The following is a 144,179-nucleotide window of genomic DNA, read 5'->3' as shown; positions in this document are numbered from 1 at the left end:
AAGCACTGTTCAGTTCTGGCTTATGGTGGTGCGGGGGATTGACGCTGGGACTTTGGAGCCTCAGGCATGAGAGTCTGTTTGCATAACCATTATGCTATCCACTAAATATATATATTTTTAAAGTCCAGAAAAATAAAAGTTCATGAGAGCCTTATCCCTTTACCATACTCTCCCTTGTTCACTCATAACTGGACAGAATTTTTTTTTTGTTTTTTTTTACCAGAGCACTGCTCAGCTCTGGCTTATGTCAGTGTGGGGAATTGAACTTGGGACTTGAGAGCCTTGGGCATGAAAGTCTCTTTGCATAGCCATTATGCTATACACCCACCCTGGACAGAAGTTTTTATTTGCTGCCTTGAGAAAGGGCAATGTAATGCTGGTTAAGTTCTTCAAATCCTTAGCATGGTGTGGGTTCCAAAATGTGTGAAAATCCGTTATGCATATAGTGGACACCTTGGAGAAATATTTGTAAGATATCCCTAAAAGTTATCCTTATTGTGCCCCTAGTCAAAAAGAAATAATTGTAAGACAGCATTGAGCCTAAGCTTACCCTAGCTGAAACTTCCAGTTACTCTGACATCAAAACCTCACACTTAACCATTGGACTATAACTTAGGGTTTCACTTTTTCTCTTCTTTTTTTAGATTTTAAAAATATATATTTTGTTTTATTTATTTTTTTAAATTTTATTTGTTTTATTTTTTTATTTTATTTATTTATTTTTTTACCAGAACACTGATCAACTCTGGTTTATGGTGGTGCAGGGGATTGAACCTGGGACTTCGAAGCCTCAGGCATGACAGTCTGTTTGCATAACCATTATGCTATCTATCCCTGCCCTATTTTGTTCTATTTTAATATGAGAGAGAGATACAGAGATAGGTAGAGACCAGAGCACTATTCAGCTTTGGTCTATGGTGGTGTGGGGAATTGAACCTGGGACTTTGGAGCATCAGACATGGAAACCTTTTTCATAATTACTATAAATCCCACTTTCTCATCATAAAAACAGCACTATTAGTAATACCTGCAATTTTGCCTATAGTATTTGTCTATATTTGGGATTCCTTGGTTAAGCTAAAATAGGAGAAGTGATTAATTTTTTTTTTTTTGCCTCTAGGGTTATTGCTGGGGCTCAGTGCCTGAACCACAAATCCACTGCTCCTGAAGGCTTTTTTTTTCCCTTTTGTTGCCCTTGTTGTTTTATTGTTGCTGTGGCTATTGTTATTATTGATGTCATTGTTGTTGGATAGGACAGAGAGAAATGGAGAGAGATGGGGAAGACAGAGAGGGGAGAGAAAGACAGACACCTGCAGACTTGCTTCACCTCCTGTGAACAATGCCCTTGCAGATGTGGAGCTGGGGGCTTGAACCAGGATCCTTATGCCGGTTCTTGTGCCTTGTGCTATGTGTCCGATGACTGAGAAGCGAATTATTTCTTTTTGACATGAGTTCATGACTTTTTATAAAAAGTCAAAAACAAAACTTCATTTTGGAGGGAGGGGGTGCTGGGACTTCATGTCTGAGTGATTCCACCACTCTGGCAGATGAATTTGTTTATTTGTTTATTTGTTTATTTATTTACTTATTTATTTTTGCCAGAGTACTGCTCAGCTCTAGCTTATAGTGGTTTGGGGGATTGAACCTGGGACCTTCAAGCCTCAGGCATGAGAGTCTCTTTGCATAGCCATTACACTATCTCCCCCACTTTTTTCTTTTAATTTCAGATAGGCACAGAGAAGAGAGACCAAGACACAGCACTGCACTCTGCATGTTGCTTCTATGTAGTACTGGGGGCTTGATAACTTTAATTAATTGATTTTAATCGATAACTTTTAATTGATAACTTTTAAGAATGGCAAAATAGCTCACTTGGATAGTGTGCTTGCTTGAAATGGGCCTTCCTTATGACCCAGTAATTCCTCTCCCAGGGACATATCCTAAGGACTCAATCTTACCCATCCAAAAAGATATATGCACACCTATGTTCACAGAAGCATAATTTGTAATAGCCAAAACCTGGAAGCAACTCAGGTGCCCAACAACATTTCCCTCAGTCACTCCAAAGCTAACCTTGTCAGACAAGGTAAGGACTACAAAATCTGGATAAGGGCAAGAGACTGGCATACTTTAATGATGGCTCTTTTGGCCACTACCAAGCCACCCCATCATCTAGGGCCCTAGTCAGGGAATCCTGGGATTCCCACATAGACATGATGGGCCTAGACCTCTAACAGATCCCTCTCCCCACTTTCACTGGTCATCTCCATCAGGAAAAACATAGTGGACCCTCTTGTGGGTCTCTACAGGACCTTGCCTTCAGTGTGGTCCTTCAATGTGGGTCAACATTGGTAGGGATAGCCCCATTCTCTGAAGGGAGGTTGGGTCAATGTATTCTGGCACTCAAGGAAGATGGGTCCTACAATGAGTGCAGCCTAGAATGTGCCTAGCTATTACTACAGAATGTGAGCTCAGACCTATAGGGATGCTGAGGTTACACAGGCCCCTGTGCTGAATATGGGGCACAGATCAAATTGATGGAGTTTATAGTTAACAATATTTGTATATTTTCTCCATATTTGGGAGGTACTCTCTTCTCTGATCCAGCTTTCTAGTCCTATTTACAACTCTGACACCATCTCCCCAGATAATACCTTTAGCCCACCTGCGTGGTAGCTGTCAAGCTCAGGCAAAAATTAGTATAGTCACGGGACCCCCTTGGAATATACCTAAAATAGACCTACTAGCTTTTTCCAAAAATGGAGACCCCCAAATCTCATTTGCCTTTAGTTTCTTGATTATTAAACAATTTGTTCTGCTTTATATCTTAAAGCTTTTTCAGTCTCCAAATTGTTACTGACAACAAAGAAATAAAATTTTGTGACATGGAAGGTGTCACCTTAAGGAGAGCAATGGACTTTAAAGCATGAGGTTCTGAGTTCAATACCCAGCATCATATTTGTGAGGGGTGCTCTGATTCTCTCCCCCCCTTGTCATGTTAATAAAATCTTAAAAAGAAATAAAGCTTTATTTTATTTATTTATTTATTTATTTATTTATTTATTTATTTTGCTACCACATTTATTGCTGGGGCTCAGTGCTTGCACTAGGAATCCACTGCTCCTGGTGGCCATTTTTTTTCACTTTTTTTTAAATTGGGGAATTATTTTTTTACACTCAACAGTAAATACAATAGTTTGTACATGCATAACATTCCCCAGTTTTCTATATAACAATACAACCCCCACTAGGTCCTCTGAATCCTTCCTGGACCTGTATTCTCCCCACCCACCCATTCCCACCCCAGAGTCTTTTACTTTGGTGCGATACGCAAATTCCATTTCAGGTTCTACTTCTGTTTTCTTTTCTGATCTTGTTTTTCAACTTCTGCCTGAGAGTGAGATCATCCCATATTCATCCTTCTGTTTCTGACTTATTTCAGTTAACATGAATTTTTCAAGGTCCATCCAAGATCGGCTAAAAACGGTGAAGTCACCATTTTTTATAGCTGAGTAGTATTCCATTGTGTATATAGACCACAACTTGCTCAGCCACTCATCTGTTGTTGGACACCTGGGTTGCTTCCAGGTTTTGGCTATTACAAATTGTGCTGCCAAGAACATATGTGTACACAGATCTTTTTGGATGGATGTGTTGGGTTCCTTAGGATATATCCCCAGGAGAGGATTTGCAGGGTCATAGGGTAGGTCCATTTCTAGCCTTCTGAGAGTTCTCCAGACTGTTCTCCACAGACGTTAGACCAATTGACATTCCCACCAGCAGTGCAGGAGGGTTCCTTTGACCCCACACCCTCTCCAGCATTTGCTGCTGTTACCTTTTCTGATGTATGACATTCTCACAGGAATGAAGTGATATCTCATTATTGTCTTTATTTGCATTTCTCTGACAATCAGAGACTTGGAGCATTTTTTCATGTGTTTCTCGGCCTTTTGGATCTCTTCTGTGGTGAATATTCTGTCCATGTCCTCCCCCCATTTTTGGATGGGGTTATTTGTTGTCTTGTTGTTGAGTTTGGCAAGCTCTTTATATATGTTGGTTATTAAACTCTTGTCTGATGTATGGTATGTAAAGATCTTCTCCCATTCTGTGAGGGGTCTCTTGGTTTGGGTAGTGGTTTCTTTTGCTATGAAGAAGCTTTTTAATTTGATGTAGTCCCATAGGTTTATACTTGCCTTAGTCTTCCTTGTAATTGGATTCGTTTCATTGAAAATGTCTTTAAAATTTATGCGGAAAAAAGTTCTGCCAATATTTTCCTCTAAGTATCTGATATTTTCTGGTCTAACATCCAAGTCCTTGATCCACTTGGAATTTACTTTTGTATTTGGTGAAATATAGTGGTTCAGTTTCATTCTTCTGCATGTTTCAACCCATTGTTTTCAACACCATTTGTTGAAGAGACTCTGCTTTCCCCATTGAATAGTCTGAGCCCCTTTGTCAAAGATTAGATGTCCATAGGTGTGGCTGGTGGCCATTTTTTTCTTTCATTCTATTTCTGACAAGACAAAGAGAAACTTAGAGAAAGTGGGAGATAGAAAGGGGGTGAGAAAGAGAGACACCTGCAGACCTGCTTCACCACTCATAAAACATCCCCCCTGGAAGTGGGAGGGGGGCTCGAACCCTGGTCCTAGTGCACTGTGATTATGTGATTATGTGTGCTTAACTGGTTGTGCCACTGCCCAGCCCCCAAGAAGTAAAACTTAAACAAAAAAACTTGAAATTTATTTTCAACCAGAGTACTGCTCAGCTCTGGCTTCTCTTGATGCTGGGGGATTGAACCTGAGCTCCTTGGTGCCTCAGGCATTAAAGTCTCTTTGCATAACCATTGTGTTGTCTCCCCAGCCTAGCACCTCAGTTCTTAAATTGGTTTTTAAATCATGGGAGAAGCTTACTGTGTAGAGCTGATAGACATACAGGTAAGGGCAATTGCTTTATAAAACAATGGTGTAAAAGTCTACTAAAGGGAGTAGGGCAGTAGCGCAGCGGGTTAAACGCACATGGTGCAAAGCACAAGTGTTGGTATGCATGAGACCCCTTCTGTTTCATTTGGTTTAAATCCCCCCTGCTTAACACTATTCTATTTTCATAACCACTTCATTCTATTTACATAACCGCTGTTAACAAGTACCACCCTCCCTCCAGGGCACTGGTGGTTCAGTGATAGGATTCTCGCCTGCTCTGCCCCCTCTTTGTCACACTCTGGTTTTCACCAGTCACTTTTCTCTCCACCCTCTCTATGTCACATCCTGTTTCCACCCTACTTGGCAAGTATATATAAAGACAGCATTGTGAGTTTTAGAGTACTGTACTTTAGTTTAGCTTAGCTCGGCTTAGATTGTGCTGTGTCCTGCATGAATAAAGAGATACTGCCTACAGCTCAACCATGAATCCCTGGTCGTCTGTTACCCGCCTGTGAAGCTAGCCCGGTGAAAACAACCTAACCCGTCAAAAACAACACACAAGGACCGGCCTAAGGATCCCTGTTGGAGCCCCTGGCTCCCCACGTGCAGGGGAGTCGCTTCACCAGCGTTGAAGTAGGTCTGCAGGTGTCTTTCTCTCTCTCTCTCTCCATTTCTCGGTCCTATCCAACAACGACAGCAACAACAATAATAACCACAACAATGATAAACAAGGGCAACAGAAGGGGAAAAAAAGTCAACTAGAAAGTATGGCTGGGGGTTGTATGTTATGCATATGCAAACTATTGTATATACTATCCACTGTAAAGCATTTATCCCCAATAAAGAAATTTTAAAAAAGGAAAGAAAAGAAGAAATAAATAATAGGAAAGGAGAGAGAGAGAGAGAGAGAGAGAGGAAGTATGGCTGGGGCAGGGATAGCATAATGGTTATGCAAAGAAACTCTCATGCCTGAGGCTCCAAAGTCCCAGGTTCAGTCCCCCACATCACTAAGAACCAGAGCTGAGTAGTGCTCTGATAAGAAAGAAAGAGACAGCGCTCTCTCACTCTCTCTCTCCACTCCTCTCTCTCTCTGTCTCTGTCTCTCTCTCTCTCCACATTGGGAAAAAACATGGAGTCAGCTCCGGCAGCCCCCGACCCCGCCGCCAGCGGGCCGGGCAGCAGCAGCGCAGACGCGGCCACTGGAGCCCGCGAGACCCCGCTGCAGCCCGAGCCCGCACGCAAGAGCGAGCCGCCCGCCGCGCCGCGCTGCCAGAGCTAATCCAGCAGCAGCGGCCAAGTACAGCACCAGAGCCAAGAGCCGGTCAAAACCGGTAGGCCCAGGGACGTTTGCACAGTGGAGAGACAGACACCTGCCAGAGGACAGGGCAGCTGAAAGGGTGAGTGTCCCAGGGCAAAGGACAGACGTCGATGATAACGCCATCTCCCTTTTAGTCATCACATTAGTTCGACTCCATGACATGTGCCAATCGCTGGAGGTGTTAATATTCCATCTGTGGCAGTCAGGACCCACATCGGACGAGCATGTTGTATGCACAAGACCAGGCCTTGAAGCCAGAAGATAGACGACTACAGTGCACACGATGAAGGCCAAGAATCGGTGAGGACCCATCCACACGCGTCTCGAGGGCCAGCGGAGAATCTGGGCTAACGGACACTGCGTCACCGGGACTCTTGAAAGTCCTGGACTGTCTTTTCTGATTTTAGGTTGGGGACGGAAATAAGCTCACTACAGAAGAGGGGGCTCACTCAGGCCCCTGCCACTGGTCGTGTTTTGTTTTGTTTATTAAACTAAAGACTGTTAAAGCCAGAAGGGATGTTATGAACTCCCTGCCAACTGACACTCACAGAGCAGTTATCACCTGTCTGCCGGGAGGTCCCCTTTCATAGAGAGTGGTCACACTATGGTTGGGGGACCTTCCCCTTTTTGGGCAAAAGCACCTTCCTTCCTGAGCTGCCTCAGGTACCCAGACTTTCCAGTAAGGAACCAAGTAAAGTTTCTGTCCCATAAGAGATTCCTGAGGGATATTGAGGGGGTATTGCAACACACCTGGAAGTTAACAGTGGGTTAAACACAGGTGGCGGGAATCGCAAGGACTGACATAAGGATCTGGGTTCGAGCCCCCGGCTCCCCACCTGCAGGGGAGTTGCTTCACAGGCGGTGAAGCAGGTCTGCAAGTGTCTATCTTTCTCTCTCCCTCTCTGCCATTTCTCTCTGTCCTATCCAACAATAACAACATCGATAACAACAACAATAATAACTACAACAATAAAACAAGGGCAACAAAAGAGAATAAATAAATATTTAAAAAATTAAAAAAAAAAAAGAAAAAGAAAGAGACAGAGGACCTAGTGGAGGTTGTATTGTTATGTGGAAAGCTGAGAAATGTTATGCATGTACAAACTATTGTATTCACTGTCAAACATAAAACATTAATCCCCCAATAAAGGGTGAAAGAAAGAAAGAGGGAGGCAGAGGGTAGATTGCATAATGGTTATGCAACCAGACTCTCATGCCTAAGGCTCCATCCCAGGTTCAATCCCTTGTACCACCATAAACCAGAGCTGAGGGGGTCGGGCGGTGGCGCAGTGGGTTAAGCGCACGTGGCGCAATGCGCAGGGACCGGCGTAAGGATCCCGGTTCGAGCCCCTGGTTCCCCACCTGCAGGGGAGTCGCTTCACAGGCGGTGAAGCAGGTCTGCAGGTGTCTATCTTTCTCTCCCCCTCTCTCTCTGTCTTCCCCTCCTCTCTCCATTTCTCTCTGTCCTATCCAACAACCACGACATCAATAACAACAATAATAACTACAACAACAATAAAAAAACATCAAGGGCAACAAAATAAATAAATATTAAATTAAAAAGTATGGCTTCGGGAATCAGGCGGTAGCACAGCGGGTTAAGCACAGGTGGCACAAAGCTCAAGGACTGGCATAAGGATCTGGGTTTGAGCCCCTGGCACCCCACCTGCGGGGGAGTCGCTTCACAAGCAGTGAAGCAGGTCTGCAGGTGTCTATCTTTCTCTCCCCCTCTCTCCATTTCTCTTTGTCCTACCCAACAACAATGACATCAATAACAATAATAACTACAACAATAAAACAACAAGGGCAACAAAAGGGAATAAATAAATAAATAAATAAGTATGAAAAAAAAAGTAGTGGTCCAGGAGGTAGCTCAGTGGCTAAGTCACTAGACTCTCAAGCATGAGGTCCTGATTTCGACCCCCAGCAGCACATGTACCAGAGTGATGTCTGGTTCTTTCTCTCCTCCTATCTTTCTCATGAATAAATAAATTCTTTTTTTAAATATTTTATTTATTTATTCCCTTTTGTTGCCCTTGTTGTTTTATTGTTGTAGTTATTATTGTTGTTGTCGTCGTTGTTGGATAGGACAGAGAGAAACAGAGAGAGGAGGGGAAGACAGAGAGGAGGAGAGAAAGATAGACACCTGCAGATCTGCTTCACCGCCTGTGAAGGGACTCCCCTGCAGGTGGGGAGCCGGGGTTCGAACCGGGATCCTTATGCCGGTCCTTGTGCTTTGCGCCACCTGCGCTTAACCCGCTGCACTACAGCCCGACTCCCAAATAAATTCTTTTTTAAAAAAAGTATGGCTGCTGTTCCATCCTCCAAAGGGAGGCTGGACAACATACTCTATGCTACACCTGAGGAAGATTGGTCCTGATATTGGGGCAGCCTGGAACATTCCTACTCATGACCACAGAATGTGAGCTCAGATCTACAGGGACGCAGAGGTCACATAGGCTCCTAAGCTGAATATGGGCCCCAGATCACATCAAATCGATGGGGTTTACAGTCAACAATATTTATACACCTTTCCCATATTTGGGAGCTACTCTCTTCCAGCTTTCTGGTCCTTTTTCCAGTCATGACATCATTTCCCCAGACAATAACTTGGATCCACCTGCATATCCGATTTCAGGCTCAGGGGAAAAAAAAACTAGTATAGCCACAGGCCCTTTGGAATATAACTAAAATATGCCCACTAGCTATCTACAAAATGCAGAGACCCGACTCCCCCAACTCTTTGTCTGCACTATTCCAGCCTTTAGTTTCATGATTAGTCAACAATTTGTTTGGCTTTATATATTAACTCTTTTTTCAGCCACCAGGTTTCAGATGCTAGCATGATGCCAACCAGACTTCCCTGGACAGACAACCCCACCAGGACACATTGTCCTCTCCAGTCTTCACCCAAGCTGGCAGCGTCCGGGAGGAGAAAGAGCAGGTTGAATGGCAAGGCCAGGGCCAAAGCCTCGCCGAGCCCCGCATAACCTGGCAGACCACCAAGCAGACCATGATCACGGCTCACTTCCCAAGGGGCCCTGCCAAGGGGAAACCCAAAGAAGAGTTGGACAGATCCACCTCTGAAGACTCTGTCGAGGAGGGAGGAAGAAAGAGACCAGGAGGAAAAGAGACGCCAAGTGATCACCACAGAACCAGTCCCCAGGACGTCCAGGCAGCAGTCACCACAGCAGTTAGAGGCAGTGGCCAGGCACTATGTCAGTATCATCATCGTCAGTATCATCATCGTCATCGTCATCATGGAGGACCCACCAGGCAGAGGAATGCAGCATTGGGTAAAGAGGAGAGAAACAACACAGAAGTCAAAGCAGAGAGTCAAACCCTCGACAGAGAATGAAGAGTCCAGCCAAGAGACCAGAGTGTCAACCATCAAAACAGAGGCCATGAGCAAAGAGGAAAGGGATGAACAGAGGCTTAGAAGTCAACCCAAAGACATGGCTGCCAAACTGAGACCCAAGGAGAAAGAATCTGACAGAGGGAATTCACAGACACCAGATGGCAAAGACATGGATGAAAAGGAGGAGAAGTGACACAGAGTCACCTCCAAAGAAGCAGTGGAGAGATGAGCCCCCCGAGGGAGGGCAGTGACCATCTCTAAGGCCAACCCCTTGAAGTGCAGCAAATGTGATCAGACCCTCAATGACCCTGAGCTCAAGTACGTGGTCCACTAGCCAGACACCGTGGAGGAGCTGCAGCTGCTGACGAGTGACAAGCTGTCGTCTTTGATGAGAGCGAGATAGGCTTTGAGACCTACAAGACCCAGCCCCAGCACAAACTGACCCACTTCAGCATGTACTGTAAGCTAGGCCACTCGACACCAGCCTCATTGAGAAAAACGTGGAGCTGCTCTTCTCTGGGACTGCCAAGGCCTTCTACGAAGGCAACCCGTTTTCCGAAGGCGGCATCAATGGGAAGAACCTAGGTCCCATCGACAAGTGGTGGATCACGGGCTTCGACAGTGGTGAGAAAGTACTCATCAGCTTCAATACCTCCTTCACTGAGTACATCCTGATGGATCCCTGCCCCGAGTATGCACCTCTCTTCAGCGTCATGCAGGAGAAAATCTAGATGAGCAAGATCGTGGTAGAGTTCCTGCAGAACAACTCAGACTCTACCTATGAGGACCTCATCAATAAGATTGAGACCAAAAAAAAAAAAAAAAACAAAAACAAAAGAACTCCCCACCTGCAGGGGGAAGCTTCATCAGTTGTGAAGCAAGTCTGCAGGTGTCTCACTATCACTCTCCCTCTCGATCTCCCTTTCTCTCTCTCAATTTCTCACTGCCTTTATATGATAAATAAAGATAATGAAACATTAAAAAAATTTAAAAAATAAGATCGAGACCACTGTGCCGCCCCCATACTCAACCAGAACCACTTCACCGAGGACTCGCTCCCGCGTCAGGCCCAGTTTGTGGTGGAGCAAGTAGAGAGCTATGACACAGTGGGGGACAGCGACGAGCATCCCGTCTTCCTGATGCCTTGCATGAGCGATGTCATAAGCTGATGGGGCCACCCTGGACAAGCGGCGATCCGAGAGTCGCCACAACGGGGGCGGGGACCCCAGGCCACTGGCCAGGGACAAGGACAAAGAGAAGGGCCTCAAGAAGGTCACAACCACCAAGCTTGTCTGCCAGATCTTCGATACCTTCTTCACTGAGGAAATCAAGCAGGATGACAAAGAGAACACCTTCAAGCGCAGGCACTGTGGCGGCTGTGAGGTTTGCCAGCATGCCGAGTGTGGCAACTGTCGGACCTGCATAGACATGGTGAAATTCGGTTATACCGGCTATAGCAAACAGGCTTGTCTGGAGAGGAGTCCCCGCTCCACCAGGTGCCACAAAATGACCGTGAAGGAGGCTGACGATGACAACAACGACAATGAGGTGGATGACAACATCCCTGAGATGCCCTCGCCCAAGAAGATGCATCAGGGCAAGAAGAAGAAACAGAACAAGAACTGAATTTCCTGGGTTGGCAAGGCCATTAAGACCGAGGGGAAGAAGAGTTATTACAAGAAAGTGTGCATCGACTTGGAGACTCTGGAAGAGGGAGACTGTGTATCTGTTATTCCAGACTATTCTTCCAAGCCGCTGTATTTGGCAAGGGTCACCGCACTGTGGGAAAACAGCAATGAACAGACATTCCACACTCACTGGTTCTGCATTGGCTCAGACAACGTGCTGGGCGCCACCTCAGACCCCCTGGAGCTGTTCCTCATGGATGAATGTGAGGCTATGCAGTTGCCCTACATCCACAGCAAGGTCACTGTGGTCTACAAGGCTATGCAGCTGTCCTACATCCACAGCAAGGTCACTGTGGTCTACAAGGCCTCCTTGGCCAACTGGGCACTGGAGGGCGGCCTGGACCCCGAGACCCTGATGGAGGGCAGCGATGACAAGACATACTTTTACCAGCTCTGGTACCACCAGGACTATACGTGCTTCGAGTCCCTAGTACAGACTCAGCCTACAGAAGACAACAAATATAAGTTCTGTGCCAGTTGCTCCCACCTGGCCGAGATGCAACAGAAAGAGATCCCCAGGGTCCTGGAAGAGCTTGGGATCTAGACAGCCAGGTTTTCTAGAGCTCAGCCACCAAAAACGGCATCCAGTACCGCATAGGCGATGGCCATCTACCTGCCCCTGGAGGCCTTCTCCTTCAACATCAAGCTCTCCAGCCATGTAAAGTGCCCCAGAAAGGAGGTGGTGAACGAGGACCTGTTTCCAGAGCACTACTGGAAGTACTCAGACTACGTCAAAGGGAGCAACCTGGATGCCCCGGAGCCCTACAGAATCAGTTGCATCAAAGAGATCTTCTGCACAAGACGAACCAGAACCCCCAACAAGGCTGACATCAAGATCTGGCTGAACAAGTTCTTCTTCTTCTCCTTCTCCTTCTCATCATTCTCCTTCTTCCTCTTCCTCTTCTTCTTCCTCTTCATATTTATTTATTTATTTTATCTTTTGTTGCCCTTGTTCTTATTGTTGTAGTTATTATTGTTGTTGTTATTGATCGTTGTTAGATAGGACAGAGAGAAATGTAGAGAGGAAGGGAAAACAGAGAGGGGGAGAGAAAGATAAACACTGCAGACTTGCTTCACCGCCTGTGAAGGGATTCCCCTGTAGGTGGGGAGCCGGGGCTTGAACCAGGATCTTTATTGGGGTCCTTAAGCTTTGCGTCTCGTGTGTTTAACCCGCTGCGCTACTGCCAGACTCCCAGGCTGAACAAGTTCTACAGGCCTGAGAACACGCACAGGTCCACCTACAAGGTGCCCACGCTGGCCAGTTCAGCTACCACTCAGACATCAACTTGCTGTACTGAAGCAACGAGGAGGCCATGGTGGACTTCTGGGCGATGCAGGGCCGCTGCACCATGGAGTACAGCAAGGACCTGGACAAGAATCTGCACGAGGGCAGAGGGTAGATAGCATAATGGTTATGCAAAGAGATTCTCATGAAGTCCCATGATTCTCTGAAGTCCCAGGTTCAATCCCCCGCACCACCATAAGCTAGAGCTGAACAGTGCTTTGGTTAAAAAATTTAAAAAAAAAAAGAAAAGAAAAGAAAAGAAACTGCACGCATTCTCGGCGGGAAGACCTGACTTCTTGTACTTTCTCGAGGCCTGCAACACCAAGAGCAAAAGCTTTGAAGACCCGGAGCCGCAGCAACAAGGGCAAAGGCAAGGGGAAAGGAATAAGCCGGGTCAAGACCCAGGCCAGCAAGCAGCCCGGCGAAGCCGAGATCAAGCTGTCCAAGCGTCTGACCCTGGACGTGTTTTCTGATTGCCGGGGCCTGTCGAGGGGTCCCACCAAGCAGGCATCTCTGAGACGCTGTGGGCCATCGAGATATGGGACCCAGCGGTGCAGGCCTTCTGGCTCAACGACCCGGGCTCCGCGGTGTTCACGGAGGATTGCAATGTGCTGCTGAAGCAGGTCATGGTGGGTGGGACCAGCAACTTGCACGTCCAGAAGCTGCCGCAGAAGGGCGATGTGGAGCTGCTGTGCGGGCGCCTGCTCTACCAGGGCTTCAGCGGCAAGAACCACTTCCACTCACGCACCTACTCCAAGTTCAAGAACTCGCTGGTGGTCTCCTTCCTCAGCTACTGTGACTACTGCCCACCCCGCTTCTTCCTCCTAGAGAACGTGTGGAACTTCGTGTCCTTCAAGCGCTCCATGGTGCTGAAGCTCACCCTCCGCTGCCTCGTCTGCATGGGTTACCAGTGCACCTTTGAGGTGTTACAGGTGTTTACACCCACCCCCCGCCCCCGCCTGCCAACTCAGCGTCGTGGTCGACCACAAGTTTGTCAACAACATCACCAGGTTTAGCTCGGGGCTCTTCCCGACCATCACTGTGCGCCACACAGATCCGCTCATGTCCTTGCAGATGTGGTTGAGGAGGGTGGGCTGGTACTGCGAGCCCCGCAGCTGCCTCTGGAACCTGGGGCTCCCCGCTGTAGAGGATCTTCAAGGCGGAGGCACCTTTGCGGTTCTCAGGTTCTCAGGGAGGTCGGACATGGTGTCCCGCACAGTGATGGTTCGGAAGGGCTCTGAGCTGAGCCTGGTGATGTTGCTGACAAACTTGTCGTCCACCACGACAAGTAAATCCCCACACCTATAGACTTCTAATCTTAGACAAAGGTGCTCAGAGTATTTAATGAGGAGAGGGGAGTCTCTTCAACAAATGGTGTTGGAAAAAATGACTTGAAACATGCAGAATGAAACTGAACCACTATATTTCACCAAATACAAAAGTAAATTCCAAGTGGATCAAGGACTTGGACATTAGACTATCAGATACTTAGAAGAAAATATTGGCAGAACTCTTTTCTGCAAAAATTTTAAAGGCATCTTCAATGAAACAAATCCAATTACAAGGAAGACTAAGGCAAGTATAAACCAATGGGACTACATCAAATTAAAAAGCTCTGCACAGGGAGTCAGGTTGTAGCGCAGCAGGTTAAACACCAGTAGCGCAATGCGCAAGGGTGGCCTAAGGATACTGGTTCAAGCCCCAGCTCCCCACCTGCAGGGGAAGCAGGTCTGCAGGCGTCTGTCTTTCTCTCTTTCTCTGTCTTCTGCTCCTCTTTCCATTTCTCTCTGTCCTATCCAACAACAACATCAATAACAAGGGCAACAAAAAGGGAATAAATAAATATAATAAAATTAAAAAATCTCTGTACAGCAAATGAAACCAATACCCAGAGACCCCTCACAGAATAGATCTTTACATGCCATACATCAGACAAGAATTTAATGACCAAAATATATAAAGAGCATGCCAAACTCAACAACAAGACAACAAATAACCCCACCCAAAAATGGGGAGAGGACATAGACAGAATATTCACCACAGATGAGATCCAAAAGGCCGAGAAACACATGAAAAAATGCTCCAAGTTTTTTTTTATTGTCAGAAATGCAAATCAAGACAATGAGATACCACTTCACTCCTGTGAGAATGCCATACATCAGAAAAGGTAGCAGCAGCAAATGCTGGAGAGGGTGTGGGGTCAAAGGAACCCTCCTGCACTGCTGGTGGGAATGTCAATTGGTCCATCCTCTGTGGAGAACAGTCTGGAGAACTCTCCGAAGGCTAGAAATGGACCTACCCTATGACCCTGCAATTCCTCTCCTGGGGATATATCCTAAGGAACCCAACACATCCATCCAAAAAGATCTGTGTACACATATGTTCTTGGCAGCACAATTTGTAATAGCCAAAACCTGGAAGCAACCCAGGTGTCCAACAACAGATGAGTGGCTGAGCAAGTTGTGGTATATATACACAATGAATACTACTCAGCTATTAAAAATGGTGATTTCACTGTTTTCATAAAGAGGGGGAAGAGGGAGAAGAGAAAAGCAGCACACTGTCCAAGTAAACTATTTCACTGGCCCTCATTAATTTTCTAAGCCAATATTATTTCCAGGGTGGGAGTATGTAATGAAATATGCAAAAGCTAACCTAGTTAGGGAATCTCAAATATGTTTTTGTTTTTGTTTTTGTTTTTTTGCTTGGGAAAATATTTTTTTATTGGAGAATTAATGTTTTAAATTCAACAGTAAGTGCAATAGTTTGTACATGCATAACATTCCCAGTTTCCCATATAACAATACAACCCCCACTAGGTCCTCTGAATCCTTCTTGGACGTGTATTCTCCCCACCCACCCATCCCCACCCCAGAGTCTTTTACTTTGGTGTGATACGCAAATTCCATTTCAGGTTCTACTTCTGTTTTCTTTTCTGATCTTGTTTTTTCAACTTCTGCCTGAGAGTGAGATCATCCCATATTCATCCTTCTGTTTCTGACTTATTTCAGTTAACATGAATTTTTCAAGGTCCATCCAAGATCGGCTGAAAACGGTGAAGTCACCATTTTTTACAGCTGAGTAGTATTCCATTGTGTAAATATACCACAACTTGCTCAGCCACTCATCTGTTGTTGGACACCTGGGTCAAATATGTTCTTGTGACACAAGAATCATTAAACCATGAATCACTAACATTGGCTCTGTTGACAAGTGGTAGTAAGTATGACAAACTATGAGTAAGTGCTCTATAATCTACACTGTAATTTGGCCCTCAGCTCTTGATGATCTTCCATTAGACCAAAACACTCACATTTCCCTTTCTCTCTTCTCTCTCTCTCTCTTTTGCCTCCAAGGTTATCATTGGGGCTCGATGCCTGCACTACAAATCCACTGCTCCTGGTGACCACCATTCTTATTGTTGCTGTTATTGGATAGGACAAAGAGAAATTGAGAGAGAAGGGGAAGACAGAGAGGGGGAGAGAAAGATAGACACCTGCAGACCTGCTTCACCGCTTGAGAAGCGACTCCTCTGCAGCTGGGGATTCAGGGGCTCAAAAGGGGATCCTTGCGCAGGTCTTTGTGCTTCGCACTATGTGCGTTCAACCCGGTGCACTACTGCCCAGTCCCTTCCCTTTCTCTTTTTTAATGCAGTGCTGAAGAATAAACCCAGGGCCTCACATGTGCCAGACATGCACTCTACCAATGAGGCACCTCTCTGGTACAATATTTGTTTGTTTGTGTGTGTGAGTGTGTGTAAGGAGGAGGGGTGAGAGACTGCCCAAAGCACTTCTCCACCATCTCATGTTTCTCTCTCTACTTATTTTGTTTCTGTTCCTCTCTCCTGTGACAGTGGGAATCAAGCCCAGGATCTCACACATATAAGACATGAGTTCTACTACTGAGTTACCTGTCTGGCTAGATCTCCTGTTTTCATTACAGTTTATAATCACCAAAAAAAAACCATCCTTGTACATCAGATGAAAGTTTATCTGAGTAGCAAAGTTTCTCTTAAGGTTTGCAGTGGTCTTAATTTAAGAAAAGATCTTATTTATTTCTTGAGATTAGGAATTGGGAGTTGAGGATATAAGGGTATGCGGTCCGGAAGGTGACACAGTTGATAAAGCATTGGTTCAAACATGAGGTTCTGCATTCAGTCTCTGGCAGCACATGCACCAGAGTGATGTCTGGTTCTTTCTCTCTCTCCATATATCTTTCAAAAAATAAATAAATAAATAAATAAAGTCTTAAAGAAAAGGAGGGGCCAGTTGGTGGTGTACCTGGTTAATACCTCTACTTCTGGCTGTCTCTATCCAATAAATACACAAAATAAAAAAAAAATTTTAAAGGAATAGGGTATTAGAGAAAGGCAAAAAAAAAAATCACTAAACTGTGTCATATGTAACTATGAAAGGAAACTGGCATACTCCTAGGAAGGGAGAAGACAAGTAAAAAGAGGGAGCTGGGCCAGGGGAAAAGCCTAGTGTTCATGCAAGACTTTTATGCATGAGGCCCCCCAGGTCTCAGGTTTAATCCCTGGCCCCACCATAAACCAGAGCACAGCTATGCTCTGGTTGAAACAAATAATAAAAATGGGGTAGGGCATAACACCCAACCAAAAAGAGGTGTGTACTCCTGTGTTCATAGCAGCACAATTCATAATAGCTAAAACCTGGAAGCAACCCAGGTGCCCAACAACAGATGAGTGGCTGAGAAAGCTGTGGTATATATACACAATGGAATACTATGCAGCTATCAAGAACAATGAACCCACCTTCTCTGACCCATCTTGGACAGAGCTAGAAGGAATTATGTTAAGTGAGCTAAGTCAGAAAGATAAAGATGAGTATGGGATGATCCCACTCATGAACAGAAGTTGAGGAAGAAGATCTGAAAAGGAAACTAAAAGCAGGACCTGACCAAATTGTAAGTAGGGCACCAAAGTAAAAACCCTGTGGTGAGGGGTAGACATGCAGCTTCCTGGGCCAGTGGGGAGTGGGAGTGGGTGGGAGGGATGGGTCATAGTCTTTTGGTGGTGGGAATGGTGTTTATGTACACTCCTAGTAAAATGTAGTCATATAAATCACTAGTTAATTAATATGAGAGGGGGAAAATTAATTGTATGTCTCAAAGTTTTTTAAAACACAGACTGAATCTTTTTAATATATAGGCTGTGTATTTGATAGGCGGACTCTCTCAAAAGCCTAGACCAAGTAGATCAGAAGCAACCAATAGCACATCTATATACAAGATACTGGGTACTGTACAGCAAACCATAACAAAAGGACTTTTCAAAGTTAACCCAATTACCAAGTGGTGTGATGATGGCATTGACTATCCATTGTCTTTTTGAACCCTAGGACAGCAGGAGCCTCACATCTCCACTGTGGAGCCTCTACTTCCCCCAGTCCTGGAACCCTTGGATAGGACCCATCTTCCCATATGCCTCTCCCAATCCATATCAAATAATATTGCATCTGCCGATCACAACCTAATCAACGCAACGATTGCCACCTCAACATGCTTCACTTCAGACTGTGTCCAGAGACTTCATGTGTGGAATGACAACCCTTCAGCTTCATTACTCGGATGAGACCTTTCCTTTCATAGTATACTCTAATTCCATGTCAGGTGGTTCACTTTCTAACAAAGTCCCAAAACCTAGATATACACCAGTTTCTGTGAGAGAGAGCATATGTTCACACGTATCCGTAAACTACTGCAAAATATATACCTGAAAGCAGAAGTACACTAGGGTTTGCAGTGAGTATCCCCCTAACGCTTCCTCTCCACTATTCCAAGCTTTGGGTCCATGATTGCTCAACAATTTGTTTGGCTTTGTATGTTAACTCTCTTTTCAGTCACCGGGTTCCAGATGTCATCAGGATGCCGGCCAGGCTTCCCTGGACTGAAAACCCCACCAATGTGTCCTGGAGCTCAGCTTCCCCAGAGACCCACCCTACTAGGGAGAGAGAGAGGCAGACTGGGAGTGTGGACCGACCAGTCAACGCCCGTGTTCAGTGGGGAGCCAATTGCAGAGGCCAGACCTTCCACCTTCTACAACCCACAATGACCCTGGGTCCATGCTCCCAGAGGGATAGGGAGTGGGAAAGCTATCAGGGGAGCGGGTGGGATATGGAGATTGGGTGGTGGGAATTGTGTGGAGTTGTACCCCTCCTACCCTATGGTTTTGTTGATTTATCCTTTCTTAAATAAAAAAAATTAAAAAAAAACTAAAAAAAAAACGGGGTAGGGAAGATAGCATAATGATTATGCAAAAAGACTTTCATGCCTGAGACTCCAAGGTCCCAGGTTCAATTCCTGTCTCACCATATGCCAAAGCTGAGCAGTGCTCTGGTCTCTCTGTACCTCTCTCTCATTAAAATAAAACAAATATCAAGCCTCTGGCTCCCCACCTGTGGTGTGTGAGGGGGTCATTTCACAAGCAGTGGAGCAGGCCTACAGGTGTCTTTCTCTTCCTATTTATTTATTTATTTATTGCTTCCAGGGTTATCACTGGGGTTTGGTGCCTGCACTATGAATCCACTGCTCCTGGAGACTATTTTTTTCCCTTTTGTTGCCCTTGTTGTTTATTGTTGTTGTTGGGCAGGACAGAGAGTAATCAAGAGAAGAGAGGAAGACAGAGAGGGGGAGAGAAAGATAGACACGTGCAGACCTGCTTTACTGCTTGTGAAGCGACCCTTCTGCAGGTGGGGAGCTGGGGGCTCAACCAGGTGCAAAACAGTGAGGATTAAACCAATGCCCTGGGGGCAGGCAGTGCTTAGTTAACAGTGATTATGTAAATAGAATACAGTGTTAAGCAGGGGGGATTAAACCAATGAAACAGAAGGGGTCTTAGAAGCAGAATTAGAAGCAGACCAACAAACATCTATAACAACAACAATAAAAAAATAAAACAAGGGCTACAAAAGGGAAAATAAATATAAAAAATTTAAAAAACTTTATTATTTATTTGTTTTGGATAGAGATAGAAAAATTGAGAGGGGAAGGGGAGCTAGAGAGGGAGATAGACTAAGCTGTGGCGCACCTGGTTAAGAGCACACACTACAGTGCACAAGGACCCAGGTTCAAGCCCCTCGTCCTCTCCTGCAGGGGGGAAAGCTTCACAAGCGCTGAAGTAGAACTGCAGGTGTCTGTTTCTCTCATATCTAGTAAAAAGAAAGGGGGAAATGGCTGTCAGGAGTCATGGGTTCATAGTGCCAGCAGTGAGCCCTAATGATAACTAACACTGGCGACAAACAAACATTAAAAAGGTCCATCTATATTACCAATTTATTTCCATGTCTGCTTTACTTACTGTTTAATAAAAGCATGAGATGTTCTGTTTTGATGGACTAGATGACAATAATAATAATAATAATAACCCAATTCGGAAGAGCCAGAGAATTAGGTTCACAAGATAACAAAACTTTTTTAGAAAATGTTTCTGTGGGTTTAGGCAGTGGTTTACCCAGTTAAGCTCACACATTACAATGCCCAAGTACCTGGGTTCAAGCCCCAAGTCCCCACCTGCAGGGTGGAAGCTTCACAAGTAGTGAAGTAGTGCTGCAGGTGTCTCTTTTGCCTCCCTTCCTATACCTCCCTTCCCTCTCAATTTCTGTCTGTATCCACTTTAAAATAATTAATGATAAAAGTATTTTTATATTCTAGTCCCACAAATGGCACAGTGTATAAGCATTGGACTCTCAAGCTTGAGGTCCCAGGTTCAATGCTTGGCATTGCATGTGTCAGAGTGATGCTCTGGTTCTGTCTTCTCCTCCCCCTCTTTTTCTACAAATAAACAAGCCTTTAAAAAATATTTCATTGGGGGTCGGCGGTGGCGCAGTGGGTTAAGCGCATGTGGCGCAGTGGGTTAAGCGCATGTGGCGCAAAGCGCAGGGACCGGCGTAAGGATCCCGGTTCGAGCCCCCGGCTCCCCACCTGCAGGGGAGTCGCTTCATAGGCGGTGAAACAGGTGTGCAGGTGTCTATCTTTTTCTCCCCCCCCCTCTCTGTCTTCCCCTCCTCTCTCCATTTCTCTCTGTCTTATCCAACAACGAATTGCGTCAACAAGGGCAATAATAATAACCACAACGAAGCTACAACAAGGGCAACAAAAGGGGGAAAAATAATGGCCTCCAGGAGCGGTGGATTCATGGTGTAGGCACCGAGCCCAGCAATAACCCTGGAGGAGGAAAAAAAAAAATTTTCATTGTGTCACCCACGAGGTGGCACAGGGCTTCTCAGTAGTTCAATCCCGGGCAGCACATGTACTTGAGAGATGTCTGGTTCCCTCTCTCTTTCCTATCTTTCTCATTAATTAATAAATAAATAAAATCTTTAAAAAATATTTCATTGCTTATTATGAGTATCAGAACATCACTGTTACGTGATGCCAACTCTGGAGTTGACACATGCATGTCCTAGGCTTAGCCACTGAGTTACCTTCACTGAGCAATAAAGTAAAATTTTTAAAATATGGTTTTTTAAATTATTTATTTTGTTAGAACAGAGAGAAATTTAGAGAGAAGGGGGATAGACAGGGAGAGAGACAGAGAGACACCTGCAGCACTGTTTCATGTTTGTGAAACTTTCCCCCTGCAGGTGGGGACTAGGGGCTTGAACCCAGGTTCTTATCCAGTGTAATGTGTGAACTTAAACAGGTGCCACTATCTGGCCCCCTAAAATATGTTTTTGCTATATTTACTGACTGCAAAATTTCAAACACTTTTTATTTTATTGTTAATTAATTAATTATTGGATAGGGACAGAGAGAAACTGAGAATTTAAATACAGAAATATGCCCTACTTGGGAGTTGGGCAGTAGCACAGCGGGTTAAGCTCAGGTGGCGCAAAGCACAAGGACCGGTTAAGGACCCAGTTCCAGGCCCCGGCTCCCCACCTGCAGGGGTGTCACTTCACAGGTGGTGAAGGAGGTTTGCACTTACTGCCCTGCTTCACCACTGGTAAAGCTTCTCCACTTCAGGTGGGGACCAGAACTTGAACCTGGTTCCTTGTGTGTCGTAATATTACGCGTGTACTTTAACCAGGTGAGTCACTGCTCAGTCCCCTCAAACAATTACAAGATCAGTGACTTTAGGGAAGTTACTTAACATAATCATGGTTCCTCTTTAATGAGAATAGTAATAGTTCATAATTTTTATATAGCTTACAAAATTCATACTTGATAAATTAATAATTTTACAACTAAAAAGTTATATGTTATGTGGGTAAGTGGAATGGAAGTTTGAGTTCAAGTTCTGGTTATGCAAACAGACTCTCATGCCTGAGGTTCCAAAGTCCCAGGTTCAGTCCTCCGCAGCACCATGACAGTGCTCTGGTCCGACTCCTTTTTTTTTCTTTTTTTTTTTTTTTTACCAGAAGCGACTCCTCAGCAGGTGGGGAGCCTGGCGCTCAAACCAGGATCCATACTAGTGCTGGTCCTTGGCTTTGCGACTAACCCGCTGTGCTACCGCCCGACCCCCTGTGGGGGGTTTATTTATGGACTATAGATTCTGTTCTTTTGTTCCGTGTGTCCTTTTTTTAAAAATTTTATTTATTCCCTTTTGTTGCCCTTGTTGTTGTAGCCTTGTGGTTATTATTATTATTGATATTCGTTGGTATGCGGCATCATCTAAGTTCATTTCCCACGTCTACGCTCGACCAGACCTGCCAATATACGCGGATATCTTCGCCCACCCTGTCCAATGCTTGACGTCTCGCCACCCAATCTGGTCTCCTACGCCTACACTGAACTTCTCTGTTCCAGTCTCTTGGAAACAGAGTTGGCAGTCAGCTGAGGTAAAGAACAAACACCTCATCACAGACCCCTGCAAGCGTCAACCGGGCTTTGACCTAGCACGTTATGATTGGGCCCTCCTCAATTGCTATCGAACAGGCCATGGAACATAGGTGCGCCGCTATGTTCCATCGCTGGGGAGCCAGAGACGACCCGAACTGCCCCTGCGGCTACAGACAGACTATGACCCACATAGTCAACGACTGCCACCTCTCCAGATTCAAAGGAGGTCTCCAAACTTTACATCAGGCTCAACCTGACGCTGTTGACTGGCTACAGAAGAAGGGCAAACGCTAGAAGAAGAAGAATTGTTGATGTCGTTCGTTGTTGGGTAGGACAGAGAGAAATGGAGAGAGGAGGGGAAGACAAAGAGGGGGAGAGAAAGACAGAAAACTGCAGACCTGCAGACATCGAACCGGGATCCTTACACCCGTCCTTGCACTTTGCGCCACATGCACTTAACCCCCTGTGCCACCGCCCGACCTCCCTCACCCTGTGTGTCCTTTTTTATATTAGTGTCATTTTGTTGTTATTACTCTAATATTAAAATTTCTGCCAGTGAATGTATTCCTCCTGCTTTTTCTCAAAACTGTTATATATATATATAATATATATATTATATATATATATTTCTTTTAAATTTTAAGTTTACATATGCACACCATTTTATTGTGTCTCATATTTTGAGCAGTGTTTTGAATTAAGGCATACACATTTTTAGACAAAATGCAGCTGTACATTTAGTGAATTATAGTAATAATAAATGTGATTTTTATGTGTACTATCACCAATATATTTTGAATACTGAGTTTGGCCCAGAACACAATTAAGAAGCCACACAAGTATTTTAAAATATGTTGAGTCTTGTGAGGTTGTGCAGTGGATAAAGTGTTGGACTCTCAAGTATGTGCTTCAGACATCTTTTAAAAATTATTTTATTTATTTGAATGAGATGCAGACACACACACACACACACACACACACACACACACACACCCCAGAACACTGCTCAGCTCGGGTTTATGGTAATACTGGGGCTTGAAACTGAGACCTTAGAGCCTCAGGCATGAAAGACTCTCATATAGTCACTATGATGCTGCTCCCCCTACCCCCACCCCCAAAGTTTCAAGCATCTTAATCTGGTTCTCTTGTCCCTCTTCCCCTTGTGTCATTAATACTTTTTTTTTTTTTTTTAAACTGGAACACTGCTCAGCTCTCGCTTATGGTGGTGTGGGGGATCGAACCTGGGACTTTGGAGCCTCAGGCAAGAAAGTCTCTTTGCATGACCATTACACTATCTACCCCTGCCAATACCTAACTCTTTTTTTAAAAAAATATTTATTCCCTTTTGCTGCCCTTGTTTTATTGTTGTAGTTATTGATGTCGTCGGTTGTTGGATAGGACAGCGAGAAATGGAGAGAGGAGGGGAGACAAGAGAGGGGGAAAGAAAGAAAGACACCTGCAGACCTGCTTCACCGCTTGTGAAGCGACTCCCCTGCAGGTGGGGAGTCAGGGGCTCCAATTAGGATCCTTACACAGGTCCTTGTGCTTGGCGCCATGTGCTTTACCCACTGAGCTGCTGCGCTACCGTCCCACTCCCAATGCCTAACTCTTTAACAAATATGAATGGTAGTGGGTACTAAGGTAGTATAGTGTCTAAATCCCTCTGGATATATTTGAGTGGTTAACGGTTTTGAATTTTTAACATTTAAAATACACACAGAATTAGATATTTCACAACTCCTAACTATGAAAATGTCAGCTAAAATTATCGGGAGTTGTTAGTTGAAATTCTTTCACACATATGAACAGATATCACAGAAGACCACTAATGTCAAACAACTGTTTGTCCATAGTGATACACAGGCGAGGAATAAAGCAATTTATTTCACTTATGTTCTCTCTCTCTTTGTTTTGTGAGTGGTTTTCGTTTGCTTTTTTAATATAATTTTTATTTATAAAAAAGAAACACACACACAAAAAAGGAAACACTGACAAAAAAAACATAGGATAAGAGGGGTACAACTCCACACAATTCCCACCACCAGAAGAACTCTGTATCCCATCCCCTCCCCTGATATCTTGCCTATTCTTTATTCCTCTGCGAGTATGGACCCAGGGTCATTATGGAGTGCAGAAGGTGGGAGATCTGGTTTCTGTAATTGCTTCCCCGCTGAACATGGGCATTGGCAGGTGGCTCCATACTCCCAGCCTCTCTCTTTCCCTGGTGGGCAGGGCTCTGGGGGAAGTGGAGCTCCAGGACACATTGGTGGGGTCATCTGCCCAGGGAAGTCCGGTTGGCATCACAGTAGCATCTGGAACCTGGTGGCTGAAAGAAGAGCTAACATACAAAGTCAAAGCTTCACCTGCACTATTCCAGCCTTTTAGGCTCATTTACGTTCTTATCTCAATCTGTTGTGAATAGAACTGATTTCAACCAGCCCTGACCGGGCTCCTGCCATTTACGACGCCTGTAGAGCCAGTTGCCACCAGTAGGGGGCGCGCGGCCCCAGGCTGAAGGGGGCGGGCCGCCCGAGCACGCTGCGCGGTAGCGCTGTGGCATCTCCCGGCTTCCGTTGAGCGTCCAACAAGATGGCAGCCTCCGAAACGGTTAGGCTACGACTTCAATTTGACTACCCGCCGCCAACCACCCCGCACTGTACAACCTTCTGGCTCCTAGTGGACCTGAACAGATGCCGAGTGGTCACGGATCTCATCAGTCTCATCCGCCAGCGCTTCGGCTTCAGTTCGGGGGCGCCCCTGGGCCTCTACTTGGCGGAGGGGCTCTTGCCCCCCGGCGAGAGCGCGCGCCTGGTGCGGGACAACGACAACCTCAGGTGCGCTCCTGGCGGGCGGCGGGAGGGGGCTGCGGCCGCGCCGCGCCGCGCCGTGCCTGCGCCTGCGCACGGGGCTCCGGCTCCCTGGCCAGACCTCTGTGAAGTTGCACATGGTGCCGCCCGGAGATTCCGATCGCGCTGCGCGGTCAGGAGTGGGGCTGCGTAGCCACGAGCTTATTTTTTCTCCGGGATGCTTTGTCTGATGGAATCGATTGTTGGACCAAACCCTGTTCTTGAATGTAGGGAGAGCTGGTGTTTCTTTGAGCCATAGCAATGCTCGGGTTCACTTTCTCTGTTCAATAAATAAGTATATCTTTTTATTTATTGATTTATTATAATTACTTTTTTGCTGCTAAATGATGAAGCTCATAGATAGGGGCAGAAATATATATATATATATGTTTTATCTTTTTTTCTTTCCCACCGGAGCACTGTTCAGCTCTGGCTTATGGTGGTGCAGGGGATTAAATCTGGGACTTTTAAAGCCTCAGACATGAGAGTCTCTTTGCATAACCAGTATACTATCTACCCCTGCCCAGTAATATATATTTTATTTATTTATTTATTTTTATTATCTTTGTTAATTGGATAGAGACAGCCAGAAATTAAGAGGGTGATAGAGAGGGAGAGAGACATAGAGACACCTGCAGCACTACTTCACCACTCGCAAAGCTTTCCTCCTGCAGGTGAAGACTGAGGGCTTGAACCTGGGTCTTTGTGCATTGTAATACATGCGTTCAACCAGGTGCACCACCACCCGGCCCCTAGTAATATATATTTTTAAAAGATTCATCTGGGGGCCCGGGTGGTAGTGCTGTGGGTTAAGCATACATGGCATGAAGAGCAAGGATGAGGTAAGGATCCCGGTTCCAGCCCCCGGCTCCCTACCTTCAGGGGGCTCGCTTCAGAAGCGGTGAAGCAGGTCTGCAGGAGTCTGTCTCTCCTCTCTGTCTTCCTCACCTCTCTCCATTTCTCTTTGTCCTATCCATCAACAATGATAGCAAGGGCAACAAAGGGGAAAAAATAGCCTTCAGGAGCAGTGGATTCATAGTGCAGGCACTGAGCCCCAGCAATAACCCTGGAGGCAAATTAATTAATTAATTAATTAATTCATCTGTTTGAGAGAGAGAGCAAGTGTGAATGCACCAGGGCATCACTCTGGTACATGGGTTGCTGGGCATTTAGAGTTCAGGATCTCATGCTTGAGAGTCCAATGTTTTTTCCATTGTGTTACCTCCTGGGCTGCAGCAATGTGGTATTTTGTTTATTTGTTTGCATTAATTTTTCATTTGTGATTAATAATAAACTATAAGATTGTAAGATGACAATATATAGTTTCACACTGCATCCACTGCCAAAGTTCAGTGTCCCCACCCTCCTTCCCAAAGATAATGACTATAGTTCTCACAAGTCTCAGAAACATTTTGCTTGAGGGGCCAGGTGGTGTCATACTAGGTTGAGTGCACATGCTACAGTGCACAAGGACCTGGGGTCAAGCTTCTGGGCCCCACCTGCAGGGGGAAAGCTTTGTGAGTGGTGAAGCAGGATTATAGGTGTGTCTCTCTGTTTTTCTCCCTCTTTTATCTCCCCACTCCCCTGTCTCTATCCAAACAAATAAAGTATTAAAAAAAAAAATGGGACAAGAAAGAACAAAATGCTAAAAAAAAAAGGAAAAAAAATAAATAAAAGAAACACTGCTTGATTCTATTTTTTGCCCCAAATTCTTGTATGTATATCAGATCTCTAGATCCCACATATGAATGAAACCATCTTTTATTGCTTTACTTTAAAATTTTTTTTTCATTATTTATTCCCTATTGTTGCCCTTGTTGTTATATTGTTGTAGTTGTTATTGTTGTCGTCATTGTTGGATAGATAAGACAGAGAGAAATGGAGAGAGGAGGGGAAGACAGAGAGGAGGAGAGAAAGATAGACACCTGCAGACCTGCTTCACTGCTTGTGAAGCGACTTCACTGCAGGTGGGGAGCTGGGGGCTTGAAATGAAATCCTTAACGCAGGTCCTTGCACTTTGTGCCACGTGCGCTTAACCCGCTGCGCTACTGCCTGACTCCCCAATTTACTTATTATTATTTTTTTATATTTTATTTAGTTTTTCATGAGAAAGGTAGGAAGAGAGAGAGTAATGACCAGACATCACTCTGGTACATGTACTTCTGGGGATTGAAGGTGGGATCTCACGCTTGAGAGTCCAATGCTTTATTCACTGCACCACCTCCCAGACCACTATCTCTTTACTTATTTCAATAAACTGAATCACCTCCAGTTCTCTCCATTTTGTCCCAAAGGGCATAATATCGTCTTTTTGGTTGCAGAGTAGTGTTCCATGGAATATATATCTCATAACTTCTTTAGCCAGTTGTCTGTTGATGGACATTTAGGCTGCTTCCACTCTTTGGCTGTTGTGAAAAATTCGGCTATGAACATGGTGTATATGTCCCTCAAATTAGTATTTGGTTTTCTAATGTTAAAAATCTGTTGGGGCCGGGTGGTGGTGCACTTGGTTGAGCACATATGTTACAGTGCCAAAGGACCCGAGTTCAAGCCCCCAGTCCCCACCTGCAGGGGGAAAGTTTCACAAGTGGTGAAGCGGGGCTGCAGGTGTCTCTCTGTCTCTCTTCCTCTCTATCTCCCCCTTTCCTCTTGATTTCTGGCTGTCTCGATCCAATAAATTAAGATTAAAAATTTAAAAAAATACAAAAATATCTCTGACCTCTCAGAGTTTTATTTCTCTTTATTCTACTCCTGATACCTGTATCTTATTTTATCTTGATTTGTATGATTATGTATTTTTGTACTGTGAAGAATGAAACATATATTAAACCAAATCAGATTAGTTACTGTACCTTAAATTTTTTAAGAGGGTGTTTGTAGTATATTTTCTTATCAAAATATGATTGCCTATATCTTTCTCCGGTCACTGAAAAAAATGTGATGAGCCACACAGTTGACTGTATTTAAAGCATAATCTGCACTTTTAGCAGGCATTTTTTAGCATACTTGACATTGAGAAGTTTTAGGTTTCTGTGATTGGACTGCACCTGTTACAGTTGGGCAACAGCAGTGGGTGGTGGTACAGTGACTAAAATGTTGGACTTAAAAAAACATCAGGTCTTGGGGGTTGGGCGATAGCGCAGCGGGTTAAGCGCACGTGGCGCAGAGCGCAAGGACCAAGGACTGGTGGAAGGATCCCTGTTGGAGCCCAGGCTCCCTACCTGCAGGGGAGTCGCTTCACAAGCGGTGAAGCAGGTCTGCAGGTGTCCATCTTTCTCTCCCCCTCTCTTGTCTTCCCCTCCTCTCTCCATTTCTCTCTGTCCTATCCAACAACAAACGACATCAATAACAACAATAATAACCACAACAAGACTACAACAAGAGCAACAAAGGGGGGGGGGAATGCCCTTCAGGAGCAGTGGATTCATGGTGCAGGCACTGAGCCCCAGCAATAATCCTGAGGCAAAAAAAAAAAAAAAACAGGTCCTGAGCTTGATACTCGAGTATCATTTGCCAGAGTGATGCTCTGGTTCTTTCTCCCTTTCTCTATGTGTTAATAGGTAAATCTAGAAAGAAGAGAGAGAAGAGGAGGAGGAGGAGGAAGAGAGAGAGAGAGAAGGAAACAGAACATCACTCTGGCAAACGATAAGTGAGTATCAGACTCAGGACCTGATGTTTTTAAGTCCAACATTTTAGCCACTGTACCACCTCCCACTGCTGTTGCCCAGCTGTAACACATGCAGTCCAGTAACAGAAACCTGAAACTTCTCAATGTCAAGCATGCTCAAAAATGCCTGCTAAAAGTGCAGATTATGCTTTAAATACATAGTCAAGGAGAAGAAGAAGTAGAGGAGGAGGAGAGGAAGAATGGTCTATTGCCAGTTTATGGAAGAACAAAAATTCCTTCCTTGTAGTAAAATAATTTTTGCAAAGATTTATTTATACACCATATTATTGAGTTGCGGTTCAAAAATGAGAGGCAGAGGGCTTGCAAGAAAGCTCACCTGGATAGTGTGTCTTTGGCTTACATATAACCCCGGCTCAAGCCTGGTTCCCACCATGTTGGAAGAAACCTTTGTATTGTGGTACCTTCCCCTCCACCCCCATCTGAAAAAAGTTCATCTGAAGTGATGAAACCCTGCAATGAAAGGAGGGGGAGAAATAAAGGGCAGGAGGGCAGAGAGAGCAAATTCTCCTTTGCTTGGTCTACTCTATTTTATTCTGTTCTACTTTAGGTGAGACCCACCCACATTGGGAAAAGTTTTATTTAGTCTTCTGGTTCAGATGTCAATCTAATCCCGAAACAGGCACACCCAAAGAGTAATGTTTAAGTAAATATCTGGGCCCTGTAGGACCTAATCAGTCAATAAATAAAATTGCTTTTTGTTTGTTTTTTGTCCCCTCTAGGGCCATAAAGCATTCATCATTTGACACCCCTGGCCAACATCTTTTTTCCCCCCTTCTGATAGGGAGACAGGTACAGGAGACACAGCAGCATGAAGCTTCCCGTGGTACCATAGCACTCTGTCCTATATCGTTTGACAGGGACTTGAACCTAGGTTGTGTGCATGGCAAGGCAGAGACATCCTACCAGATGAATTCTTTTGCCCACTTGTAAAATTAATAGTCACAAAATACCATGGACTTGTTTGTCTCTATCCCAGATAGTATTTCTCTAAATTGAAACTATATATATAATACAGTTTTTTTTTAAGCAACCTAGAAGAGACTATAGTCTATATTATGCATGTACAAATCTCTGGTGCTACATTAAAAGAACAAGCAGCCTCCATTTAAAAACAGAAATGGGGGCTAGGCACCGGATTAAGCACACAGAGAACAAAGCGCAAGGACCTGGGCAAGGATCCTGGGTGCCCCTGGCTCCCCACCTGCAGGGGGTTCGCTTCATAAGCAGTGAAGCAGGTCTGCAGGTGTCTCTGTCTCTCTCCCTCTCTGTCTTCCCCTCCTCTCTCAATTTCTCTCTGTCCAGGCAATTTCTCTCTGTCCCTAGTGTTAACTCTGAAGGGGGAAAAATGTTTTGTTTTTTTTTTAATTTTTATCTTTATTTTTTTATTGGGTAGAGACAGCCAGAAATCGAGAGGAAGGGGAGGATAGAGAGGAAGAGAGACACAGAGACACCTGCAGCAGTGCTTCACCAATCGTGAAGCTTTCCCCCTACAGGTGGGGACCTGGGAGTCACACCTGGGTTCTTACACATTGTAACGTGCGCTCAACCAGGTGTGCTACCACCCAGACCCCAAAAATGGGTTTTTAACGTTAATACCTTTCAGGTAGGAAATATCGGCGTAATAGAAAGATTGTGAACTTTGAAGGTAAATTAAGATTTGGTCCCTGGCTTCACAAGTAGTGGAGCAGTGCTGCAGGTATCTCTCCTTTCTTACCCTCCCCACTCTCTCATTGGTAAATAAATAAATAAATAAATAAAATTTAAAAAATAAATTGCTAAAATACACACATTACAGTGTAAGGACCCAGGTTCAGTCTCCTGCAGGGGGAAAGTTTTGCAAGTGGCAAAGCAGGGCTACAAGTGTCTCTGTCTCTCCCCCTCACTACCTTCCCCTTCCCTCTCAATTTCTGGTAGTCTCTATCCAATAAAAACAAGTAAAATAAATAAATAAAAAGTTAAAGTTCAAATTCCATTTTTGCTTACTAGCTGAAGATTTGGGGCAAGTTACTTGTCTGAACTGCAATCTGTTCATAATGAGAGAGAAAATGTATAGAAAATGTTTGAGATTGGATGGGGGTAGATAGTGTAAAGATTATGTAAAGACTGATGTCTGAGGCTCCAAAGTACCAGGTTCAAGCCCCTGTACCACAATAAGCCAGAGCTGAGCAATGCTCTGGAAAAAAAAAAAAATTTAAAAAAAATGTCTAAAAGGTGGCCGGGTAGTAACACGGATTAAGTGCACATGGCGCAAAGCGCAAGGACCAGCATAAGGATCACGGTTAGAGCCCCAGCTCCCCACCTGCGGGGGAGTTGCTTCACAAGCAGTGAAGCAGGTGTTTAGGTGTCTTTCTCTCCCCCTCTCTGTCTTCCTCTCTTCTCTTAATTTTTCTCTGTCCTATCCAACAACAATGACAGCAATAACAATAATAATAACAGTGATAAACAACAGGGGCAACAAAAGGGGGAAAAATAGCCTCTGGGAGCAGTGGATTCGTGGTGCAGGCACCTAACTCTAGTGATAACCCTAGAGGCAAAAAAAAAAAAGTCGGTGAAGTAGGTCTGTAGGTCTCTGTCTTTTGCTCCCTCTCTCTGTCTTCCCCTCCTCTCTCCATTTCTTTCTGTCCTATCCAACAACAACAATAAAACAAGGGCAACAAAAGGGAATAAGTAAATAAAAATTAAAAAAAAAACTTTGGACTCTCATGCATGAGGTCATGAGTTCAATCCCCGGCAGCACATATACCAAAGTGATGTCTCTCTCCTATCATTTCTCATGAATAAATAAATAAAATATTTTTAAAAATTAAAATGTTTAGGATTCAGCCAGTATTCAGTAAATTATACTAATCCTTTGAGTGTTGGCAAAATAGCTCACTTAGTGTGCTACTGTGCCATGTGCACGACCCAGGTTCAGGCCCAGTCCCCACCACTTTGAAGGAAGCTTGGATGCTGTGATTTCTTTCCTTTCCTCCTCTACCCCTCTCATCTCCATCTATCCTGAAAGCAGTCAACCTAGAACAGAAAAGTCCCAGCAACAACAAAAGAAAAAGCATAGTGATTTGAAAGTTGACCACAGTGACGCCATGTAGGGAATTTTGTCAGAATGTCTTTTGTTCTTAAATGACTTGACTTTTTTTTTTTTTTTTTTACCGGTTTAAACAATACAAGGCTTTATTAGGGTGAAACAGGTGAAAGACGAAATAAGCAATTGTCATCAGGGGTTAAGAGTACAGTACGCTAGGTCCTTAAAGTCTGAGTATAATTATCTAAAGTTCAGTCCCATAAGATAAACAATTATCAGCTGAGGTATAGGTTGCTAATGGCTGGAAGAGTCTTAAAATTTCTTTATTGGGGAATTAATGTTTTACATTCGACAGTGAATACAATAGTTTGTACATACATAACATTTCCCAGTTTTCCATATAACAATACAACTCCCACTAGGTCCTCTGTCATCCTTCTTGGACCTGTATTCTCCCCACCCACCCACCCCAGAGTCTTTATGCTTTGGTGCAATATGCTGACTTTTCTTTTCATTGATTGGTAGCAGTAAAAGATTGAACTTATTAGTGTAAGACCATGTACTAGAGCCAACATGCTTGTGAATTACTCATTCTGGTTTTTTTTTTTTTCTCTCCTTTTCATAGAGTTAAACTAGAAGAGAGAGGAGTCACTGAGAATCCTGCAATAGTCAGTTGTAATGATAATACACACGCACTACCTAGAAAAGCAAGGAAGCGGGCACTTAAGCTGGAGGAAGATGAAGAAACTGAATTAGGTAACAAAAATCCAAAGAAGCACTGGAAGAAGCAAGAGAACAATAGTAATAATGATCTAGAATCCAGATCTGTCACAGATCAGAGTGTGAGGACAAAAGGCAAGAGGAAAATCAAAGCCACATGTAAGGCTACAGACGATGAGGAAGAGACCAAAAGGAAAACACCAAAGAAAAGAGAGAAACGTGAATATAAGAAACAGACAAGAATCTCAAAGTCTTCTAAAGCACTGATAGCAAAAGATTGGACTCTCCAGAACTATAGTCCTCTAAAAAATACTCCTTCTAGAAACAGCAGCCTTGCAAAAGCCAAAAGGAAAGGTGGCTCGAGTATTTGTACAAAGGGTAGTCCCAGTTCTTCCACAGACTCTGAGTCTTGTACGGAGTCAGTCAGTGATGGTCACAGCAACGCCAACTTGGAAGTCAAAAATTCCTCAGAGAAAATCCCAACTGAGTTATCAAAGGATGCACCCTCCACAAAAAATGCAAACAAAGTGGCGACCAAAACTTCCCTTAATTCTACTCCTGCCCAGGGCAAAACAACCAGACCATCATCTTCTTGTTCAGATTCTAGTTCGGGGTCAGATGAACAATGTATGGTGACAAAGAGCAGCTCAGATGGTGTAGCAGGCTTCTTAAAGACAGTAGGCCTCTTTGTGGGAAGAAGTTGCTCAGTTTCTGGACCAACTGCACAGCCTCCAGTTGCTAGTGGATGGAAGTTCCCAGATTTAAATGATGGCAAACAGGCTCTTGGCCCTCCACCCAATGTGACTCTTCCCATCAGTTTGGGAAGAGGATGGGGTAGGGGAGAGGAACTTTTTTCTTGGAAGGCAGCCAGGGGTCGGGGTATACGTGGGAGAGGTCGAGGACGAGGACGAGGACAAACTGTCTCCAATATTTTAAACAGAAATACTGAAAGTCAAAAGCAGCAGCAACTAAATGAAACGGTAACAAACTCATCAGCTATTATCCAGGTAAATACTCTTTCTTGGTTGCTTACTTCCTCCCCTTTCTTCATGTAAATATCTCATGTTGATGCCTTGGATTCACATTTTCTCAGCGCTAGTAAGAGTCACATGATTAATGTTTTTCAGAATCCTGTAGAGATACAGAAGAAGGACTACAGTCTGTTACCTCTCTTAGCAGCTGCCCCTCAAGTTGGAGAAAAGATTGCATTTAAGGTACGTTTTAATTTTTTTTTTGCCTCCAGGGTTATTGCAGGGGCTCGGTGCCTGCACCATGAATCCTCTGCTCCTGGAGGCTGTTTTTCCCATGTTTGTTGCCCTTGTTGTTGGGCTTGTTGTAGTTGTTACTGTTGTCATAGCTGTTGTTGTTGGATAGGACAGAGAGAAATGGAGAGAGGAGGGTACAACAGAGAGGGGGAGAGAAAGAGCAAGACAGACACCTGCAGACCTGCTTCACCGCCTGTGAAGGGGCCCCATGCAGGTGGGGAGCTGGGGCTCGAACCGGGGTCCTTATGCTGGCCCCTGCGCATTGCGCCACGTGGGCTTAACCCGCTGCACTACTGCCCGGCTCCCTTTAATTTTTTTTTAAATGTTTTTATTTGGGAGTCGGGCGGTAGCACAGCGGTTAAGCGCAGGTGGCACAGAACACAAGGACCGACGTAAGGATCCGGGTTCAAGTCCCCTGGCTCCGCACTTGCAGGGGAGTCGTTTCATGGGCAGTGAAGCAAGTCTGCAGGTGTCTATCTTTCTCTCCCCTTCTTTGTCTTCCCCTCCTCTCTCCATTTCTCTCTGTGCTATCCAACAACGAAGATGTCAATAACTACAACAATAAAACAATAAGGGCAAAAACAAAGGGAAAATGAATAAATAAATATTTTTTAAAGTTTTTATTTATTTATTATTGGATAGAGACAGAGAAATTGAGAGGGAGAGATAAAGAGGGACAGAGACAGAGGGACACTTGCAGCCCTGCTTCGTCACTCGTGAAGCTTCCCCCTGCAGTTGGGGACCAGGGGCTTGAACCTGGGTCCTTGCACACTGTAATGTGTATTCTCAACCAGGTGTGTCACCACCTGGCCCCTCCCCTAAGGCACATTTTAAAACAATAGTGGGAGCTGAAAGGTAACTCTCTTGGTAGGGCTTGTACTTTGCCATGCATGCTGTTTGGCTTGGAGCCCCAGCCACAGAATGGGAATGCCACAGAACCAGGAGAAGCTCTGGTTTTGTTGTTTCTCTCCCTCTGACTGCCTGCATATCTGTCTATCTGTATGTCTGTCTGTCTATCTTTACAACAACTACAACAAAAAAGATTATAATAAACCTACTCAGAATAAATATATTACAGGTCAGATTAAATGTATTTACAGAAATCTTTCCTGGGTCCTATCTTGTATTGTCATGCTTAGCATGTAGTAAATGCCCAGTAATTCATTCTTTCTTTCTTTCTTTCTTTCTTTCTTTCTTTCTTTCTTTCTTTCTATTTTTTTTTACCTTTTTTTAAAAAAAAATTTATTTATTTATTTTCCCTTTTGTTGCCCTTGTTTTTTTATTGTTGTTATAGTTATTATTGTTGTTGTTATTGATGTTGTCATGGTTAGATAGGACAGAGAGAAATGGAGAGAGAAGGGGAAAACAAAGGGGGAGAGAAAGATAGACACCTGCAGACTTGCTTCACTACCTGTGAAGCGACTCCCCTACAGGTGGGGTGCTGGTGGCTCAAACCGGGATCCTTACGCTGGTCCTTGTGCTTCATGCCACGTGCGCTTAACCCGCTGCGCTACCGCCAAAACTCCCTCTATTTTCTTTTCTTTTCTTTTTTTTTTTTTAAGATTGATTTATTTACTTAGGAGAGAGAGCAAGAGCAGCACTCTGATACTTGTCAATGCCAGGGATTGAACTGGGACCTCAAACTATAGAATCCAATGCTTTATCCACTGTGCTACCTCCCCGGCCGGTGATTCTTTGCTTTTTATAACTGATCTTGTTTTGTTTTTTAAACTTAAATTTTTATATTTTATCTGTTTACTAGATAGAGACAGAAAATTTGAGAGGGAAAAGGGAAAGAAAAAAGAGACACCTACAACACTGTTTCACCACTTGTGAAGCTTTCTCCCCGTCGATAGCAACTGGGCCACCATGAGCCTACTGAGCTCTACTGGGTGTGCCACCAACCAACCCTCAAGTAATTGTTCTCTGAATGAAGAAAATAATTTAACTTGGTGTCTGGAATGTAGAAAATGCTCAATGAAAGAAACTTTACTTATCACCGAAATAGCCCAAAGAAATGCTTCCTGCTGGTACCCTGTTTTGCCATGGATTCACGGTAGGACTCCCAGAGTGGTAGGATGAACACCCAGATACTGAAGCATTTTCTGGGGATAGACGAGAGAAGCCTTAGGACTTGTGTATATGTGGATTTTTTTTTTTTCTTTTCTTTTTTAGCTTTTGGAACTAACATCCAATTACTCTCCTGATGTCTCTGAGTACAAGGTAAGGCTGTAATAATTGTCGTTATATTAAAGTGTAGCATAAAGAATCACTGTGAAATCCCCTAGTGTAAAGTTCATTACACCTAGAAAGGATATAGGATAAGAATGGAAAGCTTGGGGGTCGGGCAGTAGTGCAGCGGGTTAAGTGCACATGGTGCAAAGCTCAAGGACTGGCATAAGAATCCTGGTTTGAGCCCCCGGCTCCCCACCTGCAGGGGGTCACTTCACAGGCAGTGAAGCAGGTCTGCAGGTGTCTTTCTTTCTCTCCCCCTCTGTCTTCTTCTCTCTCCATTTCTCTTTGTCCTATCCAACAACAATGACATCAGTAGCAACAATGATAATAACCACAACAATGATGTGATAACAACCAGAACAACAAGGGCAACAAAAGGGGGAAAAATAGCCTCCAGGAGAAGTGAATCCCTTTTGTTGCCCTTGTTTTGGTTATTATCACCTCTCTAGGGTGACTTTTTTTGATAGAGAATCAGAGATAGAGAGAGAGAAGGAAAGATACTACACCACCAAACTTCCTCTACAGTGTGATGGAGGTTAGACTCAAACCTGGGTCACGTGCATGACAAAATAGAAGCACTGCTGAAGTGAGATATGGCAGTGTGGGTTTATTTCACTTTATTTGTTTTTTCTTTTTTTGTCATCTCAGGGCTGCACTGCTTTGGGATTACTTTTTCAGATACGAATAGATAGAAAAGGCAAAATCGGGGGTTGGGCAGTGGCACAGTGTGTTAAGCACACGTGGCGCGAAGCACAGTTCAAGCCCCCGGCTCCCCACCTGCAGGGGAGTCGCTTCACAGGCCTGCAGGTATCTATCTTTCTCTCTCCCTTCTGTCCCCCACCCCCTGTCTTCCCCTCCTCTCTCCATTTCTCTGTCCTATCCAACAACGAACAACATCAACAACAGCAATAATAACCACGATAAGGCTACAACAACAAGGGCAACAAAAGGGGGAAAATATGGCCTCCAAGAGCAGTGGATTCATGGTGCAGGCACTGAGCCCCAGCAATAACCCTGGAGGCAAAAGAAAAGACGAAAATCACAGCACTGACGTTTCCTCAATACAGTGGGGGCTGGGCTCAAAACTGGGTCTTACACAGGGAAAGCAGCACAATATCCAAGTACTATTTTGTGCTATTTTTCTGGTCCCTTTGTTTATTTATCTTATGTTATTTATAAAATAAAAATATCAGGGATTGGGCAGTAGTGCAGCAGGTTACGCGCATATGGGGGGGCAAAGCGCAAGGACCAGTGTGAGGATCCCGGTTCCAGCCTGTAGGGGGGTTGCTTCGCAAGCAGTGAAGCAGGTCTGCAGGTGTCTTTCTTTCCCCCTCTCTGTCTTCCCGTCTTCTCTTCATTTCTCTGATCTCTCCAACAACAATGACATCAGTAACAATAATAACCACAACAGCGATAAAACAACAGGGCAACAAAGGGAAAAAAACATAGCCTCCAGGAGCAGTGGATTCATGGTGCAGGCACTGAGCCCCAGTAATAATCCAGGAGGCAAAAAAAATAAAAATATCAGTAGGTCAAGAGAGGTACAACTCTACACAATTCCAACTATCCCCTCCCTTGAAAGTTTTCCTATTCTTTTCCCCTCCGGGATCATTATGGGGTGCAGGAGGTGGAAGGTCTGACTTCTATAATTGCTTCTCTGCTAAACATGGGCGTTGGTAGGTCAATCCATATTCCCAGCCTGTCTCTCTCTTTCCCTAGTGGGGAAGGGGTCTGGAGAAGTGGGGCATCATCTTAGCATCTGGAACCTGGTGGCTGAAAAAGAGTTAAGATATAAAGCAGAACAAATTGTTGACTAGTCATAAACCTAAAGGCAAGAATATTGCAGATGAAGATTTGGGGTCTCCATTTTGGAAGAAGCTAATAGGTCTATTTTAGGTATATTCCAAGGGGCCCATGACTTTACTAGTTTTTGCCTGAGCCTGACAGCTAACATACAGTGGGCCAAAAGTATTGTCTGGGGAGATGGTATCAGAGTTGGAAAAGGATTTGAAAGCTGGATCAGGGAAGAGAGTAGCTCTTAAATATGGAAAAAGCATATAAGTATTGTTATTATAAACCCCTCATCGATTTGATCTGGGGCCCATATTCAGCACAGGAGCCTGTGTAACCTCTGCATCCTTCTAGATCTGAGCTCGCATTCTGTGGTCATGGCTAGGAACATTTAGGCTGCAGTAATTTCAGGACCCATCTTCCTCAGGTAGTTGAGTATTATTGGCCCAACCTCCCTTCAGGGAATGGATCAATCCCTACCATTGTTGATCTTCATAGAGAGCAAGGTCCTCTAGGGGCCCACAAGCGGTATACTATATTGTTCCTGATTTTTTTATTATATTTATTTATTGCCTTTTTGTTGCCCTTGTTTTTATTGTTGTTGTAGTTGTTGTTACTGATGTCATTGTTAGATAGGACAGAGAAAAATTGAGAGAGGAGGGGAAGAAAGAGAGGGGGAGAAAAAGACAAGACACCTGCAGACCTGCTTAACTGCCTGTGAAGTCTGCAGGTGAGGAGCCGGGGGCTCAAACTGGGATCCTCGGTCCTTTAGCTTTGTGCCAGCTGCGCTTAACCTGCTGTGCTACTGCCCGACTCCCGTTCCTGATTTTTTAAGTCATTTTTTATTTTTAATTTTATAAACTTATTTATCTATTTCCTCCAGGGTTATCTCTGGGGCTCGGTGCCTAAACTATGAATCCACTGCTCCTAGCAGCCATTTTCCCCATTTTGTGGCCCTTATTGTCACCCTTGTTGTTATAGCTGTTGTTGTTGTTGGATAGGACAGAGAGAAATCAAGAGAGGAGGGGAAGACAGAGAGATAGACACCTGCAGACCTGCTTCACTGCCGGTGAAGTGAGCTCCCTGAAGGTGGGGAGCCGGGGGCTCAAACTGGGATCCTTACACATCCCGGTCCTTGCACTTTGCACCATGTGCACTTAATCCGCTGCACTACTGTCTGGCCCCTTAAGTCACTTCTTTATTTTTATTTTGTAATGGAAATATTGATAAGACCATAGGCTAAAAGGGGTACAATTCCACCAGAACTCCATATCCCATCCCCTCTCTTGAAAACTTTCCTATTCTTTTTTTGTTTGTTTTGTTTATTTTAATTTATTTTTATTTATTATTAGATAGAGACAAATAAATTGAGGGGGTGGAGATAGCAGAGGGAAAGAGATAGAGAGACTCCTGCAGCCCTGCATCACCATTTCTGAAGCTTTCCTCCTGCAGGTGGGGACCACAGGCTTGAACCTGGGTCCTTGTGCATGGTACTGTGTGTACTTAATCAGGTGCCACTGCCTGGCCCCCAGCTTTCCTATTCTTTATCCCACTGGGAGCATGGACCCAGGATCATTATGGGGTGCAGAGGGTGGAAGGTCTGTGGTCTGGGAGGTGGCGCAGTGGATAAAGCACTGAATTCTCAACCATGAGGTCCCGAGTTCGATCCCCGGCAGCACATGTACCAGAGTGATGTCTGGTTCTTTCCTCCTATCTTTCATGGTGGGGTCATCTGCCCAGGGAAGTCAGGTTGGCATCATGGTAGCATCTGTAACCTGTTGGCTGAAAAAGAGTATAAGATATAAAGTAAAATAAATTGTTGACTAGTCATGAACCTAAAGGCAAGAATATTGTTGATGGAGATTTGGGGTCTCCATTTTGGAAGAAACTAATAGGTCTATTTTGGGTATATTCCAAGGGGCTAGTGACTTTACTGGTTTTTGCTTGAGTTTGATAGCTAACATGCAGGTGGACCGAAGGTATTGTCTGGGGGAGATGGTGTCATAGTTGGAAAAAGGACTAGAAAGTTGCATCAGGGAAGAGAGTAGCTCCCAAATCTGGGGAAAGTGTTGTTAACTATAAACCCCATTGATTTGATCTGGGGCCCATATTCAGCACAGGGGCCTATGTAACCTCTGCATCCCTGTAGGTCTGAGCTTGAATTCTGTGTTCACAGCTAGGAACATTCCGGGCTGTACTACTGTCAGGACCCATCTTCCTTGGGTGGTAGAATATGTTGCCCAACCTCCCTTGGGATAATGGAACAGTCCCTACCATTGTTGATCCACATTGAGGTCAAGGTCCTATAGGGACCCACAAAGGGGTCCATTATGCTATTCCTGATGAAGATGACCAGTGACAGTGGTGAGAGGGATCTGTTAGAGGTCTAGGCCCATCCTGTCTGTGTGGGAATCCCAGGATTCCCTGACTAGGACCCCAGGTGATGGGGTGGCCTGGTAGTGACTAAAGAGTCGTGATTAAAGTATGCCAGTCTCTTGCCCTTATTCAGCTTTTGTAGTCCTTTGTCTGACAAGGTTAGCTTTGGAATGATTGAGGGACATGTAATAGGTAGATGAGGAGGGTATCGAAGTCTTAGATAGAAACTATTTGATTAGGTACTTTGTGGTGTCTTTTTTAGATCTTTATATTTGCTTGCTGCACTTATTGACTCACTGCAAACTATTGTGCACTTTTGCTTTAAGGTATATGTTTTCCCCTCACTTATGGATACATGTACATCTGCCCTATCTCATGGACCCTGGTCTATATCTAGGTTTTGAGGCTTTGTTAGGAAGTGCACCAAGAAGAGCACTGCTCCACTCTGGCTTGGGGTGGTGCTGAGGATTGAACTTGGAACCTTTGGTGCCTTAGGCATAACCATTATGCTATCTCCCCAGCCCAGTCATTTTTTTTTTTTTTCTGATTAGGTACATAGATGCATGGTTTTAAAATGAAATAATGATAAATACCTCTTAGCTGGAAAATGTTATTATTTTTATCCCAAGAGTCTATTTTTGTGTATTACTACTGTTTTGATATAACATAGTTATTATTATTATTATTATAAGATTTTACTTACTTATTCATGAAGAAGGTCAGCAGAGAAAGAAAAAGAACCAGATATCACTCTGGTACATGTGCTGGCAGGGATTGAAATCGGGACCCCATGCTTGACAATACAATGCTTTATCCACTGCACTACCTCCCAGACCACTAATATGGTTTATTTTGCACTATCAGATAATTAACCACAAATAATCCACAACTATTATCCTTAAAATTTGCTCACTTGACATCTGTGGCATGAAGTTGTTTTTTTCAAAAATGCATATTAAATGCATGTTATTATCTTGAAAACCTGCTTGCTTATTTTATTTTCCACCATTTTTATAACATTTTTGAAATTTAAGAGTGAAAATTGGACCAAGGTGATAGCTCAGCCTGCTAGATCAACAACTTGCTCATGGCCCAAAAAGCCACAAGTTTAATCCTGGCACCACCTTGCCAGAACTGAGGAGTGCTCTGACCCTTTCTTTCAATCAATCAATCATTCAATAAATATTTTGTCAGTAATGGAAATCATCCCATGTTTTTGTTTTGGCTGCATATGCTGTCATCCAGCTTTCTCACCTGTCTACTTCATTAAGCTTGTTTTCAAATGTTAAATCTCTCTTCAAAGACTATAGTCTCCTTGGCCCCTTTGTGCCCAGGAAATTTTAATTTATGGAGGTGACTGAGTGATGACATGAAGAAGTCAATGCCATTGGAAAAAAGAATTTACTTCATTAAGCTTGTTTTCAAATGTTAAATATCTCTTCAAAGACTATAGTCTCCTTGGCCCCTTTGTGCCTAGGAAATTTTAATTTATGGAGGTGATTGAGTGATGACATGAAGTCAATGCCATTGAAAAAAGAATTTACTGTTTCCATTTCTCTAGAGGAGGGGGAATACCATGGCACATGGTACACAGGAGAAAGCAGCCAAGTAAGTAGTCCAGAGGCAGAAATAGGAGTGAGAAGAAAGCCAAGACCAGAGCCTATATTGGAGTTTCTTCGGGATAGGCAAGATAGGGTGGGAGAAACAGGTTAGGATTGGGTCACTGGAATAACTAGCAGATTTTGGGCTGTAAGGACTGTCCTTCATGGTTGGCACCTGACTGACTGACTGATTGACATAGGGTAAGGTCAATCAGGGGAAAATACTGCTTTGATGTTGGGGGAGGGTGTTTATTTTCCTTTGTGTTGATTTATTTCATTTTTTAAAACTGAGATAAAATTCACCTAAGGCAAAATTCTCCATTTTAGTCGTTTTAACATATTTAATTGAGTGACTTGAGTATTATGTTTCCCATAATGGACTTCTGACTTGAACTTTTATTTTTGAAAGGAAGGAAAAATATTAAGCCACAATCCAGAGACCCAGCAAGTAGATATAGAGATTCTTTCATCCTTACCTGGTGAGTCTTCTAGAACAGAATTTGAGATTTTAGACACTTGTTATCTACATTGGTCTCTAAATAGCTTCTACTCACAGGAGCTGACTGCTTCATCGTTCTTCATGATTATCTGGCATTCTCCACTCCTACAAGGCCTGTGCTCCCACTAGTGGACTTGTGTACCTGCTAAGAGTTTTTGGATTTGCTTGCTCCTAAAAATCATTAAGCTAGTTGTTCTTATTACTGTAATTCATAGAAATTGTGTGAAATTTGATTACAAAAAAATGGTTTCTGTGGAATCAAAGTTAAGTGCTTCTCATGCATGTTATTAAAAATTGATTTATTTAATTATGTGTGGGTGGATCAACCATAAAAGACTGGAAAGAATTTGGTTGAAACCTAGAGAAATTCTATACTTACATTACCATGCTGGTTTTGGTATTTCTTTATAGTTTATTTGATAGAGACAGTCAGAAATTGAGAAGGAAAGGGGAGATAGAGAAGGAGAGAGGCAAAGAGACATCTGCAGTCCTGCTTCACCACTCGTGAAGCTTTCCCCCTACAGGTGAGGAAACAGGGCTCGAACCTGAGTCTGTGTGTACTGTATGTGTGCGCTCAACCAGGTGCGCCACCACTCATTCCCCTAGTTTTTGTATTCTTACACCACTTAACCCCTCAAAATTTGAAATTGGAGATAATATATTAGTTGTTGGACTCAGCTCTCTTTCAAAATAAAATTGGCAAACACTTGTATTTTAAGTCAAAATAAAATTTATAAGGTGGATGTAGTGGTCCAGGAGGCACCACATTAAATAGTATTGGACTCTCAAGCATGAGGTCCTGAGTTCAATTTCTGGCAGCACACATACCAGAATGAGGCTCTGGTGTACTCTTTCTCTCATTTAATTAATTAATTAATTTGTGAGGGGGATAGGAGAGAGAAAACCAGATCTATGTTCGATAGATAATTGGTAGTAATTACAACGGATTAGAGCTAATAGCAATACAGGTAGTTCTCACTTTGCATGGTTCAGATAGACATGAACTTCATTTACCATGGTTCAGTTAAATAACAACAATCTCCCAACATTTGCTATGTTAGCTCTTAATTCTGAATAATACTATGAAAGCACTGGTAGCTATTGGACCTGAATAGCACTGGATAAGTAGTAGATAGCTATCATAATCAGTCATCAATCACATTACCTCTTCCCAAATCTGGTCATTATTGGATACTTGTGCATATGTTACTCAGTCTGCACATCCTCGGAGTTTGTATTTGTGCCATCTTCTTGTTTCTCAGTCATAAACCCATCTAACAATTTACGAAAATGAAATTGAAATTGGGGAAATGCCTAACAATAACAAAACTACCACAAAAAGCTAAAAAGCGATAGCAGTTAGGAAACTAGGGAAATTCTGCACTTATTTTGCCTTATTGGTTTTTGCATTCTTGTATCAATTAAACCAAATTGTAATATCCAGTTTCTGTTTAAGTGAAATTGGAAAAGAAATAACTTATTGTAGGGATGTTGGCATTGTAGTGTATGTGGTTACTGCTATAAATGAGGAAATTAAATTGCTTGAGATGAAAGCAATGATGATGTCTCAGAAATGACATCAACAAAGCCTTCAAAAAATGCAAAAAAGAAACTCACAGCTGACTCAGGGGTCAGGCAATAGCGCAGCGGGTTAAGCACACATGGTGCAAAGCGCAAGGACCAGCTCAAGGATCCTAGTTCGAGCCCCGGCTCCCCACCTGCAGGGGAGTCGCTTCACAAGCCATGAAGCAGGTCTTTAGGTGTCTGGCTTTCTTGACTCCTCTCTGTCTTCCCCTCCTCTCTTGATTTTTCTCTTTCCTATCCAACAACGATATCAATAACAACAACAATAATAACTACAACAATGATAAAACAACAAGGACAACAACAAAAGGAATAAAGTACCTCCAGGAACAGTGGATTTGTGGTGCAGGCACCGAGCCCCAGCAATAACCCTGGAGGCAGAAAAACAAAACAAAACAAAAAAACTGATTCAAACTTAGAAAGTATGACAATTCTATAAGGCATAAAAAATCCTATATTGTTAATTTATATGATAAAGATGAAAACTGTTGAAACTACTCATGATGAATTTCTTAAAAAGAATAAAATACTCTAGTTCCTGGTGTTTCTAATGTTTTACATTACAGTATATTACATAAATCTTAGTTTTGCTGGGTTTCTTTCATTTCTTTTAAAAAAATTTTTAATTACCTTTATTTATTGGATAGAGACTGCCAGAAATTGAGAAGGAAGGGGAAGATAGGTAGAGAGAGAGCGCCAGGCAGTGGTGCACCAAGTTAAGCACTCACATTACAGTACTCAAGGACCCAGGTTTAAGCCCCCAGTTCCCACTTGCAGGGGGAAAGCTTTGCGAGTGGTGAAGCAGTGTTACAAGTATCTCTTTCTCTCTCCCTCTCTATCATCCCCTTCCTCTCGATTTTTGGTTGTCTATCCAATAAATAAAGATGATAATTTTAAAAAAAAAAAAACAGAAAGAGAGGGAGAGAGACAGAAAGACACTCGCAGCCCTGCTTCATCACTCAAATAGCTTTTCCCCTGCAGGTGGGGACTGGAGCTTGAACCTGGGTCCTTGCATACTATGTATAACATGCGCTCAACCTGGTGTGCCACCGCTCAGTCCCCTTTTTTTCATTTCTTCATGCATTAAGTGGTTTTAGTGTTTTGACAAATATATTTAAAGATCATGAGACACTCATAAATTTTTGCGCTGATTATTAATATTGTTTTCCATGATTTTAGTCTATGCAGCTTTTTTTTTTTTTTTTTTTAGGATTTTACTTATTGACATGAGAGAGAAGAAAAAGAAGCAGAGTATCACTCTGGCACAGGAGGTTTAACTGAGTACTTCATACTCCCAAGCCCAAAGCTCTAGTCATTGTGCCACTTCCAGGGCTGCAACACAGTTATTTAAAATATATATAATTATTATTATTTACCAGAGCACTGCTTAGTTCTGGCTATGGTGGTGTGGGGGATTGAACCTGGGACTTTAGAGCCTCAGGCATGAGAGACTCTGCATAACCATTATATTATCTATTCTTGACTTTTATTTATTGGATAGAGAAAGAGAATTCAAGAGGAAAGGGGCAAGTAGAGAGGGAAAGAGAGGCATTTGCAGCACTGCTCCAATGTTTTCAAAACACCCCCCCATTACCCCCCACCCCCGTGCAGGAGGGGACTCAGGTTTGAAGCCAGTCCTTGCATCTGATATGTGTATGCTCAACTGGGTGTGCCACCACCCAGCCCATACACAGTCTTTTTTTTTTTTTTTTTTGCCTCCAGGGTTATTTGCTGGGGCTCTGTGCCTACACTACGAATCCACTACTCCTGGAGGCTATTTTTCCCCATTTTTGTTGCCCTTGTTGTTGTTGTCATTATTGTTATTATTGCCATTGATGATGTTGTTGGATAGGACAGAGAAATCGAGAGAGGAGGAGAGAAAGATAGACACTTGAAGACCTGCTTCAGTACTTGTGAGGTGACCCCCCCCTGCAGGTGGGGAGCCAGGGGCTCAAACCGGGGTTCTTACGCCGGTCCTTGCATTTTGCGCCATATGTACTTAACCCGTTGCACTACCACCCGACCCCCACACAGTCATTTTTATAGTTCTATACTACTATGCAAAGCAAGAACTACCTGTATTAGTAAGTAATGTGCATGTATAATTTTTGAAGACCGAACAAGATAGAGGAAATCTACAAAGTTAATATTACCTCCCCTTGTTTAAAAATATCATTTATCTTTTGGGATTATCTTATGATTCCACATTTGTTTTCCCAGGAGTACTAGTGACAGTTTATTAAATGTAGTTTCTTCTCATGACGGAAAAGATCTCTCCTAAATGGCCAAGAAGTTCCTGTCTGCTGCTGGAGGGTTTTTTTAGTGTGTCGGGTTACTGAGTACTCTGTGTATATACTCAGTATCCACATGAAGGGACAATTCGTTGTTGTTTTTCTTGTGATGTAAATTCTTTGTAGAGCAACATTTTTAAGTACCAGGAAATGACTTACTGTGTCTCCTTCCTACCATCTGATTTCAGCCTTGAAAGAACCTGGGAAATTTGATCTAGTTTATCACAACGAAAATGGAGCTGAGGTCGTAGAGTATGCTGTGACGCAGGAGAAGACGGTAGGTTTCCTTCTTTTCTTGGGATTGCTTAGTCCTCCATTCTCTCCTGACTGGTACTGGCAGTCTGGATAGTGACATTATGGCTTCCTGAATACCTTTGTTAAAACCATAGAAGATCTAGGTACTGGGGAATTCTGGCTTGCCTGTAGGTAGGCTGCCATCTTGAATCTCAAGGAATCCAAATGATAGAAGTATAAATAATAAACTATTGCTTAGGAGTATAGCATTGCATTAGGTCATAGTTATATAAGGGATTCAGTAGAAAAGCATTGCATGCTTTTAAGACTTTTTATTGGCATAGTCATTCAGAAAAGTACATATGCATAGCTGGAATGATTTTCATGAATATTCATATCCACATAACCAGATCCAGAAATAGATCATCATTCTTCCTGGAAATTCTCCCCACCCATTTCTCCTTGGAGTCACTACCACCCTCCAAATGCTGCCACGGTTCTCACTTTATTATAACAAACAGTTTCAAAGACTAGCATGAAACACTGATTTTAGTCTATGGACTTTCTTTAAATCTTTAAATTGCCATTTTAGGAAATACAGTTGATCCTTGGACAGAATGGCTTTGAACTTTAAGGGTGGGTGGAGGTAGACAGCATAATGATTATGCAGAGACTCATGCCTGAGGCTCCAAAGTCCCAGGTTCAATCCCCCCCTGCACCATAAACCAGAGCTGAGCAGTGCTCTGATTAAGAAAAAACTTTATGGGGCCAGGCGGTGGCGCACCTGGTTAAGCACACACATTACAGTGCACAAGGACCGGGGTTCGAGCCCCTGGTCCCCAACTGCAGGGGGAAAGCTTCACAAGTGGTGAAGCAGGGCTGCAGGTGTCTCTCTGTCTCCCTTTCTATCTCCCTTCCCCTCTCAATTTCTCTCTGTCTCTATACAATAATAAATAAATAAATAAAACAAAAAAATTTTAAAAAAAGAAAAAACTTTAGGGGGGCTGGGTGGTGGTGCACCTGACTGTGTGTACATGTTACAGTGCACAAGGACCCAGGTTCAAGCCCCCAGTCCCCATCTGCAGGGGGAAAACTTTGCAAGTGGTGAAGCAGGACTACAATTGTCTCTCTGTCTCTCTCCTCTATCTCCCCCATCTCGTTTTTTTTTTTTTTAATTTCTTTATTGGGGAATTTGCCGCCGACCACCCAACTGGGGGCTCAGCAGGCCGATCCAGGGAGAATGAGACTTATAGGTGGGAGGTGGATTTGGCGCGACAGACAACACTGAGACACATGAGTTTCAATGTTGCTGCAATCTTTTACTGATATAGAGATTTTTTTTATAATAGCATAACAAAGAAGCATAAATCAAAAGCTGGCCAAGTCAGTTGACCACAAAGTACGCAGGGTACATTTTTTATAAGTAACACAGACAGGAGGAACTGAAGGCATACAACTACCAGCAAAACGAAAGCACAGCCATACTGTTCTTTCATGGGTTATTAACCACATCCCTTTGGTTTCAGACAAAAGTCAATTTATCAGTAAGAACTAAATGCTTTCACTGCTCTCATTTATCCAAAAGGCTATTTTTTCTCTTTCCAAGCACTGGACCTTAATACCCAGAATAGGGGGGGCACTAGTGGGAACACGGCGCCTTGCTCTGATCTTTATGTCAAGCTCACTTTCTTGTAATCTACCTAAGACAATATGCAGGTGCATTTCAGGGTTGCTATGTAACATGTTTCTTGGGAAAGCTAAAGGACCATTGTCTGTATGATTGAATGTAATATTTCTGAGAATAGTGCTCAGTCCTTGCTCAACCTGGATAGCCAAGTCATTGGGGCTTGAAGTGCTGGGATTTACTGTTGTAAGGGGCTTTTCATCCAGTGGGGTCTCATCTGGAATGTCCAGACTAGACTTGGGGGGTTGCACTGTAAGCGTCTCCGGAGTCTCCTGGACATTCCCTGGGTGGCCTGCATAAAGCATGATAAACAACAACAGTAAGCTTTCAGAAGCGAAACCAAGTCCACCTAGCCCTCCAAGGCCTTTCCGCCAACCGGGAGACCCAGGGATCCGTCCACACAAATATCTAGGCTTCTGTCCACCACCTATCTTGGGTACGGTCTTCCGTACAGGAGCTTGTCCGGTTCCCTAACCAGGTCACCCGCACTGTTTTGTCACACCGCGGTCGTGGCCTGCCTATCTGGCCAGACAGGTGTGGCAGTTCCCGGTTTTTTGTTTTTAAGACGGAATTTTTTTAGGTCTTTTTGGGTGGTTTTGATGGCCAATAGGAGAGCTCTGAAAAGACAAGGAAACACCATGAAAACCACTATGATTATTATTAGGGCAACAGCTGTCACTATTGTATAATGTCACCAAGTGAAAGGATTGAGAGCAGAGACATTTTTATAGAGCTGTTGAGCTAGGGATTTGAATCTAAAATCATTTAAATGAGCAGTGCTGGTAGCAGTGATATAATCTTGTACCTTTTGAAAATCATGAGTTAAATCATTATCTTTTTAGATTTTTAGTAAATGTGTTTTTGTCTTATTTTAATTTTTTGTATCATTATATTTAGCTGGGGTGACACAAATGTATTTAAAGGAGACGTGACACTTTGTTGTCATTTTAGCTTTTATGTTAGCTATATCTTGTCTCAGGGCTATAACCACTATGAGTTGTTTGAAATGGGGCAGACTGAGAAGAAAGAGCGTTTTGCCATCAAAATGTTAAAGGGATATCTAACACATGTCTTAGCTCTTATTGGCTCAGGGTGTGTAGCTTTTGATTTGGTCTATAAAATCATATCTGTTGTAGCAGCCAATCTGAACAGATCTATTTGTATTAAGGAGGAACCGTCGGTGTTTTTAGTTATCTAAACAGGTTTTACAAAGCCTGTTGTAAAAAATTTATGAATAACTTTGTCTTTGGAGTTATAATTATTAAACTTTTTATTATTATTTTTAAAATAACCAGCTTGATTATAATTAGGAGATGAGACCGAAAAGTCTCATACTGTAGTGTTAGTTTTTGTAACCACATAGGGGATTTTTTTTTTTTGGAATCTATACGAGAGCCAATTAGGGGTCTGATCATCATATATCTACTGAGAGTCTTGATTTTTATATTTATGTAGACAGTCAGTGATGGGTAATGTCTCTGTGGTATTTTGTAGTCTCATTTTTTGTATATCATCTCAAAGTTTTAATCTGTAATTTTTAAACCAACCTTTTTTTAGGTGTTGGTTTTTTTACAGACTTTGGGGCGTCAGTCACAAAGGTCTTATATGTCACTGGTAAGCAACCAGAGATTGAGAAGCCTAAGAGGCTGAAGCATATAGGGGCGGAGTCTGCTCTGCCCTCGTAAGTTAATGTGGAAGACTTTATTGGGCCCACAGAGAATATTGGAGTTTTTTCTAGAATATCAGACACATTAGTCATAACTTTTATATGTTCTCTTTTTTGTCACGTAACGGGATGAATTAATGGAGGTTTTGGAACATATGTCCAATATGAATCACCTTGTGTTGGAACTGTTGAAAGTAAAAGCATGTAAGCAAGGAAAATATTAGCCATAGAAGGGGGTTTTTCTTTTTCATGTACTGTCTGTGTGGCCACTTGGATCACCGCTGTATCTGGCTCATGGTTGGGAGCGATCTCGCCATCGGCTGTGGCGTCAGTGTGTACCTCTGTAGTTTTTTTTGTAGCTGTTTCATCTTTTTTTGGTTTTGGTTGGGGCGTCGCGACGTGTCTGATGAGTCGATCTGGGATTCAGATGGGAGATTTTCTATCTTGTGGAAAGACACAAGCATACCCTCGCCCTGAAGTTATAAGAGGGTCTGGCCTTTTTTACAGTCTTGTAAGCTGATCTTTTTATTTTATTAAGGGTTTGGGATTATCTTGGGAAGGATTTCAATGTCTTTCTATTTTTGACTGGCCTGTGTCATTGAGATTTAAATGGTTAAGAGTAAACAAGGCATGAGACAAAACATGGTGGGGGGTTAAATAAAGGCTGGCTTTTCGTAATTTTTTTATCTATGTTTTTACATCTTGATGAGTTTTTTTAATTATAGCCTGTCTCTGAGGATTATATGGTATCTTTGTCACATGTCGAATTTTTTAGGTATTGTAGAATTTGGCAAACGGTTTGGAAATGTAGGCCGGACCATTATTTGTTTTTACCCTCAGAGGCTGTCTAAGGACGGCCATGGCCGCAACCATGTGTTGAATAACATCTTTTACAGCTTTTTTAGTCTTAGCGGTGGCTAGCACAGCATGTGAGAAGGTATCAACACATATGTGTACATAGCACAGCCTCTCAAATTTTGGAACATGAGTAACATCTATTTGTCATAAGTGATTTGGCTTTAGCCCTCTGGGATTTACTCTCATTTTATGTACTTGTCTAGCGGGCGGACAAGCCCCACAGGTCTGCACAATGTGCCTGGCTTGTTTTTTAGTAATTTTAAATTGATATCTTAAGGCATTAGCATTTTGATGATGTAAAGCATGACTGTCTTCAGCCTCTTGTATAGTGAGGCAAAGGTTGGCCCTTGTGAAGTGGTCAGCCATGGCATTGCCAAAAGCCAAGGCCCCTGGCAAATTTGTATGTCTTTTAATGTGCCCTATAAAAAACTTATGTTTTTTTTGTAGGATTAAATCTTGGATTATTTTTAACTGTTTTTTGATAGTTGACTTACCCGTGATGAGGGCAGTTTTAATAGTGGGAAAGAGGCTCACTATATATTTAGAATCGGTGTAAAGGTTAAATGTCTGGGGGAAGTGTCGAAAGGCTAGCGTGACAGCCGCCAGTTTCGTCTGCTGAGCAGATGTCTTTTTTGTGTGGGATATTATAGGGGGTTCTCCTTCAGTCTAGACAACCGCTACTCTATTACTAGAACTATCAGTAAAAATAGTTTGTGTTTTTGTAAGCGGTTCTATGGAACACTGCTGGGGAAAAATCAATGTTGTTTTTTTTATAAATTTTATTATAGGGTGTTTGGGCAGATGATATTTAATCTGTCTTGTATATCTCATCAAGGCCAAACTTCAATCATCACTTTTTTGTAACAATTGTTCAAATTGTAACCTAGAGTAAGGAATTACTATTTTTTGTATATCTCTTTTAAATATTTTTTTTGATCTTGTCTTTTTCTTGACTATCAATTGGGCTACCAGGCTCGGATATGAGATGAGACCTTTTGATGGAGAGTGGGGCAGATGGACCCATTTTAGCAGAGCATCTTGTCACAGGCATCTTGTGGGTGTATAAGCAGTTTTCATTATGAGCAATGTCTAAGGTATGGCGTAATTTACTTGATGCAGTCTAGCTTGTTTTAGCCTTTTTTCTACCAATTGTAGTGCAGCTGTGGCCTCAGGGGTCAGCTGTCTTTTTGACTTAGGATGTGAATCTCCATGTAATATATCAAATAGGGGGCTTAATTTTTTGGTTGTGATTTTTAAATATGGTCTAACCCAATTAATGTTTTTCAGCAATTTTTGGAAGTCATTTAAAGTATTTAATTTGTCCCTACGAATGTGGGCATGCTGAGACGTTAAATATCTTTTATGTATCTTGTGTCTCAAATACTGAATTGGTCTATTTTTTTGTATCTTGTCTGGGGCTAGACTTAGCCCAAACTTTTTTAGAGACACAGTCATTTTTCTTAATATTTGTCTAGCCTGATTAATGTCTTCATGCCCAATCAAAATATCGTCTATAAAATGTATGATATATGTCTCTGGATATCTATGTCTAAGGGGGGACACAGCCATATCTACAAATTTTTGGCACAACGTAGGACTGTTTTTTATGTCTTGAGGCAACACCTGTCATTTATATCTTTTACAAGGCTCTTTATGATTAACTGAGGGAACAGAGAATGCAAACCTTTTACAATCTATGGGATTTAATTTGATAGTAAAGAAACAATCTTGCAAGTCTATAACTATAATATGATAATTTTTAGGAATAGCCACAGGAGAAGGAAGCCCCGGCTGCAGGGCTCTCATGTCTTTTATAGTGGCATTAACTGTTCTTAAGTCTTGTAGCAATCTCTATTTGTCTGATTTTTTTTTAATTACAAAAACCGGTGTATTTTAAGGACTATTGTTTTTTTTTAAATGTCTCTTATCTACTTGTTTTTTTACAATTTGTTGTATGGCTTTTATTTTTTCTATGGTGAGGGGCCATTGATTTTGCCATACGGGTTCAGATGACTTTTATGGAATGCTATCTGCATATAAATTATCAATGGCCCCTATGAAAAATATTGGTCTTCTACATTGTCAGTGGTCAGGGCGAGATTTAAGTCTTGCATAATGTCTCGCCCCCACAAAGAAAAAGGCAATGAGGGAATTACATAGGGCTGTATATGTCCTGTCTTTTTTTCATGTCTCTAGGGAATGATCTCAGAGCTTTTGGCCACATTAGCTGTCATCTCTAGACCCATTAAGGTTGAATCTGTTTTGATGACTGGCCATGCCTGAGGCCAGTCTTTTCTTGTTATACAGGTTTTATCTGCTCTTGTATCTAACAACCCTTTTATAGGTTTTCTCTGAATGTGTATTTCAAGAAACGGCCTTGCTGTAGTAATTTCTTGAGTCTATGCCACAACGTCAGAGGAGCCAAACTGCCCCTCTCTGGACTGCATCAAAATTGGATTGGGCAAATTTACATAGGGGAGCAATATGATCTGTGCAATCTTTTGTCTTTTTCTGATGATTACAGCCTCTCTCAGGGCTCTACACAAAATTTTTATATCATCCCGGGTATCTGCGTCTATCACTCCTGGTATGACTTCTACACCTTTGTCTTTTCCAGAGCTTCTGCCTAAAATCAACCCAAACAGCCCTGATGGTAAGGAGCCCTTAACCCAAGTCTCTATTACCACTATTCCATCCAGGGGTGACAACACATAGTCCTTCTGTGCTGCGAGATCAAGCCCTGCACTACCCGGGGTGGCTCGAGGAATGTCATGAATAGTTTTAGAGGGGGGCTCAATCTGTGTCTCTGTGTCTGGACATTCTGTCTCTTTTGGATCTTCTCTTGGCGTGGGGCTGAGAGGCAGCCCCTCAATTAGTTTTTTGTCTCTGTTTTCTTTAAAGTGGTCCCATCTTTGTGGAACTTTGACCTGCATTTATTTTTCCAATGTCTCCCTTTATTACATCGGGGACATATTCCTGGTGCCACACCCTTACTGGCCGACTCTCTGTTCTGGCCTTTATTGGGACATGCTGCTCTTTTATGACCAGGCTTACCGCAACCAAAGCAGTTCAGGTCTTTGTCTGACCGCCCACCCCCATAAGTAGTCTTGATAAATTTGGTAATGGGGGTACGATGCATTGCAGCTGCATATGCCATTCTCTGTACCACCGCAGGTGAGGCATCAGCACAGGCTCGTATGTAATCCTGTAGGGACCCTGTCCTACGTATGGGACGAATTAGGTCCCGACACAGCTGATTGGCATTTTTCCAAGCCAATTGCTTTAATAATATGGCTGTCCCTTCACTTTGGGGCATCATCTTATTTATGGCTTCTTCTAACCTAGCAATAAAACTCTGATAAGGTTCTTCAAGTGACTGCTGGATACCTGCTAAGGCAGTACCTGTTGTTCCCGCAGGTGGAATGGCTCTCCATGCCAAAACAGCATTTGTAGTGATTTTCTTCAATACCTGTTTTGGTATTTTTACTTGTGCCTGCTGTTTTATGAAGTCTCCTGTACCCAACATCATGTCCATTGTGGGAGATTTACCTCTCCTGCCTGATATGCTCTTTTTTACTGAGTCTTTACATCTTTCTTCATAATCAGTGCGCCACAAAACATAATCTCCTGGGCTAAGCACCGATCTGGCTGTTTGATGCCAGTCACTCGGGGTTAGCCATTGGCTAGCCACCAAATCTACCAGTTGCAATGTAAACGGCGCGGACGGCCCTGAGGCTTTGACGGCCGCTTGCAACTCTTTTATGGTTTTCAATGCCAATGGTTCCCATTCAGCTTCCCCTCCGTCCTCATTAAAATCAAGGGCAACAACAGGGAAACTGAAAGTAAGATCACCTGTCCTGCGAGCCTCCTGAACAGCAGCCTGAAACCCGACAGGAGGAAGTAGCTTCCTTCGTGGTTTAGGTACGGGTGGCTGTTTACTTTTTCTGGGTAATGGGACCATCGCCACCACCTCATGATCTTTCTCATCAGGATAATGTTGGTCATTATATTCCTGTTCTTCCTCAGCTAGATCATCCCAATCATCAAACACCTCAGTGTAAAGTGGCGCGGTGGGGTGCTTGCCCTTTTCTTCCTTTCCCAGAACCGTCCCGTACCTGTTTTCACCTTCTGAGTCAATTAGTGGCTGACCCTCTTCGAGGGACATTACTTCCTCTGCAAGGAGTTCCAAGTCTGACTTTTCTGTCAATGCGTCCCTGATTTGTAACCATATAGGAAACATCTGTTTGGGCACAGGAGTATCCTCATGCACAGTGGCATACCTTTTTAAGTCTTTCCCAAGTCTTTTCCAATCTGGGAGAGTCAATGTTCCCTCCTGTGGAAACCAGGGGGCCGCCTTCATCATATATTCATAAAATTCTGCGGCAGTGTCTTCTGACACTCGGAGCCCACGCTCTAACAGCATGTGCCGCAATACTGAGAGGAACATACGTTTTCCCTTTGATCCTGACAATCCCATACTGTTAATGATTACCTGCCCTTAACCAAATACTTCTGGCGGGTCTGCAGCACCCTCCGGCAGGAACCGATCCCCTCCTGACAATATACTCACCTGTCTTCAAGTCCCTGTTCAAGGCGCCAGGTGCCGCCGACCACCCAACTGGGGGCTCAGCAGGCCGATCCAGAGAGAATGAGACTTATAGGTGGGAGGTGGATTTGGCGCGACAGACAACACTGAGACACATGAGTTTCAATGTTGCTGCAATCTTTTACTGATAATAGAGATTTTTTTTATAATAACATAACAAAAAAGCATAAATCAAAAGCTGGCCAAGTCAGTTGACCACAAAGTACGCAGGGTACATTTTTTATAAGTAACACAGACAAGAGAAACTGAAGGCATACAACTACCAACAAAACGAAAGCACAGCCATACTGTTCTTTCATGGGTTATTAACCACATCCCTTTGGTTTCAGACAAAAGTCAATTTATCAGTAAGAACTAAATGCTTTCACTGCTCTCATTTATCCAAAAGGCTATTTTTTCTCTTTCCAAGCACTGGACCTTAATACCCAGAATAGGGGGGGCACTAGTGAGAACACGGCGCCTTGCTCTGATCTTTATGTCAAGCTCACTTTCTTGTAATCTACCTAAGACAATATGCAGGTACATTTCAGGGTTGCTATGTAACATGTTTCTTGGGAAAGCTAAAAGACCATTGTCTGTATGATTGAATGTAATATTTCTGAAAATAGTGCTCAGTCCTTGCTCAACCTAGATAGCCAAGTCATTGGGGCTTGAAGTGCTGAGATTTACTGTTGTAAGGGGCTTTTCATCCAGTGGGGTCTCATCTGGAATGTCCAGACTAGACTTGGGGGGTTGCACTATAAGCGTCTCCGGAGTCTCCTGGACATTCCCTGGGTGGCCTACATAAAACATGATAAACAACAACAGTAAGCTTTCAGAAGCGAAACCAAGTCCACCTAGCCCTCCAAGGCCTTTCCGCCAACCGAGAGACCCAGAGATCCGTCCACACAAATATCTAGGCTTCTGTCCACCACCTATCTTGGGTACGGTCTTCCATACAGGAGCTTGTAAGGCCCCTGTCCGGTTCCCTAACCAGGTCACCCGCACTGTTTTGTCACACCGCGGTCGTGGCCTGCCTATCTGGCCAGACAGGTGTGACAGGAATTAATGTTTTACATTCAACATCTTATCTCAATTTCTGACCATCTCTATCTAATAAATAAAGATAATAGAAAAATAATTTAAAAAAGAAAAAACTAGGGGTCTGTGTGCATGCAGTTTTTCTTTTCCTTTTCTTTTTTTTTTACTCATTATTTATTTATTATTGGATAGATAGAGACAGAGAAATTGAGAGGGGAAGGAGAAGTAGAGAGGAAGAGAGACAGAGAAACACCTACAGCCCTGCTTCACCACTTGTGAAACTCCCCCCCCCCCAGTGCACAAGGACCTGGGTTTGAACCCCTAGTCCCCACCTGAAGGGGGAAAGCTTCACAAGTGGTGAGGCAATGCTGCAGGGGTCTCTCTGTCTCTCCTCTACCAATCCCTTCTCCCTCGATTTCTGGCTGTCTTTATCCAATAAATAAATAAATAAAGATTTGAAAAAAAGGAGAAGAAGAAGGAGAAGAAGAAGAAGAGTGGTCCGGGAGGTGGTGCAGTGGATAAAGCATTGGATTCTCAAGCATGAGGTCCCGAGTTTGGTCCCTGGCAGCACATGTACCAGAGTGATGTCTGGTTCTTTCTCTCCTCCTCGCTCTCTCTCATGAATAAATAAATAAAAAAAAGAAGAAGAGTAGGTGCTTCTGATTCTCACCTTGTTCAAGGGTCAGCTGTGATGGTCTAGACCTTTTAGGCAGTCAGACATTCAGACTTTATAGCAGTGACTAGTACTAAAATAGGTAGAATTTAGGAAGCCAGGTGGTGGTGCAGTGGGTTAAGAGCACACGGGCCAGCATCAGAATCCCAGTTCTAGCGCCCAGCTCCCACCTGCAGGGGTGTCTCTTCACAAGCGGTGAAGCAGGTCTGCAGGTGTCTGTCTTTCTCCCAAGGACCGGAGTAAGGATCTCGGTTCGAGCCCCCAGCTCCCCACCTGCAGGGGTGTCGCTTCACAAGCGGTGAAGCAGGTCTGCAGGTGTCTTTCTCTCCCCCTCTCTGTCTTCCTCTCTTCTCTCGATTTCTCTCTGTCCTATCCAACAACAACAACCACCACGATAAACAGCAAGGGCAACAAAAGGGAAATCTTTTTTAAATTTGAAAAATAGGTAGAATTTATATTTAAGAGGATTATTTATTTATTTATTTATTTATTTAAAAAAGGAGACATTAACAAAACCATAGGATAGGAGAGGTACAACTCCACACAGTTCCCACCACCAGATCTCTATATCCCATCCACTCCTCTGATAGCTTTCCCATTCTTTATCCCTCTGGGAGTATAGACCCAGGGTCATTGTGGGTTGCAGAAGGTGGAAGGTCTGGCTTCTATAATTGCTTCCCCGCTGAACATGGGCATTGACTGGTCGGTCCATACTCTCAGTCTGCCTTTCTCTTTCCCTAGTTCTTCTTCTAGCGTTTGCCCTTCTTCCGTAGCCAGTCAACAGCGTCAGGTTGAGCCTGATGTAAAGTTTTGAGACCTCCTTTGAATCTGGAGAGGTGGCAGTAGTAGGGTGGGTCTTTGGGGAAGCGGAGCTCCAGGACATATTGGTGGGGGCCTCCGTCTAGGGAAGTCTGGTCAGCATCCTGCTGGCCTCTGGAACCTGGTGGCTGAAAAGAGAGTTAACATACAAAGCCAACTCAGCTGTAAAAAATGGTGACTTCACCGTTTTCAGCCGATCTTGGATGGACCTTGAAAAAATCGTGTTGAGTGAAATAAGTCAGAAACAGAAGGATGAATATGGGATGAACTCACTCTCAGGCTGAAACTGAAAAACAAGATCAGAAAAGAAAACACAAGTAGAACCTGAAATGGAATTTGCGTATCACACCAAAGTAAAAGATCCGGGGTGGGGGTGGGGGTGGAGGTGGGTGGGTGGGGAGAATACAGGTCCAAGAAGGATGACAGAGGACCTAGTGGGGGTTGTACTGTTATATGGGAAACTGGGGAATGTTATGCATGTACAAACAATTGTACTTACTGTTGAATGTAAAACATTAATTCCCCAATAAAAAAAAATCAGAAAAAAACCATACAAAGCCAAACAAATTGTTGAACAATTATGGACCTAAAGGCTGGAATAGTGCAGATGAAGTGTTGGGGGTTACTCACTACAGACTATTGTGTACTTTTGCTTTCAGGTATATATTTTGCCCTAGTTTATGGATACATGTGAACATATGCTCTATCTCAGGGGACCTGGTCTATATCTAGGTTTTGGGACTTTGTTAGAAAGTGAACCACCTGGAATGGAATTAGAGAATAATACTATGAAAGGAAAGGTCTCACCTGAGTAATGAAGCTGAAGGGTTGTCATTCCACACCTGAAGTCTCTGGACACAGTCTGAAGTGAAGCATGCTGGGGTGGCACTCATTGCGTTAATTAGGTTGTATATAAGAGGATTCTACCTCTGAAGTGTCTATATTTAAAATATGGGTGTTATTGGGAGTCGAGCGGTAGCACAGCAGGTTAAATAAGCACACATGGTGCATAGTGCAAAGACCAGCAGAAGGATCCTGGTTTGAGCCCGGGCTCCCCTCCTTACAGGCAGTGAAGCAGGTCTGCAGGTGTCTATCTTTCTCTCCCCCTCTCTATCTTTCCCTCCTCTCTATATTTCTCTCTGTCCTATCCAACAAGGACGACATCAGTAACAACTATAACAACAATGAAAAACAACAAGGGCAACAAAAGGGAATAAATAAATAAATATTTTTAAAAAATAATATGGGTGTTATTATGTAAGCTTCAGTATTATAAATATATGCTTTATCTGAAATGTAAACTTGTAGAAACCTCAAGCCAAACTGTATTTTATCTCTGATTTTATTTAGTTATTTAGTTAGTTATATCAGAGCACTGCTCAGCTCTGCCATGGTGGTACTGGGGATTGAACCTGGGACATCCTTTTCCATGACCATTATGCTATATCCCTAGCCCTTTTTTTTTAGTCTCACACACACACACCACCACCACCACCCCACAATATTGCTCAATTCTGGCTTATGGTGGGGCTAGGGATTAAATCGGGGAATCTCACAGCTTCAAGCATGACTGTCTTTTGCTTAACCATTTATGATGTCTCCCCAGCCTGTATTTTATCTTTAAGATAGATGACACTCTTGGTATTTATTCACAAAATACATTTTTTAGGGTCTGTGTTAGGATCAACAAATATCTCCTATGCATCTTTATTTGTAAGATATGCATTTCCACTTTGTTATTGAAATGTATACTTGAAAAGTAATAGGAAGAGTTAAACCTTGGAGTTTTTCCTCTTTTATCAAACAGAAGCCTGAAGTAGAACCTTTAATTACCTGCTTTTGTGATACTAGATACCCTTCACTAATCATTCATATGAGCGAGTATTAGAGCTTTTCTATTTCTTGAATAGTTCTATATTTTTAGAGCTACAGAGTTGCATAAAGGGTTACTGCAGTCTAGTGATGACCTTCTGGACCACCGTTACTTCCCACCTGTCTACAGAGGTTTCCTTCCTACCCTTTTATGGCCAGCAGCCCCTTGCCCCCAAAATCCTGATCTGAATTCAAAGAAAGATGAAATATGTTTAGTGTAGAGTCTAGGTGAACAAGTCCTCTATTTTTATGAACTCGGCTACTAAAAACCAATTTATTTCAGCTCTTCAATTATTCTGGATAAGTCAAAATTTGCTTAACTGGTTGATTTTTAACAAATATGACCTCCCAATTAAATCTCTAAACTGAGTGTTTTGTATTTTTTTTCCTTAGATCACTGTTTTTTGGAGAGAATTAATTGATCCAAGATTGATTGTTGAATCTTCGAACAACATACCAAGTACAGAGCATGCCTCCACCTCATAGTTTATAAATGTCTTATTTGTGAAAGTGACTCTAACCTGAACTGTTTTTTAAAAAGACAAGATTTGAAAGTTGTATGCTTTTTTGTTGTTGTTATTGTTGTTACTGTTATCTTCACTTTGCTTCACAGGAAAAAAAAAATCTACCTCATTTGAAATAACATGGGTATTGCTTTCATAGACATTTTAGGTTTGCCTTTGTCAACACAACTGAAAACATAACATTCCCTGCAGGGATTGCTATATGTCAACATGTATGGTTTCTTCTTTTTTATTTTTGACCATCAAGTAGCCACCGTGAGTAGGAGTTAATAATAACAAGCATAAGAAAGTGCTGCTTATCTTATCTCAAGTGATTTTTTTTTTAAATTACTAAGTAACATTTAAAAACATTGAAGCATGTTACTTGACCCAATTTTTTAAAACATTTGAGCTGTTCCATTAACTGTGGAGCACCTTATAAATTTCAAGTATTATATACTTGTAATTGTTAATAATTAACAATTAGTTAAGTTTGTTGCAGGAAAAATGAACTAAGGAATCCTTTCACATTTTTCTCAACATTAAAATTAAGGATTCTCAGGGCCCTGTATAAAGCAGTGAAATTAAGACCTTGTATGTATGTGTACCTGAGGAAGAACCATTATTTCAGTTGGGTGAGAGGATTCACTATGAACTCAGACCAGGGAACAAGTCTTGTTAAAAAATTCCTAGCACCTGGCTGAATGGTGGAGAGAGGATCTTGAACAGAAATTTCCTTTTCTGTAATTATTCCACACAAAGCTAAAGTGGCTAAATATATACTGTAAAATATGCTTTCTTATAACAAAAGATCAGATCCTCCTTCAGCTTTGAAAATTTTTAAATAAAATCATATTGAACTAAAACTCTCTGAGTCTCCATTTTTAAGGTAAGATGATTGTCTTACCCTACAATTATCCAAGAGATAAAATTTTTCTGGAATAAGAGTTGCTTTGACTAAAGAGTCTGGTGTTGCAAAGCTTAGTCTAATAAAGTTCATTAGATCTTGGAGCTGTTCAGCCAATGAATGTGCTTCCCACTTAGAACTGCTGTGACATTGATTATGTATCAAAATGTAGATTTATTCATTTGGGCTAAGATCCTGGGTCCATGCTCCCAAAAGGATAAAGAATAGGGAAGATATCAAGGGAGGGGACTGGATATGGAGCTCTGGGGGAGTGAGCATTGTGTGGAAATATACCCCATCTTATCCTGTAGTCTTGTCAGTATTTCCATTTTATAGATAAATTTAAAAAAAAGTATTGCCTCAGAGTGAGATGAGCATGAATGACAGGATCTTGGCACTAGAATAGGATCTTGTATAGCACAAGAAAAACAAAGTTGCTAATGAATGTCAATAGGTCCATGAAAAGATGCTCATCATCACTAACCAGGAAAATGTAAGTCAAAAACAGAAGGAGCTATTGCCTGTCAGGATGACTATAATCAAGAAGATAAGAGTCCCACCAGCACTGACAACGCATATATCATATACCTGAGCAATTCTGTGGACTTTCTTTCATAAAATTAAAAGTTCACTGTCAGGGCCAGGCATTAGCACACCCAGTTAAGTGCACATGTTACCATGCACAAGGACCCAGGTTTGAGCCCCCGCTCCCCACTACAGGGAGGAAGCCTCACAAGTGGTGAAGCAAGTACTACAGTTGTCTTTTTCTCTACTTTCCTATCTCCCTACTCCCCTCTCAGTTTCTCTCTGTCCTACTGAATTTAAAAAAAAAAGGCCACCAGGAGCAGTAGATTTGTAGTACAGATGCCAAGCCCCAGTGATAACCATGGTGGCAATAAGTAAACAAATAAATAATTAATTAATTAAAAACATTATTTGAATAGACTTTTTTTCTTTATTGGGGGATTAATGATTTACAGTCAACAGGAAAATATAGTAGCTTGTATTAAAACTTTAAAAAAATATATTCCCTTTTGTTGCCCTTGTTTTATTGTTGTAGTTATTATTGTTGTTGTTGTTGCTGGATAAGACAGAGAGAAATGGAGAGAGAAGGGGAAGACAGAGGATGAGAGAAAGATAGACACCTGCAGACCTGCTTCACCGCTTGTGAAGAGACTCCCCTGCAGGTGGGGAGCCGGGGCTTGAACCGGGATCCTTATGCCAGTCCTTGTGCTTTGTGCTTTTAACCCGCTGTGCTACTGCCTGACTCCCAAAACTTTTTTTAAGTTCGCTGTTTAAATAAATGAAGTTACAGTTAGCGTCAGCTCTTTAAACAATCTAGGTTTACTGCTGAGAATGTAACCACTGTGAGATTATCCTCTTGCCCATGTCCCAAATGAGTCAAGAAAGAAATTAAGAAATTAAATTGATTGGGGGACTTCCAGAGGCGGAGCTACGAGCAGCAGCAGATCTGTTTCTCTCCTCTCCTCTCCCGGATCACTAGGAATACCAAAGGAGACCACCTGGGACTGAAACAAGATAAGACTAGAACTACTACAGGAACCCACCAAATCACCGGTGAGTGCAAACACACGTGGCCTAGGGAGAGACTAAGTGGCTGGTAACAGTCGACGGTCTGTCAGTTGAGACACCACCTCCAGTCTGTTCTACCAACAAGGGGACAGCTGAAGGGAGGAGAGGACTCCCCGGAGACTCACCAAGTGCAACCCTGAGTCTCCATTGCTACTGCCCTCAGAATCTGTAGCAGCAGCAGGGAGGGACACCGTGGACAGAGATCTAACCAGGAAATTCAGGAGAAGACCTATACCTCGGTGGCATAGCTGTAGGGCTGTGAAAGTCTCTTTGCATAAACACCGGACTATCTCTGCCACACCCTGCCTCATCTCTTGATCAGGAGTCGGTGATTAAGTTAAGAAGCCTACTTATAGTTAGAAGCCCTACTTATAGTTAGAAGCCCTCATGCTCCCATAGCCTACAGAGAAGAAAAAAAAAAATTAAAAAGAGGCTTTTAAAAAAATCACTGAGCTCCAACTCAGGGATTAAAATACTATTGAAACAACTGTTAACTTCCACTACAGTGAACCCTTTAATTACCTTAATTAGACACAAGTCAATCCAGGAAATAGTGATCAGTAATTTGAAAAGTACTGATAAAGGGAACTCATAATATATAAAATGGGTAAACCAATAAGAAGAAATATTGGAGAAACTAACCAGGACAACAGTCCAGCTAAAAGCCCCCCAAAGGGTGAAGCACAAAATAATGAGTTCAACATCCAAACATTAGCTAAGGAAATAATCACAGGAGTGAATAAAGAGTTTGAAAGAATTGTAATCAGAAATACAGGAACAACAAATGAGACTCTGGAAGAAAACACTAACTATCTTAAGGTTATTAGAGAGCTGAAAGCTGAAATAGCTGAGCTAAGAACACAACTAGCTGAACAAGCTAAAACAGTATCAGAACAGCAACAAAATAGATGAACTCCAGAAAACAGTAGAGGGCAGAGAGAATAGAATCAATGAGGTTGAAGACAGAATTAGCAAGATCGAGGATGAATTAGAGACAACTAAAAAAGAAGAGATCTCAAAAAGAGATTAAGAGATGCTGAAAACAACAACAGAGACCTGTGGGATGACTTCAAAAGAAACAATATACGCATTATTGGCTTACCAGAGGAAGAAAGTATTCTTCAGGCCATAATAGCTGAAAACTTCTCTAGTCTAGACAATATCAAAGACAAAAAGATTCAAGAAGCCCAGAGGGTCCCAAACAGAATTAACCCAGACCTAAAGACACCAAGACACATTATATTTAGAATGGAAAGGAATAAGGATAAAGAAAGGATCCTGAAGGCTGCAAGAGAAAAACGAAGAGTCACCTACAGAGGAAAACCCATAAGATTAGCAGCAGACTTCTCCATACAAACACTACAGGCCCAAAGAGAATGGCAAGATATCTGTCGGGTGCTCAACGAGAAAGGCTTTCAACCAAGAATATTATATCCTGCTAGACTGTCATTCAGACTAGATGGAGGCATCAAAACCTCAGACAAGCAACAGTTGAAGGAATCAACTATCATCAAGCCTACCCTGAAAGAAGTTCTGAAAGGTCTTCTATAAACAGTCAGATCATCATAAATAGGACATATATCAGAACACTTTAAAACTCTACAAGAATGGCGTTAAAATATCTTCAATCTTTGATATCAATAAATGTCAATGGCCTGAGTTCACCTATTAAAAGACACAGGGTAGGAAGATGGATCAGAAAATACAACCCGGGCCAGGTAGTGGCACACCTGGTTGAGTGCACATGTTACAGTGCACAAGGACCCAGGTTTGAGCCCCTGGTCCCCACCTGCAGGGGGAAAGCTTCGAGAGTGGTGAAGCAGGGCTGCAGGTGTCTGTCTCTCTCCCTCTCTATCACCCCCTTCCCTCTGAATTTCTGACTGTCTCTATCCAGAAAATAAAGATTTAAAAAAAAAAAGAAAATACAACCCAGCAATATGCTGTCTACACAAAACCCACCTAACTCAACAAGACAAACGCAGATTAAAGTGAAAGGATGGAAAACTATCATACAAGACAGTAGCCCACAAAAAAGGGCAGGAATAGCTTATTCTCATATCTGACACGATAGACTTTAAAATAGATAAGATTTGAAAAGATAGGAATGGGCACTACTTGATGCTCAGAGGATCAGTCAATCAAGAGGACTTAACAATTATTAACATCTATGCACCCAATGAGAAGCCATCTAAATACATCAAACGTCTACTGAAAGAGCTACAGCAATATATTAACAACAACACAGTCATAGTGGGGGACTTCAACACCCCACTCTCTCAACTTGACAGATCATCCAGGCAGAAAATCAGTAAAGACATAAGGGAGCTAAATGAAGAGATAGATAAACTAGAACTATTGGACATTTTCAGAGTCATTCATCCCAAGAAACTGGAATACACATTTTACTCAAATCCACATGGGTCATTCTCAAGGATAGACCATATGTTAGGCCACAAAGACAGCATCAGCCAATTCAAGAGTATTGAAATCATCCCAAGCATCTCCTCAGACCACAGTGGAATTAAACTAACACTTAACAATCAACAAAAGATTAGTAATAGTCCCAAAATGAGGAAGCTCAACAGTACACTTCTTAACAACTTCTGGGTCAAAGAGGAAATCAAGGAAGAAATCAAAATGTTTCGAGAGTTCAATGAAAATGAAGACACAAGCTATCAAAATATTTGGGACACAGCTAAAGCAGTCCTAAGAGGGAAGTTCATAGCTATACAAGCATACATTAGGAAACAAGAAAAAGCACAAATAAACAGCCTGATTGCACATCTTAAAGACCTAGAAGAAGAACAACAGAGGAACCCTAAAGCAACCAGAAGGACAGAAATCACTAAAGTTAGGGCAGAAATAAATAACATTGAGAATAAGAAAACATAGAAAAGATCAACAAAAGTAAATGTTGGTTCTTTGAAAGAGTGAACAAAATCAACAAACCTTTAGCCAGACTCACAAAACAAAAAAGGGAGAAGACCCAAATAAATCGGACACTAAATGAAAGAGGAGATATCACAACAGGCACCACAGAAATTCAACATATCATGCGAGGCTTCTATGAACAACTATATGCCACCAAGCTAGAGAACCTGGAAGAGATGGACGATTTACTAGATACCTACCAACTTCCAAAACTAAGTAAAGAGGAACTAGATAACATGAACACGCCCATCACAGCTAATGAAATTGAAACACAGTTATCAAAAATCTCCCCAAAAATAAAAGTCCTGCACCAGATGGTTTTACAAATGAATTCTACAAAACCTTCAAAGAAGAACTAATACCTCTACTTTTAAAAGTCTTCCAGAAGATTAAAGACACTGGAATACTACCTTCCAGCTTCTATGAAGCTAACATTACTCTGATACCAAAAGCAGACAGGGACACAACCAAAAAAGAAAACTACAGACCAATATCTCTGATGAACATAGATGCTAAAATACTGGACAAAATTCTAGCCAACCGGATACAACAGTATATCAAAAAGATTGTTCATCATGACCAAGTGGGGTTTATTCCAGGTATGCAAGATTGGTTTAATATACGTAAATCAGTCAGTGTGATCCACCACATTAACAAAAGCAAGACCAAAAACCACATGGTCATATCAATAGATGCAGAGAAAGCCTTTGACAAAATACAACATCCCTTTATGATCAAAACACTATAAAAAATGGGAATAGATGGAAAATTCCTCAAGATAGTGAGTCTATATATAGACTCCTCAAAATAGTGGAGTCTATATATAGCAAACCTACAGCCAGCATCATACTCCATGGTGAAAAACTGGAAGCATTTCCACTCAGATCAGGTACTAGACATGGCTGCCCACTATCACCATTACTATTCAATATTGTGTTAGAAGTTCTTGCCATAGCAATCAGCCAGGAGCAAGGAATTAAATGGATACAGATTGGAAGAGAAGAAGTCAAACTCTCCTTATTTGCAGATGACATGATAGTATACATGGAAAAACCTAAGGAATCCAGCAAGAAGCTTTTGGAAATCATCAGGCAATACAGTAAGGTGTCAGGCTACAAAATTAACATTCAAAAGTCAGTGGCATTCCTCTATGCAAACACTAAGCTAGAAGAAATTGAAATCCAGAAATCAATTCCTTTTACTATAGCAACAAAAACAATAACATATCTAGGAGTAAACCTAACCAAAGAAGTGAAAGACTTATATACTGAAAATTATGAGTCACTACTCAAGGAAATTGAAAAAGACACAAAGAAGTGGAAAGATATTCCATGTTCATGGGTGGGTAGAATTAACATCATCAAAATGAATATATTACCCAGAGCCATCTACAAATTTAATGCTATCCCCATCAAGATCCCAAGCACTTTTTTTTTAGGAGAATAGAACAAATGCTACAAATGTTTATCTGGAACCAGAAAAGACCTAGAATTGCCAAAACAATCTTGAGAAAAAAAGAACAGAACCGGAGGCATCACACTCCCAGATCTCAAACTGTATTATAGGGCCATTGTCATCAAAACTGCTTGGTACTGGAACATGAATAGACACACTGACCAGTGGAATAGAATTGAGAGTCCAGAAATGAGGTCCCACACCTATGGACATCTAATCTTTGACAAAGGGGCCCAGACTATTCAATGGGGAAAGCAGAGTCTCTTCAACAAATGGTGTTGGAAACAATGGGTTGAAATATACAGAAGAATGAAACTGAATCACTGTATTTCACCGAATACAAAAGTAAATTCCAAGTGGATCAAGGACTTGGATGTTAGACCACAAACTATCAAATACTTAGAGGAAAATATTTGCAGAACTCTTTTCTGCATAAATTTTAAAGACATTTTCAATGAAACGAATCCAATTACAAAGAAGACTAAGGCAAGTATAAACCTATGGGACTACATCAAATTAAAAAGATTCTTCACAGCAAAAGAAACCACTACCCAAACCAAGAGACCCCTCATAGAATGGGAGAAGATCTTTACATGCCATACATCAGATAAGAGTTTAATAACCAACATATATAAAGAGCTTGCCAGACTCAACAACAAGACAACAAATAACCCCATCCAAAAATGGGGGGAGGACTTGGACAGAATAGTCACCACAGATGAGATCCAAAAGGCTGAGAAACACATGAAAAAATGCTCCAAGTCTCTGATTGTCAGAGAAATGCAAATCAAGACAACAATAAGATGCCACTTCACTCCTGTGAGAATGTCATACATCAGAAAAGGTAACAGCAGCAAGTGCTGGAGAGGGTGTGGGGTCAAAGGAACCCTCCTACACTGCTGGTGGGAATGTCAGTTGGTCCAACCTCTGTGGAGAACAGTCTGGAGAACTCTCAGAAGGCTAGAAATGGACCTACCCTATGATCCTGCAATTCCTCTCCTGGGGATATAGCCTAAGGAACTCAACACATCCATCCAAAAAGATCTGTGTACACATATGTTCTTGGCAGCACAATTTGTAATAGCCAAAACCTGGAAGCAACCCAGGTGTCCAACAACAGATGAGTGGCTGAGCAAGTTGTGGTCTATATACACAATGGAATACTACTCAGCTGTAAAAAATGATGTCTTCACCGTTTTCAGCCGATCTTGGATGGACCTTGAAAAAATCATGTTGAGTGAAATTAGTCAGAAACAGAAGGATGAATATGGGATGATCGCACTCTCAGGCAGAAGTTGAAAAACAACATCAGAAAAGAAAACACAAGTAGAACCTGAAATGGTATTGGCGTATCGCACCAATGTAAAAGACTTCGGGGTGGGGATGGGTGGGTGGTTAGAATACAGGTCCAAGAAGGATTCAGAGGACCTAGTGGAGGTTGTATTGTTATATGGGAAAATGGGGAATGTTATGCATGTACAAACTATTGTACTTACTGTTGAATGTAAAACATTAATTCCCCAATTAATAAAAAAATAAAACAATTTAAAAAAATTAAAAAATTAAATTGATCGGCTCTGTGAGTTTTGTTTGTCTGTTTTTTACCTCCAGAGTTATCACTGTGGCTCTGTGCCTGCACCATGAATTCACTGCTCCTGGAGGCCTTCCCCCCCCCATTGTTATTGCTGTTATTATTGCTGCTAGTTATTGTTGGATAGGACAGAGAGAAATTGAGAAAGGAGGGGAAGACAGACAAGGGGAGAGAAAGATAGACACTTGCAAACCTGCTTCACTGCTTGCAAAGTGATTCCCCTGCAGGTGGGGAACCGAGGGCTTGAACTAGGATCCTTGCACACCGATCCTTGCACTTCACGCCATGTACACTTAACCTGATGCACTACTACCACCCGACCCCATCACTGTAAGTTTTTTTGCCTCCAGGATTATTGCTGGGGCTCGATGCCTGCACTACTGCTCCTGGAGGCTATTTTTTTTCCTTTTGTTGCCCTTGTTTATTATTGTTGTTATTGCTGCCATTGTTGTTAAATAGGACAGAGAGAAATCAAGAGAGCACAAGAAGACAGAGATGGGGAGAGAAAGATAGACACCTGCAGACCTGCTTCACTGCCCATGAAACAACCCCCCTACAGGTGGGGAACCAGGGGCTTGAACTGGGATCCTTACGCCAGTCCTTGCGCTTTGCACCATGTATACTTAACCCACTGCACTACCTCTTGCCACCCTCCCACTATGAGTTTTTGTTGGAATCTAAGCACCCAGTCTTTGACCATTGAAGGGTCAATCACCTGAAGCTATCAGTTTGTTGTTATTGTTGTTTTCTCCAAATAGACACAAAGAGGCAGAGAGAGAGAGATACCACAGCACCACAGCATCCATCAATGCAGTGGGCACCAGACTTGCATCTGGGTGCACACATGTCAAAACAATACACTATCCAAGTGAGCTATTTTGTTGACCCATCAGAAGACACTTGAAAGAAAGAAACCTGGTGGTGAGTGCAGTGTGAAACTACCCCTGTAAGTATATGACCTTGTAGTGATGAAATCACAAATAAAATGTTAAGAAAAGATAATAATGAAACCCAACCTTCAGTTTTCTCTGAAATGACAAACCCAGAAGAAGTGAAATAACTGGTGAGAACGTGTGCTGCAGAGTCTGATGGCCATGTGTCATGTCAGCCTTGATCTTTTAGTCACAGTATCTTGAAGTTATCTCACATCATGGGTCCTCGTCATAAATCCTTCCAATGGAAGTGTGGCAAGAATTCTAAAATGTGTTTATTTTTATATTATAATTACTATTTTGTCATTGTCCAGACTTCACCACTCCACCTCAACTTTCTCAGAAAGAGACATCACACCACTGAAACTAGTGTCTTAGTACTCCCGTGTGGTGTATCTGGGAACTCAAACCTGAGTTGAACACATAGCAATGCAGGACTCTCCCAGTTGAGCTGACCTCAGCAGCTCCTTAAGTATCATTTTAAAAAGTGATTTATTGGGGGTCAGGTGGTAGCTCATGGTGCGAAGTGCAAGGACTGGCATAAGGATCCCAGTTTGAGCCCCTGGTTCCCCACCTGCAAGGGGGTTGCATCACAAGCAGTGAAGCAGGTCTGGAAGTGTCTGTCTTTCTCTCCCCTTCTCTGTCTTCCCCTCCTCTCTCCATTTCTCTCTGTGCTATCCACAACAACGACAGCAATAACAATAATAACAACAATGATGAGGCAACAAAAGGGAAAAAATGGCCTCCAAGAGCAGTGGATTCATAATGAAGGCACCGAGCCCCAGTGATAACCCTGGAAGCAAATTTAAAAAAAAAATGAGTGCAATGAAAGCCAGGAAACTTACATTTGGGATATAATGGCATTGCCTATTGGTATCTATTCTCTGTGGGTCCTCTCCTCCTTCGTTTTTTAGCCTTACAGTAATGTAGCCACACATGTTAAACAACTGAATTTGGGAAAACCATTTTTTTTATTTGTTATTGGATAGAGATAGAAATTGAGAGAGAAGGGGGAGATAGAGAGGAAGAGAGACAGAGAGACACCTGCAGACCTGCTTCCCTGCCTGTGAAGTAACTTCCCTGCAGGTGGGGAGCCGGGGGCTCAAACTGGGATCCTAACCAGTCCTTGAGTTTTGCGCCACGTGTGCTTAACCCACTGCGCTACCGCCCGACTCCTGGGGAAACCATTTATAGGTTTGTTTTTTTTGTTTGTTTGTTTGTTTTTTTACCATATAAAACTATAAGGTAACATCTGATTATTTAAGAAAATGTACCCAGCATAACAGCCCAAAGGCCATGATATGGATTGTGTTGGTTGCATACTTCAGCCAACATGTCTTCTAATACAGGTCAGTTTCACTGAGAAAGGCGGGGGTGCAGCCCCAGCCGGTTATTAGGGTCAGCCTGAAAGAGGAGGGGTGTTGGTGAAGAATGAAGAATGAGAGACGAGTGAGTTGATGCTGAATCAAGCTCAAGCAGACATCTCTGTCATACTTAAGCAAAACTTTTATTTTTATAGTCTCATAAAGCTTAGATCATTCAAACAAAAATCACCAAGGTATTGATTATTAAAACAAAAATCACGAAGGCTTTGATTATTGAAACAAAAATCACCAAGTAAGAACAGCACAGGTAGGGAACACCTCCTGCTTTGTGGAACATTTACATTCCAGGGGCACTTTCTGCCCTAGAGATCACATCACCATTTCTGTGTTTTTTGTTTTTTTTTTTTACCTGTGTGCTAGGCAAATGTCCTATTTATTAAGATTAATATTCTACTTTTTATGCCATTCTCTTGGCCCTATGCATCAGAAGACAATGGTTTATAGAAAACTCAAGCTTGTTACGTTTCTAGGGGCCTTAAACAAATTGAACAGCCCATTTTTCACAAAATCTGTTCCATTGTTTGATTAAGGAGTTGTTTTATTTTGTTCGAAGTTAAACTCTAGCTAGAATCCATCTTCTGTGTATGCTCACTGTGTGACCTAGGTTCTTGTGTACTATTCCTGCATAAGGAGGTGGGAGCATAGTGGTGGATGGCAGATTAAAAGGCCCATTGTTATCTAGGCAGGTACCATAACTTTCCATTAATTATTTATGTTATGTAAGGTGGCCCCTCCACTGTAAAGGAAGGTCTGCAGGTGTGTATCTTTTTCCCCCCATCTTTTTTTTTTAGTTACCTTTATTTATTTATTGGATAGAGACAGCCAGAAATTGAGAGGGGGAGGAGTGATAGAGACAGAGAGAGACAGAGAGACACCTACAGCACTGCTTCACCACTTGCAAAGCTTTACCCCTCCAGGTGGGGATCGGGGGCTTGAACCTGGGTCCTTGTGCATTGTAACGTGCGCTCAATCAGGTGTGCCACCACCCGCTCTCTTTTTTCCCCCTCTCTCTATCTCTGGTCCTCTCTCAATTTCTCTCTTTCCTAATAAAAATTAGAAAGAAAAGGGAAAAAATGGCTGCTGGGAGCAGTGGATTTGTATCGCCAGCACTGAGCCCCAAGAATAACCCTGGTGGCAATAAAAATAAAATATAATAAAAGTTACTTCTACGGCTGGACAGTGACACACCCAGTTGACCACCCATGTCACAATGTGCATTGCAGAGTCGAGTTCAAGCCCCTTAGTCTTTTCCACAGTAGGGGAGAAGCTTCATGAGTAGTGGAAACAGTACTGCAGGCATCTCTCTCTCTTTTCATCTCCCCTCCCTTCTCAATTTCTGGCTCTATTCTGTCAATAAGCAAATAAATTAAAAAGGAAAAAAAACCTTAAAAATTACTTCTGCTGGACTACACTTGGTCTCTATGAAAATTTTTGCTGGGTGCTAACCTGGCAAACTTGAGGTTTTCCCATTCTAGAGAAAAGAGGGAAGGGGCCAAGTGGTGGTACACCTGGTCGAGCACACACATTATAGTGCAAGGACCCAGGTTCAAGGCTCTGGTCCCTGCCTTCAGGGAGGAAGCTTCACAAATAGTGAAATAGGGCTGCAGGTCATATTTTTCTCTCTGTCTCTCCCTCTCCCTCTCTCTTAAAAATTTTATTTAATTAATTAATTTATTTATTGGATAAAACAGAAATCAAGAGGAAGGGGAAGATAGAGAGGGAGAGAAAGAGAGCAATAGTTGCAGCACTGCTTCACCACTTGCAAAGATTTCCCCCTGCAGGTGAGGACAGGGGACTTGAACCGGGGTCCTTATACATGGTCACAAGTGCGCTCAACTCCCTCTCCCTCTCTTGCTCCTGTTTCCCTCTCAATTTCTCTCTCTGTCCAAAATAAATAAGTAAAACTATTGAGAGAAGAGGGAGTAACAACAATCCCAACTAGGGCTGGCTTAGGAGTTAATGCAAGCAAAAGTTTTAGATATAACAAGACTGACTCCTCCAACTGAGTACTGTAAGCAGGTAAGCAGTGCTTTCTGGCTTGTTTGTTTTTTAAGATTATTTATTAATGAGAAAAATATGAAGAGAGAGAACCAGGCATCACTCTGGCACATGTGTTGCCAGGGATTGAACTCAGGACCTCCATGTTTGAGAGTCCAATGCTTTATCTACTGCACCATGTTTGTTTGTTTTTTCATAGCAGAGTACACATAAGAAATAGTATTTCTAGGCTACACTGGGAGAGGCAATTGATGTCAGAGGCCAGAGGTAGCCACCCATGGGTTGAGACTGCCCCAGTGCTGTGGGAATCAAAGTCCTGGAACTCAGGTCATGTGAGCAATCTGAACACACCAGTTGGTTAAGAAACTGGAAGTGAATGCAGCATTCCCTGAGCAGCCCCATTTCCATGGTAGCCATTTTGGTCCCAGACTAAAACCTACAGTCAGAGACTAAAGATCATCACAAGGAATCTTTGGAGAATAAAAATGATAACAGCTATGTGCCAGCTATTTTCTTTTTTTTTTAACATTCTTTTTAAAATTTTTATTTATAAAATGGAAATATTGACAAGACCATAGGATAATAAGGGTAAAATTCTGTACAATTCCCACCCCCAGAGCTATGTATCCACTCCCCTCCCATAACAGCTTCCCTATTCTTTATCCCTTTGAGAGTATGGACCCAGGATCACTATGGGTTGCAGTAGGTGGGAGGTCTGGCTTCTGTAATTGCTTCCCTGATGAACATGGCCATTGGCAGGTCGACCCATGTTCTCTCTCATCCCCTAGTGGGACAGGGATCTGGGGACACATTGGTGGGGTTGTCTGCCCAGGGAGGTCCAGTTGGCATCATGGTGGCATCTGGAACCTGGTGACTGAAAAAAGAGTTAACATATAAAGCCAAATTGTTGACTAATCATGAACTTAAAGGCTGGAATAGTGCAGATGAACAGTTGAGGGTCTTCATTTTGTAGATAGCTAGTAGGCCTATTTTAGTTATATTCCAAAGGGCCCATGACTATACTAGATTTTTTTTTTTCTCTGAGCCTGATACCTGGTATGCAGATAGATCCAAGTTATTGTCTGGGGAGATGATGTCATGGCTGGAAAAAGGACCAGAAAGCTGGATCAGGGAAGAGAGTGGCTCACAAACATGGAAAAGGTGTATAAATATTGTTGACTGAAAACCCCATCGATTTGATCTGATCTGGGGCCTATATTCAGCTTAGGAGCTTGTGTGACCTCTGCATCCCTGTAGATCTGAGCTCACATTCTGTGGTCATGAGTAGAAACGTTCCAAGCTGCCCCAATTTCAGGACCGATCTTCCTCAGGTATAGCATAGAGTATATTGTCCTCCCTTCAGAGGATGGAACATTCTCTACCGTTGTTGATCTCCCCCTCTCTTTCTACATTCACTGTCTCAATAAAATAAATAAATATAGTCGATTAAGGGCTAGGGAGATAGCAAAATGGTTATACAAAAAGACTTCCATGCCTGAGGTACCAAAGGTCCCAGGTTCAATTTCCAGCACCACTATAAGCCAGTGTAGAGCAGTGTTGGGGAGAAAAAAAAAAAGGTAATTAAAAATACTGGGAGATAGCTCACTCAGTAGAGAGCACATCTTCCATGTATGAGGCCCTAGGTCCAGCCCCAGCACCTCATGGGAGAACCATGAATAGTAACAGGGAAGTTCTGTGGAGGGTAGAACTGTTTGCGGTATTTCTCCTCTCTGTATGTCTTTTCCCTCTTCTCAAAAACTATGAAAAAAGGGCCAGGGAGATAAGAACAATTTATGCAACAGACTCACACCTGTCTGAGGCACCAGTGGACCCAGTTTCAATCCCTGACAACACCTAAACCAGAGATGAGAAATGCTGTGGTCAAACGAATAAAAAGAAAAATAAAACAAAATGAGAGAGGCAGAGAGAAAATTGGGCTAGAGAAGCTGCTCAGTGATATGGTGCTTTCTTGAAGTCCAGAGTTCATTTCCTAGAGTTTTATTTAAAAAAACAAAACAAAACACTGGGGGCAAAGTGTGAGGATGGGTGCAAGGATCCCGGCTCGAGCTCCCAGCTCCCCATCTGCAGGGGAGTCGCTACAGAGGCGGTGAAGCAGGTCTGCAGGTGTCTATCTTTCTCTCCCCCTCTCTGTCTTCCCTTCCTCTCTCCATTTCTCTCTGTCCTGTCCAACAATGACTACAACAAGGGCAACAAAAGGGAATAAATAAATATTAAAAGAATAATAATACCCCACCTGCAGGGGAGTCGCTTCACAGGCAGTGAAGCAGGTCTGCAGGTGTCTATCTTTCTCTATCCCTTTCTGTCTTCCCCTCCTCTCTCCATTTCTCTCTGTCCTATCCAACAACATCAACAACAATAATAACTACAACAACAATAAAAACAAGGGCAACAAAAAGCAAATAAATAAATATTTTTAAAATAAATAAATAAATAGGGAGTCGGGCGGTAGCACAGTGGGTTAAGAGCACGTGGCGCAAAGCACAAGAACGGGGGTAAGGATCCCAGTTTGAGCCCCCAACCCCACCTGCAGGGGAGTCATTTCACAAGTGGTGAAGCAGGTCTGCAGGTGTCTATCTTTCTCTCCCCCTCTCTGTCTTCCCCTCCTCTCTCCATTTCTCTCTGTCCTATCCAACAACGACGACATCAACAACAATAATAACTACAACAATAAAAAGGGGCAACAAAAGTGAATAAATAAATAAATATTAAAAAAATTAAAAAAAAGAGACAAAGAAAGAAAAGAAAAGAAAAATGGGTGTGGTCAGGGGGCAGCTCAGCAGTATCACATGCGTGTTCAAAGCCCCGGGCTCTTCTCCACAGCCCCTTTTAAAGCCCCCTCCCCCAAACACACACAGGACATGAGGAAGTAGAATCACTGCGCAACAGGAAAAACAGGAGAGGCTGCTAAGAAAAGGGGTGGGGTGAGCGTGAAAGGGTGCAGAAGCAGCTGGTGGTGACTTGGGCCTAGATGGAATCACAGCATGAAGTGAGGATACAGCAAATCCCCATCTTTGCAGAGGTTTCTCTCTTCCTATGTGTCCTCAAGCGGACAGAAGGGAAGAAAAAGGGATCTGAATGTTCCAAACACACAGCCCTCAGTGGAGGTGGCCAGCTGAGGAACATGAAGTCGCCACTTCTATCATGTTGCCTTTGCGGACACCCAGCCCAGTGGATGGTGGAGATTATTCCCAGGACAGCATGGGTGTGGCCAGACACTGAGGCTCCTGCCTCCTCATTGCTTGGTTAGTAGTGGAGCAAGAGGAAATAAACAACATTCCATAATTAGAAACTGAACAAAAAGGTCTGGAACTGAATCCTTTAAGGATGTGTTCTTGTAAACTCATTAAGTGGTAAAGAAAAGAGAATAAGCCTCTTCATCATCTCTGGGGCTTTGTCATTCTGGGATGACTTTTTCCAATAGAGACAGAGAAGCAGAGAGAGAGAAGAAAAGAAACCACAGCACCAAGACTTCCTTCAGTGGGTGGGGGCTGAGCTCAAAGCTGAGTCAACAAATGGCCAAGTAGCACACCATCTAAGTGAGCTCTTTAACAGGCCTAATTCCTCCTCCCTGCCCTCTCTCTTCCCCTCCTACTCCTCACTTTAAAGGTTTCTCCCTCTCTCTCTGATACTGAAAGCAGTAAGAGGGAATAAACTGAGAGTAGTGGAATCACACAGGCACAAAAAGTCTTTTGTTTTTTAAATCTTTATTTATTTATTGGATAGACACAGCCAGAAATGGAAAGGGAAGTGGGTGATAGGGAGGGAGAAAGATAGACACACCTGCAGCACTGCTTCACCACTCGTGAAGCTTTCCCCCAGCAGGTGTGGGCCAGGGACTTGAACCTGGGTCCCTGCGCACTGTAACATGTGCACTCATCCAGGTGCGCCACCACTCAGCCCCTTCATAAAGAGTCTTAGACAATAATAATAAAAAAAAAATCTGTTGTATGATGGTTATGCAAAAAGTCTTTCGTGCATGAGGCCCCCTAGGACCAGGTTCAATCCCCTGTACCACCAAAAGCTAGAGCTGAGCAATGCGCTGGTGGGGTTGGGGGATATTAAAAAGAGGAAGAGGGGGCCGAGCGGTTAAGTGCACCTGGCATGAATTGCAAGGACCTGCTTAAGGATTCCAGTTTGAGCTCTTGGCTTCCCACCTGCAGGGGGGTCGCTTCACAAGCAGTGAAGCAGGTCTGCAGGAATCTATCTCTCCCCCTCTCTGTCTTCCCTTCCTCTCAGTTGCTCTCTGTCTGGTCCAGCAACAACAATAACAGTTAACAAGGTCAGCAAAAAGGGAAAAATGCACTCCAAGAGCAGTACATTGGTGGTATAGGTGGTATAGGCACCGAACCTCAGCAATAACCCTGGAGGCAATGAATAAATAAATAAATCTTTCAAAAAGAGAGAGAGAGAGTGGAGGCCAGACACACCTGGTTAAGTGCACACATCACAGTGCTCAAGAACTCAGGTTCAAGGCCCGTGGTCTCCACCTGCAGGAGGAAATCTTCACGAGTGGTGAAGCAGTGCTGCGGATGTTTCTCTTTCCCTCTCCTTTTCTATCTTCCCCTACCCACTCAAGTTTTCTGTCTCTATCCAATAATAAATAAAGAACTATTTATTATTTGCCTCCAAGGTTATCGCTGGGGCTTGGTGCCTGCACCACAAATCCACTGCTCCTAGAGGCTATTTTCTCCCCTTTTGTTGCCCTTGTTGTTTATCATTTCTGTTATCATTATTGTTGTTGGACAGGACAGAGAAAAATGGAGGGGGAAGACAGAGAAGGGGAAAGACAGAAACATGCAGACCAGCTTCACCACTTGTGAAGCAACCCCCCCCCCCCCCACTACCGGGATTCTAACGCCTGTCCTTGTGCTTCATGCCTTGTGCGCTTAACCTGCTGCGCCACCGCCTGGCGCCCAATAAATATTTTTTAAAGAGGAAGAGCAATAGACCGACCTGGTAAGATTCAGTCCCGTGAATAATATTTCTTCTTTTTTTAAATTTTAACTTTTTATTATCTTTATTGGATAGAGACAGGCAGAAATCGAGAGGGTAGGGGAAATAGAATTGAGATCTCTGTATTTCTTGTTCTTTTTTTTTTTTTTTTTGTAAAGGGGTGGTCTGGGAGGTGGCGCAGTGGATAAGGCAATACACACTCCCAACAACAGATGAGTGACTGAGCAAATTGTTGTATATGTACACAATGGAATACTACTTAGCTATTAAAAGTGGTGATTTCACCATTTTCAGCCCATCTTGGATGGAGCTTGAAGAAATCATGTTGAGTGAAATATGTCAGAAGCAGAAGGATGAATATGGGGTGATCTCACTCACAGGCAGAAGCTGAATAACAAGATCAGAAGAGAAAACACTAAGCAGAACTTGAAATGAAGTTGGTGTACTGCACTAAAGTCAAAGACTCTGGGATGGGTGGGTGGGGCAGGGTTCAGGTCCTGGAACAGGATGGCAGAGAACCTAGTGGGGGTTGTACTGTTATGTGAAAAACTGGGAAATGTTATGCTATTGTATTTACTGTTGACTGTAAAACATTAGTCTCCTAAAAAAGAAAAATAAATAAAGCACTGGACACTCAAGCATGAGGTTCCAAGTTCAATCCCTAGCAGCTCATGTACCAGAGTGATGTCTGGTTCTTTCTCCTCCTTTCTTGTTAATAAGTAAATAAAATCTTTTTAAAATAAAATAAAATTGGTAAAGAGTAGCAGAGACATTTTTGAACTAGAATTGGCCAGAAAGTGAGATGGAGGACTAGACAAAATCCTCATATAAATAGTAAAATTGCAACACACCTTCACCCTCACTTTTCAGGATCTAAATTTTTAATTTTAATTTTTTTTATTTATAAAAAGGAAACATTGACAAAATCATAGGATAAGAGAGGTACAACTCCACACAATTCCCAACACCAGATCTCTGTATCCCCTCCCCTCCCCTCCACTGATAGCTCTCCTATTCTATATCCCTCTGGAGTATGGACCCAAGGTCATTGTGGGATGCAGAAGGTTGTATGTCTGGCTTCTGTAGTTGCTTCCCCGCTGAACATGGGTGTTGACAGGTTGATCCATACTCCCAGCCTGTTTATTTCTTTCCCTAGTGAGAAAGGGCTCTGGGGAATCAGAGCTCCAGGACATATTGGTGGGGTCATCTGTCCAGGGAAGTCTGGTCGGCATCATGCTAGCATCTGGAACCTGGTGGCTGAAAAGAGTTAACATACAAAGCCAAACAAATTGTTGACCAGTCATGGACCTAAAGGCTGGAATAGTGCAGATGAAGAGTTGGGGGGGGGGGGGTCCTCCATTTTGTAGATAGCTAGTGGGCATATTTTAGTTATATTCCAAAGGGCCTGTGGCTAGACTAGTGTTTGTTGTTGTTGTTGTTTGGTTGGTTGGTTTTTCTCCCTGAGCCTGAAATCTGATATGCAGGTGGATCCAAGTTATTGTCTGGGGAGATGATGTCATGGCTGGCAGAAGGACCAGAAAGCTGGATCAGGGAAGAGGGTAGCTTCCTAATATGCAAAAGGGGTATAAATATTGTTGACTGTAGACCCCATCGATTTGATTTGGTCTGGGGCCCATATTCAGCTTAGGAGCATATGTGACCTCTGCATCCCTGTAGGATCTAAATCTTAATAAGCATAAAGAGGGTGGTGCTTATGTTCCCAGAAAATGCTACTCTTCCCCAAAGGAATGACAAATATTCTTTCCCATTGTTATAGAATTACTGTAACTTCTTTGTTCTTCTGCCACTTCAGGAAGAAGGATTTCTTTTCCACAGCATGAATCCTTCCCTCTCTTTTTTTGGCCAAAGAATGAATCTTTTAATTTTCTTTTCTAAATTCCTTTGCTTTGTGTGCTAATTTATTGCCTTGGAGACTGAACTGGACTATTGGCAACAGCTAGATCAATATATCCTTATCACCTGAAGTCCATAGTCTAACTTTGGCTTCATTCTAGCATTATGCATTCTATGAGCTTTGCTAAAAGTATAAAGACACAGATCCACCACTAGAATATCATGCAGAATAATTATACTGCCCGTAATGAGAAAGATGAGGGGGAGGATACAAGATATCACTCTGGTACATGTGCTGCTGGGGATTGAATTTGGGAACTGAATTTCCATTTTGTTGCCCTTGTTGTTGTTGTCATTTTTATTGTTATTGCCGGATAGGACAGAGAGAAACTGAGAAAGGAGGGAAAGACAGAGAGAGGGAAAAATAGATACCTGTAGACCTGCTTTACCACTTTTGAAGCAACCCCCCCCCCCACAGGTGGGGAGCCAGGGGCTTGAACCAGGATCATTACCCCTGTCCTTGCGCTTTGCACAATGGTGCACTTAATCCGCCACGCTACCGTCTGACGCCCCCTCTTTTTTTTAAACCAGAACACTGATCAGCTCTGTCTTATGGTGGTGAGGGGGTGCTGAACCAGGAACTTTGGAGCCTCAGGCATGACAGACTCTTTGCATAACCATTATTTTATCTACCCACTCCATTCATTCATTTCTTATGAGAGGAGGAGAGAGAATAAGAGTAAACACTCTGGGGAGTGGGTCAGTAGCTCAGCGGGTTAAGCACAGGTGGCGCAAAGCACAAGGACCTGCATAAGGATCTTGGTTCGAGCCCCTGGCTCCCCATCTGTAGGGGAGTCGCTTCACAGATGGTGCAGCAGGTCTGCAGGTGTCTTTCTCTCCCCCTCTCTCTCTTCCCCTCCTTTCTCCATTTCTCTGTCCTATCCAACAACGATAACATCAATAACTACAACAAGAAACAACAAGGGCAACAAAAGGGAATAAATAAGTAAATATGAAAAAAAAAAAAAAAGAGTTAACATTCTGGCCCATGCAATGTCCAGGATCAAACTCAGGACCCCATACTTAAGAGTCCAACTATTTATTCACTCTACTACCTACCCACATTCTCCCCCTTCCATATATGTATATATGTAACTTTTTATATTTATTTATTTTTCCTTTTGTTGCCCTTGTTGTTTCTCATTGCTGTTGCAGTTATTATTGTTATTGATGTTGTTATTGGATAGGACAGAGAGAAATAGAGAGAGAAGGGGAAGACAAAGAGGGGGAGTGAAAGACACCTGCAGACCTGCTTCTCCGCCTGTGAAGCGATTCCCCTGCAGGTGGGGAGCCAGGGCTCGAACTGGGGTCCTTCCACTGGTCCTTGCACTTTCCGCCACATGCGCTTAACCCGCTGCGATACCCCTTGACTCCTTATATGTAACTTTTTTAAATGAAGGAGAGAACAGGGAACCTTGATGGCATATGCATTGCCCCACACATATTCTACCTGTTGGGCAGAAAGTATGCTGAAAAACTAATAAAGGAATAAGAACAGTGCACTATCAACTGTTTAACATACAATTAGGCAGTGATAGAGAAACAGAAGATTAAAAAAAGCATAAGACATAAAAATAGTGAATGATAGATGTAAATCTTACTTTATCAGTGATTTAATGTAAATGGATTCAATACTCCAATTAGAGGGCAGAAATTGGCAGAATGCATTAAAAAAAAACAACCTGATCTCACTGTATGTTGTTTATAAGAGTCATCCTTTTAGATTTAAAAGCACAAATAGGCTCACCTGCAAACAATAATCAATAATAATATAGACCATAATAGAGTAATAAGAGCAAGTCTCACAATAAAAGCCTCAAATAATGCAAAGTATATTCTCTAATTACAGCGGAAGGAATTTAACATGGCAGCTCTTAGTAAATATCCACTGCATGAAATTTGATAAATTATGTCTCTCCTGGTCATCTTCATGTCCAACCAACCCTTCTAGGGCTTCCATACCTTTTTTTTTTTTTTTTTTAAAGATTTTTATTTATTTATTAGTGAGAAAGATAGGAGGAGAGAGAGAAAGAACCAGACATCACTCTGGTACATGTGCTGCCGGGGATTGAACTCAAGACCTCATGCTTGAGAGTCCAATGCTTTATCAACTACGCCACCTCCCGGACCACGGGCTTCCATACCTTTTTAAAAAAATTTTATTTATTTTCCCTTTTGTTGCCCTTGTTGTCTTTTTTTTTTTTTTTCTACTTGTCTTTTTATTGTTGTAGTTATTACTGTTGTTGTTATTGATGTCGTCGTTGGATAGGACAGAGAGAAATGGAGAGAGGAGGGGAAGACAGAGAGGGGGCGAGAAAGACAAACACCTGCAGACCTGCTTCACCGCCTGTGAAGCGACGTTCCTGCAGGTGGGGAGCCGGGGTCTCAAACCGGAATCCTTAAGCCAGTCCTTGCCCTTGGCGTGGCACGTGTGCTTAACCTGCTGCGCTATCGCCCTATTCCTGACTTCCGTACCTCTTAATCAGATAATTCTACAAACATTCAGGTCTGAATCACCATGCCACAGCTCCTACATGAGCTAAGTCAGAGGATTTCATAGTGTTTATTTCCTGGAAACTGCTCCACCCACCTGCCCCATTTCTCCTCCCAGGTAGTACATACTTAATGGCCGGAAATACTTGCTTTCTGGGATCAAGTTGTCCGGATGCTGAAATCCATTGTCTTAAGAAAGTTATTTAGTTTCTCTAAGCCTCAGTTTTCTCATTTGTAGCACCAGATGATTACCCCTGCCTCAAGCATTTATTGTGAGAATAAAATAAGACAGCATGCGTTATAGATTCACCTTCTTTTCTCTTTTTCTTCCTCCTCCCCAGGCAAACACTAATAACACCCCTAGATATGAAAGACAACAAATAGGGTCTTGATGGAGTAAGACTAGTCAAATCAGGAGTACGAAAGTTGGATAAGGGGGCCGGGCGGTAGCACAGCAGGTTGAGTGTACATGGAACAAAGTGCAAGGACCAGCATAAAGATCCAGGTTCAAGCCCTGGCTCCCCACCTGCAAGAGGGTCAATTCACAAATGGTGAAGCAGGTCTGTAGGTGTCTATCTTTCTCTCCCCCTCTCTGTCCTATCTGGCAACAAGGGCAACAAAAATGGGGAAAATGGCCTTCAGGAGCAGTGGGGTTTGTAGTGCAAGCACTGAGCTCCAGCAATAACCCTGGAGGCAAAAAAAAAAAAAAAAAAGGGAGTTGGGCGGTAGCACAGCTGGTTAAGTGTACGTGGCATGCAACGACCAGCATAAGGATCCCGGTTTGAGCCCCTGGCTCCCCACCTGTAGGGGAGTCTCTTCACAAGCGGTGAAGCAGGTCTGCAGGTGTCTTTCTCTCCTCCCTCTGTCTTCCCCTCCTCTCTCCATTTTTCTGTCCTATCCAATAATGACGACATCAATAACAACAACAATAACTACAACAATAAAACAAGGGCAACAAAAATGGAATAAATCAATAAATATTAAAAATGAATAAAAAAAAATTTTTAAAAAGTTGGATAAAAGCCAGACCAGGAAATGATGCAGTGACTAGTTAAAACATTGGCTATTCGGGTCTTGAGTTCAATCCCCAGCAACACATGTGCCAAAGTGATGCTCTGGTTCTTTACATCACTCTCTCATATAAACAAACAAACCTCTTTTAAAAAAGTATTTTATAAAGCAATCCTGAGCTAGAATTCCTACCCTACTTTGTATAAAGTATGTGATTCTCATCTATAAAATGGACAGGGGTTCTAAGAGGGTTTATAAGGACTGTAAGAGAGTCATTTGGCAGAGGTAGATAGCATAATGGTTATGCAAAGAGACTCTCATGCCTGAGGCTCTAAAGTCCCAGGTTCAGTCCCCTGCACTACCATAAGCCAGAGCTGAGCAGTGCTTTGGTAAAAAAAATTAAAAATTTAAAAAAATTTAAAAAAGAATGTCTAAAAAAAAAAAGAGAAGTCATTTGTCTAACACACAATTTGTGCTTCATAGAATGATAGTCATTACTGCTGGCAGTAGTCAGACATTTACTTTTTTTTTTTTCTTCCTCCGAGCACTATGGTGGTACTGGGGATTGAAACTGGGAGCTCAGAGCCTTATGCCTGAAAGTCATTATTTTGCTATCTCCCTAGCCTGACATTTACTCTCTTCTGATTTTTACTGCCTACTCCCTGTCCTCACTGCAAACTCCAGTTAAATTCTCCCCTAAACGTATCTTTCTCTTTGTACTCCCATTCCTTCTCTTAAGCACTTCTCACCTCCTGTATACCAACTTTTTCCTGGATTGGGGGCAGGAGTAACTTTAAGAAAAGAAAGGGAATAAATTTGAAAAAAAATTTTTTGGGAAAAATGTTAAAAGTTCTGTGGTCTGGGAAGTAGCTCAGTGGATAAAGCATTGGACTCTCAAGTATGGGTTCCTGAGTTCAATCCCAGGCAGTACATGTACCAAAGTGACACTCTGGTTCTCTTTCTCTCTCTCCTTCTATCTCTCTCATTAATAAGTAAAATATATATTTTTAATATTTATTTTATTTATTTATTCCCTTTTGTTGCCCTTGTTGTTTTTTTGTTGTAGTTATTATTGTTGTCACCGCTGTTGAATAGGACAGAGAGAAATGGAGGGAGGAGGGTGAAAACAGAGAGGGGGAGAGAAAGATAGACACCTGCAGACCTGCTTCACCACCTGTGAGTGGACTCCCCTGCAGGTGGGGAGTCAGGGCTGGAACCGGGATCCTTATGCTGGTCCTTGTGCTTTGTGCCACCTGTGCTTAACCCACTGCGCTACAGCCCGACTCCCAGTAAAATCTTTTTTAAAAAGTTAAAGTTCCAGTATTAGACTTGAATGTGCATGCATGTGAGTGAACGAATGAAAAACTTTGTCAAGCTGTGTTTTCTTCAAACCCCAGTAAAGAAGAACTAGAATTTTTTTTTAAGCTAGATTGGTAGCATGATAAGAAATCTGAGTCTAGGTGGTGGCATACCTAGTTAAGTACACGTCTTCATGAGGATCCAGGTCCAAGTCCCTGGTCCCACTCTGTGGGGCAAAAGCTTCATGAATGGTGAAGCAGTAGTGCTGCAGGTGCCTCTTTGTCTCTTTCTCCCTTGTTCTTCCCCCTCCTTCTCAATTTCTCTCTGTTCTATCAAATGATTTTTCTTTCTTTTTTTTTTTTTTTTAAAAGAAATCACCCAGTCTAAACATGAATGTGTTACTCTTGACTACATGGGGTGGCATGCCGATACATGCTGATGCTGATATACTGGAATTCAGGAAGGAACAGTTAAAAAAAATGGGGGGGGGTTGTACAGTAGCACAGTGGGTTAATCGCACATGGCACAAAGTGCAAGGACTGGGGTAAGGATCCTGGTTCGAGCCTCTGGCTCCCCATCTGTAGGGAAGTCGTTTCACAGGCGTTGAAGTAGGTCTGCAGGTGTCTCTTTGTCTTCCCCTCCTCTCTCCATTTCTCTCTGTCCTATCCAACAATGACATCAATAACTACAACAATAAAATAACAAGGGCAACAAAAGGGGAAATAAATAAATAAATAAATAAATAAAAGAAACAATGGCACCCCAAGATCTCAGGTAAGCAAGGGAAAATTTATTAGGAAAATATACAGGGGACGGGTGGTGGTGCACCCAGTTGAACATACATGCTTCAATGTGCAAGGACCCTCAGTCCCCACCTGCGGGAGGAAGGCTTCATGAGTGCTGAAGCAGTACTACAGGTCTCTCTCTCTCTCTCTGGAAAGGTAAACATGCTCTGTTACATGAATACTTTCTCTCTATAGTTTTTCTTTAAGCAATAGGGTATGCAAACTATCATTAGTGGTTAATGCCAACATCAAAGAACTGGCTTTAGCCTTGCATGTGTTCATCTATTGCCCTGCTCAGGGGCAAGGTGCCCTGGCAGTATGTGTTGACAATGAGTTGTTTTGTATCTGGAGGAAGAGTCACAGCCTGCAGCTGGTGTTCTTGTCCTTGGGGTTTTCTCTGTACCCACACTTTTCATTCCAGTTCTGCTCACAGAAGCACCTGCAAGGTCATCATCCACAAAGGAGAAGACATCCATTTCTCCCTGAACCTGTCCCTTGTAGTCTGCTCCTTATATCAGAACCAGGAAAGAGAAATGAAGGATAGAAAAAATAAAATAGAAAAGAAAAGAAGAAGGAGGGGGGCCAGCTGTCCAACTGATAGTATTTGAGAGGGGAGAGGTAGGGAGAGAAAGCAAGATGCCTGCAGACTTGTTTCACCTCTCCTGAAGCTGTCCCCCACATCTGCATGTGGGGATGGAGGCTTAAAGCCAGGTCCTGGGGGGGGGGGGGCAGAATACAGGTCCAAAAAGGATGACAGAGGGAGTCGGGCAGTAGTAGTGCAGTGGGTTAAGCGCACCAAGTGCTTAATGCGTTAATGGACCCGCGTAAGAATCCTGGTTCCAGCCACAGGCTCCCCACCTGCAGGGGGTCGCTTCACAGGTGGTAAAGCAGGTCTGCAGGTGTCTATCTTTCTCTCCCCCGTCTTTCCCTCTTCTCTCCATTTCTCTCTGTCCTATCCAACAACAAAAATAACTACAACAATAAAACAAGGGCAACAAAAGGGAATAAATATTAAAAAAAGGAAAAGTTAAAAAATCTATGACAGAGGACCTAGCAGGAAATGTTATGCATGTACAAACTATTGTATTTACTGTAGAATGTGAAACATTAATCCCCCAATAAAGAAATAAAAAAAAAAAAGCCAGGTCCTTGGCACTTGGTGATGTGTGTGCTCAAGTGGGCACGCTCAACCGAATGTGTCACCGCCCCGCCCCCTACAGTTGTTTTTAATGATTAATTAATTATCTTTATATTAGATAGTAACAACCAGGAATAGAGAGGGTAGGAGGTAGGGGGTAGGGTGAAATAGGGAGAGAGAGCACTACTTCAGAACCTCTTGCAAAACTTTCCCCCTGTAGGTGGGAACTGGAGACTCGAACCCGGGTCCTTGCACATTGTAACATGTGCGCTCAACCAGGTGTGCCACCACCCGGCCCCTTATCATGATTAATAATAATACTAGTAAAGGGTTTTGCTGTTAAGACCAGGCTTGCCTGAGGGATCAGTGGGGACATCTGGGGGTGAATTCTCCGAAGGAAGGGTCTTCTTTCAGGAGTGTGTGTGCAGAGCCCAGACTTAATCTTGGCTCAGATCCCCGGATCAGTTCTCTCCCTGATGGTCAATTTCTTCCTTCTAGCTGCAAACACCCTGAGACGAGGTGAGGATAATCCGCACCCCCTGCTCCCCAGCCCCAACACTCGCACCCTTCGCAGGGAGCTCTCTGGCGCGCGCTGGTGAAGTCTAGTTGGCGCCCCCGCCCACAAGGGCGCCTTACTCCCCTGGGCGACAGTGGGGGAGTGGAGGGGGCGTCCCAGGAGAGCACCGGTCGTCCCGCCCCCGCCCCGGCCTCACGTGACTTCCTGAAAGCTTGAGGGACCCACCCCTGTCTCTCGCTTTCGATTCCTGGTGGCCCCGGCGCGGGCCATCTTGCAGGAGTCACAGTCGCAGTTGCAGCCAGTGAGGTGGGCCCCCCTCTCAGGAGCGCCATGGCGGAGCTGTTCCCCCTGGCCGAGGAGCTGTCATGCTCCATCTGCCTGGAACCCTTCAAGATGCCAGTCACCACCCCCTGTGGCCACAACTTCTGCGGTTTGTGCCTGGAGGAGACGTGGTCGGTGCAAGGCGCGCCGTACCGATGCCCTCAGTGCCGCGCCGTCTACCAAGCGCGTCCGCAGCTGCACAAGAACACGGTGCTGTGCGCGGTGGTGGAGCAGTTCCTGCAGGCCGAGATGGCCCAGGAGGCACTCCCCGACGGCTGGACGCCTCCAGAGCGCGCCACGGCTCCCAGCCGGGCTGGCCACGTTGCCTGTGACCACTGCCTGAAGGTAGCCGCCGTCAAGACCTGCGTGGTGTGCATGGCATCCTTTTGCCTGGAGCACCTGCTCCCGCACCGCGAAAGCCCCGCCTTCCGGGACCACCAGTTGCAGGAGCCCATCTTCGATCTGATGCGTCGAAAATGCCCGCAGCACAACCGGCTGCGCGAGTTCTTCTGCCCGGAGCACGACGAGTGCATCTGTCACGTCTGCCTGGTTGAGCACAAGACCTGCTCGCCTGTGTCCCTGACCGATGCCAGCCGAGACCTGGAGGTAGGAGTGGGTGGCGAGAGCGCAGAAGGGCGACATCGGCCGGTCTGCTGGGTTGAGCAAAGGGCCCTACGGTGGGCATCTGGCCCTGTCCTGGATCACCTGGGTCTAGGTGGGGTGGGCCATTCTGGGCCTGAGATCCAGCAGGGGCATACAGAAAGAAGCCGCGAGAACATACAGTGAACTGTCATCGGTGGTCTACCCTTCCCCACCCCTTAAATGCACCCTTGAAGACAGGTGATGTTGCTTAAGGTGATTATCTTAAGAATTCTACTTGTCCGGTGGTGTTCAGTCTACAAAATGTTTAATTAGTGATTTACAAAATTATAAGGCAGTAGGGGGGTATAGTTTCCACACAGCTCCCACCATTAAAGTTTTGTGCCCCCACTGTTCCCCAAGGATAATCATCATAGTTTTTGCAAGGTCTTTAGAGACATGTTGATTGCTTTTTTTCCCCCAAGTTCATTATGTTTCAGTTCTCTATTTTCTTTCTTTCTTTTTTCAAGATTTTATTTACTTACTAATGAGAAAGATAGGATGAGGGAGAGAGAGAGAGAGAGAGAAAGAACCAGACATCACTCTGGCACATGTGTTGCTGGGGATCAAACTCAGGACCTCATGCTTGAGAGTCCAGTGCTTTATCCACCACAGCACTGTCAGGACCACTCAATTCCCTATTTCCCACACATGAGTGAAACCATCCAGTAGTTGTACTTTATGTCCTTACTTACTTCACTAGACACAATCACCTCTGGATCCATCTATTTTGTCCCAAAGGGCATAATGTCATTTTTTTTTAAATTGCTGAGTAGTGCTCCATTGGGTGCATGTCTCATAACTTATTTATCTAGTCATCAGTCAAGGGGCATTTAAGTTGGTAGAGGGGTTTTTTATGTCTACTATCAGCCCTAGAGGTTACCACTGTTCTTTCATTGGCTCCTAGAAACCCTCGAAGTAGTTAGTTTTGTTGTGCAGTTGAGATAGTGATGGAGGGAGTGATGTTAATTTAGCCTGAATTAGCGCAGTAAATGAGTTGAGTACAAAGTGAGTACTGGAACACTAGCTGGTCTGACTTCACAGTATGTCATTTCTGTCCATGGATGAGCCTCATATCCAAGTCTTGAATCCAGAGTATGAGATGAATTTCTTGGAGGCTTGAGGTTTCATGAGCAAAAAGCCTTTGGCGAGCTGGAGAATTGTAGTAAGCAGTGTGCAGGAGCGTGGGCTGGGTCCCAGGAATCCATAGATGTGACCCACAGAGAGAGCCAGTGCTTTTGCTCCGTACCGCCTACACTTTGTTCTCCATTTTGGCTAGGTGGTTTGACCCCTGGGCCTGCGTGCTCATCAATACATTGAGAAGATGAGACCAGGTATTTTCTTAAGGGGCTTTTTAAATCTGTGAAGTCTATAGTGATTTGGGGGACTATTTATATCTCTCTTCTGGATTTAAAGGCAGAAGTTGAAAAAAAGTAATCAAATCACTTTTTGATCTATCAGCCTAACCCTCTTAAGTGTGGTCTGATTTCCTTCCATTTTCAAAGCATTGCAAGGAAGAACAGGATTGTCCTTGTGTTGTCAAAGGTGGCCTGAGGCCTGGGGCAGGTTTGCACTGATAGCTGCGTCAGGCTGCAAGCCTTGCTCCCACTGGGTTGTAGCCTTGCCTTGATCTGCCTCTCTGGTTGGGAGTTGAGTTCCTCTGGACTTCTTCCCTGAGTCTTCAAAGCCAGACCTCCAGGCATAATCTGATAGTTGCCCTCTGAGGCATCACCATATCATATCCAAACAGGTATAAGTCTATTTTGCAGGAAAGAACCTGTCTAACCTAACTTCTGCAGCCAGGAGTCCTTCCCTGCTCCTAGACAACTATGTGTTTTAAGGCAGGTCACCCCCCATCCTCCCAGGATAATCGGAGATTAGAGAGATGAGCTGTGGCAAGTGCTTTGTAGACTGGCCCCACTGAGTCTGGTCCTTGTGGGCTCTGACTGGAACTAGATATGAATTTTGGCTCTGCTTCATAAATGGGTGTGTGTGGGGAAAGGGGGCAATACCTGTTTCAAGAGGTTACCATAGAATTACTGTAGACTTGATTTCTTTATTTAAATTTCTTAGGGGATTAATGGTTTACAGTTGACAGTAAAATACAATAGTTTGTACATACATAACATAACATAACATAACATAACATAACATAACATAACATAACATAACATAACAACAAAACAACACAGCCCCCACTAGGTCCTCCTCTGACATCATGTTCCAGGAACCGAGCCCACCCCCCCAGTCTTTTATTTTGGTGCAATACACCCAATTATTGTAGAATATAATGAGGTGATCTGCAGACAGTGTTTTACCATGAACACTCCTCATGAACTGCTCTGTCAGCTCAGTTACTCTGGCCCTGCCTGGAGACAGATGAGTCTGCTGAATGGAGGGAGTTGGGCTGTTCCTGCTCTTCTTTGCCTCAGGATGCTTGGACCTGCCTCTGAGGGCTCCGGGTTCCTGCCTGAAGGCCCTTCTTCTTTTTTATTTTTAATTTTTTAAAATATTTTTTAATTCTTTTTTTAAAACTATTTATTATTGGATAGAAACAGAGAGAAATTGAGGGGAAGGGAAGATAGAAATGGAGAGAGATAGAGAGACACCTGCAGCCCTACTTCAACACTCGTGAAGCTTTGCCCCTGCAGGTGGGGACCAGGGGCTTGAGCCCGGGTCCTTGTGCACTTTAGTATGTGCACATAACCAGGTGCACCACTGCCTGGTCCCCCTTAAAAAATTTTTTTTTTTAATATTTATTTTACCTTTTGTTGCTCTTGTTGTTATTGATGTTGCTGTTGTTAGATAGGACAGAGAGAAATGGAGAGAGGAGGGGAAGACAGAGAGGGGGAGATAAAGATAGACACCTGCAGACCTGCTTCACCCCCTGTGAAGTGACTCCCCTGCAGGTGGGGAGCTGGGGGCTGGAACCAGGATCCTTACTCCGGTCCTTGAGCTTCGTGCCATGTGCTCTTAACCCACTGCGCTACTGCCTGACTCTCCCTGAAGGGCCTTCTAAGAGTTCTTATCTACTGAGATAAAGGCCAGCCAGAGTCAGAGGATCCCTTCCTGGTTTTGCCTGGAACCACAGGTCTTTTCCAGCTACTAGGGTCCAAAGCTGGAGTCAGTGCTCTGCTTATTTGTATACTGCCTATGACCCCTGTGGCTTGTCCTTTTTTAGCTGCTACTGCTAACTACTGGTAACAGATATTCTAGCTAGGCAGTGACCCAGGGTTAGGTGGCTGGTTTGTCTCTTCCACTAGTGTCATAATTCGAGGATCCAGATCCCCAGTTTATGAAGGGCTCCTCAGATCTCTGAAACTTTTTTTTTTTAACCAGAGCTCTGCTAAGCTCTGGCTTATGGTGGTGCGGGGGATTGAACCTGGGGCCTTGGATCCTCAAGTTTGAGAGTCTCTTTACATAACCATTATGCTACATACCCTGCCCACATTTTCTACTTTATATTCACAAATTTTAAAAATGTATTAATTAATTGGAGGAGAGAACCAGAGTTATCACTCTGTGATGCTGGGGATTGAACTGGGGACTTTTGTGTTTGGAAGTCTAGAGTTCTGTCATCGTGTCACTTCCCAAGCTACTTGATTCAGACATTATTCGCGTCCCTGGGTCTTTTGTCTGAAGTCATGTAGGTCCCTCTCCACTGTCAGAGGACCATCATATGTATATGATTAATGTTGGAGAAGATTTATTTTAAAATACAGGGTTCAGAGGGGCTGGGCGGTGGCATAGTGGATTAAGCGCACATGGCACAAAGCACAAGGACCGGTGCAAGGATCCTGGTTTGAGCCTCTGGCTCCCCACCTACAGAGGGGTCACTTCACAAGCGGTGAATCAGGTCTGCAGGTGTCTCTCTTTCTCTCTCCCTCTCTGTCTTCCCCTCATCTCTCAGTTTCTCTCTGTCCTGTCCAACAACAACAATAACAATAACAACAAGGGCAACAAAAATGAGAAAAACAATAAGGGCAACAAGAATAGGAAAATGGCTTCCAGGAGCAGTGGATTCGTAGTGCAGGCACCAAGCCCCAGCGATAACCCTGGAGGCAAAAAAGAAAACAAAAACAGGGTTCAGTGGTGCATTCTGGGAAGTGGAACAGTTGGCAGTCTCTTAGTGGTTTTTTTAAATTTTTATTTGGCAGAACAGATAGAAATTGAGAGGGGACCGGCAAATAGAGAAGGTGAGAAAGAGAGACATCTGCAGCGCTGCTTCACCTTTTGTGAAGCTCCAGTCCTTGCTCATGGTGATGAGTGCATGCTGTCAGCCTGGCCCCCGTGTGTTCTAGTCTCTTCCAGCCCTAAGTCGTTTTGGGAGGCTGGATATGCCTGGTTCCAGACTCCTGCCCACAGTTTATCTTTACCAGTGTGAGAGGCCAGGTTAAAGGATACTGTCACAGAGGTCACTTATGAAATATCCTCAATGATTTCAACTTTTGTTGTTGAGCTAGTGTGACCTTGGTCTCTGCTTCTAGCCTTTACATGTGACACTCACTGGGTTGTTCAAATTCAGATTCAAGGTCAGGTTCAGGCTTGAATATTTTGAATGCAGTGGGAGAGGCAGAAATGTGGGAGGGCCAGATTATGTTGTTTCAGCTAGTTAAGGAAAAGGGAAGGAAATGCCTTTTTTCCCTTTTTCTTTTTTCTTCTTGAAATTTCCTGTGTGCTTAGTTTGGACACAAATTAAAAACATGTGCACATCTGGTTGAGTGCACATGTGGCCATGCTCAAGGAGCCAACCCCCCAGGCCCACCCGCAGGTGAAGCAGTGCTGCAGGTATCTGTCTTTCTCTCCCCCCTATATCTCTCTGTCCCCTCTAGATATATTTGTTTCTAGCCATTGAATAAATAAATAAACTATAAACACATAAAACAGTATTGGATCGGCAAGATAGTTCATCTGAATAGTGTACTTGCTTTGTCATGTGTACAGCTCAGGTAGGTTCAAGCCCTGCCCCCATCACTGGGGGAAGCTTCAGTGCTCTTGGTATCTTTCCCTCTGTCCTTTTGTCTTTCTGTCTGAAAGTGTCAGTTGCAAGTGGTGAAGTCCTGCCAATGACAACAACAATAATAACAATAACACTAATAGTAATACATTAAATAAAATGGCAAGGTCAGGATCTTTTTTTAATATTTTATTTATTTATTCCCTTTTGTTGCCCTTGTTGTTTTATTGTTGTAGTTATTGTTGTTGTTATTGATGTCGTCATTGTTGGATAGGACAGAGAAATGGAGAGTGGAGGGGAAGATAAGAGAGGGAGAAAGACAGACACCTGCAGACCTACTTCACAGCCTGTGAAGCGACTCCCCCGCAGGTGGGGGGGTGGTTCGAACCGGTGGCTCAAACTGGGATCCTTACATGGGTCCTTCCGCTTCGTGCCACGTGCACTTAACCCGCTGTGCTACTGGCGACTCCTGGTCAGGATCTTATGATACCTGCCAAGAGCAATTTGACTTGGTGTAAACAGAACATTTAATTGCTCTTTGCAGGGCTGGAAAGATAGCTCATTGGTGTTAGCGAGCATGAATCAGACCACCATCCACTGTAAGGAAGCAAAGATGTTTATTGACGAATTGCAATCCGGGCCGAGATGGTGACTGGTGTTAGTCTACCAAGCTCGACCCTGAACAAGGCTCAAACCACACAATTTATAGGAATTCAGACTACACTCAGGGAGGGGGAACACATCACCTTGTCAACTTACATCCAATATCAGGCTATAGCAAACACAAAATCCAATCATTTCAAACTTAGCAAAAAGCGGGGTCCATACAAAGCAAAGTGCGGGCTAATTTCAAACCTTACAGAACTAGACAACCAATAAGACTTGACCAGGTATTAGGTCCTCACATCCCACTACCAACATACCAGGCCATCTGGCGACCAGTATACTGCTGGGGCTGTGCAGAGGTCCTGATAAGGCTTGTCCCCATGCAGGGTCCTTTGAACAACTTACAAGACAATGGGTGGCCTTCACTGATTAGGTCCTGTTTATTCAAGGGGGAAGGGGAAAGGAATTTTCCACCTCATACTACAAGCAACTCATACTAAAAGCACTTAACAAACAACTGCATAAAAAGGGAATTTCAAGGCTACTGCCTTTTACAATTGGGTAGGGTATGTTCCTTGCCATATTAGAGTGCTATGACCCCTGGAAAAACTCTAGTGTTGTGATTTCTCTCCTTGTATCTCGGTCTTTGTCTCTGTCTAGAAAAAAAAAGTCAGTCTGGAATAGTGAAATTGGGCATGTTGAGAGATGACTCAATTTTTTTTTAATTTTTAATTTTTAATTTTTTTGCTCTGTGCTTCTGTAAAGGAGAGGTAATTTCTACCTCATTGTTCTTAGCTTTACCCAAGTTAATTTGAGTAAAGTGCTAGAGTAAAGACTGGCATATATATTAAGTAACAAATACCAGCTATTGTTATGGTGCTGGTAGTTGTTATTTTCCTTCCTGTTTCTGTGTCCTAACATTTCATCTGATCCCGCATTGGAGACTCAGTGATATGAAAGTTTATAAAAGTACTGGGGGTTCTTTTGACAGGGTTATCTTTACTTTTGTTTCTAGAGGCGCCTAGAGAACTAATAGTTCAGAATGAATCAGCTTAGTTCAGTTTCAGTGACTGAGCTACCTTGATGTGTGAGCAGGATGGATTACAGCTGACTCACCCTTACTCTTAACAAGGATGTAACTTTTGGACTTCCCATCCACCCTGCTCTTCACCACCACCTGTGGGGTTTATCAAGTAAACTTTGGACTCTTAATTATTGACCCACTTCCTCCTTGAGGCTGAAAGAGGCTCTCCCAGCTGTCTCCCAGACTGTTTACCTCAGTTTCATTTTCACCAACGGTTGCTCTGTAATCCTTCCCTGCCTTGCTACATTTTCAGTGTCATATAGGAGGCCCCCACCCCAAGCGCCACCCCCACTGTTTTGGAGCTGAAAAGACCAGTATTCCAGCTCATTTCCAGCTGTCCAACTGTCCCTTACCTTAAATTTCTTTGACCACAAAACAGACACAACCACACCCCACCAGACAGTTGACTTTGCAGTCTGAGGATTGGTTTGGATGACTTTAATCTGAAGTAACTGTCCCAGCTCAATTCTGTCTCAATGTCAACTTGGCCACCTTATTATCCTTCTTGCCTCATTTGTGAAATGGGTGCTAGTGAAGAGGTTCATAATGATACAGTCTGGGTGCTGGACAGGTAGCTCACTGGGTAGGGCAAGTGCCTGGCCATACACACAGACCAGCTTCTAGTCCTTGCATCACATGGGAGGTTCGATAACACTGGGGGAGCTTCAAAACAGTAGTCTCTTCCTCCCTCTCCCTCTCTCAATTGCTATTAAGGTTAACACTAGGGCTTGGTGCCTGCACAGTGAATCCATTGCTCCTGGTGACCATTTTTTCATTTTTTTCTTTTTAATTAGATGGGACAGAGAAATTGAGAGGTTAGGGAGGTAGAAAGGGAGAGAGAGAGATTCATCGGCAGACCTGCTTCACCACTCGTGAAGGCTCCCCCTTGCAAGTTGGTGTTGGGGGCTCAAACCTCTGGTCCTTGCACATGATAAGTGTGTTCAGGTAGATGTGCTATCTCCCAGCCCCCTTTTTCTGTCTTGCTATCTGACTGAAAAAAATCAGCCAGGAGTGGTGACATTATGTTGCTCAAAACACACACACACACCACACACACACACACACACACACACACACACACACACACACACATTTAGTTTGTCCTTATTAAGATCCAGGGCTTGTGTTATTTCACTTAATCCTTCCACTAACCCTGTGAGGTGGGGACAGTTATATCTGTTTTCTGGTCAAGGAATCTAAGGTGAGAGACAGTTGGACAGCTGAGAATTGGAGCTGGAACACTGTTCTTTTCAATTCTAAATGCTGTTCTCCTGACTTCTTTACCATCCTTCTCAAAGGATGAGGGAGAGATGGACAGTACACAAATTCTTCCAAAAGCAGCAAGCAGGCATCTGTGGGATAAATTCAGGGTGGATGCTGGGTGCTGGTGGGGGCCTGACATGTGCTCTCTCACTCTGGTATGTTTTCTCTGCAGGCCAAACTGAAGCATAAACTGACCATCGTGTACAGTCAGGTCAATGGTGCAACAAAGGCACTGGAAGATGTAAGAGTCAAGCAGCAGAATATACGGGTGAGTGACTTGAGTCCCTTCAGCCTTCAGGCAGGACAGGCTAACACATGTATCAGAATTAGACATGAATTTTGTATGACGTGTAGAAAACAAAGTGCCCAAGACTGGAAGGAAGTCTAGTAAAACAATAGTAATGAAAGTAAAACAATAGTAATGAAATTGCTGTAATAGTAGATTTAGAAATGCATTTTTCTTTTCTTCTTCTTCTTCTTTTTCTTCTTCTTCTTCTTCTTCTTCTTCTTCTTCTTCTTCTTCTTCTTCTTCTTCTTCTTCTTCTTTCTTCTTCTTCTCCTTCTCCTTCTCCTTCTCCTTCTCCTTCTCCTTCTCCTTCTCCTTCTCCTCCTTCTTCTTCTCTTTCTCCTCCCCCTCCTCTCCCCCTCCTCCTCCTCCAGGATGCTATTCTGTTCTAGTTTATGGTGGTGTGAGGGATTGAACCCGAGACCTTGGAGCCTCAGGTATGAGTCTTTTGCAGAATCAGTGTAATCTCCTTCACCCCAAGGTCACACTGGTTTTATATAAAGATTTAGGGGACTGGGCGGTGCACCGCATAAAGTGCACATGGTGCGAAGTACAAGGACCCGCACAAGGATCCCAGTTCAAGCCCACGGTTCCCACCTGCAAGGGGTGTTGCTTCACTAGTGGTAAAGCAGGTCTGCAGGTGTCTTTTTCTCTTCCTCTCTACCTCCCCTCCTCCTCTCAATTTCTCTCTGTCCTATCCAAAAAATTAAAAAAAGAAAAATGTCCACAGGTGCATAGGATTTATAGTGCACGCACCGAGCCCCAGCAATAACCCTGGAGGCAATAAATAAATAAAAATATAGAAAGATTTGATTTGTAATTGTTTTGTAGCTGCAGCATCCAGTTGTATTCTGACAATTGTGGCTTAATTACATAAGATCTGCATTAGCATGTCTGCTCTGTCACAGTCTAGCCTGCGGTAATTTGGCCATGTCAGTCCTAGTTTCCCTGTCCTGTCTGCTCAGTGGAATTGCAACTCCTTTCTGAAGGAGACTTAAATGAAGGGCTGTAAATGGAATTGCCTGTATTGATTAGGTGGTGAGCTACTACAATAAAGATATCCCCTAAATTCATTTACTTCAAAGATAAAATAAAACTAGGAGATGACAGTGTACTGCACCACAGTAAAAGATTCGGGAGTGGGGGTGGGGTGGGGCAGAGGGTTCAGGTTCTGGAACATGATGGCAGAGGAGGACCTAGAGGGGTTGGATTGTTATGTGGAAAACTGAGAAATGTTACACATGTACAAACTACTGTATTTTACCATTAACTGTAAACCATTAGTCCCCCAATAAAGAAATTTTTTTAAGAAGAAAGATGAAACAAAAGAAGTTTACTTTGCTCCTGTGACAGTGTAAGCCCAAGACAAGCAGCCCTGACTAGTGGGGTGGATCTGGTCCACACAGCTATTCAGAGATTCACATTGTTTCCTTCCTATTGAACCACCCCCCTCTCTCCCTCTCTCTCTCTATCTCTCTCTTTCTCTCTCTTTCTCTCTCTCTCTCTCTCTCTCTCTCTCTTTTCTCCAGGGTTATCGCTGGGACTCAGTGCTGGCATTATGTCAACTGCTCCTGGTGGCCATATTTTTCATTTTTTTCCTATTTTATTTGATAGGACAGAGAGAAATTGAGAGAGGATGGGGAGACAGAGAGGGAGAGAGAAAAATAAACACCTGCAGACCTGCTTCACTGCTCACGAAGTGTCCAGCTGCAGGTGGAGAGTGGGGGTTTTGAACCCTGGGTCCTTGTGCGAGTCCTTGTGCTTAGTACTATGTGAGACTAACTGGGTGCACCACCTCCCGGACTCCTTGCCCCACATCTTCATAGGATGTTTTCCTTATTTCTTTGAGTGAAGCAGGACAACCATCACCTCTTTGCTTTAGACTGCTAAAAATTAGGAGGAGAATGGGGGGAAAGAATGTAGCACATTTCACTTCTGCACATGCAACCTTGGAACCAGTTTAGTCACATGACCGAGCATAGCTGCAGAGGAAGCTGGGAAATGTAGTTTGTTACCGGATAGCTCTTTGCCCATCTGAAACTACAGAAGTGTTTTTTTTTTTAAATATTTTTATTTTATTTATTTATTCCCTTTTGTTGCCCTTGTTGTTTTATTGTTGTAGTTATTATTGCCGTCGTTGTTGGATAGGACAGAGAGAAACGGAGAGAGGAGGGGAAGACAGAGAGAGGGAGAGAAAGACACCTGCAGACCTGCTTCACCGCCTGTGAAGCAACTCCCCTGCAGGTGGGGAGCCGGGGTTCGAACCGGGATCCTTATGCCGGTCCTTGTGCTCAGAAGTGTTTTTATTTACTGAAGGCAAGTAGAGAATTAATATTGGGGAATATTAGTAGCCATATTGGAGGTGGCAAAGGGAAGCATCAAATAAAGAAATAAGTAATTGAATTTCTTTCTCTCTTTAGTCTATCCCTCTTGTGTGGATTTCTGTTTGGCATGTTTGTTTCTGATCTATCACAGATACCCAAGGTGTGAAGTGAAACCACAACTTTTAGAGCAGTACTGTTCACTTGAAATGCGGTGCATATCTACAGGTAGTCCAAGTTAAGTTGGGTGACACCTGAAATTAATATTATTTATTTATTATTATTTTTAAAATATTTATTCCCTTTTGTTTCCCTTGTTTTATTGTTGTAGTTATTGTTGTCGTTGTTGTTGAATAGGACAGAGAGAAATGGAGAGAGGAGGAAAGACAGAGGGGGGAAGATAGATACCTGCAGACCTGTTTGACCGCCTGTGAAGCGACTCCCCTGCAGGTGGGGAGTAGGGGGCTCGAACCAGGATCCTTATGCCAGTCCTTGCGCTTTGCGTCACCTGCGCTTAACCCACTGCGTTATCGCCCAACTCCCAATATTATTTATTTATTTGAGGAGAATACCAGGAGTCAAACTCAGGGTCTCATGCATGCAAGGTATGTAATCTTCCACCAAGTTATACTCCTGCTGTAGCTGAAATTAATTTTGAAGATTTTTAAGATTTCATTTATTATGAAAGAGAAAAATGAGAGAGAGGAAATAGAGACAAGTTCAGATATAAGGTGATGCTGAGGACTTGACCTGAGGCCTCTGGGATCTTAGGTGTGTAGGTCCTGTGCTTTAAGAGACTGAGCTATGTCCCTAGCCCTTGAAATTATTATTATTATTATTTTGCCTCTGAAGCGTTGTGCCTGTGCTATTCCATTGCTCCCTGTGGACTACTGTTTCTCTCTTTTCAATCTCAGAAACACAGGGAGAGAGACAGAGAGAGACAAGGAGAGACAACATTGCTGTACTCATTATGAAGCTTCTCTTGCACATGGTGCACTTAAGTCGTGCTGACCCTTTAATAGTGATTTAATTTAACCCAGTGCATCAAATTATAAACTAAAAAGTATTATCATCTTTTTGGGGCACCAAGTCTTTAAAATCCAAAGCATATTCTGGACTTACAGTACATTTTTTTCCATTTATTTGTTTATTTATTTTGCCTCCAGGATTGTTGCTGGGGCTCAGTGCCTGAACCACGAACCCACTGCTCCTGGAGGCTATTTTTTTTTCCCTTTTGTGGCCTTTGTTGTTTTAGCATTGTTGTGGTTATTATTGTTATTGATGTCATCATTGTTGGATAGGACAGAGAGAAATCGAGAGAGGAGGGGCGACAGAGAGGAGGAGAGAAAGACAGACACCTGCAGACCTGCTTCACCGCCTGTGAAGCAACCCCCATGCAGGTGGGGGAGCCAGGGTTCAGCCGAGATCCTTACGCCAGTCCTTGCGCTTTGCACCATGTGTGCTTAACTCACTGTTAACCCCACCCCCTCACAGTACATCTTAATGTGGCCTGCTTGCAGTCCAAGGCTGTGCCAAGTAAATGTGGTATTGGACACTGTACTTCTAAAGGATGATATTCTCTAGAAGTTTTCTGGAGCGCCACTTTCTTTACTCCCCACCTTTTTTTTTGTTGTTGTTATCCTTGTTGTTTATCGTTGCTGTTGTTATTACTATTGTTGTTAGTATTACTGTTGTCAAATAGGACAGAGAGAAATCGAGAGAGGAGGGAAAGACAGAGAGGAAGAGAGGCAGACACCTGCAGACCTGCTGCACCACTTGTGAAGCGACCCCCCCCCTGCAGGTGGGGAGCCGGAGCCTCAAACTGGAATCCTTGCCCAGGTCCTTGCGCTTCATGCCATGTGAGCTTAACCTGCTGCACCAATGCCCAGCATCCCTTTCTTTACTTTTTAAACATTTTTCCCCACCTTTTTTTTTTTTCTTACATGATAGAACAGAGAGAAATTGGGGAGGAAGGGGAAGGTAGAGAGGGAATGTGAAAGAGAGACACCTGCAGCACTACTTCATCATTTGTGAAGCTCCCTCCATCATTGCAGATAGGAACCTGGGGCTTGAACTTGGGTCCTTGTGCATGGTGATATGTACTCAACTGGTTGCACCACCACCCAGTTCCCCCCACTCTAATTTTTTTTCCCTCCAGGGTTATCACAGGGTTTGGTGTCAGACTATGAGTCTGCTACTGCTGGCAGCAATTTTTCTGTTTTATTCTATAGGACAGAGAGAAATTGAGAGGAGTGGGGGAGATAGAGAGAAAGAGAGAAAGACACCTGTAGAGCTACTTCACCATTTGTGCATTGGACCCTCTGCAGGTGGGGAGTGGGGGCTCAAGCCTTGATCCTGCCACAAGTTCTTACACTTTGTACTATGTGCCTCTGACCAGGTGCGCCACTGCCTGGCCACCTTTAATAATTAATTAATTATTTGTATCCATATAGCCTCGGTAGATAAAGCATTGAACTTTCAAGCATAAAGCTTGAGTTCCATCCAGAGCATCTTATGATCCTCTGGTTCTCTCTCTCCCCTTTGCTCCTTCTTTTTCTATTCATGAGTAAATTCATCTTCTAAACAAATAAATAAATAAAATCACCCATGAAGTGCTTCCAATTTAGAGAGTAAAATGTCACCAATACAAGTAAAGTCACCACTCTTGTTTTCACTTTTATGTTGCCTTTTTTCTTTGCTGGAAATAACCACTATTTTGAATTTATTTATCCCTTCTCATGATCTATAGTTTTATTACATATGAATTTCTTAGTAATAAGTAGTACCAATCTATTTTCTCTTTAATTTTAGTTATCTTAATTTATTAGATAGAGACAGCCAGAAACAGAGAGGGAAGGGGGTGATAGAGAGGGAGAGGGAGAGGGAGAGAGAGAGAGAGAGACACCTGCAACATTGCTTCACCACTCGCAAAGCTTTCTGTCTGCAGGAGGAGACAGGGGGCTTGAACCTGGGTCCTGGCACACTGTAAAATGTGCACTCAACCAGGTGTGCCCCCTACCAATCTATTTTCTGTGATCTTTATATGAAGGACATCATACAGTTTGTCTTCTTCTTTTTAAAGGTTTTGCGTTTTTCTGTTTTATTATTTTTTATTTTATTTTTTAACCAGAGTACTGTTCAGCTCTGACTTATGGTGGTGCGGGGGATTGAACCTGGGATTTTGGAGCCTCAGGCATGAGAGTCTGTTTGTATAACCATTATGCTATCTACCCTCCGACCCTTCTGTTTTTAAAAAATATTTTCTAGAGGCTGACACAAGGATCCTGGTTCAAGCCCCCACCTGTGAGGGGGTTGCTTCACAAGCTGTCTTTCTCCCCCCCTCTGTCTTCCCCTCCTCTCAGTTTCTCCCTGTCCTATCCTATATATATATGTGTGTGTGTGTGTGTATACATATATATATATATACACATATATATGTAATTTATTTATTTATTTACTTATTTATTTTTACCAGAGAACCATTCAGCTCTGGCTTATGGTGGTGTGGGGGATTGAACCTGGGACTTAGAGCCTCAGGCATAAGAGTCTGTTTGCATACCATTATGCTATCAATCCCCGCCCCTATTTGTCTTCTAGAAGTTATGTTTCCCTCATGAAAATTTACCCATATCTCCAGTTCATTAATTTCCAACCCCTATTTCTCTCTCTCTCTTTCTCTCTTTAAGATTTTATTTATTTATTAGTGAGAAAGATAGGAGAAGAGAGAGAAAAAGCCAGACATCACTCTGGTACATGTGCTGCTGGAGATTGAACTCAGGACCTCATGCTTGAGAGTCCAATGCTTTTTATCCACTGCACCACCTCCCAGATCACTCTATTTAGTTAGATAAAGAATTTATTTTTTAAAAATAGTTTTATTTATTGTTATCTTTATTTATTGGATAGAGACAGCCAGAAATCAAGAGGGAGGGAGTGATAGAGAGGGATAGAGACAGAGAGACACTTGCAGCCCTGCTTCACCACTCGTAAAGCTTTCTCCCTGCAGGTGGGGACCGGGGGCTCGAACCCGGGTCCTTGAGCATTGTAATACATGCGTTCAACCAGGTGTGCCACCACCTGGCCCCAAGAATTTGATTTTTTAATTATGTATTTTTATTTATTGGATAGAGACAGAGAAGTTTTGAGGGGTGGAGAAGAGATACAGGACTGTTTTACCACTTTCAAAGCTTTCCCCCAGCAGATGGCAATTAGGGGCTTGAAGCCAGATCTTTGAGGATTGTGAAATGTGTGCTCAATCAGGTGCACCATGGCCTGGCCCCCCTTTATTTCTTCTTCTTTTTATTATTACATTATATATATATATATATATATATATATATATATATGAACTAGAGGATCACTTTGGCATATGCTGGCAATTGAACTTACGCTTTTTTTTTTATTTGCTTTTTTCCCCCTTTTGCCCTTGTTATAGTTATTATTATAGTTGTTATTGATGTCATCGTTGTTGTATAGGACAGAGAGAAATGGAGAGAGGAAGGGAAGACAGAGAGGGGGAGAGAAAGATAGACACCTGCAGACCTGCTTCACTGCTTGTGAAGCGACTCCCCTGCAGGTGGGGAGCTGGGGGCTCGAATCGGGACCCTTACGCCGGTCCTTGTGCTTTGTGCCATGTGAGCTTAACCCACTGCACTACCACCCGACCCCCTGAACTTACGCTTTTAAATCCAATGCTATATTCACTGTGCCACTTCTCAGGCTTGCTGCTCTATCTCTCACTGATAGATGTTTAAATTACGCTTTTAAATCCAATGCTATATTCACTGTGCCACTTCTCAGGCTTGCTGCTCTATCTCTCACTGATAGATGTTTAAATCATTCAAGGGTTTTGATATTTTGGACAGTGTGGCTTAGAGTGACTCTAGGGCAGGTGTCCCAGAATTTCTCTAGAGTATATTGTTAATTTCTCTTCTTCTTCTCTCTTCTTCTTTGTTTATTTACTTAATTTATTTTTTACATTTATCTTTATTTATTATTGAATAGAGACAGATAAATTGAGAAAGGGAGAGAGAGATGGAGAGACACATGCAGCCCTGCTTCACCACTCATGAAGCTTTCCCCTGCAGGTGGGGACCAGGGGCTTGAACCGAGGTCCTTGTGCATTGTAATATGTGTGCTTAAGCAGGTGTGCCACTGCCTGGCCTATTTATTTATTTATTTATTTATTTACCTCCAGGGTTATCACTAGAGCTTGGTGCCTGCACCATGAATCCACTACTCCTGGAGGCCATTTTTTCCTTTTTATTGCCCTTGTTGTTATTGTTGTTATTGTTGTCATTGCTGTTGTTGGATAGGGCAGAGAGAAATCGAGAGAGGAGGGGAAAACAGAAAGGGGGAAAGAAAGATAGACACCTGCAGACCTGCTTCACTGCCTGAGAAGCGACCCCCCTGCAGGTGGGGAACTGGAGGCTTGAACCGGGGTTCTTAGCCCGGTCCTTGTGCTTAACCGGCTGCACTACCTCCTGGCTCCTATATATATATATTTACTTTTTTTTCACCAGAGCACTGCTCAGTTCTGGCTTGTGGTGGGGGGATTGAACCTGGGACGTTGAAGCCTCAGGCATGAAAGTCTTTTTGCATCACCATTACATTATCTACTCCCACCTTATGAGTAATTTTTCTAGAGCATGTTTCTGGATTGAGTTGCCAAGTGATAGGGTAGACCCAGTATTCCATAAATAGACTCTCCTAAGCTGTTGTGCCCTTTGTACCCCTACTAAGTACAGACAAGAATGCCTGCTACTCCACATCTTCTCAACCTAGTAAGCATTTAGCAAGTCTGATGGCTGCCCTCTTGTCTTTTGTCTCTTAGGAGGCCACACAGAGGAAGATGGAGCTGCTTAGACAAGAGTACAAGGAAATGAAGGCTCTCATTGATGCTTCAGAAGCCAATGCAACACGAAAGATCAAGGAAGAGGAGAAGAGGGTCAGCAGCAAGTTTGACACCATCTACCAGATCCTCCTCAAGAAGAAGAGTGAGATCCAGGCTGCAAAAGAGGAGATGGAATTTGCCCTGACTAAGGGCGGGGATGAGTTCGAGTTTCTGGAGGTGAGTCTTGGGTGAGGACATGATTTAAGTTTTCCTTTTGTCTAGTGTCATGGTGTTGATTATAGGTCCAAGAAGGCCCTTGAGTTGGAGCTGTGGGTCCCTGACACGTGTGCTGTACTTGTGTTCTAAGCTGTGTGGTCATGCACCACAAACTTGCTGGCTTAGAAGAACATATGTTTGTCATCTTACACTGTCCATGGCTAAGAAATCTGGACATGGTTTAGCAAGTTGTCTTCTTAGGGTCATGGAAGCTGCAGTCATAATGTTGACTGGGATGTATTCCCTTTGGAGTTCAAGGTTGTGCGCCAAGCTCATGTGGTTGCTGATGGAATTCAGTTCCTTACGGGTGCAGCTAGCTTTCTTGCTGGCTGTTAGCTAGGGTCTCCTATGAGTTCCTACTGTCTACCTCGGTTCCCTGCCATGTAAGCTCTCAAGTCTGGCAACTTACTTTTTCAAAATCAGTAGAGACTCTATCTCTCTTCAGGAAGTTTCAATATTGATTTACCATCAGTTTGTAACATTACATAATTGTCAGAGTACATTTTCATACCTCTTTATGTGTCTAGGACTCATTGTACCCACTACCAAAATTCTAGTGCTATGCTATGATCAGACTGACTGCCTCCACCTCTTCCTGCCACCCTCTTCCCTTCCCCTCTGGTAACCATCAGGTTTTGGAAATCACCTATGCCCATTCTGTCTTATTTTTTAAATTTATTTATAAAATGGAAATATTGACAAGACCATAAGATAAGAGGAGTACAATTCCATATAATTCCCACCACCAGAACTTTATATCTCATCCCCTCCCTTGACAGCTTTCCTATTTCTTATCCCTCTGGGAGCATGGACCCAGATCATTATGGGATGCAGAAGGTGGAAGGTCTGGCTTCTGTAATTGCTCCTCCACTGGACATGGGTGTTGGCAGGTCGATCCATACTTTCATCCTGTCTCTCTCTTTTCCTAGTGGGACAGGGCTCTAGAGAGGTGGGGTTCCAGGACACATTGGTGAGGTCAGGTTGGTGTCATGGTAGCATCTGTAACTTGGTGGAAGAGTAATGAAGCTGGAGGGCTGACAACCCACACTTGGCATCTCTGAACACAATCTGAAGTGAAATAAATATGTTGAGTTAGTACTGGTTGCACTGACTGTCTTTTTTTTTTTTAAAGAATATTTATTTTTCTTTCAATTATCTTTATGTATGTATTGAATAGAGACAGTCAGAAATCAAGAGGGAAGGGGAGATAGAGAGGAAGAGAGACACCTGTAATACTGCTTCACCACTTGCAAAGCTTTCCCCCTGCAGGTGGGACCGGGGGCTTGCACTTGGGTCCTTGCACATTGTAACGTGCACTCAACCAGGTGTGCTGTCGCCTAGCACCTGCCCATCTGTCTTAATGTTTCTGGGTATGCTCTAAGAGACAGGGCTTTTGCTTCATCTCTTGCCATCCACTTTCAGTCCATGGGCCATGCTGTAGCCACAGCAGAACAATCCGCAGACCCCGGATACCCCAGGCATTGGGCAGGAATACCTTGACTGTCACTTATTTTATTTTATTTTATTTTATTTTATTTTATTTTATTTTATTTTATTTTTGCCTCCAGGTTTGTCACCTAGGGTGCAGTGCCTGCACTATTAATTCACAGCTCCTGGTGATCATTTTTTCCATTTTTGTTGTTGTTGTCATTGTTGTTGGATAGGACAGAGAAATTGAAAGAGGAGGGCAAGATCGAGAAGGAGAGAGAAAGATAGACACCTGCAGACCTGCTTCACTGCTTGCAAAGCTACCCCTCGCCCCCGCAGGTGGAGAGCCAGGGGCTCAAACCAGGATCCTTGCACTTTGTACCACGTGGGCTTAACCCTGTGCGGTACCGACTGTCATTCAGTGACTCATGTCCTTTTCCCAGGACATCATCTCCACTCCCTCCTCTCTCATCTCGCTTGGCCCTTCCTATTTTATCATTACCAGTGTGAATACTGCCTCTGCTATAGCTCCTAACTGAGCTGTTGTTTTAGATGTGTATGTGTTTTATTTTGGTTTGGTTTTTTTTTGTTTGCTTGTTTTTTAACCAGAGCACTACTCAGCTCTGGCTTATGGTGGTGCTGGAGATTGAACCTGGCTGCTTGAAACCTCAGGTATGGAAGGCTCTTTTGCTATCACCCCAGCCCTGGATGTACTTCATTTCATGGCTTTTTAAGCTGTCAGCTCCTTGCACATAGGGCTCACCTCTTACCGACTGTCCTTCCTGGCATACAATAAGTGCTGGTGAACCTATTGTTTGGGTGACATGACCCCTCAAAGGCTCAGACTTTTTTTTTTTGCCTCCAGGGTTATTGCTGGGGCTTGGTGCCTGCACTATGAATCCACTGTTCCTGGAAGACATTTTTTCCCATTTTGTTGCCCTTGTTGTTGTCGGTATTGTTATTGTTCCCATTGATGTTGTTGTTGGATAGGACAGAGAGAAATGGAGAGAGGAAGGGAAGAAAGGGGGAGAGAATGATAGACACCTGCAGACCTGCTTCACCACTTGTGAAGTGACCCCCCTGCAGGTGGGGAGACGAGGGCTTGAACCCAGATCCTTATGCACCTTGTGCTTCGAACCATGTGCGCTTAACCCACTGCACAACTGACCGGCCTCTAAGGCTCAGACCTTCTATTGAGTTCATGGGGCTGGGGGAGGGTACAGGAGTGACTGGGGACTTCCTTGTGTCCCTGTAGGGATTGCTCCCCCATGCCTGAGCTATATGACCTCAGGCTCTATCTCACATCCTTCTTCCTCTGTATTAGAATAGTCGTCTCCAGCACAATGAGATTTTATTTAATTTTTTTATCATCTTTATTTATTTATTAGATAGAGACAGCCAGAATCTAGAGGGAAGAGGGTGACAGAGAGGGGGAGAGACAGAGAGACATCTGCAGCACTGCTTTACCAATTTGCAAAGCTTTCCCCCTGCAGGTGGGAACCAGGGGCTAGAACCTGGTTCCTTGCACATTGTAACAGGTGCGCTTGACCAGGTGTGCCACCACCTGGCCCTTATTCTTATTCTTATTTTTTTTCTCCTATCACATTTTTTTATTATAAACAGGAATGTATTAGTCAGAGTTTGGAGAGCGTTGATAGACTTATATCAACGGGAAAAAAATTGATCCAGATATTCAGAATTCCTTGGGTCAAAATGAAATTGAACCATAAATAGTTCAATGGCTTCCTGATATGAACATAGCCCTTAGACTTTCACTTTAAAAAAAATTAAAAATATTTGTGTATTTTCCCTTTTGTTGTCTTTGCTGTTGTTTTATTGTTGTAGTTATTGTTGTCATCGTTGTTGAATAGGGCAGAGAGAAATCGAGAGAGGAGGGGGAGACAAAAAGAAAGGGGGAGAGAAAGACAGACACCTGCAGACCTGCTTCACCGCCTGTGAAGCAACTCCCCTGCAAGTGGGGAGCCGGGGGATCGAACGAGGATCCTTACGCTGGTCCTTGCGCTTTGTGCCACATGCACTTAAACCACTGCACTACCGCCTGACTCTCGGACTTTCACTTTTTAAAAGCAGTAATGTACAATGTGAGGTGAACACACATATGAAAAGTACCGGATAGGGAGTCGGGCTGTAGCGCAGCGGGTTAAGCGCAGGTGGCTCAAAGCACAAGGACCGGCATAAGGATCCTGGTTCGAACCCCGGCTCCCCACCTGCAGGCGAGTCGCTTCACAGGCGGTGAAGCAGGTCTGCAGGTGTCTATCTTTCTCTCCTCTTCTCTGTCTTCCCCTCCTCTCTCCATTTCTCTCTGTCCTATCCAACAACGACAACAACAATAATAACTACAACAATAAAACACCAAGGGCAACAAAAGGGAATAAATAAATAAAATAAATATTTAAAAACATTTAAAAAAAAAGTACTGGATAATTCACAAAAGATGGCAATGCATACAGTCTAACATGTTCCTTTTAATTTTTGAAAGAAAAATATTGGCTCTGCATTAAGCAATGGATTTACATAAGGAGAAAGTGCATTGAAAATTGAAAGGTATAGCCATGGATGTAGCTGAAAGATTTAGTGCTTACTTTGCATGTAAGAGTTCCTAGGATTGATACTTGGCACTCAAACAAATAAAATAAAAGAGCAAGTACCTAGAAAACAGCAAAATAAATCGCCATGATAATGGATTTGGCAGCATGATCTTAGCCAAGACACTAAAAAGCACAAGTGATACAACTAATGAAATGAACATCAAAGCGAGCTATTTTCTAGCCCCTTCAGTTTCTTATCTACATAGTAAGCGACCTCCAAGGGCCTTTGTAGCTGTTGCCATTGCTGTTGTTGCTGGACAGGACAGAGAGAAATGGAGAGAGGAGGGGAAGACAGAGGGGAAGAGAAAGATAGACACCTGCAGACCTGCTTCACCGCCTAGGAAATGACTGCACTGCAGGTGGAGAGTCGGGGCTCGAACCAGGATCCTTGTACCTGTCCTTGTGCTTTGTGCTGTGTGCACTTAACCCACTGCACTACTGCCCAGCCCCCGCCCCCACTGTGTCTCTTTCTTTTCCTCTTCTTCTCCCCCCCCCTTTTTTTTAACCAGCATACTGATCAACTCTGGCATATAGTTGTGTGGGGCATTAGAATCTGTTTGCGTAACCATTATGCTATCTCCCCACCCTCACTGTGTCTTAAAATGACATTTAATGCCACCACCACCTCTTGGGAGATCAACAGATTTGGTGCCCAAGGATATTGAGAATAGCATCCCAGGACTATGAGACCTGAACCCAGGCTCTGGCTTTGCAGGAGCTGCCCATACTAACCCTCTGACTTGTTCTAGAAAGCGGCAAAACTGTACAGAATAACCACGAAGTCAGTCTACATCCCCAAGGTGGAGCTGAATCATGAGCTGATCCGAGGTGTCTGCCAGGGCTCTTCAGACCTCAAAAATGAGCTGAAACGGTCTGTCCAGCAATTCCAGGACAAAAAATCTGAGGCAGCCCCTGGCACAGGTAACCTAACTGCTAAGCAGCTCTGTACTTTCTCCTGGGGGCCCCTGTAATGGGAAGGGTTCCCATAGCACTTGAGGGTAGGAGAGAGGGTCCTATCCTCTCTACTCCTGGAGCAGTGAGATTTGGGCTTCAGGGGCTCTGAAGCTCTCCATCTGGGCGGTAGTAGTGAAATTTTGCTTTATCTTGAGTGTGTAGCCATTTAGAGGCTGTGAGTTTATGATAGGCTTTCTGAGTGGGCTTTTGGTCTGTGATCTTGAGGCTGACTCAGATGGGTTTTGAGTGGACTCTTTTTTTAATTTTTATTATATTTATTGCCTAGAGATAGCCAGAAATTGAGGAGAAGGAGAGAGAGAGAGACAGAGATATCTGCAACCCTGCTTCACCTCTCACAAAACTTTCCCCCTTCAGGTAGGGACCAGTGCAGTGGCTTGAACCTGGGTCCTTGTGGACTGTAATGTGAGCGCTTAGCCAGGTGCCACCTCCTGGCCCCTTGAGTGGACTCTTGCTTAGCTGTGTGCTTGGTGAGGAAATGACCACTTTGGGGTCAGAGAAACCTATCAGTCTTCCTTGACACCACATTTTTTCCTCCCAAAGTCAGTCAATGCCAGATTTGACTTCTTTTGTAAAAATCTTTATTTATTTACTTATTTATTTATGTATTGTATTTGATAGGACAGAGAGAGATAAGAGGGGAAGTGGGTCTAGAGAGGGAACGACTCGCCTGCAGCGCTGCTTCACCACTCGTGAAGCTTTCCTCCTACAGGTGGGACCAGGGGCTTGAACCTGAGTCCCTGCATGCTATAACATGTGCACCACCTCCCAGCCCCAAGGTTCTGCTTCTTGTGCTGCATACTATGTCTATTTAACCCGGTGTACCACTGCCTGGCCCCTAAGGGTTTTGCTTCTTAAATATCAGCTGACCCAGTCCACCAGAACTACTGACAGCCACCACCTTCCTGCTCTCCTGACCTTCCTGACCTTTACTGGTGACTGCTTCTTCTTCTCCTTATTTTATTTATTTGTTAATGAGAAAGTTGAGGAAAGAGGGAGAGAGAGAGAGAGAGAGAGAACAAACATGAGAACACACCAGGCATCACTCTGATGCATGTGCTATCGAGGATTGAACTCAGGACCTCATGCTTGAGAGTCCCATGCTTTATCCACTGCATGACCTAGACTGTCTATTGAAAAAAATAATGGTCTGAAAAATTGCTTTGTCATGTGTGCAACCCTGAACCTGGGTGCCCAGCCCCCACTGCATTGCAAATAACTTTGTTGCTGTGTTTTTTTTTTCCCCTTTTGTTGCCCTTGTTGTAGCCTTGTTGTGGTTATTATTGTTGTTGTTGATGTCGTTCGTTTTTGGATAGGACAGAGAGAAGTGGAGAGAGGAGGGGAAAACGGAGAGAAAGATAGACACCTGCAGACCTGCTTCACTGCTTGTGAAGCGACCCCCCCCTCCTGCAGGTAGGGAGCCGGGGGCTCAAATCGGGATTCTTACACTGGTCCTTGTGCTTTGCGCCATGTGCGCTTAACCCGCTGCGTTACTGCCCGACCCCCGCTGTGGTCTTTTTCACTCTATTTCTATCTCTCTATCTTCTGTGTTCTTATATAGAGAGAGCGAAAGGGAGAGGGAGAAGGAGAGCACTCCAAGAGTGGTGGAATCATACAGGCTTAAAAACCTGTGATGAAAAACCTTTCTATGAAAACCCAATACCCCTCCCAAACATTATTTCTGTAGCCTAAGGCTTAACAGTGAATATGCCGCAGCTGAGCAGTGTCCTGGTCTTCTCTTTTTCATGAAAATAGGTAAATAAAACTTTAAAAAAATATGTGTAGGGGGTCGAGCGGTGGCGCAGTGGGTTAAGCGCATGTAGTGCAAAGCGCAGGAACAGGCGTAAGGATCCCGGTTCGAGCCCCCGGCTCCCCACCTGCAGGGGAGTCGCTTCACGGGCGGTGAAGCAGGTCTGCAGGTGTCTATCTTTCTCTCCTCCTCTCTGTCTTCCCCTCCTCTCTCCATTTCTCTCTGTCCTATCCAACAAGGGCAATAATAATAACCACAACGAAGCTACAACAAGGGCAACAAAAGGGGGAAAAAAATGGCCTCCAGGAGCGGTGGATTCATGGTGCAGGCACCGAGCCCAGCAACAACCCTGGAGGAAAAAAAAAATATGTGTAATATTGGGGGTGGGGGGAGCAGTGGCGCACCTGGTTAAGCACACATACTACCATGTGCTGGAACTCATTCTCCACTGCAGGGGGGAAGCTTCGTAAGTGGTGAAGCAGACCTACAGGCGTCTCTCTTTGTTTCTCCCTCTCTGTCTTTCCTCTTCTCTAAATTCCTCTCTGTGCTGTCAAATAAAAAAAAATTATGGTGGTTCAGGAGGTGGTGCAGAGGATAAAGCATTGAACTCTCATGCATGAAGTCCTGGCAGCACATGTAACAGAGTGATGCCTGGTTCTTTCTCTCTCTCTTTGCCCCTTCCTATCTTTCGCATTAATAAATAAATAAATAAATAACTATATTTCCCCTTTTGTTGCCCTTTTTTATTATTGTTGTAGTTATTGATGTCATTATTGGATAGAACAGAGAGAAATGGAGAGAGGAGGGGAAGACAGAGAGAGGGAGAGAAATACAGACACCTGCAGACCTGCTTCACTACCTGTGAAGTGACTCCCCTGCAGGTGGGGATCCAGGGGCTCAAACCCGGATCCTTATACCGGTCCTTGCGCTTTGCGCCACCTGTGCTTAACCTGAGAAGTACCAGATGGGAAATGCAGTGGAAATGGTCTTTCTCATATATTCTCCTCCACCATTTGCGACAACAGTAGTTTTGTAGTGTTGCCTTGGAAGAGCCACATAGACTCACCCTTTCTTCTTTGTCACAGGGGAATCTGGAGAACTTGGTGCAGTGTTCCTAGGCAAACCTGGCCCTCAGAAGAAGGTCCCAAGTAAGTAACCCCTTCACTGGCCCTGTGGCAGTTGCATGACCATGACTGTGAAGCTCCAGTAATTAAAAAAAAAAAAAGCCACAGATAAATCAGTGGGGCTGTTGTTGGCTATTTCCACTTCTCTGAAAAATCTATGAGTTGAGGAGAGAGATCCTGTGTCACAGCCTGGTGTATCAGAAAGATAATCTTCATCACACTGGCTTTTGCAAGAAGGGGAAGTTTTTTATATATATGTAGTTTTTAAAAAAATATTTATTTATTTGATAGAGACAGCCAGAAGTTGAGAGGAAGGGGGAGAAGAGGAGAGACAGAGAGACACCTGTATCCTTGCTTTACCACTTGTGAAGCTTTCCTCCTGCAGATGGGGACTGGGGGCTTGAGCTAGGGTCCTTGAGTATTATAACATGCGTGGTTAACCAGGTGTGTCACCACCAACTGGCCCCAAAAGCTTTTATTTTGCCTCCTGGGTTATCTGTGGGGTTTGGTGCCTACACTATTGGATAGGACAGAGAGAAATTGAGAGGGGAGGGGAAGATAGGGAGAGAGACAGAGAAACCTGCAGACCTACTTCACTGCTTGTGAAGCCACCCCCCTGTAGGTGGGGAGCCAAGGGTTCGAACCAGGATCCTTATAACGGTCCTTGTGCTTTGTGCCACCTGCGCTTAACCTGAGAAGTTACCAGATGGGAAATTCAGTGGAAATGGTCTTTCTCATACATCCTCCTCCACCATTTGTGACAACAGTAGTTCTGTAGGGTTGCCTTGGAAGAGCCACATAGACTCACCCTTTCTTCTTTGTCACAGGGGAATCTGGAGAACTTGGTGCAGTGTTCCTAGCCAAACCCGGCCATCAGAAGAAGGTCCCAAGTAAGTAACCTCTTCACTGGCCCTGTGGCAATTGCATGACTATAACTGTGAAGCTCCAGTGATTTAAAAAAAAAAAAAGCCACAGATAAATCAGTGGGGCTGTTGTTGGCTATTTCTGCTTCTCTGAAAAATCCATGAGTTGAGGAGAGATATCCTGTGTCACAGCCTGGTGTATCAGAAAGATAATCCTCATCACACTGGCTTTTGCAAGAAGGGGAAGCTTTTTATATATGTATAGTTTTAAAAAATATTTATTTTTTTTAAATATTTATTTATTTGATAGAGACAGCCAGAAGTTGAGAGGAAGGGGGAGAAGAGGAGAGACAGAGAGACACCTGCATCCTTGCTTTACCACCTGTGAAGCTTTCCCCCCAGATGGGGACTGGGGGGCTTGAACCAGGGTCCTTGAGTATTATAACATGCGTGTTTTACCAGGTGCGTCACCACCTGGCCCAGAAAGCTTTTTTTGCCTCCTGGGTTATCTGTGTGGTTTGGTGCCTACACTATTGGATAGGACAGAGAGAAATTGAGAGGGGAGGGGAAGATAGGGAGAGAGACAGAGAAACCTGTAGACCTACTTCACTGCTTGTGAAGCCACCCCCCTGTAGGTGGGGAGCCAGGGGCTCGAACCAGGATCCTCGCGTGGGTCCTTGCACTTTGTTCAATGTGCACTTAACCTGGTGCGCCACTGCCTAACCTCCCCCACCCCACTTTTTTTAATGACTGAAACTGCCTATATGATTCCTCCACTCCTGGTGGACTTTTTTCTTTTCCTTTCTTTCTTTCTTTCTTTCTTTCTTTTCTTTTCTTTTCTTTTCTTTTCTTTTCTTTCTTCTCTCTTTTTTAAGAATAAGAGAAGAAAAAAGAGAGAGATAGAAAGGGAGAGTCATCGAGATACCAAAATACTGCTTTTGCACTTGTGAAGCTGTTAGCGAGCTGAAATCAAACCACCATCCACTGCAAGGAAGCAAAAGATGTTTATTAACGAATTGGAATCCGGGCCGAGTGGCAACTGGCAGCAGTCCACCAGCTCGACCCTGAACAAGGCTCAAACCACACAATTTATAGGATTTTAGAATACATTTTGGGTGGGGAATATGCAAAACTAGAATTCTATCACACACTCAATAGCATTTTACAGAAAACGTAGGATCCAATCATTTCAGACATTGCAATACCCTAAGCAGCCTATAAGAATTGTCTAATTTTAAGCCTTTATGCAAAATAGGGTCACCACACTTTTTCGTTGTCAGCTAAGACCACCCGCTATCAGCTCCCTCGACCTTGAGCAAGTGGTTGGGTTTCAAGGACTTGGTTAGGCTAGCTATTCTCTTTAAGACAAACAACAGGTGGCTTACATGTTGCTGTGTGGATTTTGTCTAGCCCCCCCTTTTTTACAGGAATTTTCCACTGCAGGCAGAAAAGCAACTATACTTACAACTCATGCTTAAAATTTTACTTAAAGAAATTCTAGAGTTATTGCTTCTAACAGAAGCCTTCCCCATGCCAGTGCTCCCATGTGGTGGCTGGGGGATCTGAACCAGGTTTCTGCATGTGGTGAACTGTGCATTCTATTGGGTGACCCATCTCCCAGCCTCAAGAATGGAGATGCTTTTATTGCAATATAGATTGCAGTGGAAGTTAGACTAATGGTCAGGTCACCCCCCCACACACACACATACACACACCCTTTTGTGTTAAAGAATATTTATCTAGGTAGAAAGAGGGGCTGGAAACTTCTGTCATATCTTTTTCTTAAAAAACAGGAGGTGGGTTTCAAGATGAACTAGATGGGGCCTCAAGATCATCAGGTCAGCAGGCCTTCTTGCTTCTCTCAGCATTTTTTCCTTGTCATAGGTCTTAAGTTCTGTTATTTTCTTTTTTTTTTTAATTTTATTACCTTTATTTATTGGATAGAAACAGCCAGAAATCTAGAAGGAAGGGGAGAAAGAGAGGAAGAGAGACACCTCTTCACCGCTTCCCTTGCTTCACCGCTTTTGAAGCTTCCTCCTTGTAGATGGGGCGTGGGAATTTGAACCCCGGTCCTTGCTCATTGTAACATGTGCATTCAACCAAGTACACCACCATCAGGTCCCAGTTCTGTTATTTTCTTTGAAGGCAAAAAACAAACAGGGACAAAGGGAGTGTAAACTCTTCCTTCTTTGTACGTTCATTCCTTATCATAAGCATTACTTCTTGCAGAAACAACTCTTAGCTAAAGAGAGTTACTTTTTGCCTAATCTAATCTTCCAATATCAGGTTCCAACTTCCCTCTAGGGCCATATGAGGTAACCCTGTCCCTTAGGGCCATAGCTCCATTTATCACTACTCTAGATCACAAACATCAGGCATCGCACAGAGCAGGCAGAGCAGCTGTGGGTGTATTCGGGACGGCCTGTGCAGTGGATCGCAGCGTTGTGAAAAGAATTGAGACTGTGTTGAAAGTGACTTGAAATAAATTGGCTGAGATGGGAAAATAGTATATAGTGTAAAGGAGACTCCTGAAAATTGAAGTCTGGGGAAGGGTCTTTGAATCCTAGGTGGAGTCTCAGTTTGGAGTCCTTCCACCATGCTGAGCCAATAAGAAGGGAAAGGGGTGGGAGGGGAGGAAATATATGGTGGAGAGTAAAGACAGCTCCTGAGAGAAATCAGACTGAGGTGGGAGGGAGTGATAGCAGCGGTGTTTGTGGGGCTGAGGGAGTCTCTGGTGGTGGAGACTGATGGATGAAGATAGGGCTTGTCTGTAAGGTAAAGTACCTACTGTGTCAGCTGGGAGGAATCCGGAACACCCCTTTTTGTTCCAATCTGGGGAGGTCACAGAGAGAAGCCTGGAATCTTCCAGCCCTCTTAACCTTGAATATGCATGGAAATCACTCTGGGGTTTGTACCACATATACTACTGGGCCAGACTTTCAGGCTGGAGGGTGAGATCTAGTCATTTGCATTTCCTTAGGTTCTCAGGTGATGCTTATGCTACTGGTTTGGAAACCATACCGAGAAAAACGCAGTTTTAGTAACTAAAACTAAAGCAGTCCATAACGCTGCAGTTTTAAGGCTATTGTGATACTTGGCAGCATGTTTTTCTTCTCCCCTTCCTTCTGTTCTTTTTTTTTTCTCCTTCCTCCTCCTTTATCTTCTTCGTATATTTTTTCTTCTTTTTTTTTTTTTTTCTTTTCCTCCAGAACACTACACATTTTGGGATTATGGTGATGCAGGAGGATTGAACCTGAAGCCTCAGAGCTTCAGTTATGAAAGTCTTTTTCATAAAGATTATGTTATCTCCCCCACCCTCCTTCTCCTTCTTCTTGTCCTCTTTCTCTTCCTTCTTTCTCCCCCTCCTGTTCTCCTCCTCTTCCTCCTCTTCTGTTTTCCTCTGACATCCTGTTTGCTTTGCTTTGGCTCTGCATTTTCACTTGGTGGAAGTATAATTCACCTACAGTAAAATGTGTAGATCTTTAAATGTACAGCTAGGTTAATCTTTTTTAAGAAAAATATTTTTTATTTTATTTTATTTATTTTCCTTTTTTGTTGTCCTTGTTGTTTTTATCATTGTTGTGGTTACTGTTGTTATTGATGTTGTTGCTAGATAGGACAGAGAGAAATGGAGAGAGGAAGGGAAGACAGAGAAGAGGAGAGAAGGACAGACACCTGCAGACCTTCTTCACCACTTGTGAATCGACCCCTCTGCAGGTGGGGAGCCAGGGGCTCGAACTGGGATCCTTACACCGGTCCTCAAGTTTCGCGCCATATGCTCTTAACCTGCTGCACTACAACCGCCCCCTTCCCCAAGCTAGGTTAATCTTGACAAAAGCATACTTGTGTGTTACTATTGCTCAAATCAAGATACAAAATTTCAGTACTGGTGGTCCGGGAGGTGGCGCACTGGATAGAGCATTGGACTGGATAGAGGATGAGGTCGCGAGTTCAAACCCCGACAGCACGTATACCAGAGTGATATCTGGTTCTTTATCTCTCTCCTATTGTTTATCATAAATAAATAAATAAATAAATATTTTTTAAAAATTCAGTACTGTGGTCTAGAAGGTGGCTCAATGGATAAAGCATTGGACTTTCAAACATGAGGTTTTGAGTTCAATACCCAGCAGCACATGTACCACCAGAGTGATGTCTGGTTCTTTCTCCTCCTATCTTTCTCATTAATAAATAAATAAAATTTTAAAAAATTCAGTACCTCTTTTTTAGTCCTTCATCCTTCCTATAAATGAGTCCATTGCCTCCATTACCTGTGATCCAGTTGGTTATTAACACTGATTCATTTGTCTGTTGACTGTTCATATTTTTCAGGTTAAAAAACACTCTAGTTTTTAGTTTTTGGAGTGTGGACGGGAGGTAGTGCAGAGGATAAAGTGTTGGCCTCTTGAGCATGAGGTCCTGTGTTTGATCCCTGGAAGAGTACATACCAGTGTGATGTCTACTTCTTTTTCTCTGTCTTATCTCTTTAATTAATCAATAAAATCTTTAAAAATACTTTTATTTGTGTATTGCACCAAAGTGAAGGACTCTGGAGTGGTAGGGAGTATGCATGTCCTGGAAGATGTTGGCAGAGGAGGATCTAGGTGGGGGATTAGAGTGTTATATGGAAAACTGAGAAATGTTACACATGTAACAACTACTGTATTTTACTGTCAAGTGTAAACCATTAATCTTTCCAATAAGGAAAATATAAAACCTAGTTTTATTTCTGTGCTTTACTATTATACAAATGATTTTTAATATGTTGAGATATTTATTTACTCATTTATTTCTTAGAGAAAGGAGAGGAGAGAGAGAATCAGGGCATCACTCTAGCATAGATTCGAACTCAAAACCTCAGGCTGAGAATTCTTTATCTACTACATCACCTCTCAGACCAACAGTATGATGTTTTAAAGTGTCATTTTGTTATGCTTTAAGATATGTTAATTCGGGAGTGGGGGGGTAGCCCAGCGGGTTAAGCACACGAGGTAAGCATAAGGGCAGGCAGAAGGATCCCGGTTCGAGCCCCTGGCTCCCCACCTGCAGGGGAGTCACTTCACAGGCGGTGACGCAGGTCTGCAGGTGTCTATCTCTGTCTCCCCCTCCTCTCTACATTTCTCTCCGTTCTATCCAACAATGATGACATCAATAATAACAACAATAATAACTACAACAACAATAAAGAACAACAAGGGCAACAAAAGGGAAAATAAATATTTTTTTAAAAGATGTTAATTCTCGGGAGTCAGGTGGTAGCACAGTGGGTTAAGTGTAGGTGGTGCAAAGCACAAGGACCGGCGTAAGGATCCTGGTTCAAGCATCTGGCTCCCCACCTGCAGGGGAGTCGCTTCACAGGCGGTGAAGCAGGTCTGCAGGTGTCTATCTTTCTCTCCCCCCTCTCTGTCTTCCCCTCCTCTCTCCATTTCTCTTTGTCCTATCCAACAACGACGACAACAATAAAACAACAAGAGCAACAAAAGGAAACAAATAAATTTTTTTAAAATTTTTTTTTAATATTTATTTATTTTATTTATTCCCTTTTGTTGCCCTTGTTGTTTTATTGTTGTAGTTATTATTGTTGTTGTCGTTGTTGGATAGGACAGAGAGAAATGGAGAGAGGATGGGAAGACGGAGAGGAGGAGAGAAAGATAGACACCTACAGACCTGCTTCACCACCTGTGAAGCGACTCCCCTGCAGGTGGAGAGCCGGGGTTTGAACCGGGATCCTTATGCCGGTCCCTGTGCTTTGCGCCACCTGCGCTTACCCCGCTGCACTACAGCCCGACTCCCACAAATAAATATTTTTAAAAAGGTATGTTAATTCTCAACTTTTTCTTTTGCAGAAGAAGAAAAGAAGACCAAGAAACCTTGTAAGTTATGCATATCTGCATCATTTTGGTTCTTGAGCTTGTTGAACATACATTTAATGTTGGCAAGAAGAGCTGACTTGTGTTACCAGGCTTCTGTGATGTTCTGAGTTCTAGGATTATGTTCAGTAATGGCAGGTGGCCTGAAGTTGGAGTTGGAGACAAAAATAAATGAGTAGTGTTAGCATAGCCTGTTAGAGCACCAACTTGTATGCCTGAGGCCCCAGAGGCCAGAACGTCAATCCCCAGCACTACCTTATTAAAGAGCTGAGCAAGCAGTGCTCTGGTGCTATCTCTCTCCCTCTTCTTTCATAATAAATAACTCTGTTAAAAAAAAAAGTGGAGGGACTGTGGTGTGGAGATATCTTACTGGGTAGGGTGCTTGCACTGCCATTGTGTATGGACTCTCTCTGAATCTCTCTCAAGCTGAAACTTAAAAAAAAAAAAGGAGCCCAAACTCCTTTGGGGAGTGGTGGAATTGTGCAGGTATGAAGCCTTAATGCCAAAAATTAAAAAATAAAATAAAATAAAATAAAATAAAATAAAGGTTATCATGGGAGGAATATCATCAATCACCAGGTCACTCAGTGTCAAGTGGTCAGTTCACTTTCTCCTTCATCTTCAGCTGCTGCTGCTAGTGCCGCCTCACCCACAGTGAGAGCCCAACAGCCAGTGGACTCAAAACAAGCTGGCCAAGATGGTGAGTTACTGTGAGCAGAGGGGCACTGGGTGTCTCCTCTGGGGTTGTTCTGACAAGTGCTCTCTGTTTCCTCACCCACTGCAGCCCAAACCACCACCTTGCCGCCAAATGTGGCAGCTTTCAAGGCCAAGATGCTAGAGACCTTCTTAACCAAAACCAGAGCTGAGCTCCTGGAATGTGAGTAACTTTTATTCCTGGAGGCTCTCCATCTTTTCGGCCTGCCTCCTGGCCCCTGGCATTTTCTGGCTGGCTGTTCTGCTTGGTCAATCACTTTTCTTGTCAGTCATTTCTACTTTATTGCTTGATTTTCTCTTCCATCAGTGCCTGCCTGTCTGCCTGCCTGCCTGCCTGCCTGCCTGCCTGCCTGCCTTTCTCCCTTCCTTCCTTTCTTTCTTCCTCTATTTCTTTACATTTTTTTCTTTTATTTATTTATTATTGGATAGAGACAGAGAAATCGAGAGAGGAGGGGGAGACAGAGAGAGGGGAAGAGACAGAGCAGGGGGAGACAGAGAGAGGGGAAGAGACAGAGCTGCAGCCTTGTGAATCTTTCCCCCTGCAGGTGGGACCAGGGACTTGAACCCAAGTCCTTGCACACTGTAATGTTGTGCTTAGCCAGGTGCACCACTGCTTGACCCTGTGCCTCCTCCCTTCTTCACCTCCCTTCCTAGCCAGCTTAGATTCTATACTTAGCCTTTTTTAAGATTTTTTTTTAATCTTTGTTTATTGGATAGAGATGGTCAGAAATCCAGAGGGAAGAGGGAGATAGAGAGGGACAGAGACAGAGAGACATCTGCAGCACTGCTTCATCCCTCATGAAGCTTTCCCCCTGCAGGTGGAGACCAGGGACTTGAACCCGGGTCCTTGCACATTGTAACTTGTGTGCTCAACCAGGTGTGCCACCACCTGTCCCCTACACTCATCCTTCTTCTTCTTTTTTTTTTTTTTTTTCCTTCAGGGTTATTGCTGGGGCTCAGTGCCTGCACCACAAATCCACTGCTTCTGGAGACTGTTTTTCCCATTTTGTTGTGCTTGTTATTCTTGTTACTGGTGTCATAGCTGTTGTTGGATAAGACAGAGAGAAACCGAGAGAGGAGGGGAAGACAGAGAGGGAGAGAAAGATAGACACCTGCAGACCTGCTTCACAGCTTGTGAAGCAAGCTCCAGAGATGGGGAGCCGGGGGCTTGAACTGGGATCCTTACATTGGTCCTTGCTCTTTGCTGCACTACTGCCCAGCCCCCACTCATTCTTCTTTAAAAGATTTATTTATTTAGGAGAGAGAGGAGGAGGAAGAGGAGAGAAAGAAACCAGAGCATCACTGGCATATGTGATGCTGGGGATCAAAATTGGGACCTCATACTCAAAAGTCCAACACTTTAGCCACCACACCCTTCCTTTGACTCTCCTCAAGCTGCCCAGTTGAAGTCACCTCTGGGCCTGGCTGGACTCAGTTCTATCTCCAGGTTTACACCCGCAGCAAGTAGGAAGAGACACAACTGGATGGGTCCACTTCCCACACTCCTGCTCTGGCTTTCTGTCTACTCTCCTAGTGCTCTAGGACTCTTCCCACTTGTCATAATTTTGGTCTCCTCTCTCTCCTTTGAGCCTCTGCTTCACAAGAGAGATGCCCCGGAACTGGATCCCCCCATCCTCCCTGTGACCATCACCTCACTTACATCTACATCTTCTGCTCTTCCCCAGGTCACTCCCCCTGCCCCACCTCTCCCTGAAGTCACGCTCAGCTTAAGTCTTTTATTCTCCCATCTTCTGTCTAGGGACCTGCCATTCATAATCTGTTTTAGTGTCTCTTTTCAGAAAAGCAAAGCAAATCAAGGGCTGGGTTATGTAAGACTTTTCATGCCTGAGGCTCTGAGGCCCCAGGTTCAATCCACAGCACCACATAAGCCAGAGCTAAGCAGTGCTTTGGTCTGTCTGTTTCTCTCTCTGCCTCTCTATCTCTCATTAAGAACAAAGTTAATTAAGTTATTAATAATACAAGAAAAAAGAAAAAGAAAATGAACAAAAACCAAACAAGTCACTGTTGCTTATCTGCAGTGTTGTCTTGCTTCCTTTTCACCAGAATACTGGTTACAAATCCATTTTCCAGGACCAGGCGGTAGCACAGTGGGTTAAGCACACGTGGCGCGAAGCTTAAGGACTGGCGTAAGGATCCCAGTTCGAGCCCCCTGCTCCCCACCTGTAGGGGGATCACTTCATAAGTGATGAAACAGGTCTGCAGATGTCTATCTTTCTCTCCCCCTCTGTCTTCCCCTCCTCTCTTGATTTCTCTCTGTCCTATCCAACAACAGCTATAACAATAATAACAATAACAGCAAGGGCAACATAAAAAGGGAAGAATGGCCTCCAGGAGCAGTGGATTCTTGGTGCAGGCACCTAGCCCCAGAGAGAACCCTGGAGGCACAAAAAAATCCAATTTCCTGGGGCTTGTTCCAGTTCCTAAACATCAGGTTGCAGGGGTCAGGCATCAGAAGCTTTGTGCTAAACTCATTTCCTCAGTGACCTTCGGGAGGGAGAAGTGGCAAAAAGACTGTTCTTTTTTTTTTTTTTTTTTTTTACATTCCCCAGATTCCCATTTAGCAATACAACCCCCACTATTTCATTCATCATTTTTCATGGACCTGTATTCTCCCCACCCACCCACCCACCCCAGAGTCTTTTACTTTGGTGTAATACTCCAATTCCATTTCAGGTTTGACTTGTGTTTTCTTTTCTAATCTTGTTTTTCAACTTCGGCCTGAGAGTGAGATCATCCCATATTCATCCTTCTGTTTCTGACTTATTTCACTCAACATGATTTTTTCAAGGTCCATCCAAGATCGGCTGAAAACAGTGAAGTCACCATTTTTTACAGCTGAGTAGTATTCCATTGTGTATATAGACCACAACTTGCTCAGCCACTCATCTGTTGTTGGATACCTGGGTTGCTTCCAGGTTTTGGCTATTACAAATTGTGCTGCCAAGAACATATGTGTATACAGATCTTTTTGGATGGATGTGTTGGGTTCCTTAGGATATATCCCCAGGAGGGGAATTGCAGGGTCATAGGGTAGGTCCATTTCTAGCCTTCTGAGAGTTCTCCAGACTGTTCTCCACAGAGGTTGGACCAATTGACATTCCCACCAGCAGTGCAGGAGGGTTCCTTTGACCCCACACTCTCTCCAGCATTTGCTGCTGTTACCTTTTCTGATGTGTGACATTCTCACAGGAGTGAAGTGATATCTCATTGTTGTCTTGATTTGCATTTCTCTGACAATCAGAGACTTGGAGCATTTTTTCATGTGTTTCTCGGCCTTTTGGATCTCTTCTGTGGTGAATATTCTGTCCAATTCCTCTCCCCATTTTTGGATGGGGTTATTTGTTGTCTTGTTGTTGAGTCTGGTAAGCTCTTTATATATGTTGGTTATTAAACTCTTATCTGATGTATGGCATGTAAAGATCTTCTCCCATTCTGTGAGGGGTCTCTTGATTTGGGTAGTGGTTTCTTTTGCTGTGAAGAAGCTTTTTAATTTGATGTAGTCCCATAGGTTTATACTTGCCTTAGTCTTCCTTGTAATTGGATTCGTTTCATTGAAAATGTCTTTAAAATTTATGCGGAAAAAAGTTCTTCCAATATTTTCCTCTAAGTATCTGATAGTTTGTGGCCTAACATCCAAGTCCTTGATCCACTTGGAATTTACTTTTGTATTTGGTGAAATACAGTGATTCAGCTTCATTCTTCTGCATGTTTCAACCCATTGTTTCCAACACCATTTGTTGAAGAGACTCTGCTTTCCCCATGTAATAGTCTGGGCCCCTTTGTCAAAGATTAGATGTCCGTAGGTGTGGGGCCTCATTTCTGGGCTCTCAATTCTATTCCACTGGTCAGTGTGTCTGTTCATGTTCCAGTACCAAGCAGTTTTGATGACAATGGCCCTATAATATAGTTTGAGATCTGGCAGTGTGATGCCTCCGGTTCTGTTCTTTTTTCTCAAGATTGTTTTGGCAATTCTAGGTCTTTTCTGGTTCCAGATAAACATTTGTAGCATTTGTTCTATTCTCCTAAAAAATGTGCTTGGGACCTTGATGGGGATAGCATTAAATTTGTAGATGGCTCTGGGTAATATATTCATTTTGATGATGTTAATTCTTCCAACCCATGAGCATGGAATATCTTTCCACTTCTTTGTGTCTTTTTCAATTTCTTTGAGTAGTGACTCATAATTTTCAGTATACAAGTCTTTCACTTCTTTGGTTAGGTTTATTCCTAGATATTTTATTGTTTTTGTTGCTATAGAAAAAGGAACTGATTTCTGGATTTCAATTTCTTCTAACTTAGTGTTTGCATAGAGGAATGCCACTGACTTTTGAATGTTAATTTTATAGCCTGACACATTACTGTATTGCCTGATGATTTCCAAAAGTTTCTTGCTAGATTCCTTAGGTTTTTCCATGTATACTATCATGTCATCTGCAAATAAGGAGAGTTTGACTTCTTCTCTTCCAATCTGTATTCCTTTAATTCCTTGCTCCTGCCTGATTGCTATGGCAAGAACTTCCAACACTATGTTGAATAGTAATGGTGATAGTGGGCAGCCCTGTCTAGTACCTGATCTGAGGGGAAATGCTTCCAGTTTTTCACCATTGAGTATGATGTTGGCTGTAGGTTTGCTATATATAGACTCCACTATCTTCAGGAATTTTCCATCTATTCCTATTTTTTGTAGTGTTTTGATCATAAAGGGATGTTGTATTTTGTCAAAGGCTTTCTCTGCATCTATTGATATGACCATGTGGTTTTTGGTCTTGCTTTTGTTGATGTGGTGGATCACATTGATTGATTTACGTATATTAAACCAACCTTGCATGCCTGGGATAAACCCCACTTGGTCATGATGAACAATCTTTTTGATATACTGCTGTATCCGGTTGGCTAGAATTTTGTTCAATATTTTTGCATCTATGTTCATCAGAGATATTGGTCTGTAGTTTTCTTTTTTGGTTGTGTCCCTGTCTGCTTTTGGTATCAGGGTGATGTTGGCTTCATAGAAGCTGGCAGGGAGTATTCCAGTGTCTTCAATCTTCTGGAAGACTTTTAAAAGTAGAGGTATTAGTTCTTCTTTGAAGGTTTTGTAGAATTCATTTGTAAAACCATCTGGTCCAGGACTTTTATTTTTGGGAAGATTTTTGATAACTGTTTCAATTTCATTAGCTGTGATGGGCCTGTTCATGTTATCCACTTCCTCTTTACTTAGTTTTGGAAGTTGGTAGGTATCTAGGAAATCATTCATTTCTTCCAGGTTCTCTAACTTGGTGGCATATAGTTGTTCATAGAAGCCTCGCATGATATGTTGAATTTCTGCAGAGTCTGTTGTGGTATCTCCTCTTTCATTTACCATCCGATTTATTTGGGTCTTCTCCCTTTTTTGTTTTGTGAGTCTGGCTAAAGGTTTGTCGATTTTGTTTATTACTCTTTCGAAGAACCAACATTTACTTTCATTGATCTTTTGTATGGTTTTCCTATTCTCAATGTTATTTATTTCTGCCCTAACTTTAGTAATTTCTGTCCTTCTGGTTGCTTTAGGGTTCCTTTGTTTTTCTTCTTCTAGGTCTTTAAGATGTGCAATCAGGCTGTTTATTTGTGCCTTTTCTTGTTTCCTAATATGTGCTTGTATAGCTATGAACTTCCCTCTTAGGACTGCTTTAGCTGTGTCCCAAATATTTTGATAGCTTGTGTCTTCATTTTCATTGAACTCTCGAAACATTTTGATTTCTTCCTTGATTTCCTCTTTGACCCAGAAGTTGTTAAGGAGTGTACTGTTGAGCTTCCACATTTTGGCACTGTTACTAATCTTTTGTTGATTGTTAAGTGTTAGTTTAATTCCACTGTGGTCTGAGGAGATGCTTGGGATGATTTCAATACTCTTGAATTGGCTGATGCTGTCTTTGTGGCCTAACATATGGTCTATCCTTGAGAATGACCCATGTGGATTTGAGTAAAATGTGTATTCCAGTTTCTTGGGATGAAGGACTCTGAAAATGTCCAATAGTTCTAGTTTATCTATCTCTTCATTTAGCTCCCTTATGTCTTTACTGATTTTCTTCCTGGATGATCTGTCAAGTTGAGATAGTGGGGTGTTGAAGTCCCCTACTATGATTGTGTTACTGTTAATATATTGCTGTAGCTCTTTCAGTAGAAGTTTGATGTATTTAGATGGCTTCTTATTGGGTGTTTATATATTAATAATTGTTAAGTCCTCTTGATTGACTGATCCTCTGAGCATTAAGTAGTGTCCATTCCTATCTTTTTTAATCTTATCTATTTTAAAGTCTATCATGTCAGATATGAGAATAGCTGTTCCTGCCCTTTTTTGTGGGCCATTGGCTTGAATGATAGTTTTCCATCCTTTCACTTTAAGTCTGTGTTTGTCTTGTTGCGTTAGGTGAGTTTCCTGTAGACAACATATTGTTGGGTTGTGTTTTCTGATCCATCTTCCTACTCTGTGTCTTTTAATAGGTGAATTCAGGCCATTCACATTTATTGATATCAAAGATTGAAGATATTTTAACGCCATTCTTGTAGAGTTTTAGAGTGTTTTGATATATGTTCTATTTGTGGTGGTCTGGTTGTTTATAGGAAACCTTTCAGAACTTCTTTCAAGGCAGGCTTGGTGATGGTTGCTTCCTTCAACTGTTGCTTATCTGAGAAGGTTTTGATGCTTCCATCTAGTCTGAATGACAATCTAGCAGGATATAGTATTCTTGGCTGAAAGCCTTTCTCATTGAGCACTCGATAGATATCTTGCCATTCTCTTCTGGCCTGTAGTGTTTGTATGGAGAAGTCTGCTGCTAATCTTATGGGTTTTCCTTTGTAGGTGACTCTTTGTTTTTCTCTTGCAGCCTTGAGGATCCTTTCTTTATCCTTATTCCTTTCCAATCTAAGTATGACATGTCTTGGTGTCTTTAGGTCTGGGTTAATTCTGTTTGGGACCCTCTGGGCTTCTTGAATCTTTATGTCTTTGGTGTTGTCTAGACTAGAGAAATTTTCAGCTATTATGGCCTGGAGAACGCTTTCTTCCTCCCCTTCTCTTTCTTCCTCTGGTAAGCCAATAATGCGTATATTGTTTCTTTTGAAGTCATCCCATAGGACTCTGTTGTTGTTTTCAGCATCTCTTAATCTCTTTTTGAGATCTCTTACTTCTTTTTTAGTTGTCTCTAATTCATCCTCAATCTTGCCAATTCTGTCTCATTGATTCTATTCTCTCTGCCCTCTACTGCTTTCTGGAGTTCATCTATTTTGTTGCCCTGCTCTGATACTGTTTTAGCTTGTTCAGCTAGTTGCCTTCTTAGCTCAGTAATTTCAGCTTTCAGCTCTCTAATAACCATGAGATTATTAGAATTTTCTTCCATATTCTCATTTGTTGTTCCTGCAGTTCTGATTACAATTTTTTCAAATTCTTTACTCACTCCTGTTATTATTTCCTTAGCTAATGTTTGGATGTTGAACTCGTTGTTTTGTGCTTCGCCCTCTGGAGGACTTTTAGCTGGACTCTTGTCCTGGTTCGAGTCTCCATTATTTTTTCTTGTTGTTTTAACCATTTTATATAAGTTAACAGTTTTTTCAATCCCTGAGTTGGAGTTCAGTGATGTAAAAGCCTTTTTTTTTTCCCCCTGTAGGCTATGGTAGCCTGAGGGCTTTTAAACTATCAATAGGCTTCTTGGCTTAATCAGTGACTCCTGACCAAGAGATAAAGCAGGGTGTGGCAGAGATAATCCAGTGGTTATGCAAAGAGACTTTCACAGCCCTTCAGCTATGCCACCGAGGTATAGGTCTTCTCCTGAGTTTCCCGGTTAGATCTCTGTGCCCTGGTGTCCCTCCCTGTTGCTGCTCCAGATTCTGAGGGTAGTAGCAATCGAGACTCAGAGTTGTACTTGGTGAGTCTCTGGGGAGTCCTTTCCTCCCTTCAGCTGTCCCCTTGTTGGTGGAGCAGACCGGAGGTGGTGTCTCCACTGACAAACTGTTGAACTGTTAGCAGTCACTTAATCTCTCCTTAGGCCCCTCTCTCCTCTCTGTCACCAGCCACGCGTGTTTGTACTCACGGGTGATTTACTGGGTTTCTGTGGTCATTCTAGTCCTGTCTTGTTTCGGTCCGGGTGGTCTCCTTTGGTATTCCTAGTTGATCCGGGAGAGGAGAGGAGAGGAGAGGAGAGAAAGCGATCTAAAAGACTGTTCTAATGGCAGTCTACAGCTGTAATTCTCAGCTGTGACTTGTTTTAGAATATCTTTGGGGGAGCTTATCAAAGTCCCTGATGCTTGAGCTGTACCCCAAGGCCCATTTGTGACTTTGTTTTCTAAGTTTCACTCATGGGTACAGAGGGGGTGAGAGTCACTGTTCTAATTTTTTTTCTACCAGAGTCAGGCCTCTGAGTTCATCATTCACCGAGGCAGCTCTGCCTGAGGTTAGCAATGACTTCTGTGACACTTGATGTTTTGAGAAAGAGATCATTGGCCAGGGCACTTATCCACTCCAATGTTGAAGATTGAACCTGGGACTCCAGACATGGAAGTCCTGCACTCTATCTGCTGAGGTGCCTCCTTGACTGCAGCACCACTATATTTCAATACCACTTTTCTCTCTCTGTCTCTGTCTCTGCCATCAGGGTTAATGCTAGAGCTTGGTACCTGTACAGTGACTCCACTGCTTCCAATGGTGACACTTCTCCTTCTCCTCCTTCCTCTTTCACTTCCTCCTCCTCTTCCTCTTGTTCTCCTGCTCTCCCTCCTTCAGACATAGAGAAATAGGGAGAGAGGGGGAGAGACATCTGCAGGCCTGCTCCACCACTTGTGTCATTTCTACCCTGTAGTGAGGACTGGGGGCTTGAACCTGCTAACATGTGTACTGTACCTGGTGGACCACTGTCCTACTCCAACACTAACTACCTTTCAATCTCATTCGGCTTGACCTCTGAGCAACACTCCTCCTCCTCCTTTTACACGCCCTTGCCCTTGAGTCCCCACACTCCCCCGGGTTCTACATACTTCTCTGCTCTGCCTTCTCAGGCTTCTTTGCAAGCCTGTAGTGTGACAGCAAAGGTCAGGAAGACATGTGGTCATCCCAACCATGGATATATTCAGGTCATCTTCTTGCCCCACAAGAAGTGGTTGGAGTTCTTTCCTTACATCCTGTCTAGGGCCTGCCTGCTAGTCCTCCTTCTGTCTTTCATCCACACACATAATTTCTCCCATGCAGTACCTTCCATTCACACCACTTTAATGCAGCGACCCAGTCCTGCTTTTCAAGGACTGACCTTCCCGAACATTTGATGTCCTGACTCTCATGTCTTTTACTTGGCTGGGGCAAACTTAGCACCAAGGTGCTGGTGGCAGCGCTGAGCTGTGCATTTCTGGAGCCCCTGTGTCCTATGCATAGCTGTGTAAGCAGAGACAATACAGTTCTGACAACTCAGGACCTTAGAGAACATGTTCCTCAGCCCAGGGGGAAACAGCCACAGAGAAGAGCATCCTTCCCTGTGCCACCTAGCAAGGAAGTAGCAGGACGTGGTGAGGTGATAACACTTGGTACCCAAGTTGCCAAGCCAGGGTCTATCCCTCTCTGCCATGCTGTACCATAACCTGCCACGCAGGGCTCAGAGTTTCCTGTGAGGGGAGGAGTAGAGCTGGGTGTGTCCTAAGAAGGAGGCAGGGGACGGAGATAGTTATCAGCTGAGCTGGAACCGGTTAGCAGTATGGCAGCAAGGGTCAGGAGGACATGTTGTCATTCCAACCGCAGATATATTCAGGTCATTTATGTGAGTGCATACTTCAGCCAGCTCCCTTCTGTCTACCACTTACCTTTTTTCTTTTATTGTTTTTTAAAATTTTGTATTCATTATTTTAACCCTAACCCCCAACCCCTAACACCAAACCCCCGTAACCCTAGCCCCTAGCTTCTAACAACAACCCCTAACCCGAACCCTCCCCTTACCTCTTTTTAAAAAGTATTTTTGTGGGGAGTCGGGCTGTAGCGCAGCGGGTTAAGCACAGGTGGTGCAAAGCACAAGGACCGGCATAAGGATCCCGGTTCGAACCCCGGCTCCCCACCTGCAGGGGAGTCGCTTCACAGGCGGTGAAGCAGGTCTGCAGGTGTCTATCTTTCTCTCCTCCTCTCTGTCTTCCCCTCCTCTCTCCATTTCTCTCTGTTCTATCCAACAACGACGACAACAACAATAATAACTACAACAATAAAACAACAAGGGCAACAAAAGGGAATAAATAAAATAAAATAAAAAGAGAATAAAAAAAGTATTTTTGTTTATTTGATAGAGACAGCCAGATATTGAGAGGGTGGGGGAGATAGAGAGGAAGAGAGCCAGATAGACACCTCTACAGACTTGCTTCACCACTCGCAAAGCTTTCCCCTTGCAGGTGGGGACGGGGGTGAGGGGTTGAGCCTTGCACATTCCAACATGTGCACCAACCAGATGCATCACCATCCACCCTCCACACCACTCCACTCTGTCACACTAGAATTCCCCCTACCCTTTCCTGCTGTGGCCCCCGTGCTCCCAGCTGCCCAGTCTTCCCTGGCTCCAGCACATATCTGCCTGTGACTTCATGCTTGCCCTTACTGTCACCTTTCTGACTCTTCTCAACTTGTTTGGTTCAGCTTCTGACCCACCTGTGAAATGCTCCCTGTGCTCTCCCTAGGCACCTCAAGTAGAGTCAGCTGCCCTGAGTCTGCATTCCTCCAGCTTGCTCATCTGTTAGCAGAGCCTGGGTCTTGATGTTGTGACTGTGGGCTTGCCTTACTTGTTGGGTGTAAACTCCATGAGGCCAGGTGTCATAACTCTGGGTCATAGCTGTATGTCTTACACAGAACCTGATGCTCAGTAAATGCTTTGAGGTTGATGAATTGATGGATAGATGGGAATGCAGATGACTGGATTGTTGGATAAATGAACAGGTGTCTGACTGAATGGACAGGATGGATAAGTGAATGATAGGTGGATGGGTGGTTAAATGGGTGAATTTATAGATGGATGGATGGATGGATGGATGGTTAAATGGGTGAATTGATAGATGGGTAGAGGGATGGATGGATGGATAGATGGATGGATACATGGGTGAATTGGTAGATGGATAGAGGGATAGATGGGTGGATGGATGGATGGATGGATGGATGGATGGATGGATGGATGGATGGATAAATGAGTGAGCTGGTAGATGGATAGAGGGACAGATGGGTGAATGGATGCATGGATGGATAAATGGGTGAATTGGTAGATGGATAGAGGGACAGATGGGTGGGTGGATGGATGGATAAATGGGTGAATTGGTAGATGGATAGAGGGATAGATGGGTGAATGGATGGATGGATAATGGAACAAACAAATAAGCACAGTCAGTTGGGGGAAGGTTTAAAAGTGAGAGTACTTGGGACTCCTTGTAATTGAATGGTGGTAATGCTTCTTAGATTCTGTCAGAGTCATCCTGGACTACAACACTGCACACAACAAGGTGGCTCTGTCAGAGAACTACAGCGTAGCCTCTGTGGCTGACCCGCCGCTGCACTACCGGCCACACCCCCAGAGATTCGTCTACTGCTCTCAGGTGTTGGGCCTGAACTGCTACAAGAAGGGGATCCACTACTGGGAGGTGGAGCTGCAGAAGAACAACTTCTGTGGCGTGGGCGTCTGCTACGGCAGCATGGATCGGCAAGGCCTAGAGAGTCGGCTTGGCCGCAACAGCGCCTCCTGGTGTGTAGAGTGGTTCAACACCAAGATTTCCGCCTGGCACAACAACGTGGAGAAAACGCTTCCCTCCACCAAAGCCACCAAAGTCGGTGTCCTTCTCAACTGTGACCATGGCTTCGTCATTTTCTTTGCGGTTGTCGAGAGTAAGATCCACCTGATGTATAAGTTCAAAGTGGACTTTACCGAAGCTCTGTACCCAGCCTTCTGGGTGTTCTCTGCTGGTGCCACACTATCCCTCTGCAACCCCAACTAGGAAGCTCACAGATACCCCCGACTCCATGACCTCCTCTGGCTCCCCAATACTCAAGTGAAAAATGCTTCAGGTGCAACTCTCTTAGAGATCTTCTCTGAGGGTTCCCAGGGATTGAAAGGACTTGGGGGAGAGATGAGATAGGAGATATTTAACCAAGAAATGGGGTGGGGGTTATTGTGAGCAGAGAAGCATTTCTGACTTTTGATACTCTTCGGGGCAGGGTGACCCCTCTCTTCTTGGTTCTGGTAGATCTGTGGACAGCTGGGCAGCTGGGCGGGGCCTAAGGGAAGAATGTCTTTATTGTCTTTATCCTCCTGTAGAGAATCCATGGCCCACTGCACTTCTTTCTCCACGCTGCACTTCTTTCTCCACTTAACTGCCTGTTTGCTCCGTGGAGTAGCCTTCAGATCTTCAGATTACCCTCTACAGAGCTGTTCAACTCTGTATAGCTATTTTATAACTACAAAGTCACTGAATTTCATTATACCACACACACACACACACACACACACACACACACACTGGTATGTGAGGTGAATATTTAGACTCCTGGTCATTTTCTGTGCTTGAACAAAACTGTAGATAGCAAACCTCTACCCAGACCAGAGCTTCCTTAGAAAACAAGTCTTCATCATTCACTGGAAAGCAGCTTATTTTTCCCTTCCTAATGTGCATGCCCTGCCATCCCACAGTGGTGGGGGGGGGGGGGACGGGAGAGGGGAATTAGAAATGTTAACTCAAATGGAAATCTCACATCTAAGGCTATAAACCGTGGTCTGTGTCAGCCTGTGTTGAATTTGTGATTCAAGGTCAAGGTGACCCCAGTGCAGTTAGATGATACTCCTCGCACTCCCAAGCAGTATGGATACACTTAGCAGTGATGCTTGGGCTGCAGCTCCAGAGCCTAGTTAGTGACCTTTCCATCTTGGGCTTTGGTGCAAAGAACTGCACTGGGCATAAGGGCCCCTGACCTGGGTACACAGGAATGTGCTGACTTTGCTCCTATCAGAGTGTCTTGTCTTCAAACTGAGAAAGCCCCACTGCTTTGGAGGTGAGCTGTTGGGCTTGCTGGTGTAGGTGATGCCACAGCCAGCACAGTGTGAGCAGACTGCCAGCTGGATACCAAAGCCTGTTTGTCACACAAGCCATGTGTGGCTCAGGGACCATAGTAGGCAGTCTGGGGGAACTGCCTACAGCCAGAAGGGCCTGATAGCAGATCCTGGGAAACGATGATATTTCCCGTTCATTCTTTGCTCCAGGGTCACAGCTTCCCAAGAGTTAGAAACTTGTCTCCCTGGCTTGAGCTCTTGCTGTCTTCCTCACTCTGCCAGTTGGGATGTGCAGATTGATCTGGCATTGTAAGGAAAACTTTTAAGGACCAGGGAGGGTAAAAGCTGTAAATATCAAGCACGAGAGCCTATCTTCCTGCACGGTTTCTGTGCAGTGAAAATGGCCCCAGTTCATTACAGGGTTAGTGACCACTAAGAGGCAGTAATGGGTCGATTGCAAGGATTCCCTCCAAATCCCTATATCCTGGTGTCAGGATGTAAGTGTCCATGCCTGCAGTGGGAGAGATTTAACCTTTTAATGGTGGAATGAGTCCAGCTCTTGACCTTCCCAAAAGGAGAGTTCAGGTCAGACTCCTTGTAATATGAAAAAGAGATCGCTATTGGGGAAATGAGACCCCCAGACCTTTTCATATGGATATTTGAGAACTTAACTCATCTCTGGGGTTGTGTTGGAATTCCGGGGTGTTCCACACATGGCCAGAACACCTAGTCTTCCTGATAGATGTGTTGATCTATGTCATCTCCTCTGAGGACTTTCACTTGAGACAGATGATCTGTGTAGGGAAGATATATCTTATAGTAGCTCAGGTGTGTGTGTGTGTGTGTATTTCAATTTTTCTTTCTTTGCTGCTGGAAAGAAAAGTTCTTTGGTGACTCTTTTCTGTTCTTGGAGATGGTTAACAAATATCTTCAAGGGTTAGAGAGCTAGCTCACCAGGTAGGGAATATGCCTTGCCTTGCCTTGCCTTGCATACAGGCCAGGTTTGAACCCTGGTAAAACACAAGAGTGCCATAGAATGGGGAGGAGTGGGGAATGCTGCCATGCTGTGATTTCTCTGTTTCTCTCCTCAGATGAAAAAGTTAATCCGGGGGGCAGTGAAATTGATCAGCCATGAGTCCTACTGCGACTCTCTCTGCAGAAATGAGGCCAGCAGAGGGCTTTCTCCCATGAATATGCAGCTCATGATAGGGAAATATGAGTCCTTGTGTTTACAAGAGAGGCAAGTAGGTCACCCAAGGTGGGCTCTGTGCAGGGTGCTTAGAGATGTGTACTGAGGCGCACAGCCTTACTACTCAGTCTCACATTCCCTCTCCTTGCAGGGCTACTGCTGGTTTTAGAGTCAGGCCAACCTCTGTATTCATCTGACTCGTTTTGCAGAATAAGTCAGATGCTAGGTAAGAGGATGACTCCATTCATTATTTTTACCGTACCGTAAGGGGGCAGATGAATGCCTTCTAGAGTGTGTGAGGGATTGGCACCTTGGAGAAGTGTCAGAAACTCTCCAAAACACAAATGTAAAGAAGACTACCCCAGACCTAGGGTCAGGAGCTATCAATCACATGATAAATCACTGGTTTGCTACATATTTTTTCCTACTCAAGAATGGTTGGTTGAATCCTCCATCTTAATTACTTTGAAGTTAATCTGTAATTAATCTAATGATGTATAATGAACACATACGTAATGTCATGCCTTATTCTGCTGTTCCCTCCCCCACACAACCCTTGCTATTGATATTAATTAGGGGTATTTGAATTGTTACTTCTTGAGCTTAATGTATTTTTAGAGTTGATTCTTTAGGAAATAAGACTATAGAGATTGTTATTGTGAAACTCATGAGAAGTGCTAGGCCCCAGTGGTCAGGGAGAATAGGTCAAGTGGTACAGCATGGAACACTCACGCGCAAGGCCCCTGTTCTAAGCTCTGGCATCCCATGTATGGGAGTGGTGCTCTGGTTTCTCTCAGTGTGACACTTGCTCTGTTTGACATAAAATAAAAATAAAATCTTTAAAAAAATAACTGGGGCAGGTGGGGGAGATAGCTTAATGGTTATGCAAACAAACTTGCATGCCTGAAGCTCCCAGGTTTAGTCTCCCACACCATCATAAACCAGAACTGAGCAGTGTTCTGGTAAAAGAAAACAACAAAAAAAACCTGGGGCAAGGTAGTGGCACACTGGGTTAAAAGCATATATTACCATGTGCAAGGCCCTGGGTTCAAGCCCCCAGTCCCCACCTGCAGGGAGGAAGCTTCACAAATGCTTCACAAATACAGTACTGCAGGTGTCTCTCTAACCCTTCCATCTCATTTTTTTATTTCTGTCTCTAACAAATGAATAAAATATTTCTTAAAAATGCTAAGTCCAAGGTTGGCTGACATGCCTTAGATGCCCTGAACATATAACCAAGCAGTGCTTGGTAATCTTTCTTGTAGTCCAGTGACTACTAACTGAGAACCTCAGGCAGTCTAGGCTCCACCCAGCTGCTTTCAGTGTACAAGTCTTCAATCACTGTAGCCTAGTTAGAGTGTTCTGGGCTTTGCTTTAGGGTAATGTGAACATGGGAAGAGAGTCAAATGCTGATAAATCAGCTTTGCATACGGGTAAGAGTTGCAGGATGGTTGGATTTGAGGTAGAATAAAGAACTTGATCCTTTTCCTGATGGAGAGGCTGTAAAATATTAGAATCTCTTGAGTATTAGGTGTGTTTTTGTTACTCATAATGACCTTGTGTCACATCTGAGTTTCCGGGGTCTGAGCCACCGGAAAGACTAGGTCTCAGAGGGTTGAGATTTTGAGCCAGCTTGACCTCCAGGGAGGTTGAGTGGAATCACGTGGCTGATGATTCAATCAGCAACGACAATGCAATGAAGACCTGGCAAAACTTCTGGACACTGAAACACGTCTGATCGCGTGGCTGTGCCACAGGGAGAGGACACAGAGCTCTGCATTCGGGACCTTCTTAAGCTCCAATCTGTGTGGCTCTTAATTTGGTTGATTTTGATTTGTATCCTTTCCAATAAAAAGACAATTGTAACACTTCCTTGAGTCTGTGAATTCTGAGGTAGGCTGTGTGCAATAGAATGTTTTTATTATTCCAAATCCATGCTAAAATCAGACAGGGCTAGAAAGATAACATGATGGTTATGCAACAGAGCCTTTCAGTACCTGAGGTACTGGAGGTCCCGAGTTCAATTCCCAGCACTACCATGAACCAGAGTTGTGTGGTGCTCTGGTTTAAATAAATGCAGGGGCTAGGTGGTGGTGCACTTGGGTAAGTGCACACATTCCAGTCAGTAAGGACCCAGGTTCGAGCCTCTGGTCCCCACTTGCAGGGGGGAAGCCTCATGAGTGGTGAAGCTGTGTTGCAGGTGTCTGTCTCTTTCTCTCTCCCTCTCTATCTCTACCTTCTCCACTCAATTTCTCTACCCAATAAAAAATAAAAATATTTTTTAAAGTCCTTTTCTGGGAGTCAGGTGGTGGCACAGCGGGTTAAGCTCAGGTGACACAAAGCACAAGGACTGGCATAAGAATCCCGGTTCGAACCCCCAGCTCCCCACCTGCAGGAGAGTTGCTTCACAGGTGGTGAAGCAGGTCTGCAAGTGTCTATCTCTGTCCCTCTCTGTCTTCCCCTCCTCTCTCCATTTCTCTGTGACCTATCCAACAACAATGACATCAATAATAACTATAACAATAAAACAAGGCAACAAAAGGGAATAAATAGTTTTTTTTTTAAAAAAAGTCCTTTTCTGTCTGGTATCAAAGACTCTTGTCATGGCAACTTTTGCATAATGGGAAGTACACTTTATTTGATCTGAGGCCAAAGAGAGCATTTCTTATTCAAATCAGACCTCTTTTCCCTGTCATGGTCTCTATATTACTAGAGACTTGGAGAAGTGCTAGGATGCTGAGACCAAGTTCTCCTGTCTCTTGCAGTGTTTTCTTTCTTCCAAAGGAAGGTAGGAGTCATTGTCCCTGCCCCTATCAATCCTGTCAGAGAACCCTACTTCTAAGAATTTCAGCCCTGTGGCATTCAGATTCACCATGTTAAAATCTAGTGCCCAACATTGTGGGGAGGTGACCAGGTCATGAAAAGTGGAGCACCCATAAATGGAGTCAGTTCCCTCATAAAATAAACCCCCCAAAGCTCCCTCATCTCCTCTGTCATTTGAAGACACAGAAGATAGGTAGCAGTCAGCTAGCATTTGGATCTTGGACTTCCCTCCTCTGGTACTGGGTAGAATAAATGTTTTTTGAGTCACCCTGTTTGTGGTGCTTTCGTGATAGTAACCAAAACAGGTTGAGACACCTGGCTTCTGAGATTGTGGCTAGTTGCTCAGAAGTGTGTGACTGAGGGGGGCCCTGAAGTGGGCAGAATCCTTTATTAATATTGTTGTTACTATCATCATCATCATTAATTTTGCTACCAGGATTATTACTGAGGCTCTGTGCCTACACAACCCATTTACTGCTCCTGATGACCATATTTTCCTTTTTTATTTTTAATTATGATAGAGACAGAAATGGGGCAAGAGAGGGAGAGAGAAAGAGTTAAACCCTGCTTCATCACTCGTGAAGCTTTTCCCATGCAGGACCTTGTGCCTGTTAACTTTTATGTTTTACCAGTTGCACCACTGCCCAGCCCCTTATTTATTTATTTTGAAGGATATATGTATTAAGAGAGAGAAAGAACGGAGTTAGGCGGTAGCACATTGGGTTACGTGCAGGGGGCACAAAGAGCAAGAACTGGCATAAGGATCCCAGTTCGATCCCCCAGGTCCCCACCTACAGGGAAGTCGCTTCACAAGCGGTGAAGCAGGTCTGCAGGTGTCTTTTATTATTATTATTATTTATTTAAGAAAGGAGACATGAACGAAATCATAGGATGGGGGGGTACAACTCCACACAATTCCCGCCACCCACTCTCCATATCCCACCCCCACCCCTGATAGCTTTCCCATTCTCTATCCCTCTGGGAGCATGGACGCAGGGTCATTGTGGGTTGCAGAAGGTGGAAGGTCTGGCTTCTGTAATTGCTTCCCCGCTGAACATGGGCGTTGACTGGTTGATCCATACTCCCAGTCTGCCTCTCTCTTTCCCTAGTAGGGTGGGTTTCTGGGGAAGTGGAGCTCCAGGACGGATTGGTGGGGTCTTCAGTCCAGGGAAGCTTAAACGGCATCCTGATGGCATCTGGAACCTGGGGGCGGTGACCTGGTGGGTTCCTGTAGTCGTTCCAGTCCTGTCTCGTTTCGGTCCCAGTTGGTCCCCTTTGGTATTCCTAGTTGATCCGGGAGAGGAGAGGAGGCGGTGTCTATCTTCCCCTCCCCTCTCAATTTCTCTGTCCTATCCAAAAATTTTCAAAAAAAAAAAAAAAGTGGCTGCCAGGAGCAGTGGATTCACAGTGCCAGCACCGAGCCCCAACAGTAACCCTGGGAAAAAAAAGAGAGAGAAAGAGAGAGAGAGACTAGAACACTAAAATTTTCTTTAACGTCATAGGGCTGGACTCGAAGTTTGATCACTGATACCGAAGTGAACTATTTTGCTGGCCCCAAAGGCCATGTGCAATATCAAGAATCAAATTTAGAACTTTATGCTTTTAATAAATCTGTATTTTCATCTAAAAAATAAATAAATGCAAAGTGAAACAAAAGTAAATTTTTAAAAAGATAAACATAAAATACCGGGAGTCGGTCGGTAGCGCAGCAGGTTAAGCGCACGTGGTGCAAAGCGCAAGGACCGGTTAGCATCCTGGTTCAAGCCCCCGGCTCCCCACCTGTAGGGGAGTCGCTTCACAGGTGGTAAAGCAAGTCTGCAGGTGTCTCTCTGTCTCTCTTCCTCTCTATCTCCCCTTCTCTCTCAATTTCTCTCTGTCTCTATCCAATAACAAAAAAATTAATAAATAAAATACCATTCTGTGGAAAATGTGAATCTCCATAGGCTAAGTAATAAAATATTTCTTCGGGGGAGGGGCTGGGGAGACAGTATAAAAGAAAGAGAAACAAAGAGGGTGACAGAGAGATAGAGGGAGAGGGAAAGATACCACACCATAGAAGCTTCCTCTAGGGTGGTGGAATGGAACCCAGATTTCACACATGATAAAGGTGAGTTATTCTGCCAGTCCTACAGATACCACTTAAATTGTCATGAGACACTCTGCTAGTCCAATAAAAACTATTCAGGACAGTAACTGACTCTTTAATTAATAAACCAGAGCAAAGCTGTGAGTGACTGCATTTACGTGTGAGTGAGGAGGTAATTGTCAGGTCACTTGTGGACTGTTGGTGTGATCTACTCACTAAAAGTAGATTTTTGCCAATTTCCAGATGGTCCTTTATTTATTTATTTAAAATATTTATTCATTTCCTTTTTGTTGCCCATGTTATTTTATTGTTGTTGTAATTATTATTGTTGTTGTTGATTTTATTGTTGTAATTATTATTTTTGTTGATGATGTCGTTGTTGTTGGATAGGACAGAGAGAAATGGAGAGAGGAGGGGAGGACAGAGGGGGAGAGAAAGATACCTGCAGACCTGCTGCACTGCTTGTGAAGCGACTCCACTGCAGGTGGGGAGCCGGGGGCAGATGGTCCTCTTTAAAATGAAAATAATTATTTATTTATCTTTTTATGAGAGATAGGGAAGGAGGAGAGGAAGAACCAGAGCATCCCACTTTATCCACTGTACCATCTCCCAGGCTGCCCCCAAATGTTCTTGAAATAGCACTGCCTCCTTTTGTACTAATCTATTCTGTCTTTTTTCCAGCTGGGTCCCCTGGCCTTAGAGAATCTCATTCCAGCTCAGCCTTCTTCAGAAGTGCCTCCATGACAACAGACTCCTCACTCTTCTTGCACCCAACCCGTGCCCTGTCCTCCTGTCCTTACCATTGTCTCCATGCTCAGACTAGTCCTCCAGTGTTGACTCTTCACCATTCTTGATATCCAAGAGCCACGTAGTCAATATTTTGCTACCTTTTCCCTCTTCCTTAATTTATAGCAGACACAACCATTTATCCCTTGGACGACTTGTCTTTAAGATAAAAATTTGATTCAAAGAAATTTGCTTCAAATAAAACAATCCTTGGGCAATACTGCAAGCCCACAATTACTCACAGAATACTGCAATCTAAGCATTGCCCTGATAATTTTAGTGCAATCCAGTCCAGGTTGGGCCATTAACTCTGTCTGGAAAGGCTTTAAAAAAAAGGGGGGGGAGTGGAGCGGTAGCGCAGCAAGTTAAGCGCACGTGGCGCAAAGCGCAAGGACCGGCATAAAGATCCCAGTTCAAGCACCCGGCTCCCCAGCTGCAAAGGAGTCGCTTCACAGGCCGTGAAGCATGTCTGCAGGTGTCTGTCTTTCTCTCCCCCTCTCTGTCTTCCCCTCCTCTCTCCATTTCTCTCTGTCTATCCAACAATGACGATATCAGTAACAACAACAATAATAACTACAACAATAAAAAACAACAAGGTCAACAAGAGGAAATAAATAAATATTTTTTTTAAATTTTGGGAGTCAGGCGGTAGCGCAGCGGGTTAAGCGCACTTGGCGCAAAGTGCAAGGACCCGCATAAGGATCCCGGTTGGAGCCCCCCCACACCTGCAGGGGAGTCCCTTCACAGGTGGTGAAGCAGATCTGCAGGTGTCTTTCTCTTCCCCTCTCCATTTCTCTCTGTCCTATCCAAGAACGCCGACATCAATTACAAGAATAAAACAACAAGGGCAACAAAAGGGAATAAATAAATAAATATTTTAAATATATATATATATATATATATATATTGGTAAACAGTGTTGTGTAAATAGCTTTTTAAACACCAATATATGCATGTTTTGTGCATGAGTAGTATTTGTTTTGATATTCCTGTTGATTCTGAATTACTGTATGATATAAACAGTATGTGTTTTTATATATCATTGTGTAAATTTAATATAACACATTATGCTGTAATAAACTATTTGTTTTACTGCTAAAAAAAAAGCTAAATATCATTATTATTTTTTTACGAGAGCACTGCTCAGCTCTGGCTTATGGTGGTGTGGAGTATTGAACTTGGGACTTTGGAGCCTCAGGCATGAGAGTCTCTTTGCATAATCATTATGCTGTTTACCCTTTGCTCTTATTTTTATTGTCTGGATGTACCACAGTTTATTCTTTTTAATTTAATTTTTAATTATTTTTATTTGTTTTACCAGAGCACTGCTCAGCTTTCACTTGTGCAGGGGATGGAATCTGTGGCCTCTGGTGAATGGCTATTTGCATAACCATTTGCTATCTCTCCAGCCTTAATTAATTAATTACTTTCCATTTTCTAAATAAGATACACAGAGAGAGGGAGAGAGACACACACATCAGAGTACCAATGAACTCTGGTTTATGGTGGTGCTAAAGATTGAATCCTGGGAACTCAGAGTCTCAGGCATGAAAGTCTTTTGCATATTCATTAAGCTGTTTCCTCGGCCCTACTGTAGTTTATTCATTCACTGTAAGACATAGTGTTTTCTTTCTTTCTTTCTCTCTGTCATTCCACACCCATCCCCTTTTTTTCTTACCAGATCAGTGCTCAGCTCTGGCTTATTATGGTGGTGCTGGGACTTGAATCTGGGACCTTGGAGCTTCAAGTGTGATTTTTTTTTTTTTTTGCATAACCACAATGTTATACCTCCAGTCCATAGTGGTTACTTTCAAGTTTTGGTAATTATAAAATTTCCATTTTGTTATAGTTTATTTATTCATTTTACATAGAGACAGAAATTGAGAAGGGGGAAGTTGAGGGGGAGAGAAAGAGAGACACCTGCAGCACTGCTTCACCACTTGTGAAGCTTCCCCCCTACAGGTGGGGAAAGGGGACTTGAACTGGGTACTTGCTAACTGTAATGTGTGTGCTCTACTAGGTGTGTCACCACCTTGACTGCAAGAAAGCTTCTATAAATATCCCAGTGTTGGCTTTTTAATTTTTTTTCTTTTTTTAAATAAGATATTCTTTTTATTTTATTTTATTTAAGAAAGGATTAATTAACAAAACCATAGGGTAGGAGGGGTACAACTCCACACAATTCCCACCACCCAATCTCCATATCCCACCCCCTCCCCTGATAGCTTTCCCACTCTCTATCCCTCTGGGAGTATGGACCCAGGGTCATTGTGGGTTGTAGAAGGTGGAAGGTCTGGCTTCTGTAATTGCTTCCCCGCTGAACATGGGCGTTGACTGGTCGGTCCATACTCCCAGTCTGCCTCTCTCTTTCCCTAGTAGGGTGTGTCTCTGGGGAAGCTGAGCTCCAAGACACATTGGTGGGGTCTTCAATCCAGGGAAGCCTGGCCAGCATCCTGGTGGCATCTGGAACCTGGTGATTGAAAAGAGAGTTAACATATGAAGCCAAACAAATTGTTGAGCAAGGCTTTTTAATTTTTATTTAATATTTTTAAAAATATTATTTATTCCCTTTTGTTGCCCTTGTTTTTTTTATTGCTGTTGTAGTTATTGTTGTTGTTATTGATGTCGTTGTCGTTAGATAGGACAGAGAAATGGAGAGAGGAGGGGACGACAGAGAGGGGGAGAGACCTGCTTTCACCTGCAGACTTGCTTTCACCTCCTGTGAAGCGACTCCCCTGCAGGTGGGGAGCCAGGGGCTTGAACCAGATCCTTACACGGGTCCTTGCGCTTTGCACCACGTGCGCTTAACCCACTGCACTACCGCCCGACTCCCAGTGTTGGCTTTTGTATAGACATAAATTTTCATACTCCTATTAGCTAAGGAGTGTGATTGCTGCATCATATAGCAAAAGTATATTTACTTTTGTAAGTAACCACCCAACTATCCTTCAAAATACCTGTACCATTTAATATTCCTGACAGTAATAAATGAGTTTTTGTTGGTCTCTCTTCACCAGTGTTTAACTTGGCAGTGTCCCAGATTTCGGCCATTCTTATAGTTGTGTAGTGGCATTTTCATTTGCATTTGCATTTCCTGATGGCATGTGCTGTGGGACAGCTTTTCATATGCTTACTTGTCAACTGCTTTCCTGAAGCAACTGCCAAGCTGCTTGACCCAGTTTTTTTTTTTTTTAATATAGTGGTTTGTTTTCTTATTATTGAGTTTTAAGACTTCTTTGTATATTTTGGACAGCAGCCCTTTATCTGATGTGCCTTTTGCAAATATTTTCTCCTAGTCTGTCAATTCTCTTCTCATTATGTTGACTTTGTCATTTGCCAAGGATAAGTTTTAAATTCTAGTGAAGTCTGGTTTGTCAGCTATTCTTTTCATTAATCGTACCACTAGCATTGTATCTAAAACATCTTTCACTGTGCCTTAGGTCATTTAGAACATTTTCTATATTATCTCTTTAAAAGAATACTTACTATTATTATTATTTTATATTTATTTATTTATTCCCTTTTGTTGTCCTTGTTGTTTTATTGTTGTAGTTATTATTGATGTCGTTGTTGGATAGGACAGAGAGAAATGGAGAGAGATGGGGAAGACAGAGAGGGGGAGAGAAAGATAGACACCTACAGACCTGCTTCACTGCCTGTGAAGCGACTCCCCTGCAGGTGGGGAGCCGGGGGCTCGAACCGGGATCCTTACGCCAGTCCTTGTGCTTTGCTCCACATGTGCTTAACCAGCTGTGCTACCGCCCGACTCCCACTTTTTATTATTATTATCAGAGCACTGGTCATGGTGATGTTTATGGTGATATTAGGTACTGAAATCAGGAACTCAGAGCCTCAGGCATGAAGGTCATTTGCAAAACCACTAAGACCTATTTATATATTTCATTATTTATTATTTAATTAAAAAATTTTATTTATAAAATAGAAACACTGACAAGACCATAGGATAAGAGGGATACAATTCCTACCACCAGAACTTGTATCCCATCCGCTCCCCTGATAGCTCTCCTATTCTATATCCTCTGGGAGCATGGACCCAGGATCATTATGGGGTGCAGAAGGTGGGAGGTCTGGCTTCTGTAACTGCTTCCCCGCTGAACATGGGTGTTGGCAGGTTGATCCATACTCCTAGCCTGTCTCTCTCTTTCCCTAGTGGGGCAGGGGTCTGGGGAAGCGGGA

At 43.4% G+C, this 144,179-nt stretch overlaps 2 protein-coding genes, 1 long non-coding RNA gene and 1 pseudogene across 4 annotated transcripts in view; all 4 read left to right on the top strand.

The window, feature by feature from the left end:
- Window positions 1-9,087, top strand: part of LOC132541981 (uncharacterized) — a 235,734-nt gene extending 226,647 nt beyond the window's left edge. The window contains exon 3 of the long non-coding RNA XR_009553100.1: window positions 9,059-9,087. This is a non-coding gene — a long non-coding RNA (uncharacterized LOC132541981). The remainder of the gene's footprint in view (window positions 1-9,058) is intronic.
- A 410-nt stretch (window positions 9,088-9,497) lies between these two features.
- LOC103116754 (DNA (cytosine-5)-methyltransferase 1-like) lies at window positions 9,498-13,876 on the top strand (annotated as a pseudogene).
- Window positions 13,877-24,920: 11,044 nt separating this feature from the next.
- On the top strand, window positions 24,921-60,264 carry COIL (coilin). Its single transcript, XM_016189818.2, has 7 exons — window positions 24,921-25,203; window positions 32,551-33,625; window positions 33,773-33,859; window positions 36,086-36,133; window positions 42,323-42,392; window positions 46,476-46,564; window positions 60,113-60,264. The coding sequence occupies exons 1-7, from the start codon at window positions 24,959-24,961 to the stop codon at window positions 60,203-60,205; spliced, it is 1,707 nt and encodes a 568-aa protein (XP_016045304.1). The 5' UTR covers window positions 24,921-24,958; the 3' UTR covers window positions 60,206-60,264.
- A 26,838-nt stretch (window positions 60,265-87,102) lies between these two features.
- On the top strand, window positions 87,103-136,158 carry TRIM25 (tripartite motif containing 25). 2 transcript variants are annotated; one of them, XM_007526703.3, is made up of 10 exons: window positions 87,103-88,072; window positions 96,188-96,283; window positions 104,456-104,692; window positions 109,518-109,689; window positions 112,576-112,638; window positions 113,442-113,504; window positions 119,324-119,350; window positions 119,973-120,047; window positions 120,132-120,224; window positions 131,517-136,158. In XM_007526703.3, the coding sequence occupies exons 1-10, from the start codon at window positions 87,476-87,478 to the stop codon at window positions 132,047-132,049; spliced, it is 1,956 nt and encodes a 651-aa protein (XP_007526765.1). In that variant the 5' UTR covers window positions 87,103-87,475; the 3' UTR covers window positions 132,050-136,158. The 2 variants fall into 2 exon arrangements, with proteins under 2 accessions (XP_007526765.1, XP_060059770.1); XM_060203787.1 differs by lacking the exon at window positions 113,442-113,504.
- The last annotated feature ends 8,021 nt before the right edge of the window (window positions 136,159-144,179 follow it).

The sequence above is a fragment of the Erinaceus europaeus genome, chromosome 12 (assembly GCF_950295315.1).
Source record: "Erinaceus europaeus chromosome 12, mEriEur2.1, whole genome shotgun sequence".
NCBI classification, from domain to species: domain Eukaryota; kingdom Metazoa; phylum Chordata; class Mammalia; order Eulipotyphla; family Erinaceidae; genus Erinaceus; species Erinaceus europaeus.
This window is presented reverse-complemented; position numbering and strand designations above follow the sequence as displayed.

Bases quoted from the DNA above. Each gene is read 5' to 3' on its own strand.
- COIL (XM_016189818.2), top strand. From the start codon at position 24,959: ATGGCAGCCTCCGAAACGGTTAGGCTACGACTTCAATTTGACTACCCG. The intron at 36,134-42,322 runs GTAAGGCTGTAA...TATTTTTGAAAG, and splicing joins CTGATGTCTCTGAGTACAAG to GAAGGAAAAATATTAAGCCA. The intron at 42,393-46,475 runs GTGAGTCTTCTA...ATCTGATTTCAG, and splicing joins GATTCTTTCATCCTTACCTG to CCTTGAAAGAACCTGGGAAA.
- TRIM25 (XM_007526703.3), top strand. From the start codon at position 87,476: ATGGCGGAGCTGTTCCCCCTGGCCGAGGAGCTGTCATGCTCCATCTGC. The intron at 104,693-109,517 runs GTGAGTCTTGGG...GACTTGTTCTAG, and splicing joins ATGAGTTCGAGTTTCTGGAG to AAAGCGGCAAAACTGTACAG. The intron at 113,505-119,323 runs GTAAGTAACCTC...TTTCTTTTGCAG, and splicing joins CCATCAGAAGAAGGTCCCAA to AAGAAGAAAAGAAGACCAAG.